At 41.1% G+C, this 140,835-nt stretch overlaps 10 protein-coding genes across 24 annotated transcripts; 7 read left to right on the top strand and 3 right to left on the bottom strand.

The window, feature by feature from the left end:
- Positions 1 to 5,131: 5,131 nt before the first annotated feature.
- syn1 (synapsin I) lies at positions 5,132 to 18,275 on the bottom strand. 2 transcript variants are annotated; one of them, XM_086031303.1, is made up of 14 exons: positions 18,014 to 18,275; positions 17,409 to 17,741; positions 15,707 to 15,767; positions 14,621 to 14,712; positions 13,927 to 14,083; positions 13,739 to 13,828; positions 13,399 to 13,461; positions 13,176 to 13,318; positions 13,026 to 13,100; positions 12,828 to 12,930; positions 12,597 to 12,737; positions 12,089 to 12,158; positions 9,083 to 9,518; positions 5,132 to 7,922 (listed from the first exon to the last, which is right to left on the bottom strand). In XM_086031303.1, exons 2-14 carry the CDS (start codon positions 17,729 to 17,731, stop codon positions 7,787 to 7,789), a joined length of 1,890 nt encoding a protein of 629 aa, XP_085887429.1. In that variant the 5' UTR covers positions 17,732 to 17,741; positions 18,014 to 18,275; the 3' UTR covers positions 5,132 to 7,786. The 2 variants fall into 2 exon arrangements, with proteins under 2 accessions (XP_085887429.1, XP_085887430.1); XM_086031304.1 differs by having other exon boundaries at positions 5,132 to 7,884; positions 18,014 to 18,273.
- A 5,745-nt stretch (positions 18,276 to 24,020) lies between these two features.
- Positions 24,021 to 27,577, top strand: vgll4l (vestigial like 4 like). Of its 2 annotated transcripts, none has more exons than XM_086030906.1 (5): positions 24,021 to 24,212; positions 25,526 to 25,646; positions 25,730 to 26,003; positions 26,662 to 26,743; positions 26,860 to 27,577. In XM_086030906.1, exons 1-5 carry the CDS (start codon positions 24,146 to 24,148, stop codon positions 27,159 to 27,161), a joined length of 846 nt encoding a protein of 281 aa, XP_085887032.1. In that variant the 5' UTR covers positions 24,021 to 24,145; the 3' UTR covers positions 27,162 to 27,577. The 2 variants fall into 2 exon arrangements, with proteins under 2 accessions (XP_085887032.1, XP_085887033.1); XM_086030907.1 differs by lacking the exon at positions 24,021 to 24,212 and adding an exon at positions 24,630 to 24,776.
- A 2,599-nt stretch (positions 27,578 to 30,176) lies between these two features.
- slc20a1a (solute carrier family 20 member 1a) lies at positions 30,177 to 39,695 on the top strand. 4 transcript variants are annotated; one of them, XM_086031694.1, is made up of 12 exons: positions 30,177 to 30,250; positions 31,008 to 31,115; positions 31,204 to 31,561; positions 31,693 to 31,833; positions 31,935 to 32,020; positions 33,060 to 33,156; positions 34,049 to 34,168; positions 34,250 to 34,453; positions 34,565 to 35,027; positions 36,044 to 36,229; positions 36,306 to 36,390; positions 36,482 to 39,695. In XM_086031694.1, exons 3-12 carry the CDS (start codon positions 31,210 to 31,212, stop codon positions 36,635 to 36,637), a joined length of 1,890 nt encoding a protein of 629 aa, XP_085887820.1. In that variant the 5' UTR covers positions 30,177 to 30,250; positions 31,008 to 31,115; positions 31,204 to 31,209; the 3' UTR covers positions 36,638 to 39,695. The 4 variants fall into 4 exon arrangements, with proteins under 4 accessions (XP_085887820.1, XP_085887822.1, XP_085887821.1 ...); XM_086031696.1 differs by having other exon boundaries at positions 31,008 to 31,561; positions 34,262 to 34,453; XM_086031695.1 differs by having other exon boundaries at positions 31,008 to 31,561; positions 34,253 to 34,453.
- Positions 39,696 to 43,020: 3,325 nt separating this feature from the next.
- On the top strand, positions 43,021 to 79,523 carry dtx1 (deltex 1, E3 ubiquitin ligase). 3 transcript variants are annotated; one of them, XM_086031048.1, is made up of 11 exons: positions 43,021 to 43,424; positions 43,801 to 44,337; positions 64,599 to 65,131; positions 65,216 to 65,313; positions 70,237 to 70,298; positions 70,422 to 70,583; positions 72,077 to 72,138; positions 72,246 to 72,404; positions 73,206 to 73,367; positions 74,781 to 74,870; positions 75,092 to 79,523. In XM_086031048.1, the coding sequence occupies exons 2-11, from the start codon at positions 44,079 to 44,081 to the stop codon at positions 75,314 to 75,316; spliced, it is 1,812 nt and encodes a 603-aa protein (XP_085887174.1). In that variant the 5' UTR covers positions 43,021 to 43,424; positions 43,801 to 44,078; the 3' UTR covers positions 75,317 to 79,523. The 3 variants fall into 3 exon arrangements, with proteins under 3 accessions (XP_085887174.1, XP_085887173.1, XP_085887172.1); XM_086031047.1 differs by having other exon boundaries at positions 64,599 to 65,313; positions 70,452 to 70,583; XM_086031046.1 differs by having other exon boundaries at positions 64,599 to 65,313.
- A 1,419-nt stretch (positions 79,524 to 80,942) lies between these two features.
- Positions 80,943 to 102,084, bottom strand: rasal1a (RAS protein activator like 1a (GAP1 like)). 2 transcript variants are annotated; one of them, XM_086030307.1, is made up of 21 exons: positions 101,886 to 102,084; positions 100,439 to 100,495; positions 96,441 to 96,554; positions 96,045 to 96,106; positions 94,866 to 94,995; positions 94,302 to 94,383; positions 94,093 to 94,233; positions 93,898 to 93,989; positions 93,438 to 93,555; positions 93,146 to 93,299; positions 91,430 to 91,494; positions 91,160 to 91,272; positions 90,410 to 90,602; positions 90,150 to 90,287; positions 88,881 to 89,025; positions 86,102 to 86,274; positions 84,774 to 84,911; positions 84,051 to 84,186; positions 82,976 to 83,096; positions 82,594 to 82,670; positions 80,943 to 81,615 (listed from the first exon to the last, which is right to left on the bottom strand). In XM_086030307.1, the coding sequence occupies exons 3-21, from the start codon at positions 96,488 to 96,490 to the stop codon at positions 81,467 to 81,469; spliced, it is 2,277 nt and encodes a 758-aa protein (XP_085886433.1). In that variant the 5' UTR covers positions 96,491 to 96,554; positions 100,439 to 100,495; positions 101,886 to 102,084; the 3' UTR covers positions 80,943 to 81,466. The 2 variants fall into 2 exon arrangements, with proteins under 2 accessions (XP_085886433.1, XP_085886431.1); XM_086030305.1 differs by lacking the exon at positions 101,886 to 102,084 and adding an exon at positions 100,739 to 101,389.
- On the top strand, positions 101,384 to 105,685 carry dgcr6 (DiGeorge syndrome critical region gene 6). 3 transcript variants are annotated; one of them, XM_086030310.1, is made up of 6 exons: positions 101,384 to 101,702; positions 102,733 to 102,893; positions 104,214 to 104,314; positions 104,748 to 104,888; positions 105,028 to 105,117; positions 105,276 to 105,685. In XM_086030310.1, the coding sequence occupies exons 1-5, from the start codon at positions 101,599 to 101,601 to the stop codon at positions 105,103 to 105,105; spliced, it is 585 nt and encodes a 194-aa protein (XP_085886436.1). In that variant the 5' UTR covers positions 101,384 to 101,598; the 3' UTR covers positions 105,106 to 105,117; positions 105,276 to 105,685. The 3 variants fall into 3 exon arrangements, with proteins under 3 accessions (XP_085886436.1, XP_085886437.1, XP_085886435.1); XM_086030311.1 differs by lacking the exon at positions 105,028 to 105,117; XM_086030309.1 differs by having other exon boundaries at positions 101,385 to 101,702; positions 105,028 to 105,685.
- A 223-nt stretch (positions 105,686 to 105,908) lies between these two features.
- On the top strand, positions 105,909 to 116,006 carry slc7a4 (solute carrier family 7 member 4). The gene is made up of 6 exons (XM_086030308.1): positions 105,909 to 105,953; positions 106,203 to 106,412; positions 109,189 to 110,253; positions 111,200 to 111,906; positions 112,897 to 113,005; positions 114,370 to 116,006. The coding sequence occupies exons 3-6, from the start codon at positions 109,272 to 109,274 to the stop codon at positions 114,561 to 114,563; spliced, it is 1,992 nt and encodes a 663-aa protein (XP_085886434.1). The 5' UTR covers positions 105,909 to 105,953; positions 106,203 to 106,412; positions 109,189 to 109,271; the 3' UTR covers positions 114,564 to 116,006.
- A 1,784-nt stretch (positions 116,007 to 117,790) lies between these two features.
- Positions 117,791 to 121,865, bottom strand: ccdc157 (coiled-coil domain containing 157). Of its 3 annotated transcripts, none has more exons than XM_086031660.1 (10): positions 121,552 to 121,865; positions 121,311 to 121,461; positions 120,580 to 121,225; positions 120,441 to 120,518; positions 119,972 to 120,141; positions 119,713 to 119,889; positions 119,467 to 119,635; positions 119,210 to 119,349; positions 118,410 to 118,519; positions 117,791 to 118,310 (listed from the first exon to the last, which is right to left on the bottom strand). In XM_086031660.1, exons 1-10 carry the CDS (start codon positions 121,791 to 121,793, stop codon positions 118,049 to 118,051), a joined length of 2,145 nt encoding a protein of 714 aa, XP_085887786.1. In that variant the 5' UTR covers positions 121,794 to 121,865; the 3' UTR covers positions 117,791 to 118,048. The 3 variants fall into 3 exon arrangements, with proteins under 3 accessions (XP_085887786.1, XP_085887787.1, XP_085887788.1); XM_086031661.1 differs by having other exon boundaries at positions 117,791 to 118,307; XM_086031662.1 differs by lacking the exon at positions 117,791 to 118,310 and having other exon boundaries at positions 119,429 to 119,635.
- sf3a1 (splicing factor 3a, subunit 1) lies at positions 121,866 to 127,510 on the top strand. Its single transcript, XM_086031658.1, has 16 exons — positions 121,866 to 121,972; positions 122,085 to 122,160; positions 122,704 to 122,810; positions 122,915 to 123,119; positions 123,208 to 123,453; positions 123,544 to 123,618; positions 123,709 to 123,859; positions 124,305 to 124,501; positions 124,667 to 124,784; positions 124,886 to 125,193; positions 125,284 to 125,532; positions 125,609 to 125,816; positions 125,895 to 126,049; positions 126,725 to 126,826; positions 126,929 to 127,000; positions 127,171 to 127,510. The coding sequence occupies exons 2-16, from the start codon at positions 122,116 to 122,118 to the stop codon at positions 127,270 to 127,272; spliced, it is 2,340 nt and encodes a 779-aa protein (XP_085887784.1). The 5' UTR covers positions 121,866 to 121,972; positions 122,085 to 122,115; the 3' UTR covers positions 127,273 to 127,510.
- A 156-nt stretch (positions 127,511 to 127,666) lies between these two features.
- On the top strand, positions 127,667 to 139,011 carry LOC147147669 (TBC1 domain family member 10A-like). Of its 3 annotated transcripts, none has more exons than XM_086031399.1 (10): positions 127,667 to 127,880; positions 128,171 to 128,402; positions 129,286 to 129,385; positions 130,999 to 131,106; positions 131,340 to 131,446; positions 131,542 to 131,656; positions 132,343 to 132,408; positions 132,781 to 132,970; positions 135,795 to 135,949; positions 136,900 to 139,011. In XM_086031399.1, exons 2-10 carry the CDS (start codon positions 128,221 to 128,223, stop codon positions 137,398 to 137,400), a joined length of 1,524 nt encoding a protein of 507 aa, XP_085887525.1. In that variant the 5' UTR covers positions 127,667 to 127,880; positions 128,171 to 128,220; the 3' UTR covers positions 137,401 to 139,011. The 3 variants fall into 3 exon arrangements, with proteins under 3 accessions (XP_085887525.1, XP_085887524.1, XP_085887526.1); XM_086031398.1 differs by having other exon boundaries at positions 127,667 to 127,902; XM_086031400.1 differs by lacking the exons at positions 135,795 to 135,949; positions 136,900 to 139,011 and adding an exon at positions 133,440 to 134,443 and having other exon boundaries at positions 127,667 to 127,902.
- Positions 139,012 to 140,835: the final 1,824 nt, after the last annotated feature.

Below are 140,835 nucleotides of genomic sequence, written 5' to 3'. Positions count from 1 at the left end.
TGTTTTCAGAAAAAAAGAACATTCCCATCCACTCCAAGTAACACTCACAACACAACAAATCTGTATATAAGCCAAATCATTTGGGAGTGGTATCCATGGTAACGCACACTGAGTAGGAGCAAAAGAGAGTGAATAGATTTCAAAGGGAATGAAGTAATGTGCTGATGGGACTCATCCAAACTATAAAAATCCATGTCATTGTTTGAAATCACAACAAGATGCAAATACACTATAGTGCAAGTGCATCTGAAGTAGGACTCTGTCTCAAATCATGCTTTTTGTGGCATGTGTATATCTACCCTCTTCTATATGTCCATCTAACATTTCTGTTAACATAAGGTTTACCATAAGGAGACACCTTCCGGGAGGATTGGAAGACGGGAAGATGCCTTGACAACTACCCACACTCATGCGGGTCAACGTTTAGAATAGAGTGGATATTATTCCCAGCTGCACTGAGCAAACACAAACTCCTCTGTCCTGCTCTCTGGAGTCACTCCGCGACATCCCATGGTGAGGCTTAATTAAATCTTTACCACACACTCCTCTCTCATCCCTCCTCATCTGCCATTTTGGCTAACGAATGACTCTGTCATGTGTGCAAGTTTATAATAGAGAAACTAAGGAAGTGGTTGTAAAGGACTTCTGATTATTTGGATTATTTGTGGTAGCACTGTGTCTCTGTGAAATTCTTATGTAATACTGTCATATCACACCTACAGAAAAATGTTCTTAGTCACAGATTCATTCGTTTATTAAACAGTGACTGATTTCACTATTTGCCTTTTTAGCATACAGCCATCATTCATGTCCCATTTGATCAAATTGAAGACAACAATGCTTTTGTGCCTCAGTGAGGAGGAAACAGTGATACCCTTCTTGGCCCTAACCTCTGTTCAACAACAGTACAATGCCTACTCCTCATGGGCCAAGGCTTTAGGCTGTGTGTTGTGACTGGTACAAGTCAATTTTACCATTCAAACACAGCAAACTGAGGGCTGAGAGAAACAAGTGAATAATGCACTAATGATAAATCCGTTGTTAGCTCAACTACACAGATCACATTGTGTAATCACATTGATAAACATATTGTAAATAAATGAATATCTTTCTGAGGAGCTCGTCCGTTGTTATAAAATACATATATGTGAAGCAGTCATAATGTTGTGGCTGGTAAGTGGTTAGTTTATAACTGCTGTCAGTCTTCAGCATCCACCCACCCATCCACCCATCCACCCATCCATCCATCCATCCATTCATTTTGCATTTTGGATCATGTCATGAGGGTGGTCTCTCCTTGTATTTCATCCCATTGATGTTTTATGAAACTGAGTTATTCCACACCAAGTAACCAACCATGCCTATATGGACTTGTGTCGCAGTCGAGCTGGAATAGAAAAAGTCCCTTACAAATTTTAAAGCGTACTACAATTGTTTACAATGTCTAACTGATTCACCATTATTATTTTTGTATGCGAGTTGGTAAGGAGAAAAAACATTTTGAGCACCCACCTAATTTACCAAATACTGTATGGTTCCATTTTCAATGAAAGCTTAATTGTAATAATCAGTGCATCCCATGCCCTTGTCCAGATCGCTATAATGTTGTTTTAAAAATAATAAAGAAAAAACATTTCATCATACAATCGAATCTAGCTGTTTATTTTGCTCACCCACCCATCAAATTGAATTGGCAAATCAGCTTTGACACTTTCTTCATTTTGCTAATTTAATTGCACCTTAAATGGCCAGCATGTAATTATTTATTGTGGTTGGCAGCTGCAGTCATCCAGATGCACGTGCGTTCTCAGCTTCATAGGGCGGTTTAAATGGGTCAACTCTCGAAATAACCCATCTCTTGAAGAAGTCGTGAGGCTCCCTGCATTACTCCAAGCACCCTGTCTTTCATCGTTTTTCTGTTCATAACTAAGCACCAACATTCCTAGCACTACCCTTCAGCGTTTTATTTGACACCTGTGATATTATAAACTCTGAAAATGAGTGGCTAAATCATTCGTATGTGGGAGAACATTTCATTTATTTCTGTTATACAGTATTTTATTGGTGGTCCACTGATAGTGTAGTGGTACACACGCCTGAGTTGTGTGCGGGCAGCGTGGGATCGATTCCCGCTCAGTGACAGTGTCTATGTGTGCCCTGCGACTGGCTGGCGACCAGTTCGGGGTGTAGTCTGCCTTCGCCCATTGACGGCTGGGATAGGCTCCAGCAATTACCCGCGACCCTGTATAGGATAAGCGGTTTGGAAGATGACATGACATGACAGTATTTTATTGGACAGCTCTAGCTCTTTTCATCAGTGAATGGAGCAGTGTCTTCTCTGCCTGTATGGGCATCACCCCTTCTAAGCAACTTTAATTAACAATAAAATAATTAATTTGACCGCCAGCCATCTTATAAGAAATGCAAGCAAGCATATAGTGCTGTAGAAATACACTGAACTTTTGGAGTGGAGTCATATAACTTCCCTATAATTTGGATTTTGCTCTCCTGACACTTAAGTCTGCAATGAAAACTTCAGCAAGCAAGAAATGCATTGATTTGGTGACGAAGACCTATTTCACACTACATAAAACAACCATCAGGCTACCAAGCAGAAACCCTCATCCAGCGTTCGCCAATGTCAATAAGATGTGCTTACAGTAACTTGTAGGACAATTCTGTTATGAAGTTTGCGTTTCTATGTCAATAGGAAATTACGTAAGGGATGAGACCTTGGATTCAATCACAGAAATAGAAATCGCAAGCCAGGAGTTCACTGTGGCAGAAAATGACTTATGCATTCTAAAAGCAGTTGGGCTAAATATAACACAATTTGGGGTCAAAAATGGACCGATACATAAATAGTTCAATTCGACCGACTTTCTTGCATTGTTTTGTCCAAAACATCCCATTTTGGGGGGGGTTGTTTCCTACTTAAACTACCCATTTTTGGGGTTGTTTTCTGCAAAAACAACCAAGAAAGTTGGGTCAAATTGACCCAAGTTGCGGATTGGTCCATTTTTGACCCAAAATTGTGTTATTTTTAAGCCAACTGTTTTTAGAGTGCACAAGTCAGACACTTCTCCAACTTGCGGATGATGCCGAGTTGGTCTGAGTGCAAGACTATAATTCAGTCCGGCTTCTGGCTGTGTTTGGTTTGTCTTTTAATGTGCACAAATAAAAAGTCGCAATGTATTTTTTTATTCCAAAACTTACTTCACGTTGCCGTAATTAAAAACTCCATAAGAGCTTTCAATGAAGCCATGTATTTATTTCATTTATTTAACTTTTACTTATCCAGGTAAGGTATTTGCAATGCTGACCAGGCTGCAAACAGCAGATTAAAACATGGCAAAATAAAAGCAAAGACATACACTCATATAAAAACAATGGGATATACTCACAAGCTATATATTTCGTACATATTCATTTCATTGACAGGCTACAAATAGGTTCAGCTATGATGTGTATTAGGGAAAAACCTTTTCATAAAAAAATATATAAATCACTGCCTCAAAGATTCTTTGCAGCCTGGATGATATTGCAAATGAGAATAGTTTTCAACTGCCTTATTGAGATAAAGGGTAACTAATAGGATGTGTTTACATAAGCATTAACCAACAATACTTTCACTCTGATTTTCATGTTGACACATTTGAATATTGATTGTATATTTTAAAGTTATCCCGTGTGTATTAAAATTGGATTATGATACACAATAATATGCTATCTTTAATTTAAAGGTCACTTAATTATTCTCTACCTGCAATGATGTCAGTAATGAGTAAGAAAGTAACACAACACCTCCCACTGATGCATCATCAGTCTCATTTGCATGATTTACCAAGAACTATGAGTTGTGGTGGAAATGCAAACCACCTGGGACACAGGAACCTACATTACCAGGAACTAAATGTTCCTTGGCTTGTTGGTGGAAAAGGGGCTATATTTAGGGAGATGTGTGCAATAGTGGTTATGGGACAAGATAGACCCAGTATTTGTTTTCGGACACAAGGTCAGTAACTCACATTCACTGAAAATACTGTATATGGAGTCCTTTTGCATATACCACAGCTTTCACTCCTCTAGGAAGACATGATGTTAAACAAGAAGACCTGTCTTATAATCTCTCTTCTACTTAGTCAGTCAAAGGGGTTGGATGAGGCTCTCAATCTGTTTAGTTTAACTAAACCAAAATGAGTGAACCCACACAAGTGTTTACTTTCTATACCAGTTAACCTCACTGTTCTCCTGCTGACACCAGGCAAGAGGGACAATACACTCTGCACTTGCTGCCAGCAAATTGGAGGGCAAAAAGAGATAGACAACCAATCACACCTAAGGACACTAGGACAGTTTATATAGTCTTCTATTAACCTAAGAAGCATGTTGTTATTATGTGGGAGGAGGCCGGAGTACCCAGGGAAAAACCCACACATGCAGGAGAAGCTCATCCAATACAAATGCCACACAGGCCGTAGACCAGATTCAAACCCTCAGCCTCAGAACTGAGGCAGATGTGCAAACCATTTGTACACCGTGCCACCCATACCATATCGAAGGCTATTACTAAATATTTAAAGACTTTCTGAGACTTTCACCTATGTACTTGTCAGTATAATGAATAAGGTTTCTGTCATACAACACACAGACAGTATTGAAATGAATAATAAGTGTGCTGTATTTTTAATACAGCAAGCAGTGCTATCTCACAAGACCCTCATTTATCCACAGTGCGCACACATACATTGAATGGATTCACAAATTCATATGGAAAGCTGTTACATTCCTGCTTCTTTCAAGAGTGTTAACAATAAGCTTTTAACAATGCTGTACTGTATTTGTCACTGTTTTCAAAGCACGTGGGTAACGTGCAACAGCTCATGCAAATGTAAAGCACTAAATAATTTAAAAAAAACATGTTCAGATGCACTTAGTCCTCTGAATTATGTATATAGTAACTTGTTCTTCGCAGTTGCAGGCAAGGGAGCTAAAAATGCAGGCTTACGCCACCTTATGGTCAGATGCCTACAAGTACAATTATTTCATTTAGTGGTGCTGCACACTGCTACTTTTGTAATAAAGATTCGATGAAAGATCATCCATGCACAAAATAAAGCAAAAAAATATATAATAGCAATAATAATTGTTTATTTACCCTCAATCTCTGCTGTGTGATATAGAGAAACATTTCAAATAATAAATCTGGTTACCAGTGACAGTAATGATCCGCAACGTTATTCTGCATATTAGAGTGAATTTTATTAGTTTTGTTGGTTACTGACTTTATTGGGCATGTGCATATTTTGATAACATTCATTTGCACATCATATAATACAAACATTGCATATAACATCAATTTACATACAGTATACTTTTATAATCCACCATGATTTACATTATATATTTTCTTTTTGTATTAGACAGCACTTCAGCGTTTGATTTTTTCCCATTAAATGGAAATGATTGTCCATCGATGCCTGCCACATAAAAAAAATCTACATCTATTTTTTGTTTGTTTGTTTTTTATGTGGCAGGCATCGATGTACAGTCATTTCCATTCCTCACTCACATCTACGTGGATTTTATCTTTCCACAATGAATAAACAATGCATAAGCAAAAAGTTACATTCACAGTCAAATAGAGCCATCATAAATGAAATCTGCTCAAAACAAAAAATAACGACTGCTGTGTCACACGTCAGTGGCAGGTTTTACGATGGCAAATAGTAAAACAATATATAACAATATTTAACAATACAAGTAATATACGACAACAGTTAGTTACCTGTCACGCTACGTGACTAGACAAATTGTCCAAATAAATAAATAAATGAATAAGCATTTGACATGCACAGGCATTCCAAAATTCTGAAGCCTTGAATCACAAGCCAATGCATTAACTCACAAGCACCATATTGCTTCATGAAAGAAAATAAACACTTTTTCAAATCATTCAGACACAATTGCACGATGAAATCATACAATAATTAAAAAAAGAGGTTCAGAAACACATAAAGTACCAACTAGCACAGTTAGCAGCAGAAGAATAAAGGCGACAATCTGCATCAGTCAGGATTCTGGGCAACACAACAATCGATTTGTTTTGACCACTTACAGAACATTCACACGTTTATGCACCACAGAGCACAAGGGGTCACTGTTGCTACAACACACAAGGACAGCATGAGGAATGTACTGGGTAACCAGGACTCATTTACACTTTGGGTCTTCTCTAAAAAGCAAGATATTGCCATAATAGATACACATTCAAGTGGGAAAAATTCCCCTTGGAAGACATTTTGGTGCCTAGAAAATGATGAGCGAAGAGTTTATTTTTCCCTTACAGTCAGGATGTACAGTACATACGCACTTCTGACCAAAGACGTGGTTGTCAGTGCAGAGGAGAAACAACTATATCACCACACATGCTTTATTGACTACCAATCTGCACATAAAAGTATTAGGAAAGTATGTCTTTATTTTACAGATGAACCATACAGTATATATGTGACAGTCCTTGGCTTAGTATTTTTTGGGGAGGAAGCCCTCTGCTCACACACAGGCAACCATTCACCAGGTGCATATTTTTCTTTTAAATTTCTTCACCATATATTTCTACTTACATTTGTTTTAAATTGAGTAGATGTGTTAAAATGTTATATTTTGCTAAATGCATCTGATAACTGCATTTTTCTGTGCTGCAGCCCAGTGCATTGTTGTGTTTTTCCAAGACAAAGCCAAGTTGTTGCATTGTCAAATGGTACCGTAGTTAAGTAAAACCTGAAAATACGGACTATGTATCAGTTGATTTCACTGATTTCAAGTATAATTTTGCTTTAAACTGTGTGCAAATGCATTGTAAATAAGAAAAACACTCCTACCTCATTTGAACGCATGCTTTCCCCTCATCATTGGTAAACAACTATGCATTAAACAGAATGGAAGACTCACAAAAACACGTCACAATCAAGTGGACATCCTTGAGACAGCTCCAATTGATTCAACATTTTTTTTCGCTTTTGTTTTTGTGCATGTATTTTAAAAAAAATGGAAGAAAGCGGGGGCAACACACTCACAAGATCTACAAGGCTAACTTGACCAGGCTTATTTAAACAAGCTGACTTACGTGACAATACATTTACAAGCACCAGTGTGCAGGATTGGAAAACGCAACCATTGCCCCCCGTTGACATGCAGCTAAAACATCACCTGTACTGCCCAACATCTCAAACACTGGACATTCCACACGGTACAGATGTGTGAATCTATGAGAGTAATTGGTTTTGTTGGTTGGTACATCAAAATAAGTTTGGAAGTAGTATTTTGATGCCATTCTAGTTTGTGTGTGCTCATGCATAAACATTCTTTTGTGAAGAGTGTGTGTAGTAATTTAAGATTGTGGCTAGGCAGGAATGTTTCAGACTTGAGTGCCAAAATTTAAAGTCTTTTGTATTCTTTGTTCAATTTTGGAATAGGCGCTGACTATGTACATTTCAATATCATGTTTTATATATATTTATATATACTATATATATAAATACTATATCTATATATATATATTTTAATATATATATATATATATATATATATATACACACACACACACACACACACACACACACATATATATATATATATATATATATATATATATATATATATATATATATATACCTCATCATGCCGAAAGGGAGAAGAAGGAATCAGTCTTTGTGTGTGCCAGGCCCATTTTCTTTCGGTGGGAGTGGGGAATGATGATGGTGAGAATGATGACGATGGCGTCTCAGTCTGAGAAGAGACTGGCAAAAGATTTGCGTAGATTGCGTATGGTTTCAGCCTTCACCTCATCCTGGCTAAGGCTGGCTCGTGGCATTGGGGTTTCTGGAATGTTGAAGGTATTGGTAAGAGACTGGGATTTGCTATAAAGAGAGGAGATGGCAATAGAGGAGAGGAAGAGGCTATTAACGTCATGCAGCAAACCCATGGAATGAAAAGACCGGACCATGGTCGGAAAAGAGGAGAAAGAGAGGACGAGCTGAACTCTGACTTTCAAGAAGTGCATTGACTGTCACTTTATCATTTAAGATTATGCTTGAAAGGAATATGAATAATAAATGAATTATGTTACTGGATGCTATGTGATGATTGGTGGACTCAATTGTCATCATTCATATTATTTGTTAATCAAGTTTACATCAATCAAAGACCTCCATTTTTTTTACCACTATCTTTTCATACCTTAATTACAGTGACTTTCATACATATTTTGGTCACTATCATGGTAATCACTCAGTATTTATGAAAGTTGCCGTGCTCCATCTGAATTCCTTCCAGTAAGTTCATTTAACTTTGCAGTAAAACTTTGGTGTAAGCCCTCCTGAGTGAAGTATGGAACAACTGGAGATCCCTGACCTCAATCGCATCGAAAACCTTTGAGCTCCACTAGCACAGAAATTGTGATAATTGCCGGGCTAGGCAAACAAGCAGGGTGGACTATTTACGAATATGCATGTTTTTGGAATGTGGGAGGAAGTACCTGGAGGGGGGAAACACGAAAGCATGATGGAGTACATGCAAACTACACACAGGAAGGACAGAGTACGCATTCAAACCCACAACCTCAGCACTGTGAGGCAGGTGTTCTAACTAGTCAGCCACTTTGCCACCCTCCACAGTATTAAAGGACAAAAACACACTGTTTTAAACTGTGGAAAACATTACATTTAGAAATCTTTTTTTTTGTTGGTGGTTTTGTGATTTAATGTAGCACCAAAACTATTTTTATGTACAACTGGGTGTTACCTTCAGCAAGTATTTGTTTGATGGGCCATGATCACTGCAATGTAACATTTTGAAATTGTTGAAGAACAAGAATCATGCACATTCCAGTGAATCATATCAAACAGAAAATATATGTATGTCATGCACACATCAATGCAAAAAGTAAGATCTGAGGTGTAAGGTTCTCATCGTAAGAAATGAAAGAGAAACTTACGAAAGTGATTGGTCATATACAGTGCACTTGTTTTAGCCTACCATAAATAATCATGAATGTGATGTCCAGACTACACTTACTTACTTCAGTTGTGGGGAACTGCCCACTGCTGTGTTGTCCTGGCTGGGTTTTTGTGGGGGCTGTGGCTTTTGTTGCAGTGGTGGGCGCCCCCCAGGACCTCCCTGGCCCTGGCCGGCTGGTCGTGGCTGCTGGGTGGTGGTCCCACCAGTGCGCCCCTGCTGGCCAGCGGTTCTCTGCTGCCCCCCTTGTGATTGCTGTCTGGGGGGCTGGGTGGGTCTCTGTTGCTGAGGTTTCTGGCCGGCACCCCCTGGAGGAGGTCTTTGTTGCTGCTGTGTGGCAGACTGTTGCCTCTGTGTTTGAGGGGAGCCTCCTTGGCTTCGCTGAGGAGCTCCCTGACCAGGAGGCCCTTCTTTGACCTTGGCCTGGGAACTAGGATCAGCTGAACCCGGGCTCGCTGCAGGTTGCTGTGCCTGTGAAGCAGCACCTTGTTGAGGACCACCTGATGGGAAAAGACAGCCATAATGCATTACAGGAACAGCCACAGACTTATATGGTAAAGGCACACAAACAATAATATCAGAACACAAATGCTGATTCCAATGGATTTGGGATGTTGTGTAAAACCTAAGTAGAAGTAATGATTTGCAAATCCCTTTCAACCTATATTCAAATGAATACACTAGAATGTATCTATTTATTTTTGGTGTATTTATTTATTTATTTAATTTGATGCCTGCGACACATTCCAAAAAAGCTGGGACAAGAGCAAATTTACCACTGTGTTACATCACATTTCTTTTTACCAAAAGTCAATAAAGTCGTTTGGGAACTGAGGACATTTAGGTGTAATTTGTTCCCATTCCTGCCTGTTGTACAACTTCAGTTGCTCAACAGTCCGTTAATGTATTCTGTGCTGCGTAAAGACTGACACATTTTCAATGGGAGGTAGCTCTGGACTGGCCATTCAAGTACTTGCACTCTTTCACCACAAAGCCATGCAGTTGTGCAGAAAGTGACTTGGCATTAGATGTCTCTGAAAAATATGTTGCTGAGAGGCAGCATACAATCATGGCAAAAAACATTGCCTTCTATGCTTCTGTCAAAGATTGCACCACTTCCCCCAGAAAAATTGCAGCAGCGACAAATTCTTCGGTATTGACGTTTATTTATTTTGGTTACATTGGCACAACACGAAAAAAAGCAGAGCAAAAAAAAGAAAAACAATAGTCATCCATTTTGCCTAAACCATTTTAGGTGCTTTGTGAACTGTGATTTGGGTCATTGACCTGATTGTCTGAAGACCTACATTGAAATATACTTGAAAATACAAAATACTTGGATAGTCTTCAGATTTCATGACGCCATGCACACAGTCAAGGCATCCGGTACCAGAATTTGCAAAACAACCTGACCCTCCTCTATGTTTGACCGTACAGACCGTGTTCTTTTCGTTGAAGACCTCATTTGGTTTTCAGTAAACAGATGTGCTTTGCCAAAATGTACCTTTCAACATTCACAGTATGTTGCCTTTACCGATCTGCAAGTTTCGCAAGCCATGGGCACTAACACACCCTCATACCATCATGGACGCTGTCTTTTTAACTTTGTGCAAATAACAATCCGGGTGGACCTTTTCCTCTTTGGCCCATGGGATATGGTGTCTATGATTTTCCCCCCAAATTGTGAAACGTGCAGACATCAGACCACAGCACGTTTTCCCACTTTGTGTCAGTCCATCAAACCATCTTGGCCCAGAGAAGTTGGCGGCGTTTCTGGATGTTGTTGATGTATCCGTTTTTTTGCGTTGCGTGGTAGAGTTTTGACTTGCATTTGTTGATGTAGCGATGAACTGTCAATGGTTTTGTAAAGTGTTTATGAGCCCATGTTGCCATATCCTTAACACAACGATGCCCATTTGAATGTACTGCCATCTGTTCGGAGGGATCGAAGGTTACAGGCATTGACTGTTGGTTTTTGGCTTGGCCACTTACGTGCAGAGATTTCTCCAGATTCTCACATTTTTTGGTGATATTCTGGACTGTAGATGATGAAATACCTAAATTCCTTGCAATTGTATGTTGAGAAATGTGGTTCTTAAACTGATGGACTATTTGCTCATCAAATTGCCCACAAAGTAGTGAACTTGGCCCCATTCCTGCTAATGATTCTGACAGTATGACCGTGAGCAATATTTCGCAATATCACAGTATTCTAATTATGGAAATGTTTTTTTTTTAAATACTGTATTTGGGTAAATAAAAGCAGCATTTTTCCATTGAACATAATCCATTCTATTTTTAGACAAAATATAGAATATTTGGTACATTAAAAAACATGCACCATGTTAAGTTAAAAGAATAAATAAATAAATATTGACATTCTTCTGTTTGCATTCTTGTTCGTCAGTCACAGTATTCCATCGCATTGAGCTATTTTTAGAACAGATCCAAGAGTACAGTACTCATGTTGGCCTTAGAGGGCTAACTATAGTCCTCACTGGCCCCTTGTTTGTTTGTTTAAGACAAACATTGGATTAGCAACAAGGCATCTGTGTAGGTATAATGGAGTTAGTGCAGTTGCTCTCTCTCATTTACCTCCCTCACTCCCTTTATATGTAAATGCTCAGCCCTACACTCTCTGCTCAGCCGAGTAGGAGGGAAAAAAGCAGCCGGCCATCAACCCGTTATCAACTTCAGAGCGGCGTTGAGTGAGCTCTGCAAGCAGCCAATCATATTGCAGCGGGAGACTGCCTGCTTCAAAGGTCCCCTCAAAAAAGAATAGGAAAGCTCATTACCAGTGATGGACAGATTTAGCGATTATTGAAACCTTGAATTTTTGAAACTATGATAAACCGTCAAACCTGCCTATTTCAAACTAACATATTCACCAGTGGAATGTTCCAAATGTGTTTTTTAAGCATTCTTCAATTTTCCCATTCTTGTTCTGCCCCTGTCCCAGTTTGCAACTGTGTTGCAGGTATCACATTCAAAATGAGAGAAATTTGCAAAAAAAAACAATACTGTATTGTTCATCAGTTTGAACATTGTATTGTATTCAATTAGTTCTTACCCTGAGGTGAGGGTCGCTGTTGAGACTGTGGAACTCTAGTTTGGGAGACAGGCTGAGGAGAAACCGCTTTCTAAAATGCAAACAGCAAAGAAATGTATGGACATTTGGACAACAAACATTATTTAGTCCTACAATAAGTAGACTAAATGGGACTTTTCCCTTTGCCCTCAAGTGGCATGTTTCCTGTTTGTCTTTACTATTTTTGCATGGCAGCAGCAAATCATGCGGTGCTCAAATTTTCCACTGACACTAAAACAGCCTATCCCATAAGGAAATGCTTCAGTGGAGCGAGACCTGGCTCATGGCCCCGCTGGGCCAGAGGTGATGAGCACAAACTGCACACCATGTAAAAGTGCGTATGACATGAGATTGCAGCCTGTGTGGATGTGTGACATTAATTAAACACTTATTTTTTTAATGATCTACTTAACAATCTTTGTTTAGTTTGTATTTCCTCTTCAATAAATATTTGCGTTAAACATGTGTTACGCTTAGAAGCTCTAAGCACCTGTGTTGCTGTGATGTGGCCTGTAGAGGAGCTTGAAGCAGGTAGAATCATCTGGTTCATTTTCAAAACCACCAGCTCTGCAATCTGTACACGATCCTCATCCTGCTGGTCACCGATCAATGGCATTGAGCAGTCATCCACCTAGAAACCGAGATGACAATGCGTTCGTAGGTTATTTTTTGGCCCGCACACCTTGCACTTCTTGGATCTGATTACCCCGCCCTTGAGTACCTCTATAATGTAGTCCATTCCATCTTTACCATGAAGTGCCTCCACAGCACAGATATCCAAACCTCCAAAGATGTTGGCACAAGTGTCCACCCACATCCTGTACCTGTTGTACCAAGAGAAGTGTAACGGTTGGCCTGAATAACACATTGTCCAATACAAGCACCAGTCAAGTACAACTAGTATAATGTGAAATCTTACTTGTCTGACATGGCAACTTGCTCAAGCATTGATGAGCCTGTGTTGGTTTTCCAATTGCCAGAAATGGATGTTCTCCTGTTAATGATATTAAAAACCATGTGTGCATTTGCTTTTTGTACAGATGGTTTCCTAACCGATGGAGCCACTCACATGTAGGCCTTGTAATTTTCACCAATCTTCTGGATGCGGACATCATACTTGGCATCAATAAATGGCTCAGATGTGGCATAAGTCTTGGTCAGGGCAACAACACTGGCAATATCTTGAAAGTCATATTGGTTGTCCACTTTCACCTAGGGTAGCAAGCATCCAAATATAAAAAAGTAAGCGCGTTCTTATGTGTTCTAATTGAAGAATCGAAATGTAGTTCTACCTTTCCCATTCCTGAGTGAGCATGGCCCATTTTTATCACAACAGGGAACTGAGAGGACGTTATCTAATAAAAGAGTAAACACAAATTAATTTAAACACTCATGAAGCGCAGCATTTTTGACTGCATCAAATGAAATTAAATTCATTATATGACAACTGCAGAAACTCAAATTAACCCCAAATTCAACTTCCTGAGGCAAGACACAGATCATATATGATTGTTCTCAGGAGCTGCACACGATGGAATATTGACATGTTGATCTTTTGCGGGGATGAGCATGCCCGCCTATGCTCGTGAAGGGGGTGGAAGGACGAAGAAGTAAGCGGATGTCATAACTTACCATTTCCTTGTGATTTGGATAATAAACCTGGTCAATCAGTGGGAACTCCTCCGGACCCAGCTGTTTGTGTAGCCTCGACATCTGTGCAAACTAGAAAAAACAAAAACACAATTCAAATATCCCCACCCCCAATATCGATGTAGTTCATCAATAGAAAGAATAAGGTTTGGCGATATCCAACAACCTACCACCCATGGTTTGTCACAGAAATTGTAGACGGAGTGTAAAGAGTTAACACTTGGCAGTCCAGCATACTGTAGACCAATAACTAAGTTGCGGTGGTCTCCATTCTTGTCCATACTGAAGGCATGCTGTCTGATCAGTACAAAGTCTGGTTTAAAGGATCTGCAATATAACATTAACAAAAATGTTACAGACAAGGCAAATACAAGTAATTGACAGATAAATGACATAAGAGATCAATATTAACAAAAGTGTTGAGACCATTCTCTTCAAGGGTCCAACACTAGAGCCACACGTCATCCCTCCTCTTGAGGACTGCGGGTGAGATGGAGTCTATCCCAGCTGACTTTGGGAGAGAGCTGGAGTACATTGTGCACTTTGATAATCCGGACCAACACGTATGTTCTCCATTGAATACATTAAAGTCTATAAAGACATTCTTGGAGTCACTTGGTGTGGAAGATCTCGACTGGCTCATAGTTGCCTGTCCTCACCCCCATCAAACCCCTCTGGGGTGAGCTACAACAGACGGCCAAGTCTAATTTGACCGCAAAAAACACCTAAAATGTTCCCATTGTTTCATTTTCAGTTCTTGTGTGTGTAGTCTATGTAGCGTCTATCAACATAAGACAAAACTGTATCGGCATTCAAAATTCTGCAGCCATAATAAACACCAATCTTGAGTGAACTTGCACTTACTTCGTAACCTTATGGCCGTTCCTAATTGCATCAATGCTGACTGTGTAGGTGCCTGACGAGTCAGCCACCATGTTGATTTCAGAAAATTCTGCCTAAAAACGACAGTGACGAGATTTAGTCACAACAAACAATCTCATATACTGTACAAATACACTGACTAAAGGTGATTGACTGTGACAAGCAATCAAGACAGAGCAAGGTGCCTCCTAATGCTCTTCATACAGTACATGGGAAATGAGAAGACAAACAAAGTGACAAGACAGATGTGGGATAAACACTAATTTTTGCCCATTTATAAAAGACCGTCCAAGCCCACTTTAAAAGTTCAATATTTTTATTTTTGTAATTATTAGATATTGCCCAATTTGTGTTGGACAGATACAATAAGTTCTGTAAAGTAAAGCGTTTTAGTCAGGAGATACCGGTACTTATGAACCCACGCAGGCAGGTGAAGGCAACTCGAGATCCTCACGGGTCCTAATCAGAATTTGCCTTCTGAAACTGGCGTGGTCATGACGTGTCTGGTCTGTTGCAGGTGAGGGATAATTCAATACTAAAGGGCTTCGTGTAAATGTATTTTTGTATTTTGTTGTCTTCCTTTGTTGTTAAAACTAATCAGAAAATGCCTTCAGTGAAACTGGCGTGGTCATGTCATGTCTCGTCTGTTACAGTGCATGTGGCCCAATTAAAGACGAAGACGAAAGAACGAAATTTCACTATCTCAAGTGTCTTCATCCAACCCCGAGAGCTGCACAGACACAAGGTGTATAACAATCTTTTGAATGTCTCTATATAGTCAGTCAAGAATAATATTCACATTTGAAATTTACCAATTTCTTAATTTCACATTCACTGTGTATTTCTTAAAGTGTAATTACTTACTGATATAATCCAAGGTTACTTATAAAGTTACTGGACACGTCTAATTTACTCAGTGAATCAGTAACTGTGCATCGTCATTATAATACCTCACCGTTGGCTAAATTTACATGGTGTTTGGCAAAGCCTTTACATTGGACTTTGTTAAAGAGAACATAGGTGAACACAAAAATAACACTATGTAAACTTTTATTGTGTAAAACCTACCTGTTCGACCTTGATGTCATATTCACCACCGTGGACCTTTCTTCCTCTGAAAACTCTCACCCTGTATGTGAAGCAAGGAAAGAAATACAATGTTTATTCCTTAACCTCACAGAAACAATACTGTGATGTCATATATGTTTTGCTCATAGTGACTAGAGCAATTTCTTTGAGTGCTAAGAAATGGACAAAATTGTACAATTTTGATGCTGTTTTTGTGCAAGATCTCTGTGGAAACTTCAACCTTGCAAAAATAATAAAAAATTCAATGCACTTATTCAGTTTCAATCCAAACTGAGCAAAGAAACTGCTCTTGTTCCGGCCTGAGTTAGACTGTGCAGGTGTACCTAATAAGGTGGCCATCCATTATAAAAGGAAATCAGATTTTGACACTTGATATTAGACATTCTTCATTAAACCTCTGGTCAATCGGTTTTATTATCTCATTGCGTACATAATGTAGTGACGAAGTACACATTCATTGATCCATCTATCAATTTTCTAGACTGCTTATCCTAATTACAATCACCCACGGGGGGTTATCCAAGCTGATTTTGTGCAAGAGGCGTGGTGCACCTTGGCCTTGTCACCAGCCAATAACAGCATACATACAGACAAACAACTATTGACACTCACAACTGTGAACAATTAAGTGTCTTCAATGAATTTCAAAGTGGAAGTCAACCCAAACATATTTTTTTCAAGATTATGTTCTATGCAGGCCCACTAGTTGAAACAATGCATTCTGATTAATATTGTGTTTGTGGAATATGAGTTAAGCAGCAAAATCTAGCCATCTCACGGGGCGGCCATTTTGTCACTTCTGTCGACTGAAAATGACATCACACTTGCTCAGAGCTCAGATAACGACCAATCATGGCTCAGCTTCAGAAAACAGATGAGCTGTGATTGCTGGTTTTTGGGCTCATGCCTTCTTGTGTGGAGTTGGTATGCTCTTTCTGTGTTTGTATGGGTTTTCTCTGGTACTCCAGCTTCCTCCCACAGCCCCGTAGGTTAATTGAAGACTAAATTGTCCGCCCTTTGTGATTGTGAGTGTGAATGTTTTTGCCTGCATGTGCCCAGCGTGCTGGGTGTACCCTGCCTTGAGCTCAGTTCAGGGGACCCTAGTGAGGAGAAGCAATATAGAAAATGGATGGATATGTGAACCACATTTTGGAATGTGGGAGGAAGTCAAGAGTACCCTGAAAAACAAGCAAGAACACAGGTAGGCTTTGAACCCTGAATGTCAGAGCTGTGAAGCAAATGTGCTGTCCACAATACACAACAACTTATGTTGATTTGCAAGATTAGTTTTTGTTGTTACTGTTATTATTAGTTTTCAAAAACTTCCATCATTGTGCTTATGTCAGTCACACTGACGTATTCCGTTTGGTTTATTTTTAACTTTTCGATATCAAATGTAAAAGTAGAATACAGCAAGTGACACTTGTTTATTACACCTCCTGGCAGGGGGACAATAGGTCAATTATCTTCAGATCAAGGTATGTGTGCAAACAGTGCTATGCACGCTTTTAAAACATGCAGAACATTATGGTCATGGGGGGTGGGGTCGCTCTGTGCTACTGTAATGGGTAATGGGACACCTGTTCATGAGAGGCTTGATAACTCAGTGAATCATGACCTTTTATCTGCCCACTTCGTGGCCCACATTGCAGTCTAGAAGCGCCCGCTCTTCTGCTCTTACCAGTCGGTTTGCTGGTCATCAACCACCAGGAGGATCTTAGCACTGCTAGAGACCCCTGCCCGGTCGGCCGCCTCGGATAAGGTGGCTGCGGCGGCGGCCGTGGTCTGCTTGACAGCATTGGAAATGGACGAGAAGAAGCCGGAGCCTCCGCCCGCAGGCTGTTGCTGGCTCACGGGCTGGCGCCTCTCCGACGGCCCCGGGGACACTGCGGGGCTCGGCTGCTGCTGAGGCGGGGGATCGGCGCGCTGTTGGTCGCCCATGTAGCCGTTGGGCAGGTTGGACATGAAATTGCTGTCCGAGAGTCGGCGACGAAGGTAGTTCATGATGGAGACTCTGAGGTGTAAAAGACAAGAAAAAATCGTGTCCGCCCACTGGATGCGTCGCACAAGTTGTCAGGTCTATTTTCCCCACATACGGAAACGGCCCGGGGAACTAAATTTATGGCCAATTATTCGCAAATATATATCTAAAAGATGCAAAATTGTGACAACGCTTCGTTGTGGATTCAATGAGGGTGTGCAGTTAGATTTGATTCGACTAAGCAAAATTATGGTCCGTGAGTGTCTGCATTTACTGAATGAAGCTATTTGTACGACGAAGCCTACCTGGGAGTGTATCCAAGTGATCCGCCCTAAAACGATTTTGATGTCTTACAGTGTTCCACAGGGAGGAGCACCCTCGATTACGTTTATTATAAATGACACGCGTGTCCTCGAAGGTCGTGCATCAATCAGAAGTCGTTCCTGCTTATCACTGTCGTGCCCTGCGTCCTTCCCCTCCAGTCACAGTTTTTCCCCATTGCCCTGCGTCACCGCGGAGCATTGGAGTGAGGCTGCCGGGAGGGGTTGGGGTAGCCTGCAAGAAGGGAACTGCGTCAAGGTGCGCAGGTTGGGACGACACACTTCCGTTATTGTGCTGTTATTTTTAGCTTTAACTGCCAAACTGGCGCAGTCGACACAATCTTGATTCCGTTCTCTACTAACGCCATCCTATACTGTACTCTATCTATGTTTGATGGGTTATGTTAAGAATATAGCAGCACATACAAATCAGTTATTATTGCCGGCGCTGCCGAAAACACTTCCGGTTATGTTGGGTGTGTGCGTGGGTTTGTGTAACTTGAAGGAACTTTATGAGCAAAAACGCGAAGTGGTGCTGAGGAGAGGAGAGACGCCGCAAAAAGGGGCGTCGCTCTGTCAGACATGATGCTTCCTGTTGCCTCAACAGGCATATGGATGTTGCTTTTCTGTTGCATATGTCCACAAAAGCAACAGTGGCATTAAATCCGGAATCAGAGAAGAGTCAAAAGCAGGAACTCAGATGGACTTTGACAAAAATGTTTTTTGTACAAAAAACAAAAACTCGCAAAACCAACAAATTACAAACAAGAGTACTGGTGTGGAAGAACCAGAAAACAAGAATAAGGAAAGATGCTTGCAAAAGGCATGGAGCGAAATAACAAAAATTGTTTTTGCCTTGAAAAGACACGATTAAATCCAAATCCGTGTGAAAAAGAAACCAATAATGAAAATTGCTTGTCGTGCAAAGACAAGATAAAGACTTCACAAGACTGTTACATCCTTCATTCGAAATATTTTTATAGGTCATTAGCAACATTTCAGTTCTTGTTTGTTTCTAGCCATTTGTTCTTTCAGTCTATACTCTATACTCTTCAGGAGGTAAAATGCAGTTTCTTCTGGGTTAAGGTCCGTTGATTGTCTTAGCGAGTCTTTAGGCCTAGATAGACCAAAAAGACGCTGGCCAACAGTGACAGACACTCACCCCCTGTGGCGTACGGCCGGCTGTCAGCACGTCACGTTGGAGGAATACACCGCAACGACAGACAGCGACGCTGACCATTAAAGTACCTTCTGCGCATGCATAAGATGTAATACCCTTCCATACCATCGGCGGCGGTAGTCACCATTTCTCATGCTTAGAAAAATCCGACCGGAAAGCTGTTGGCTGGGGGCGGATTATAAAAAGGTAAACAACGCATTCAGCTCTATTCTTCGCTCACGATGAACTCCCACGCGAAGTAAACCCTCACGTTCTTGACAAGTTTTGTGAAATACTTACATTATCAACCCTCGCTCTTGTACTTGTAAGAAGATTAAGGCAGCGAAGGCGTGCTCACTGTTTATGCGCATTTGTCACTTCCCGTTGATGCTGCGAGCGCTGATTTACTAGCTAACAGCCAATCACAGTGACTAAATGTCACGACTGGCGACGCCGATTCAACATGGGTAAATGCTCCCAAGACGCTTACACACGGGTTACGACACTACCACGGTGGCCACTACAATAAACAGACGGCGCCTTCAGACGCCACGACGCTTCACGACCTCCAACGTCAATTTGTTCTATCAGGGCCTTAACACCTTCCACTTTCCCCCCCTAATGAAGTCCTTTGTCGTGTTGGCAGTGTATATTGGGTCATTGTCTTGTATGATAAAGCCACTCCTGACTACTTTGGATGTGTTTTTCTGTAAATTTCCATACAAAAGGGTTTTGTACACTTCAGAATTCATTTTGCCACTACCATCATAAGTTACATCATCAATGATATGATAATAATGATATATAATGTCATTCAAGCTACACATATGATATATATATGGCATGTTCGGTTCGGTCCACTTGCGTTCGGTTCGGTTCACTTATTAGCGCGATCTTACGCACGGGCACTGTTGACTGTTGCATGCGGGAGAGGAGAGTGGTGGCACAACAGTGAGAGCCAGAAAAGAGCCAGAGCTCGCAGGTCCCCCGTACACTGCGGTCTCCTGTTTGGGAACATTCTGGCTGTCCTGTTAAAATCACAGATGGGGAAAGGTACGTGGTTGAGTCCGAAAGTTGTGTGCCGACATTACTGCACGAGATGCGCGGCAGGTAGTAAGTCACAGTAACATGCACGGCATGATCCGACTGTGAATGTATCTTAGACGAGGGAGCAAAAACGTCAATCTTAAATAGCGAGATTTGATCATATTATAGCGTCTTCCAGGAACACGCCGTCAGACGTAGTTAATTATCACATTTTTATTCATCCAAGTACAGCTGCTCGCGCTCTTCTTTCTCCGCTGCTCCACTCGCTTGCCGTACGATGCATTCATGAACCTCGGAAACATCACAACTCAGCAACACACAAATCCGACCACAACACAGATAACCCAATTCGTTACAATATGCTGTTGAACATTCAGAGATTTCAATGCCTAAAAAGTGTATACAATTTCATAAAGACTTTTTAAAGTTACTGTATTTTTTTCATTATAAAAATAGTTTTAATATAGTTAGCAATAATTGTAACTGTTATTGTATGTTTTTTTCATCACAAAAAGTGTATATATGTACTGTAGCGACAACTTGGCTTTAACTCGAATACTTAGATGTGTCATAGTCATAGGCTATTGCTGCTGAGTATTTAAAGATTTCAGTGCCTTAATAATTGACAAAATTAAGAGCTCTTTATTGTTAGTATATTTTTTATTCTGGTGTAATTTCTTGGAATATCACCTGAATGGTTTCCTTTTATTTATTTTTACTTGACATCTTTTCAAAGTCAAAATATTTTTTTAAAAAAAGCTTTTTTTATGTACCGAAAAAATACCGAACCGAAGTTTCCAGAGATTTTGCGTACTGTTACACCGCATATATATATATATATATATATACACGTTGTAATGTGTTTATTTTATTTTTATTTACCGGTAGTTTATTTTATATGGACCATGCCGAAAATGTGCTTTGCACTGTCATAGTTTTGTCAGCTAAGGTCTATCTGCACTACCTCATATACCACATACCAAACGAAAACAGTACATTACAGGAAGCAATGTATACAGCATATGCATTATAATAAGCAAGGAGTTTAAAGTCAAAGCTGTCAACCCCAGCAACCATTCCTTTTACAAATTGTCCCAAAATCCACCCTCAGAGTCCACTGATGTCATGTTTGGTTTCTTAATGTTGTTTCTTTCCATGAATAAGGTTTTCAAATGTGTGTAGTTTTTCAGTCTAGTTGAGCATTTCTTCCACTTTGTTATTGCTTTGAATAAAAATTATGATTATATAGGTGACTGTAAAATGAATGAATGAATGAATGAATGAATGAATGAATGACTGAATGAATGGATGGATGGATGGATGGATGGATGGATGAATGAATGAATGAATATGTATTCAGACAATCTCCAAATATGTTTCGCATCTATTTATGCCAGGGACATAAAACGACAGGCAGAACAATCAAATGCTCTTCCACTAGATGGCAGAAAATACAATTAATTAAGATGCGTATCTTGCCATTCATATAATAGAAGAATAGCCTGTGTTCAACGACAGGTCCAAATTTAAGTCTGAGCAAGCCAATGTGAGTCTAAATTGAGATGAGATAATTATCATTATTTCGGTATACAGTATATATGTGGCGTTTTGGAGCGGGGTGAATGTGAGATTTTTCTAATGTCAAAAATGTCCCTTGGCTCAATTAAGGTTGGGAAGCACTGTTATAGACCAGTGATTCTACAGACATCGTCAGAGCTGCGCATTCTGACTATGTGAGGGACTGGTCTGTCTATCTGCATATGATGAATGCCCATTTTGTAGGCCATAAACGATAGATGGGAAACCTAAGAAAATAGACCGACTAAGCATTGTCGAAAGCCCATTTAACTGTCTATATGATTGTCTATCGTCTATTTTTGCGGTGAAGTTCAATGCCTCGGTTTCAAATATCGCTCAGTGGGGCATTGGGGAGGGGGGTGCTAGTGGAAGTTGGTCGAAGTTGGTTGACAGAAACACTAACGCAGGGGTGTCAAACTTATTTTTGTCGCGGGTCACATTATAGTTATGGTGTCTCTCGGAGGGCCATTACGACTGTGAAATGCACAATCGCTTTAGTTTTGAAATCAGAAGCCAATAAATAGTTTGTTTAGTTTGTTCATCTCTTTTCATTTTGTTTTCAAGGAAGGACTGGTAACAAATGTTTGCAATATTTCATGTCAAGGCAACACACATCATTTGCCTTTGCGGGCCACACAAAATTATCTCACGGGCCGGATCCGGCCCCCGGGCCTTGAATTTGATATCCGTGCGCTAACGGAAGCCCATTTAAAATGATAGGTGGACCGGCATATAGGCAATTACTATTTGGTCAGGACGACAAAAAGGCGGATAGACAGATGGCAGAAGGGTACCAAGGCTGCAGACGGAAGGTGATAAACGGACTTGTAATTTTTGTCAAATGCCCAGCTGTGGTCATCGTCTTGAGGGTTGATTCATTACAAGCTCAATTTTAGGCAGAATAGTCAGCCATTAAAGTTAGAGAAACATTTTTAAAAGAAAAAAATGAATACAAAATGATACTAAACCTTTATTGCGAAAGTACACTCCCAACTTCATAAAGTACAGCTTTTTGAATGGGAGAAATGAGACACAGCGGAATATAAGGGGCCTTATAGTGTGGGCTAATGCTGGCCAACAAAGAAATTAAGCTTTAAACTGTTGGCAGAATTTAGTAACTCGGTGTCCAACACTTGTGGGAAAGCCACTGGAAGTTTTAAAGGGTAAAGAAAATAGCCTAACCAGACTGGGTTATTGCTCAATATTAAGCTATGTTATTCACGTGACATATACAGAACTTGCCAGGGAATGCAGAAAATGAATCCTGAATTAGAATGTGTGTGTTTGTGTGTGCGTACATGCCCGTGTGTGTGTTTGGTTGAAACCTATCCCCTCCCAACTTAACCTCCTGCCACCACAGGTAAAACTGAGTGGTGCCGTCAGTGCTAAAGAGCCCATATCAACAACAAAATAGAAAACTTTTATATAGATCCGGTGGTGGTATTGCAAAGCCCTCTTCGGCACTAAGGAGGGCGCTATTGAGCTAAATGTAATCCATCATGTTGCATGTGTTGACACTTCAGGGCATCAATGAGCAGCTTTTTGTGACGTTTGACCCAATCTTGCTGAGCAACTGTTCAATGAAATACAAAACACATACAGAACTGTATTGCTTTTACATTCTAGGTGTCACAAAGATTTTATGTGGCATTGTTCAGTTTGTCCTCATAAGGAGTAACATTCCCTAGACTTGGGTGCCATTGTGTCTCCAAGAACAAAAGCCTGTGGATTAGCAGTGTGGCACACTGCAGATGTGTGCGTGTATGGGCAGGTTGTAGGAGGGCTTGGAACTGTGGTGGGCTCACCACATGAAAAAATGCTGTTTGGTGAGATTGCACCCCAGAGAGGAGGGGGGAAGGTGGTGTTGGTGGGGCGGGGGGCGCAGGTGCTGTGGGACAAAAAGCTTCAGTTCAATTTCTTCATGCCCCAAGTAGAAATTAAAATAGATTCACGAGTGTAATTTGTGCAGAAGAGGGTGCACACTAATTCTCATATATTCACCAGCATTATGACATTTATCAACCTCTGAGCTCCAGTCCCAATCTTCAACCTGTGCCTGCATTCCTCCTGAAGGACAACAACAACGCAGTGTCATGAAGAGCCTTTGATTGGCTCTCCCAGTAGCCAATAGGAATGCAGGGAATGTGTCCCTGGGAAGCCTCATCCTCTGTTTGCACTCACCTGATACGTTACCTGGCTAAGAGCGCAGACCCACAATCTCATTACCTTTTCCAACACAGTCCACCACTGAGGCTCATTGTGTGCCGCATTCTCAAACAGTCAGGTGTTCATTCTATGTTTTGGACTGCACTTGAAAAAAAAAGCAAGCAGACATGGCTGTGGCAAATTTCCACTACATTACTCGCATGAGCAGCGGCTTCAAGGTCTACATTTTAGAGGGTAAGTTTTGCTGTGTGCTTTTAAATCCTTAACATACATGCAGTAATACTGTGCTTGAGGGGTGTCATTTTAGCACGATGATCACAGAAACATCATTTCATCTTGTGAAATGCGCTATATAAATAAAATTGTATTGTATTGTATTGTATTGTATTGTATTGTATTGTCATTGAATTGTCAGTGTTATAGTTCTGTCCCATCATATACTGTAAGTAGCGTGTTTTCTAAAGAAAGTGAAAATAATTCTGATCAAATGTCTGAATTTAGATGCTATCTAGAAAGATGTGTTGTCATGCTAAACCTGAGTTGTGTTTTTGTGATTAGTCGTCATTGAAAGAACACATGAAAGGATAATGCACCGTATTACTTTCGTAATGAGGGAAAATATCCATGCCCGAGGCTGTAGAAAATCAGCATAGGTGTGGTTAAACCTGCCCCCACCCCCTCCCTCCACAATGGCAGGGAGTAGCTCACAGGTGTAGGGAGCACCAAGCAGGCGTTAAGGCTCTGTGAACAGCCTTTTATGCAATGCAAAAGAGATCATCCTCCATTGTATTTGACTCAGTAAGCTTATTCATGTTAGTTTTTTGGGGGGGGGCGCGCTAACCTCGTGATTTGTATATAGTTGGACTGTCATCAGTGTGAATTTGAACGTGTTAACTAAGCAACTGGTATAAACAGTGGCCAAAGAAAACTCTCAAATGTCTGAATACGCATTCTATGACTTACTGTGCAGGTAATTTCGCAACATGAGGGGCAGACTGAATACGCTGTAGTAGTAAATAACACATGCATTCATGCCACAAATGCTCAAGTTAGAAATGTGACCAAAGCGTAACAAAATCTATTTAGCTGTTGTCGCTATGTTTCACTTCATGTGTCAGATGAAATTCAGTATATGTCCAAACTGTGTTCCTCCATCATTACAAAATGTGTTGATTGCCTTTTTGAAGGCGTGACTGGGACAAATGCCAGTATTATGCAGAAAAACAACATTTACCGTTAGCATTGAATCAGCTGTGTAGTGTTGTAACGCTCACAGATCAGGTTGATCGAGTTTTGCAACTTAACGGAGTTTGCAATTAACGGTGAGCCCGGGAAAAAAAAAACGTTTTCACACGAGAAGGCAGTCAGTCATGCGTCTCAATGTCATGTATCAAAACAAGTAGCCTTTTAATATTGTGAAATTAAAGTACTAATTAGTCCTATAATTCAAACATCACAATTCAGAATTTGTCCAAGCAAATGATCAACATATTAGCATAGTGTGTACTAGCTTCCCATTCTTAAACTGTTTTTTTTCTTTTTTTCAGGTCAGCCTCATCTGAGAAGTGAAGACAGATTCAGACATATGACAAATGAACGAACTCGCACCCCAACGGTGTATCCCAAACGCAAGCGCAGCCATGATAGATGTCTCACTCTGGAGGAAAGGTTGGTGTAGTGGTTGTATCAAGCTCACACTTTTATTTCACCATTCCGCATGGTAATATCAGCTGTTTGGTGAACTATTTCAGGCGCGAGCGGGTGCTGAGCAGAAGCAATGGTAAAGCTACGCAGAGAGCTGCAAATGTGCCAGCACCAGCACCACCAACAGTCATGTTTAATAGCCCTCAAAGTCCCACTTCCACCTGGAGCCCAACACCCAGTTCAACCAGCCCTCTGCCCTCTCATGTGTACTACACCCCAGTCATGGATGAACCTCTTGCCCTCATCAAGAAACCGAGAAAGGAACAGGACCCAGAGAGCAAAGAAGAGAAAACTCAAAACACCAGCACAAGTCAGATGCAGGTAAAGGTTTGGGGAAAAAAAGAAACAAAATCTCATTTCAAGGTCACTCGGGGTGTCATTACCTACGGCAAGTACAGTACACAAAATACAGTGTGTGGCTTTATAGTCCACCAGTGCGATACATCATGTGCAGTCAGCGAATCCAGCTGTACACAAACAGGCCCTAGCTTGTCCAAGCTATGCAACCCAGCCAGATTCGGGAAGAAAATGTGAGCAATGGAAGGAAGGAATGCCATCAACAAGACCAAACAAACGGCTCTCACTTTGACCTGTTTATGTACTGCGGGTGGGATCTGGCCTCTGTTGGCAAACCAGTTCAAGCAGTTTTCAAATCATTTTGTTTTCCTATTAAATTCATACACATACATTTTTGAAAGACTTAATTTACCACGCACTTTAAATGGCAATTTCAAGGCAAATATGTGTGTGAACGCCATAAGATTTTTATCACAAAAATAGGTAAGTACTGTTAAATGGGTGGATACATCCTCAAATATGATAACAATCCCTAGATTTGGTGGAAATACACATGCACATTTAATATAATTTCAAAAGAAATGCTATGGGGTTTTCGACACAGAGTTGCATTGTTATGAATTTGGAAAGGTCATGCTGACATTCTATTTTAAGATAACCATCGCCATGCATTTATTTCCAGATACGTCCCTCTGTGATCACTCGCGTCTCTTCATTTAAAAAGCCCACCGTGAGTGACGATGTCCACCAGAGTCAGTCAGCAGGTCCGTCTCACTCTAATGAAGATTGTGTATCTCAATAAAAAAAAAAAAAAATCCTTTCACAAACCCAATGGAAGCTCTGTGTTCAATTTCTTATCTTTATGTGTTTTCTATTTCAGTAATCTCCAAATGCAACTACGACCATGTGGTTGAGGAGCATTTCCAGAGGAGCCTTGGAGTGAATTATCAGAAAACTCACTCCCAGCAGCTCTCTATCAGCGTGTCGGTCGATGACCACTTCGCCAAGGCCTTGGGAGATAAGTGGCTGCAGATTAAGTCCAAGTCTTCCTCGTGCTCATCTACACCCCCCAGCAGTCCGAGCATTACTCACTCACCAGCCTACATGCAAAGCCCACATACATCCATGAAAGAATCTGCGAGCAAATCGCCACCAGCCTCCAGCCATTGGTCTGTCAATTAATTCAAAATTGACCTTCGACCTTGGCAGGGAATTGACTTTTATCATAGCATGTTTTCCACGCCGCTTGTTGACCAATGGACCGTTTTTAGGGGTGATATCAGATTGGACCACTGTGTGCCTTCACTGATTCAGGCGATTGTAGCATCATTACAGTACATTTCTTTCTTCAGCCTACCACTGGTGTGATTGAAGAATGATCAAATAATTCCTTCACATTTCCAATGTTTGTTTCTTGTAATGTCACATTGCATTTCATTGCATTATATTTATATTAAATTCATCTTTATGGTTTACCTGGCAGGCCTATATTAGATGTGTATTTTTTGTGTTTACATTTGTGATGCCAAAGAGAGACCTTTAAAAGGTTTTGAAAAGTTTGGAATTAATAAAAATGTAAAATAAAGATTTTTTCAAGAGTGTTTTTGATTTGTAAGGACACAGACCCTCATGTTCACAACATAGCCTACCCAATGACATGGCTAATTATTATTTTTTTCTTTTTCATGGAGCAAAATATCAAGCAAAAAAACTGTGAGTATTGTGATCTTGTTAAAACTGGGAAGGGCAGTTCCCCAGACAAGTGCCATGAGTCAGAATATGGCTGGGACACGTCCGGTGCACACACAGTGTTTTACATGGAAAGGTGTTGCCACACAAAAAGTGGAAATTAAATAGATGTGTGAACAACTCACTCTGGACTTTTTACTGTAAATTTGAGGGAATGTGGCCGGCGTGTAGAAACATGCACAAGACCTTGTGTTCTGACATTCCTGTCTCCTGAGAAAATGACTGTGAGATCCTACAGATCCTGTTTGGCAAGGGATCGGAGGGGGGGGGAAGACGGGAATAGAAGGGTTGGGCATGAGAACTTGCCGCGCGCTTCAGTTACTTATTTGCATGCCCTATCTTGTCTGGCCTTAAATATGATCATGTTCAAAATGTACTATGACTTAATTTGTATTTCATTCATTCTTTTTTTATATATTTCAAGAAGTCGGGTTTCATGAATGATGTATCACAGTTTTAAATAGTGAAATGTTTCAACGGAAATGTGCTAAACTTCCGTCTATATCAAAATAACACACTACTTTTTCACGTCCAATATCATGTACAGTATGAGCATCAAGGGACTGAATGGAGGACTGCTGCTTGTCATCACAAAGTGCTAAAACTGGTTGTCTACTAGGAAGTATGAGTTGCCCTGGGGATTGTGAGTAGGGGCTGTAGCACCATCTAAAGGCAATTAGATTAATAGCAACAAGGTGAGTTTGATGAGGAAAAAAGTTGTGTTTGGGATTAAACCGTAACCACGTGAATAAAAAGCGTATGTAATTAAAAGGATGCCCCTCTGACAGGTTCAATAAAAAAGACTACAGTATTGGATTTTATTAGACCAGACAGATCATGTAGGAATATCTAACATTATGTCTGGTGAGTGATTGTTGGTTATTTCGGCATTTGTTAAATGATCAAATACCAACTGTAAGGCCCATATACTTAATCTTTATGCATTAATACCGAACTTTAGAAAACTGAATAAGGCATTTAAACTGTTTTTTGTCACCCAAAACTAAGCAGTCATGCGAATGACAGAAGAGCATATTCTCACACTGCTGCAAAACAAATGCTCATTGTATTTTGACTGAACAGCAACAAAAGATCACCATTTTCATACCTTAAATACTGCCACAAAACAACATTTATTAGAGTATAGTTCAGACAGTGGCAATTACAGTGTAAGTGTATAAAAATAGACCAAATTTAAGGAATGTATAATTCGGAAATTGTCACCAATTACATAACTTTTCCAGCTATCATAACATTAAATCTTCCAGGAAACACAATGAGGAAACGATAGAAGATTGAGTGACCTAGATATGGGAGCAAACTCAAAAATAAAAAATAAATAGTTAAGTACAATAAATAAAAAGAGTTGTAACATTTGCATGTGTTTATCTAGAGCAAACAGAAGTAATTTACACAGGCAAAATCTCATGCTACGTAATGTTCCACAATTTATGAAAATTAGTACCCATCTTTGGGCTAAAATATTGTTCAAAATGACTTAAAAATAATTATCCGAATACACATACACAGTTATAATTGTCAAAAGTGTCAATCTCAGTTGGGAATCATCGTCACCAGAGGAGGTTATATCCTCTACAGAAATGTCAAATGATAATGGCTCATTGTTACACAGCTAAACTGCCTCATATAACAGGCACTAAAATAAATGAGTAATAAGGAGGAAGCTATCAGCAAATTTGGAGGCACTGTCGCATTCTGGAAACAAGTATATTTTGCTGACACAATGAAGCTTGAGTACTTTTTTTTCAGTAAGAGCCATTTGTGGATGCATAACAGGTTGAACAGTAACACACTTTGAGATGGCTTCACTCTTTCCATGGTTACACATACATCACGATCATAAATCATCTATATGGCATTAGTTGACTGTTTAGTCTATTATACAGTACTTCACCCTGCATAAGATAGAGATATTTATATTTCTCAAAACAGTACGTAGTTCCTGGAAAGAATTGTAAAATTATTTGATAAATTAGTATATTTATTGTTATCAACATCATTGTGCTCTTGTTCTGTTAAAATATAGTGATAACATCTGACCCCACTACACTCTAATGAAAAGAAACACTTAATAAACACACTAAAGTACCTTCAAATAGGTGGGCCGCTATGAAACACAAAAGTACCCTTTAAGATTCAAGTCCAAACATTCATTTAGCTGAAATGTAGTTTTTATTATTTTTGCTTATTATGTTATATTTTAGCAAATTTGACTCCCTACAATGGGAAAGAAAATTGTACCTTTAGGGTTCCATGATCTTTTCTACAGATATTCCATGAAGAGCACTGTAATTATTTTTATCATGAGAACAAAGAGGCAAAACATTAGCTTTGGGTAGCCTAAGTCTCATGACCACAGTGAAAAGGCGTGCACTCAACCTGCTCACTATATAAACTGTAGACTGGCAGGCACCTTCTAACAGTGCAGGCATAGCCACCGCTGGTTTGCTCCTAACCGTGGGACACACAACAAAGAGTAAACTTTCACTCCTGGTGCAAATGTGAGTAGAAACTTTTTATCCTCTCCTTTCCTGTCCTGTGCCTGCTTTCTTGTGTTTTTGCCATCATGTTACTCAATTTGTGTTATGCAAGAACAGTTAAGGAGATTAAAATGCCACTATTTTCTATCGTGATGGTGAGTTTGTTCTTAAATACTGACTTCTGGCAACTCTGAAAGGACCAATTATTCACAGCTCCTAAATACTATATTTTGATGTTTTGTAGCAGAACTAGTGTTGTTGTGATTCCACTCCAGCTACATTAAATACAGTAACTGCCACAGACAAACTGATGAAAAAAGATAACCGTATCCATTCAGTAATTTACAACATCACATTTCTATATGATGCTCGAAAACATCAATTAACAGTGTCACCTGATGTCTATGTTGCGACCATTCGGTTTGTTGCTGCTGTTCTTGGTATTAATGAAAGTACGTTATGCTTACTGAAGTCAGAAGCGTGACCTGATGAACCTCCTCCCTGCTCCCCCACCCACCACTAAAGCTACTCTGACAAATAAAACTACAGTACACTTATGCTCTTACATTTCTCTCGCCAATAATGACATTTATTTTCACTTTATCAAATACCACTTCTCTCTTCCTACAATTCCTAAATCATAGCTGGAAAATCAAAATGTCATCTTGATCAAACTCAAACAATGTTATGGTCATGATAAAATACTGTAAATGTAAGAAACAACAATTTATGGCTCCTGCGTTGTTGATGAGAAACCCATGCACTTCTGTTTTTGCAGCACACCTCACCACAGGCTTGCTGTCACAATGGATGCTGTTCCCTTCCTCCAGATAGCCTCCCATGGTGTTTGGATTCCTGTAGACAAGCCAGACATACCGAGATAGCAGTAAATGATTGCTTGACATTAATATTTATAACAGTCATTGCATACTACTCCACTCAATTGACTCTTGGATTCAAACTTCCTTTGCAAGGCTGTCATGGATTCAACAACACTAGTGGCCGTCACTGTTGCCACCACCACGGCTGCTCTGGCCTCCCAATCGGACATGTCCGGTTACTTGTGGCTCTTGATATTGGGCTTTGTAATTGCCTTTGTCCTGGCTTTTTCCGTTGGGGCCAATGATGTGGCCAACTCGTTCGGTACGGCAGTCGGCTCCAGGGTGGTCACGTTGCGACAGGCCTGCATCCTGGCCACCATCTTTGAGACAGTGGGCTCGGTCCTGCTCGGGGCTAAAGTCAGTGAGACCATCCGAAAGGGCATCATCGACGTCCGGATGTACAACGGCTCTGAACATGTCCTCATGGCGGGTTCAATAAGTTCAATGTGTGGTAAGTATTCAAATCAGTGCAGTCTATTAGGGCTTGTTGTTGGAGCTTACCTGAAATTCGAATCAAGAAATTGAGACATCTTAGCAGTCATTTCCCAACCTTGGAGCCCAGGCCCTGTTCTGCTTTTCCAGGCTCTGCTGTGTGGCAGTTGGCTGCATCATTCCTGAGGCTCCCCATTTCTGGAACTCACTGCATTGTTGGAGCCACAATAGGTTTTTCCATGGTAGCCAGAGGTCACCATGGGGTCAAATGGATGGAGCTTCTCCGCATAGGTGATTGTATTAATTTTTTTCTACCTACATGCGGTGTGTGAATTGGACATGTTACTAAAATCTTGGGATTATGTTGGGTTTTTTTGGCTGTGGGGCGGCAGTGGCCTCCTGGTTCCTGTCACCAGTGTTGTCAGGCATCTTGTCAGCGGTTCTTTTTTACTTTGTCCGCAAATTCATTCTTAATAAGGTAAGGCATTTCATTTATCATTGTCATTTATGTTGTCAGGCATGTACAGTTTATCTCTCCAGCGAAGTAAAATACTATTGCAGTTAATGACAGCATTAAAATAAAGTGACTGTTTACAAAAGTTTAATTTTTAAGAGGAAGGTCAAGACCTACCTTTTTAGTTTGGCTTTTAAATAATTTTAAATAATTTAAGTAACTTATTAATTAATCTGATTAATTTATCTTTTTCTTTTTATTGGGGACTATTTTTTTTATCATATTTTATCAGACTGATATTAGTTCTTAGATTATATTATTGTTTTGTCTTTTAGTTTTGTTGCTTTCTGTTGTTGTTAGCTTTTAGCTCCAGTGTTTCCTCATGGGTGGCCTCCGCGTTGGGGGGGGTGGCTGCCCTTCCCGCGGGGGGCATCATCGCAGGGGCTTCTTAGGTCCAGGTGGCCGGGGGCCTCTACACTAGATGTGGGGTCTCCCCAGCTAATCTGGGCCGGGGGTCTCTGTGATGGCGGCACTCCCTGTGGCCCGTGGGCTGTCGTTCCCCTCAGCGTAAACGAGCCCAACTTGGTTACCCTTTCCTCATATGGTTCCTCCGTGCCTTGTCATGTCTTTTTTAACAAAGTTTATCAGCTCGTGTGCTTTGTGTGTATGTGTGTGGGGGGGGGTGTAGGTGCGAGTGCTGATGTACTGGCGGATATATATCTTTGGGTTTGTTGGGAGGGAGGGCCTTAGCAGGTCTTCCTTTTTATGTTGTGTTTTGGACATTTTTACTGGACAGCACTTTGAGTTGCATTCTTTTTTTTATGAAAAGTGCTATATAAATAAATTTGATTTGATTTGATTTGATTTGAAAAGTTTAAGAAATGTATAAAATATTCCCAATCAGGCAATAATTTGCCAATATTTTGTTGATTTGGTTGGTGAAGGTGGAAATGTAACTATTTTGAAAGGAATGCAGAAAATTAATACCAATCATGCTGTACACCAAAGAATCTTAACACATACATCCAGTCGTTATCAAGTGTTCACCTATTTAATGCCACAGACTGACCCGCTCCCGAATGGCCTCCGAGCTCTTCCGATGTTCTATGCCATAACGGTGGGCATCAACGTCTTCTCAATCATGTTTACAGGAGCACCAGGTGAGTGACTCCACTAGACCCTAGTGGAATGTAACAAACCATAACTATTGCTTGATGTAAAAACACAAAGGAGTGGCCCTCTTTCCACTGATCTTATCTCCTGTACATATGTCCACCGCAGAATTTATCATCTGTCAGAGTGTTGCAGAAACCCTTACTTTTGGGCTTTAAATGAAACTTCTGCAAACACTTTTCCCTTATGTATGTGTTTGATATTTTTGGGGAGGCGACGTGCATTTTAAAGATGGGCTACACCCATGAAGTGTTTTCTAGTGAACCTGCAGTTGCCTACAAAATATAATAGTTCAGTAAGGGAATTTGTCATTGCCTTAATTTACCTAAAGACGAGGAAGAAGAAAAATGGATTTCATGAATGCATGTTAACAACAAACAATTACGTGACTGGTGTCCTGAACAAACTGTATCGGAGGACTGCGAATGCACTTTCACTGAAATTGTTGTCAGCAGACTGTAACAACAACAAACGAATAAAAGAAGGGCATTATTAAATTCGATCACAAAAACTAATCATTAATTCTGAAAAGTGTGAATGCAGCAGATAGTGTACTATAGCTGCTTTATCAAGGCATTTACATTGAATTGAAAATAACTAATTTCTGACAGTAGTTAGTGGGGGAAATGCAGCAACCTTACTGGTGTCTTCACTGCTCTTAGAATGTACTTTTTTTCCCTTTCTAATACATATTATTTTAATTTAATCACAAGTTTTCTTGTTTTCTGTAAAAAATTTTAAAAAAGACACATTTTTCTCACCTCTTCAAAAGATGTACAGTACTTTCTACCTGTGTCGGCGTTAGGAGCAGAGGGCATTGCTTGTGAATTAATAAAAGATGAAGAGATAGACATGTGCCTTTTGTTTATTTGTGCATAGTGCTTGGATTTGACAAGGTGCCATGGTGGGGTACGCTGTGCGTCTCGATAGGATGTGGTGTCATCACAGCATTGGTCGTTTGGTTTCATGGCTGTCCACGCCTGAAAAGGAAAATAAAACGTGAGTATTTTTTTATGAATAAAACACAAAGGACTGCATTCTTTTTGTCCATGCATCTGAAGACTTGATGTGGCTCATGAGAAGAAAAAATAGGTGCTGTTCCCTGTGAGACTCCTCTGGTGGAGAAGAACACTAATGACCATACTCAAACAGCGGACATATCCATACCCCATCACCCTCAACCTCAGAGCCCTTCTAAAGACCGTCTGAATGTTGCTTTTGAACTTGGAGGTTCCCAAGAGGCTGACCTAGACATGGAGGCCAAAGACTTGGACGTTAGTAATGGTGAGAAGGATTGGATTGACAGAATTACCTCCAAGTTTTCAAACATATTTGAATTTGATAGTTGACCCACAGGTAAGCTCACAAATGAAATGATATGATTTATGTTTCCAGATAGTAATCTTGGTCCCATGATGATCACAGACCCTCACAGTGGACGATTGCACACAATCCAGAAAGATTCGGGTCTTTACAAAGAGCTGCTACACAAGCTTCACATGGCTAAGGTCGGTGACTGCATCGGTGACAGTGACACAGAGGAGGGGCCTATTCGGAGAAACAACAGCTACACCTCCTACACCATGGCCATCTACGGCCTCCAGGGAGAAGCTAAGAACATGGACAATGATGACTGGAGCAGGAGGTCCAGAGTGAACAGCTACAGCAGCTACAGTTCAGCAATGGCCAGAGGAAGCTCAGTGAAGGATGCCAGTGTGACACAGGAGTCCACTTGGGAGCATCCTCCTGAGGAAGATGCGCTGGAGCTCGACCAACCAGCTGTTTCTTCCCTTTTTCAGTTCCTTCAGATACTAACGGCATGCTTTGGCTCCTTTGCACATGGTGGGAATGATGTCAGGTGAGACCGGAATATGGGGCAGTGGTAGTATAATCTATTTTAGAGATGCACAGATGTTACTAAAGATGCTTCGTAAATAAATCACACTAATGAAGTCTACACATTCTCTCATAATTATTCCTAACATCACATTTGCACAGGCAGTTACTTCTTGTTAGACTGAATGATTGTGTTCCATGAATGTATCTGACAAGAATTTGTGAGGCATAATTATTAGCGCACCGAAACCCAACAAAAATATTGCATACACATATATGGCCACTATGCAGTTTCTTTGGCAACAAGGGCCACATGGCTCTCTCAACCTCCCACACAGCAAAAGGGCATGTAGATAGACTATACGGATTGTGGAACACTTTCATTTATTGCATATTACAGGTGCAGCTCAATAAATTTGAATATTGTGGAAAATTTCATTTGTTTCTGTAATTATATTCAAAAGTCAAACTTATTTATTACAGTACCGGTATGTATCGAAGTGGTTGCACGAGATAAAATAATCTGGATGTAGATATATTTTTTAAGTAGGTATATAGTGTACTTAAAAATCTGTATCCCGATGATTTTATTTCACGCAACCACTTAACTGAGCAAAAATAACAACATGTTTTTTCATTGTAGTAATCAGGCTTGTGAAACGTATTTCCCAATGCATGTATATACAGTAATATATCTCTCTATAAAGTTTCTCTTTTTTAATTCAACTACTGAACTAAATGAGGATCTACAGCAGGGGTCTCCAAGCTCGGCCCTCGTAAGCCCCTATCAACCTGCTTTATACGTAACCCTGTTTCAACACACCTGATTCAAATCATCAGGGTCGCTATCAGGCAGGATCTGGTCTACAGGATATTGCAATCTATTGAGATCATGATGCATCCGTATTAAACAAATAAGCATTAATAACCACATTGTCATCTGCTGCATCTATAGAGCACAAATCACTTTCCTCAATGCATGGTGGTGTTTTTTTTTTGTTTGTTATTAATTAACTCTCAACATATTTTGTTCTCCAGCAATGCCATTGGTCCACTTGTGGCCCTCTGGCTTTTGTACGAGAGTGGCTCGGTCGAATCCAATGCACCAACACCTATCTGGCTACTTCTATATGGTGGAGTAGGTATCTGTATGGGACTCTGGGTATGGGGCCGCAGAGTGATTCAGACCATGGGCAAAGATCTGACCCCCATTACACCCTCTAGGTATGACATAGTACTCTGTTGCCTCATCATCACATGACACAGTGGAAGCATTTTTGCACATTATCTTCCATTTTAGTGGCTTCAGCATCGAGCTGGCCTCCGCTCTAACAGTTGTTGTGGCATCCAATGTTGGGCTTCCTGTCAGCACAACCCACTGCAAGGTAATGAAAATGTAAACACATAATGATGTTGTTGAATGGATACACCAATCACATTGGCTCAGTTATCAGTTTCCAAATCATGTGAACACAGGTGGGATCTGTGGTTGCTGTGGGATGGCTGCGCTCAAGGAAATCAGTGGACTGGCATTTGTTCAGGAACATATTCATTGCCTGGTTTGTCACTGTTCCTATCTCAGGTCTCATCAGTGCTGCCATCATGGCTCTCTTCGTACACATCATTCTGTGATCCAAATCTTCACTCACTGCATTATAACCTCAATCGATAGCCAGCAGTTTTTGTTGATGAGAAAATTCTTAAATTTTACTTTATGTAGTATATGTTATTATTGTCATGAACTGTAATTTTGAAGTAAGACCTAGACGAAATGTCATGTGCTGCATCTATCTGCATGAAGCATGTATTTTAAAAAAATGAAATTACTACATTTACAAACAATGGTCGACTGGTTAACACGTCCGCCTCACAGTTCAGAGGTTGTGGGTTCGATCCCGGCCCCGGCCTCCCTGTGTGGAGTTTGCATGTTCTCCCCGTGCCTGCGTGGGTTTTCTGCGGGTACTCCGGTTTCCTCCCACATTCCAAAAACATGCATGGTAAGTTGATTGGACTCTCTAAATTGCTCCTAGGTGTGATTGGGAGTGTGGATGTTTGTCTCTGTGTGCCCTGCGATTGGCTGGCAACCAATTCAGGGTGTCCCCTGCCTACTGCCCGAAGACCGCTGGGATAAGCTCCAGCACGCCCCGCGACCCTTGTGAGGATAAGCAGTATCGATAATGGATGGATGGATGATTAAGACAAAACATTGTGAGATGCACGTACACCCTTTATTAGATACTTTTGTACATATCAAGGTCAAATTGAGCAGAAGTTTTAATGTCAGAGAGGTATTAAAGGGACGGAGGGCCATGTTTTCACTAACAAGTTCATTTTCCATATTTTTTGATCAGGAAAATGAAAAGAGTTGCCATTTTCTATTTTACCGATTAATTTTGGAGAAATTTGGAAATAAGTGACCCCATGAATAACGCCTCTCGTTAATTAAGCCAATGGCCGCGCCCCCTACCGTTATATCCTTGTTCGGCCGGAGTCACAGGAGGAACCGATTCCAAACTCTCCATTGGAAATCATTGTACTTTCATTGCTTATAACGTCCACGGACATCTCTACTAATGTCCACTTCAACATATGAATAGGATTAACGTCTCCGTGTCGGATTTATGTGAGGATGACGAAATCTGGAAGAGCTACATAGATTGAGGCTGGGACGAGCGCACACTGCTTCTTTGCTTAAAAAAAACAAAACAAACAAACAAAATTAAACACTGCTTCTCTGCTGATCACGATTAGGACGGGTGAGGCATTAAACACCAGTCAGGATATTTACAGAGACTGAAGTGGAAATGAGTAGACAGGCACATTTATTTGGATGACGAATGGCCCCAATTTTTCGACCTAGAACACGCCATCCAATTTGGAACGTAAACAGCCGAAAAGGTACGTTCCAATGTGGCCACACTTGGTTGTGGAGTCAGCCTCGCTAGAAATTTTTGTTCGCTGAACATTGACGCTTTTTCGATGAGGGCTTACCTCACTCTCTGGCGGCTGCAAGCGGTGTCGGACAACGCACGCGACTGCTTGGGAGGCAACCCCACGACATGAAGATCGACACAGGCTGGACGCAGAGTAAGGAGCTAATGTTGTTGTGCTAACACCTTTTGTTTTAACGACCTGAAGCTAGTTGTTGCTATTAGCCATCCTATTATCCTACCTTTAGCCGGGGAGAGAAAAGGGGGGCGTAAAGCTCCCATCTGCCTGCTGCTTGCTGCAAGCCGTCGTCTCCCTCCTGAGAGTTGACACAAGTTTAGCGTAGCTAAATGTCAGAAATACAATTGTGTGCGCATTCATGCTCTTGTCCACTTCAGCTTATGTAAGTGGAGAAGCAATCACCACGGTATTTTTGATTTTGTGGAGGTGATCATGATGAGATCACGTCTTATGTCAATAAATCCGAACTATTGTGCAGAACACTTTTATACTTTCACAGGTTGAAGTGGACAAGAGTAGTAATGTGCATTTGCATTTTGGTGGCGATCGGTTGCCGTTTTAGACAACAGAACTGACAAAGCGATCAATATTACCACGCTTGCGTCCCTCCCGTGACGTATACCGCTGAGACCGAAAACATAACATAAGCCACGCCCCAAAGAGGGGTCGGGGAAATTTTTCATAAATCTAATCACAAAAATCACACAGTCTTTTTGGGGGGGGGGACTTTAGTACTGATGTCATTTTTACATGCAAACCTATTATATAAGTGCCAATGTTGAGCCAATTTCATCCAAGTGTCCCTTTAAATTAATTATAGTTTGTGTTTGTATTATGATGATTGTAGATTACAGTGGTGTAGAACTGTATGACAACCAACTTGTTTATGTAATATTAGATTACAATATAATTTTCATTCTTGTGTATTTATCATTCCATACACTTTATAACTGAGATTGAAAAGACTGCGATTAAATTATTAGGTTGTGAATACAGTGTCCTCAATGTTGACATGATTCCTACATTTCCTGTACAGAAAAATGGAATATACATCCATTTAAAATGCAAGGATAGTTTTCTCGTGACATCCGCACCTTGGGACATGCCTGCAGCCGCCATGCTGGAGGTCAAGGCATTGTTATGTTCGACAGTTTAGTGCTTTGTGATATGAGAGATGACAGAAATTTCATAGTCAATGCCAAACAATGAATTATGCTCTGTTTGGCTGTCACAGTACAGGTAGCAGGGACAAATTTTCATTTAACCATTTGAAGGTGCCAATTTGGTAGCAAAAATATAGATCATTTGTCAAGGAAAAGATTATGATTGTTGCTTTAGTTAAGTATGCTGCTGGTACTCCCCAATAAGGTTTTGAAACCTTTACTTTTTTTAGCAAACCGTAGCATGGAGAGAACCATGTTGACTGGTCAATAAATCTTGGACAATGTGTTCAATTTGTCTTTGGTATCTGCTACTTGTTATACATTACTGTGCTGCTTGCATGAGTATTTGCCTGCCAACTTCCTCTCGTAGTACACCAAATGTGATTTGGTAAAAATTTAAATTATCACACGATATGTAGAACTACTGTCAGCAAAAAAGAGCCAATTTGAGTGTTTCTGTGAATTAGGGTGCTCACTGCTCAGTCGCTTAACTTTAGCAACAATGTTGCAGCATACTCTGACGTCACGAACATACCCAAAACTGTTGTTTCCATTTAATAAACTTGAACATACCTGTATTTCCAAGTTGATCGTGAATTTTTCTATGTACTTATTCAATCAATATTACACCCAAATAATATCGCTAAACGCACTGGTGTCCACAAAACTATCACATTCAACACATTTAAACATAAACCAGTTACATGCATTTGAAGGTATACTCTAATTTGCCCATTTCTCAGTGTCAGTGGACCATTTAACACGGCATTCTGATTAATATTGTGTTTGTGGAATATCGAGGTAAGCAGCAAATGCACCCATTTTTAGCCATCTTGGGGGGCCCTCCCAAGAGTCTGTGATGTCATTTTTAGGCGACAGAAGTGACAAAATGACCGCCCCGAGTGGAAAAAAAAGGAGTGGATTTTTCTGCTTAACTCATATTAATCACAATACCTTGTTTCAACTAGTGGGCCTGCATAAAACAGTCTTGAAAAAAAGATTTTTAGCTTGACTTCCCATTAAGGATGTCTATTTTGGAGGGATCATTGTGGTTTATGAAAGCTACTTTTAAAATGGCAAATGTTGAAGTAAACTCTCGCCGATTTCAACAACGATTAACCATGTGACTGCTGTTTTGTGTTAATTATAGGACCACTAGATGGCGCTACTGCAGCAATAACAGCATTAGCGTACCCGTATAATATTGAAGGTCTGACATCTGCTGAAAACTGAGTACAGTACACATTTCTTTCAAATCAAACTTGCGTGGTGGTTATGTTAATGCTACCACGTAATTTTCACGTAATTTAGATCAAAATCTTGGTTGACTTAACATAGCAATACTTCTCATGCAAGGATATTCACTGATTTTTCAGTAAGCATAACCTCATTAACTGTTTTCGGACAAGATTATTTTTATTCATCCATTTTCATTTTCCTCATTAGGGTCACGAGTGTGCTGTTATCCCAGCTGACTGGTCCTGGACTGGTTCAAGTCATCCGGAGTTACATACTGTATAAACAAAAAACAAAACAAAAAACAAACAAACAAAAAATAAGACTGTACACACACTTTCACACATAAATTAATGCAACACGGGAAAATGTCCCCATCTGCCCTTTCCTATACGAAAAATATCAATTTGTAATCTTACCTGAAACCTTTTTCTAAGTGAACATCAAAACTGACTATAGGTTATTATGTATATAGGCTGAACTAGTATACTAGTTTTGCTCAGACTTCTCACCACCACAAAATGTTTTTACCCTCGTCACTTCTCCCATTCACATTTTGAGTACATCCCCTTTGACAACTAATCTCACAGTGCATTCAAGAGCTTTTATTTATTTATCTATTTCTATTTATTCATTTATTTGTTATTTTAGAATGTTGATGTTGATTAGACTCACTTGTGGTTTAATTCTGGTCATTTTATTTTTTTTTAATTAAAGAAATGTTTTTCTAGAGATTCACTCAATGGTGTGTATTTACATCACGTGTAATCAACGGTCCTCGCTGTGGATGTATTTTAATGTCCATCCATCCAATATCGATACCGCTTATCCTCACAAGGGTCGCGGGCCATGCTGGAGCCTATCCCAGCTGTCTTCGGGCAGTAGGCGGGGGACACCCTGAATCGGTTGCCAGCCAATCGCAGGGCACACAGAGACAAACATCCGCACTCACAATCACACCTACGGGCAATTTAGAGAGTCCAATCAACTTACCATGCATGTTTTTGGAATGTGGGAGGAAACCGGAGTACCCGGAGAAAACCCACACAGGCACGGTTAGAACATGCAAACGCCACACAGGGAGGCCGGGATCGAACCCACGACCTCTGAACTGTGAGGTCACTGTAAAAGTGTTTTTATAAAATAAATGAAGACGAGGTTCTGTTTTATTTTCTATACCTTGAAGTGCAATTTAAGGCATATTCCTTTACACATGGACAGCGCATTACAAAAGAATCACCACAATATTGAAAAAGAAGTTACAGAAGAACAGCTGTTGAAGTACCAGCCAGGCACTTGTTGCTAATGAGAACAGCTGCTTGCTACTAACGCCGGAGACTTGTGCCATATCATACGACAGCGTAATTAACTAGCGGTTTGTTAGCGACCTAAATTCGCGACTGAATATGACTTCGGGATGGCGTTGCGTTGATGTAGGTGGCAAGTTGAGACGTCGTAAACGGAAGCCAAGTTAGCACTTACGCCACTACGGGGGTTAACTTCAAAGTAAAAGTTTTCTAAGGCTATTGCATTGGTATCAATGACGAAATGTATTATTGCTATGAGTCCACTGATAGTGTAGTGGTACACACGCCTGAGTTGTGTGCGGGCAGCGTGGGATCGATTCCCGCTCAGTGACAGTGTCTATGAGTGCCCTGCGACTGGCTGGCAACCAGTTCGGGGTGTAGTCTGCCTTCGCCCATTGACGGCTGGGATAGGCTCCAGCAACTCCCCGCGACCCTGTATAGGATAAGCGGTTTGGAAGATGACATGACATTATTGCTATGCTTTATTTTGAAGTTAGCCTTTGCGGAGGTAGTGTGTTAACAACTATTGATCCATTAATGCAATCGACATTTTACACATTATTTTGTACTTTGACGATATTACGGGACAAAGTGCGTCCCTTTACAACTCAATACGGGATGCGTACTTACGTTCCTAAATACGGAACGATTCCGTTTTTTCAAGGGACGGTTGGCAACCCTAGTCAGCACGTAGTACGATCCTCGCAAAAGTAGCGGTAATGTTCGTTATTTCATTTTATATTCAGCAAACACAACAACCAGGGGGCAGAAAACATAGATGGAAAAAAATATATTACAGAAATAGTGTAACGAATTGGGTTATCTGTGTTGTGGTCGAATTTGTGTTTTGCCGGGTTGTGTTTCCGAGGTTAGTGAATGCATCGCGCAGCTCGCTGGATGGGAGGGAATGGAAGCGAGAGGAGAGCAGGATGAGAGCCGTTGCACTTTTTTGACTGAACGGTTGTCGTACTGTATTGGCGTCAGCTGCGGCCCACAGTAGCCGGTTGGACTAATAAAAACGTGATAATTAAACTACGTCTGTGTTCTTGGACAACGCTACAATATATTTTAAAGCGTAACGTCATCGGCAGGCGTGAAGGACCCAATCACATCTGCTACACACAACGGCTTGCCGCGATCTGCGGGGCAGATCTAATAATAAAACAATATCATCCCAGGGGTTGTAGAAAACCTTCTCGCGGGCCGGATGTGGCCCGCGGGCCTTGACTTTGACATGTTATAAATGCAGTTCTACATTTAAAAGATACGTGAGGGTCAAATTCAAATGATCTTTTATTCTGAAAGTAAACACCGGAAATAGATTTCTCATTAGAAATGGTACTTGACACCTTGACTGAATTTTCAACCACTCGCCATACAGGTGCGCTCGGGCATCGGCATTGTAATTGTTTGACGCTTGGAAAATGTGACGTTAGTTGGACTTGTGCGCTTGGACGGTGACTTCTCGCGTCCCCGCGGCGGACTTAACTGGCAATTCGAGGCACTCGAGCACGGCCGGGCAACAAACTGGCAAAACAGACAAGCGACACTAAAGAAGCGACGACTCCTGTTTTCTGCGTTAATGTTGCACGGTTGTAGAAGACCATTTTGACGTTTTCCACATCAACAAACGTGAAGCATCGCGTTGCTTGGAATATTTGTCGTTTTCTCCCCCCCGTTTTATCCTTGTGTGTTTTTTGAGCGCGGCCAGTGAAATGTAGCTTCTGCTTGACAGCTGTAAGGCACCACATCTGCAGCCTACAGGTCTGTATGACATTAACAATGCAACGTAATGATAGTGGATGTTAAATGAGCACAATATGTGGCATTGTGTCTGAATCGTATGAGCCAGAGTCATTTTCTATACAAATCTAATTAGATTGTCTCGGCAAGATGATATTCTCTTTGCTAGGCTCTTGATAGCATCAGTCACCCCACTCCAACCTGAAGATCATCAACATGTTTCCCCTTCTTACAGCTCGCAAACATTGATTCACAAGACAGAGTCGCTACATGGAATACTGTACAACGATGTCCTTGAAGTAGACACAGTGCATACAAGCTGTGGGTCCAACTGGGTCTTAAAAAAAAGTCATAACTCAGCATTTGTTCACCAGTGCACCTTCCTGTCATTTTACAGCAAGTCACCCCTCCCCCTGTTTACCTGCTCGTGAGGAGGAACTGCTGCAGCTCCTCATCAACATCTGCCATCTCGGACCCCGGAGGTTTCTGTTCTGTTGATCAAGGAGCAGGCAGCAAGCCATAGGCAGCGGAGGACCATGACTCCTCCAACGCTGCTTGCTTGAAAACAGACCACAGAAGTCGCTGACCTAAGCTGATTCCAGTGTGGCGCTGATGACAATGTTCAGGAGTGATATTTGACTGACAGGTGGTTCTCTGTCTAACCTGCAAGGGACAATGGCTCGCCCTGGTCCAGGCTTGCTGCTTCCCGTAAATGGTCTGGGCTACCCTCCCCAAAATCTGGCCAGAGTGGTGGTCTGGGAGTGGATGAACGAACATGGGCGCTGGAGGCCTTACAGTGCAGCCGTGTGCCACCATATTGAAAACATCCTGAAGGGGGATGCCAGAGGAACCGTAGTTTTGGGACAGGTTGATGGCCAACTATCTCCTTACATCATTGACCTGCAGTCGATGCATCAGTTTCGACAGGACACGGGTAAGAGATGCGTCAAATGTGAATATCCAGTTGCATCCTAAAAACACATACAGCGTTGTTAAAAAAAAAAAAAAAAAAAAAAAGGAGAGACCAAAGAACACTGGACCTTTTTTCGGTGTTTAGATCATTTTTTATTTTTCGGCATACTCAAAAGACTATATTCATTTTAGCCAAACATTCGTAGCAAAACAGGAAAATAAGAGAAACCGATCATTTTGCAGAGGTGTCATTTTTTTAGCCGGCTGTTTGTTTGGGTCAAGACCTTAGGTTTGAATGTGAATGTTCATGGTTGTCTGTCTCAACATGTTTGCCTTGGGATTGAGGGTGTACTCTCCTCCTCGCCCAAAGTCAGCTACAACAGGCTCCAGCTTCCCCAAAACAAAATAACGATGCAGCGATACTTTTCTTGAAAGGCACTGCTGTCAAATATTGCTACTTTTTTTTGGAGTATCTTGGTGCTCAAAAGGAAAAACAATTGCTCTGATTTCTTTGTGGCTCCGTAATTCAGGGGGGTCAGTATGGTGGTACGTCTCAAAACAAAAGCGGATAAAAATGAAGCCCAATCAAGTTGAAAAGAGTATGCTGTAAGAATTGTATCACGAAAGTAAAAGAACGGAGGTTAAGAATAATGTATCTGCATGTATAGCAGATACAATTTACAGTTACCCATTTGACATATTTTATGACTTTTCCATTATCCCACCTGAGGATAGTGTGGCCCATACACAGTTGTTGAAATATGATGTGGAGCTATAATTAGGCAAATCGTGCTTCTTTTGCATATGATGTCACATCGTCTCTCTTTGGGACTGATTAAAATGAAGCCTTGATGTGTGAGCCACAAAGTCTTATGTAACGTTCAAGGGAATGAAAGAGAGTTGCCGGTGTCCCGGTCTGCTTTGGGACTTCGGCATTAGGAGCGCCCAAATGCCATGAGGTGCCCAGATGAAAAGGTGCTGCAATCATTTATTCATTCCTAAGTGTCGCTGGCACGCGGCGACCTTGCTGAAGGGCACCATGTCGGTGGGGAGACACATTCATCAAGTAAATGGGTCCTGTAGCTCGGAGCAAAGGTTTCTTCTCCAGATGTCTGATCCATGTGATGAGTTTGAAGTAGATGTAAGAATTGCGTTTCAAATAGACAATTACTGTTGGAACCGTGCTCCTTTTTGTAATGTTCCTTTAATGTGTGGAATGTGGCTACATTTGGAAGCAAGTAAAGCATGCCATTTAGTGAGCCGTTGCTCTGATGAGACGAACAAAGTTTCCGAGTTGACATATATCACACGATCAAAGTACACCACATGCCACTTCAAAGCAAAATCCAGTCGGGCCAATCTTTGTTTGCTTCTATGTAGTTTGACAAATGAGAGTTGTCCTTTTAAAATGGGGCCAGATGTTTTGTTTTTTGCTCCACTCCACTGACTCTTCGTACGTTCTCACCAGCCAGTCTCTGTTTGTGCGAGTTCATTTACTGTTGAGCCAAGATACTGTACATTTGGAAGATATTCCCACCATGTGCATATCATGACCGCTTTGTGGGGCAGACTGAGAGTGTCACTGCAGGAAACAGTCCTATCAAATTGGAGGAAAAAAACAGGAACACTCGCTCAGAGATAATTTAATGATGTTACATAATATCCAAGTAGCGATACACAGTGACTAATGTGTGTGTCCAAGGTGACCTCATGTGCATTGATCTGTATTATGTAAATGTACACTAATTCGCTTGTGCTCACCAGCCACATTAGGTACACCTGCAAACAACAATATCAATTCGTCTTTACGAAGATAGATCTCAATTCTACACTACAAATAATAAACATTATTTTAACACCTCTCTGAGATGTTGTCAATCAAAACTGATCACATCTATTTGTAAAGAAAATTGTTGATACTTACTACTCCTTCCTATATTAGGTAGTGAAGGCGCACCTAAGTGTCCTGTGAGGGTATCTGCAATATTCTGGCACATAAAACAAGACTCCAAATCACTGTAACACCTTCAGCTATATTGATAGTTTCAACATCCTGTGTGTATTTGTTTGCGTGTGTGTGTGTGTGTGTGTGTGTGTGTTCTGATGGATTTTTGCTCAGGCTATAAATTCCACTCCATGACATTGAATAGTGTAGCTCCCTTGCTAATACAAAAAAAAAAAACCTATAAAATGTAGAGTGTTTATAACAACACTCTACGATTCTCTTCTGACACCTTTGAAACATTTGTCCTTGAGTTGCAGGTCTTATATTGAACACATCCTTGCTTTTGTTTTAAGTTGGAAAAGTGGAGAATCTCCTTGTCAGCATGTCTGTCTGTCAGTGTGTCGTGTAGGCAGAAAAGCACCATGTGTGTCTGTGCTGGCTGCAAGATGAGCCAAGCCGCCATTTGTCAGGGATGAGCACGGCACCGGGGCCCGACGTTTGCCGCTCCTTGTTGTGATGTTGTGTGTGTTACCTTTGCCCACGGCTGGTATAAACCTGTCACGCGGAGGCCTGGCAGAGAGCAGCCTGGTCACCTGTTCCCCATCTCCTCTTTGTTGTGTACATGCTGCCCATGACTTACAAATGGTTGTACCGCAGACCGCAGCCATTGATTCAAGCTCCCATGATGCTTTCAGAGTTTAAAGCATGTTGGTTGGAAAGTGTATTGAATGTTCACTACTCTTGTGGCTCAGAAGGTCAGCTGCCGGCACTTGCTGTCGGAAGCTTGGGGAGTGTCCCAGTGGAGAAATGGTTTTATAGTAGAGTAGAGGACCTTCACAGTTGTTTTTAGGTTGTTTCTTCTGCAAGTGCTTGAAGTTTTTTTTTCCTCCCCCTACTCACTTGTGGTTTTAAATGGTTGAAAAACAGTTCCCCAAAGTAACGTGATGGTGGCTATGGTAGTCTGACATGATCCGTCAGCAAAATGTGCGTCACAGATGTCATGGCAGGGTCTCGCTCTTCCCTCTGGGAATTATCTGTAATAAGATCAAGGCTGCAACTCATGATTATTATAATTATCGATTAACCTGTCGGTTTTAGTTTATCAATGAATTGGCTACAAAAAGTTTAATTTCTATCATATGTTAAAAAACATGACATGTCAAACTGAAAGTGCAAAAAATGCACAAACAAAAACATCATAACATGTCAGAAAATAGGCAAAATGATTGTTTATATTTTTCCAATGTAAAAGCAAATATTGTTTTTAATTTTTTAATCGAACACAAAGCTAATCAGTCTGTTTTCATGAATAACAACTGAAATTGGATATTTACTGTTGAGAAGCTGAAGTTTTACGTATTTGGACAGTTTGTAATTAAAAGTGAACTAAATGATTAATCAATTGCACTTTTAAAGGGGAAGTCAACCCCCCCAAAATTATTTACAATTAGGGATGCTCCGATTAATCGGCCTATTTTCGTGAAAAATGACATGATCGGAATATTCGATCAAAGCCTTTTATTGCCGATCGAAACATCCGATCACCCTCAGCTCATGCTTGGCTGCCGCGAGACGAAATGGCAGAAAAGTTGATTTGTTTAATACGCGACGACGTCCCTCCGTCCAAAAGCATCACTCGCGCCGCCCTGCACGCAACAGCGCCCTTCCGAGCGAGCTACATTGACTCCAATTAAAACGCGCCGCCAGAAAGGCTCCCTAACGCAGCCGCGCTTCCGCTGCGAGCAGAGGGGAGGGACGCAACACAAGGCTGCTAAGCATGAGCTGCGGGTGGTCGGATGTTTTGATCGGCAATAAAAGGCTTTGATCGAATATTCCGACCACCGCAGTTGGTGTGAACATAGCGTTGTCTGCTGTGTGTGTGGAGTTTGCATATTGTAATACTATATATGCCATGAAAAGGTACCTCGCGCGGGGAGCGTGGCCAAAAGTTTCAACACAACCAACTTAATCCGACATTTGAAGAACAAGCAATTGGGAGACTATGGTGAGTTTACGAGGCTCACTGCATTGAATAAAGTCAAGGCGGACACAGCGCAGTGTAAGTGCTATTATTGCTACAGGGAGATTAAATGATTAACAGTGACTTTTTTCTCGTTGACAAATGCACAAGATAGTTTATCTATGCACAAGACAATAAAGTTCCTGAGTCGTTTCAATTTAGGAATTCAATTGAATAGTTTATTCAAGTGAAGCCTGCATGTGACTATTTTTTCTACTTTGATTATATTCTGAACCATGCAATGTTTAGGTGGCATGTTATTTATTTGACTTTTTGCATAATTAAGTCTTTTGAGACTGCTGATTATTTTGATCTGTTAAAAACTGTGTTACTAAAAGCTGGTAAATTGAAGTTTTTCAGTTATCTTTGTGACTGAGTAATTGTTGTATTGTGCCAGCAACGGTTTTGTATTTCTTCATGCTTTTGAAAATATATATAGATTTTTGTCAAAATTGCGGCAATAATACGGCTGGTTTTTTTTTCCAGGTAATATTGCATAATAGCAGTCACCATAAATTAATGGAAAAATATACAGATATTCCATGTGATCGGAATCGGTACCGGTAGCGGCCAATCTCACTCATGCATGATCGGTATCGGTGTCATAAAACCTGATCGGAACATCCCTATTTACAATCATATGTTGTATACTCCCCCACTAGTCTAAGCATGGCATTCTGATTGGTAATGTCCAGCCGTTTTTGTCCATCTCTGGAGGCAGCCATTTTGCCACTTGCTGTCGACTGAAAATGAAAGATGAAATGAAAATAAAACTAAGCTGTAGTGTATAAGAAGCACTGAGGGGGATTCCTCCAAAGGCAAGTCTTGGTCATAAGAAGTTGTACAGAGAGAACTAGGAAAAGTGTATACTATGCCGTGTTTAGACTAGTGGGGCTGCTATAGTATACACTTTTCCTAGTTCTCGCTGTGCAACTTCTTATAACCAAGACTTGCCTTTGGAGTAATCCCCCTCAGTGCTTCTTATACACTACAGCTGAAGCTTAGTTTTATGCATTGTGTGGATGAATATCTGGCAGAAGGCAGTTTTTGGCACACAGCCAAGCAAAATTGATCCATTCTGTGCCCTAGAGGGCTGCTTGAACCTCTAAACACTTGAGTAGACTGATCCCCTTTCTCTACACCCACTCGCACCTGCAAAACTCACCAGCTTATCTGCCACATCTATCATGTACCCACTCTTGTGGCCTCCGTTTCACATTGCAGTTACCGCGTTTGTTTCCTGACTTAGTTTTTGCCGTGATGCAGAAGTGACACATAGACGAGCAAGTGTGCACTCAGGAATGACTGAAGTTGTCAAGGTGGCACTGAAAAAGGCTGCTGGTGTTTTAAGGCTCTCTCAGATGCAATTATGTGTTGGCAGAAGTGTTAGGGTGATGAACAATTTCCAGAGAAGGACATTCTGACACTGCACACGCAGCTGGAGCTATCATAAAAATAGCCTGCACAAAATATATGAGCTCACAAATAGATAGCTGCTTGGAAGATGAAAAGCCATCTCACAGGAGATAATCGGGATTATTTAAAAGGTCAAGTCTGATTCCTTTTTTGTGCTGTAAAACATGAAAATTGACGGGGCTCGCTTTCTTAAAACTATAACTTAATAAGCTTGTGAAGTGACAATGTTGCTTGGTGTCTTTAGATGTCATTAAAATCAAGGCTAAATTAAAGATATTTCTGTACCCCGAGTGTCTACTTGATTCCCCCCCCCCCCCCCCCCTTAAAGGGAGTCAATCCCCAAAATATTCTTTACAAAAATATGTTCTATGAGCCTCCACTAGTCAAAACATGGCATTCTGATTAATATAGTATTTGTGGAATATGAGTTAAGCAGCAAAATCCACCCGTTTTTAGCCATGTCAGGTGGCGGCCATTTTGCCACTTGCTGTCAACTGAAAATGACATCACAGTTGCACAGGGCTCAGGTAACGATCAATCATGGCTCAGCCTCAGATAACAGGTGAGCCATGATTGGTCGTTACATGACAGCGAGTGGCAAAATGGCCGCCCCCTGACAAGGACAAAAACGGGTGGATTTTACTACTTCACTCATATTCCACTAACACAATATCCATCAGAATGCCATGTCTAGACTAGTGGGACTGCATATAACATAGTATTGTAAAGACAATTTGGGGGTTGACTTCCGCTTTAAACATGACTGTATAATGACTTGTTGATAATGTAGATGTCCCTTTCAGTATGGAGGATTTTCTCAAGAGGCTGGACTAGGATTGAATATGTTTTGTCAGCAAAAATTGTTCCTTGTTTGGCCCTTTTTTTCGGGGTCAAAAGAGAATTTGGTTTCTGGTCCTCCGTTGTAGATTTATAGAAGAGGTAATGATCCAAGAGTAAATACAGATACAACCTTGAGGAGGGGATGTACTTGTTGTAGACCGCCCTGCTATTCTGCTTGGACGCACAAGAGCATCTGCACTCCTCACCCACCCTCACTCATGTTTATAAATCTTATCTTGCTTGAAAAAAAAAAAAAAGTGCAGCTTGTGCTCCCACGTCAGGTATCTCGTTGCAGCTGGCAGTTTCTGTAAACAGTACTGAGGGAAAGGAATTCCCAATTGCGCGGAAAGGGAGTTATAGAACCTATAAGATAAGGAAAAGGCAAGAGGCATCTGCATACATACAGTACTGTGGTTTTGAACACGTGTCTATGATTATGAGAAGTGCACTTCAGCAATGGGAGTACATGATTGAAAAAAACAAGCATTTGTTGACTGTCAAATAAAGCTTTTCATGAAGCATGAGTGATGTGTACGTGGTTTAAGCAAAATACCGTGTCTACAATACATTTTGTCCAATCTTCTAAAAATTCAAATGAGGCGTCAATGCTTTTTGTCCTCTCATTCTGCGCATACAGTAGATTGCGCCTTCTGCAAAGGCTGTAAGTGAGAAAGCAAGAAATGTAATGTATTTAATAATAGTAAAAAAAAAACTTTGTCTGTAGCCTGAGAACAGCAGTGATGATGACGTGGCCAAGACATACTCATGTTCCCAATGTCTGCTCTGCTTCTCTAAGAAATGGTGGTTTTAAACGTGCTGAGTACATGCACTACAACGCTGTTGATGATTGAATAAGGTGCTGCCTTATCATTTTTTGGTTAGAAAAATGGCCCCCCGTTTGGATATTTTATTGACTGCACAAATCACTGTGAATATGTTGGTTAACCCTTGTGGAGGTGTTCTAGTTGTTGTGCACTGCATTGAAAATGAGGCCTTTTGCAGAATTTTAATGATGCTTAGCCAAGGCAATGCCAGAGTCACTGTAGCCCAAACCTGCTAGCTGGATTCTATTTGGATGTCAACAGGATATGAACGAGGTGAGCAGAGGAACATAGTGAAATGTGGAGCGTTTTCCTGATAGAAAGCGACAGTCCATGAGGCGGTAGGCATCAAGATGCTGTCAATCTGTGCACGTTTGCCTGCTCTTAAGCTAGCACTCACTAGCAGCTTTTTAAAATGGCCTCATTTTAACAGCTTAGTGTTCCAAAAGTTGGAATATAGCTGTATAAATACTTTTCTGGGAAACAATTCAGTCATAGTTTTATCAAACAGATCTCTGATTATCTCACTAAGATGGCTGAAGTAGAAAATGTCAAAGTTCCTTTTCTGTATTAGACCCAATTTGTATCCAATGGCGGAAGGTACCCTCAGGTCAAAAGTCAGGTCAGATCAGATCCGTACACAATAATGGTTTAAAATCCATCATATTATCTTAAACTGGTCATGCATGACCTTAAACTTTGGATTGTTGTCCTTTTTGTTCTTTCTGTCCACATCTGTATGGCACTTAGTGACACAGTTCAACACAAATTCTGCATTTCTTCACATCTGCTTTGAACGTCAGCGTCATGCTCTCATGAATATAATGCTTTTCAGCATATTGGCCTTATTCTATAGAAAGCAGATGTCCATGTTGATCAAGAGAAGTGTGTTAGTCTGACTTTTACAGAAAATGTCATTGAACTGAAACCAAAGCCACAGTCTGCCATCAGTTATAGAGAACCAAAAGCACGTCACATTCGGTTTTGCTCTCATTCTGCACTCTATGGCCATGACCGTGCAGCGGCAGCATGATAAATTGTTGAATCCAAAATTAAAGCCCAAAGTGCTTTTGAGAAAGTGTCATTGTCCAAGTGTGAGCTGTCACAGTGGGCATTTCACACTTGCTAGAAAGCATATGGCAGTCAGTGGGAACTGTCTCACGTTGTTGGCTCACAAAGCAAAAAGCAATGGAATGGAATTCTTAGTGCTGAAAATCTAATTGGCCAATGATGTTTCAGCAAACTGCCTCATAAATATTTTGAGTGCGCACGGCGGTGAGCAAGGCATTAGATGAATACGTGCTATACTGTACATCACATCCCATCTTCATACAATAATTCCTGTCACACATTATACTGCCCCCATACGCAAAATCACTTCTGTTTTATTTTCTGGGAGGGCACTCGGCTTTCATGTTTGACTTTTGACAAGTACATTTTATAACAGTGGCCACTCAAGGTGAGCTTCAAGTCTGAAACATCGTTTCCTTTTGTAAACACTAAGCATTCACAATGTGACTAAATGAGACAAAAACTGATGAGGCAAGGGGGTTGATGAGGAATGTTCCAGCATAAAAAATGTAACACACCACATCTTCCAGTCTCCATCTGTTGATGGTGGATATCTCTGATACCTCAGCAACAATAGTTGAACTTTCTTTTACAATAAATTAAGTAATTACCTTAGTTTCTTGTGTATGAGATGCATTTTTTTTGCTTAAAAAAAAAAAAAAAATCATCCACACGCACTGATTTTTTTTTTTTTTCTTTTTTTTTCCTTTCTCCCCCTTTGGGCTCCTAATGACCAGCTATGGCCCTTTTCTGAGTGAGTGACGTCACAAGTTGGCTTGTGATTAGGGACTGTCTTTTCCGATCGGTTATCAGCGGCTACGGTATTTCTTGTTTGTCCTCCGAGTTTTGAGAAGTATCTTCAATAAAGTGTTCTATGTGATATACCTCCTACGACTTCCTTTTTCAGCTCTACAATAACAATGATCATTATGCACCATTTCCACTTATGTGGACTGGCGGCGTGCTAACTTTTGGTTGCAAGGGTGGGCACTCTGTCAATCTGGGTGGGCCAGGCCCTCTGCCCCTGCTCCTCACAGTAGTTCAGCAGTTTTTTCAGCAACAGAGCTAATGGGATATGCATATTACATCTGGTGCAGTATTACATCTTCAAGTTTCAAAAAACGCTTATTGCATCTATGTTGTGAATTTAAGCCTCATACTTTTTCAAAAATCCATTGACAAGGACATGACCTTGAGTTAATTTCAGGCGTTTAACCTCAAACACACAGTTGTTACTGTTACTCTTAGCTGGTTATCCTCGATTAACAATAATCAGTGTGTGTTGTCAACTGAGCCACACAATCAATGAACTGGACATGTAATAATTGTTCACTTTAGTTGTGTAAGGTGTAATTACACTTATGATACACCGGGAGATAGGACTATTGATACGTCATCGCAAAGCAGAGCATATATTTTAAAGGTAAGGATAGTAAAGGAGATTTGCTTCGCCAATCAAATAAGATGTTCATTGCCCTGTGGTGAGGTCTCGTTCTCGATCTCTTGCTCAAAGGGTCCATTTATTTCCTGATCTGACTGACTGTTTCCTGTGATAGGACCTGACAGCAATGTTGTGGTTATAAAGTCTCGCCTCTGCAAACCACTTTATTGCATTCTGCCCATCTCAGTCAGTATGAATCTAGTTTATGTGTCACATTTATTTAGAGCAGGGGTCCCCAACTACTGGGTCCTGGAACAGTACCAGGCCACAGGCCATCTGCACCGGGCTGCACAGAGAGAATAAGCAAGACATATTTATTGATCATCAGAGTCTGAAAGAAGTTGTATCAAAATCAAGTGCATCCGCTAGTGCCTAATCTCGGTCAAGTGATACTAGAAAAGCATTTTTTTTTCATAGTTTGGCTGGTCATGTGACTTATACCCAGGTTCAACTTGTATATTAAATTTAGAGCTTGGACTGGCACCCAAAATCCCTGTTCCCTAATCGTGTTGACTTTCTTTTGGTTTTTTTTTTTGGTGAATTGCCACTGGTGGCCGGAAGGTGGTAGTACGACAGCAAAAGCTTTTGCAAACTGCCAAAGGAAAGTAGAAGAAATGGAAGAACAGGAAATCCTCACGAATTACCACTGGCGGCCACCAAACAAGTTATTCCGAATGACTCCCAAATCGGAATTCGACCTTAACCCGAATATTTACTGCATGTAAATGTAGTCACTGTGCTCCGGCACTCCTTTGTTGGGGCACTCTGAATAACCGAATTCCACATTGGAACAACACTGAGTTACTCAACATTCAGAGTGAAGCAATACATGCTTGAGCATTTTTCCAAACGCACCCGCGATTAGGGAACCGGGGTTTTGGGTGCGAGCCCGACCTCTGCTGTTCTTGGTGTCGGTTTTGAATCGAGCCTCCCCTCCAAGCCTGGCTGTAGAGGAGGCCAGTTCTGAGCAGTGCCTTGTCTGGTTCTCAGCCAAGACCTGTTTTCCATGGGTGACCCTAAAATGGCATAAAGCCCCGGACAATTGAGCTCCTAGGATGCTTTGGACACACATACCCCTATGCTCAGGAAGGGGTGGGGTATTGGATAGGGGTTTCTTTGTTTGTACCTTGCAGCCCCCAACTTGTCTTACAAGCCAAAATGTGCAGCGTTCAAACAAGATGTCTGGGTAATTAACTCTTTTGAGTACATCCACCTCACTGACCATGATTATCTCTTGTTCCAATCATATAACAAGGTTGTAAAGAACTTATTTCATGACCATAACTGCATGAGCTGTTCCTCGACATCTCCTCTGGCACAGTACGTCTATGTCAACTTTGTGCTGAGTAGGCAGGATACGACGCTGATATACAATATGTCATCCCTGTGTCTGAGGCCTGACATGAAATATAGTGTTGACACATGCAGGCGACAATTGCAGCGAAACTGGCTGAGGTAAGTGTGTGTGTGGTATTGAATAGTTGTTGCAGTGGATCAGGATTATGTTCATAATGGAGAATAACAGTGTTGTTCATATTGGGGAATCATGTTGTTGCAGTCCCTGTGCTTGTGATGATCTGAGCAATACATATATAGAGGTATTACTGTTGTAATGTGAATGTAAGTTATCAAATTCGTTTAACTTTCCCAAAATGGTCCTTGGCCCCCCCATGCCCCTCCACCTCCATTGATAAATATTCACATTTATTCTCTAATTCTGTTCTCCATTGGACAGCACTCTTTTCAAACTGGACTGATTCCAGAATTACAAAAATCCGTAGTCATCTGAGAATAATGAAGCCTTGTTGGTGGTGGTGAGGCAAACCGATTAAATCCCATACATTTTCAAATGTCTCTTTTACATAAAGATTGAACGTGCGTCTCCTATGCGTAGCAAGGTTTCGATAGACTAAGCTGTATATTATGTCAAAGTGACGTCGCTCTACAAACAAGAAACCTGTTTTGCTCTGACGGTGCCGAGCTGTGGATTAGCAATAGCCGCATAGTGACATGAAAAGGATGCTTGGTGCTGTCAAACTCAAAACATGCAAGAGACGTTGCGACATTCAGCCGCGCCTATCTCCTTAACGCGCCTCTTTTTTTAGCATTCATGCATACACAGATTGACCAACACATGCATAAGCCTTGTTGTCATACCCACACAGGGTGAGTCAGCGAGTGGCGAGGACAGTCACGAAATCCACAGATTCTGAAGGTTATTGCAGGGTCTGACGCTTGGCTGCACTACTGGAGTGTGTGCGTGAACCAACTGCAACTTTTTGTAGTTGTTGCTTGACACCAATACATGCAGATTCCTTGCATGTAACTAGTCTGCTCCTTTGGCACGTGTGAGGCGAGGCATTTTTTTTGTACAGCACATTCCAATTGCATACAAGGCATCAAGACAAAGTAAAAGCAAAACTGCAATGCAAACAAAGCATTAAAATGAAAAATGTCAAAGTAAAAAGTCAACATACCAAACCAGCCCAAAAAGAGGATTGAATTAGGTTTTTTTTTTTTTAAATAACCAAAAAATAAAAAAAGTTAAGATATATAACTAAGGCTAACATTCAGATTGAGCTTGAATTTGATTTAATAAAAGGCAACAGGTCTTCACATCTTGATTTAAAAGAATGGAGAGTTTCTGCCAATCTGTAATTTTCTGGGACTTTTTTCCAGATATGTGATGCAAAAAGAACTAAACGCTGCTTCTCTCTCTAACTCAGGGGACAGAAAGCAGACCTGAACTGAGGGTCTCTTCAGTTTGCAAGTAGTTAAGCCTCCTTTTCTCTCAATTTTCTGGCAGCAGAACCTATTAGTGAGACCCTTTTCTATTGCAGTGTTCACTTTCCAGGCTTAGGCCAAAGAAAAACATCCCCCTTTTTTATTGTGCCTTGGCACAAATCCTCAACCAATCATAGACGCCCTCCAGTATTCTTCCAATCCATCCCTCTCGTCCTTTCCCCCCCCCCACAGCTATGTTGGTTTCCTGTTCTCTCCGACCATCTTCCACTTCCGTACCGCTTTTCTTCCCCAGTTTCTTACCGTGGCTGTCAACCATAACCAAGTCTTTGGCGTTGTGCATCCATCGTGTTTGCCGACAATGACCAATTGAAGCTTGTGGGAATCCAAGTGGCAGCTTACTACAGTAGTACCTTGTAAAGAGCTGCAAATGACTGTGACATATCGGCAGAGAAAATGAGCTTTAATGTGTGATTCTGTGAGCGAAGAGGAGCAGAGCTGTGATATTGAAACCTACAATGCTGTTAAACCATCTTAATGCCGACTGCCATCCTCATTATTCTGGTCTCTGTTCTCAGCTTGGTTGTTAATGAGCAGCCAAATGCTCTCGCAGATCCCTTTGAGTGCATATGTATGACAATGGCGGCTTATGAAAAAAGAGTTTACCCGTCAGTGGTATCTGCATTAAATAGAAACGTTCCCTCACCATTTACAATGTTAGATTTGTTTGGGCCAGGTGTTTTCTCCCAGTACGTGTGGGATGTATTTTTAACCGCTCGGCAGCGTTCTGTATCTTCATCTTCTCTTCCAACTTGGATTTATTTGTTTGAAGTGTTTTTTTGGAAAGTGCTTTTTTTCCCCCCTCTCACCGTGCTGCACTGTTTTCTTTATGCAAACCTCTCATGGGCGTCAGTTATTTTATTTACAACCAACTCAATAAATTATCATCACATTAATCATCTAGGGTTGACTGCAATTTTTGCTGTTTAATTTTTGTGAGTATGATGTTCTGTGGCTTTCACATTAACCCATGGTTTGATTGAAGTATTAACTATAAAATAAAATCTTGACATACCCCCATCTCAAAACCTGTTGATGCGTAGGACTTATTGATTGTAACCTAAATTCAATAGAGTGTCATGAGTTTTAGTATGATATGACAAGTTTATTATAATAGATTAATAGCTTTATATGCTCATACAGAAAATGACAAATGCTCTCTGCTGTGACACAAAGGTGAACATTCTGCTCTCAATATTTTGCCACAGAAAAATATATAGTTTGCCTTTTTTGGCAGCTAGTTTGGGTTTAGAAAACAACGGCCATGCTTGCATGCATTAAATGTGGAGGCGCATATAGGGTTGGGCATCGATAACAGAGAATCAAGTGGAACTGGGACTTGCCTCCCCGCAGTGACGTAGACAGCTGAGACAGAAAACATAAGCTGAGCTCCAAAAGAGGGCATGCAAATTGGCACGCCCCCTTTTGGAGGGTGAATTTTAGTGCTGATGGCATTTTTACATGCCTACCTATTACAGTGTTTCCCACACCATGTTAATACATGGGCGGGCGAGCCAAGTAAACAGACGCCCACCCAAGAATTTTTTAAATATATATAAATATATATATATTTATATATATATATAAATATATTTATATATTTATTTATATATTTATATATATATTTATATATTTATATATATATTTATATATTTATATATATATTTATATATTTATATATATTTATATTTATATATATATATATATTTATATATATATATTTATATTTATATATATATTTATATATATATATTTATATTTATATATATATATATTTATATATATATATATTTATATATATATATTTATATATATATTTATATTTATATATTTATATATATATTTATATATTTATATATATATTTATATACTTATATATATATATTTATATATTTATATATTTATATATATATATATATATATATATTTATATATATATTTATATATTTATATATATTTATATATATTTATTTATATATTTATATATATTTATATATATTTATTTATATATATATATTTATTTATATATATATATATATATATATATATATATTTATATATATATATATATATATATATATTTATATATATATACACATAACTCCCCCCCAAAAATAACAACCCAAAACGGGGCGCGACTTTAGATACCGCATGTAACGTTAACATTGTGGTAACAATTTTTACTCTGAAAATTCAGTACAATGCATGATATGAAGGGTAAAATAATAAAGAAAAAATTTGCCCCACCCCTGCCGGCGTCCACCCACCCAAGAAGATTTCAAATCTGGGGGAAAAACTGTATTATATTATGATATAAGTGACAATGTTCAGCCCGTCCAAGTGTCCTTTTAAATCATCCCCCCGCTTTCTATAGTGTGATAATAAAGTCACCCTTTAAAATGTAAAATCAGGCGCCTAGTGTGGTACATGAGCTTTGCCGTAGTTAAAACAACAAAAGGCCACTGTGTCTCAGTGAACAAGTATCTGTGTTTGTGTCTTTGTGACTTCAAGCAGAAAAAGACCATGCATTCTTCCTTTTATGCTTTACAAACGTGTTGTAAATAGAGAGCCTTTGTACTTGTAGTTTAGATTTGAAGATTCTTTTGACACACACTTTGTATGAGATTGAGTTCAAAGGTACCGTAGTTGTACTTCATCTTTTTTTGGTCACCCATTACTGAAGTATTTGCTGTTGTGATGGAGGTAAGCAAAACTGATTAAGTGAAAAGTTAATTTGCCAATTGCAGATAACAGTTTTAAAATCATTTTCTATAATTGTTCTATTGCTACTTTTGAGAGCCGGACGTTATGTGACGTGTTTGTTTACGTCGCCATGATAAAATTACCGTTTATCAGCGGTATGCGGTATTGAGGGATTAAACCAGTCGATCTGACCATTAGAAGGCTTTTGTTTACAGCATCACTCGCGTCTTAATCCTTCCAGTGCTTGCTGGAAAAAGAGCGACTCACTGGAATGCGCCAAGGCAACAACACAATCATCTGCCTCAGAGTGGACACCCAAGGGTCACTTAGACTAGTAGTAGCGCGTAAAAATACATTCAAATACCACAAGTTAAAATGACATTCATTTTCTTCAATAATGGTTGGAAAAAAGCTGAGGAAAGCGGATATTTTTGGTAAGGTGCCCACCATAGCAAAGCATCCTCGGCCTGGCTAGCTTGTCAGTGTCCTCCGTGTAAAAAAAAAATACCCCCAAAGTCTTCATTTTGAAGCTCAATCAGACACTTAAAAAACACAACACACCGGCGAGGAGCGGGCGAAACAAGCGCCCCTCCACCTGCTTACTAGAAGCCGGCCTGGTGGATTCACTGAGGCGGACGACTCCCACCACTCACAGGGTCACCGGTGGGGGCATCGAATAGCAATGCGGTGAAATTAGCGCCACGTTTTTTATTGTGCCAAAATGGCGTTGTTTACATTTGACGCAGTGCATTGTGGGATGCGTGATGTCACTGTCCGGCACTCTTCACCTCACACTGCATTTAACTGCACGATGCTCGACCTTTGTGCTCAGTTTGACAATGTCCCAACACATACACTTTAATAGGCTTAATGCAGCCTCAGAGAAATTGGAAAGCTTAAGGCTGTATTGTAAAGCTTGTGATTTGGGGTACTTCTTGGATGCCTTCCCTCCAACAGTGGCATTGAACGAAAAAGCCTTAACTAGGTGGGTGATATGGGCCTTAACTCGCTCACACTGACATTTGCTCCTTGTCCATGAGTTGAGCATTGTGTGTGTGACCAGGATGGAGTCCTGTGAGTGGAAAATGTGAGGAATGGCTCAGAAAGACAGTGCTGGTGCACAGCCAAAACAGACTGTGGAGTGGAACACTGAGAAAGTTGGCTGCTGGCACCCTGCTCAGGGAAAGGACAAGTGTTAACGTTCACATGCCGTATACTATCTATGACACTCACTACTGTGTAGCCTGAGGTACAGCTTCCATTACAACACACATAAATATCATGCTCTTTATTGAAAGACTTGTGACACTTCACCTAAAAATTTCAAATTTGAAAAAAATTATCTTACTTCTGGGTGGCACGGTGACCGACTGGTTAGCACATCTGCCTCACAATTCAGAGGTCGTGGGTTCGATCCTGGCCTCCCTGTGTGGAGTTTGCATGTTCTCCCCGTGCCGGCGTGGGTTTTCTCCGGGTACTCCGGTTTCCTCCCACATTCCAAAAACATGCATGGCAGGTTGATTGGACACTCTAAATTGCCCTTTGAGTAATTCAAAGTAAAGTTCACAAACAGTAAAAAAGTTCATGAAATTAAGGAACAGAGAAGTTCATGTGATTTGTCCAAAAATAACTAACTTTTTTTTTTTTTTTTTAGAAACAGAATCGAATCAAAGAACTGGAATCAAAAGGAATTTGGAATTCAAAAGATGCCCAACCCTAATTGCTAATGACTGTTTCTCTGAGTAAAGATCTCCTTAGATGTCCCGTTTTAGCATTTTGAAAATTTTTATCAAATAGACAGAATTACACGACGGGCTCAGTATGTGTGAGGATGTTGAAAATGTTGTTGTGTAAAAGTAGTTAGGCCCTTGAGTTGCCCCTGAATTTGAATCCCTCTTTTTACTGAGACATGTTTGACAACCTTCAATTCTAGCTAGGGAATAGTTTGGGGAAGAAAGAGCAATTTTTGTTCTAGTTTGACTGCCTTACGACGTGAAGCAAGCTCTATGGAAGAATACTTGGTTGGGCTTGACGTTTATCGAAAGAAGTTGATTGCAACCATGTCAACTAGCTTTGTGATTGATTACAACAAAAATTGCAGGCCTTGGTGACCTCTGACCTCACAAATGCTCTTCTGGATTATTGGGTAAAAAGTCCCACAGACACATTCCAAAAAGTTAAGTGCTACTAAGGAGTGGAAGCAGTTGTAGCAACAAAATGTTTCAAATTCTATTTTGTGTTCCATTTACACATTCTATATTAGCAATGTGTCCCGATACTTTTGTATTTAAACTACAAATTACATGACATCTGTTTTCATTTGCTGCAACTGGCTTCTAAGGATAGTCAAGGACGTTACAGTTGCATTCGACTTATTCAGCCCTTCAGGAGTCACTTAGGCAGGCCTTTGGTCACTGCCCGAGAAAAACAAAGCTATTAGAAATGGAAGCACATTTGGCCTCCAGCAACAAACATGCTGCAGGAAGTTTTCCTCCAGTTGAGACCTGGAAGGGCATCTGAGCTCTCCCTGAACTGCCTTGGCCCTGAGTGACAGTGGGGTTAGAGTCCCTTTGTGGAGTCTGACGAGGCAATACATCACGCAGCTAGTACTCGCTTGATAGGAAGCTAAAGACAACTGGAGGACATTGAGGGTAGGGCAGGAAAGATGGCTACTAAAATCACAACAAGACCAGCCAGGAAGTGGACACTTTCGCTCCGTTTCCTGTTAGGAAGGACACTGAGAGTTGTGGTGAGAACGTCAACAACTCATATTTGAGTTTTTGTGTGGACACAAATGTAAATTACTGCAGCAGATTGAGGGGTTTTGACTTGGTATAGTATTAAACACAAAATGTATATTGAAAATACGCAACAGCTGCCAAATCATGAAATGTCAGTTCATTGCATCCCACTGTTAGAAATTGAGAATATTCCAGGATTAAAGGGCACAACGTAGAAGCTATTTTTCAAACCAAAGTATTATTGTTATTCATGAAAAAAGACAAACAACCTTTAGGGATGGGGGTTTGGTGTATGCGTGCATGTTTCTGGGCAGCTCACAATAAAATTAGTCATCCGGGTGAATCTTTGAAGCAGAGACTCAAGTTCACATTGCTGTGTTCATCCTGATGCATTTAATGTCTGCAGCCCATGCATAGTTGCTAAAATATTGCTTTTTTTATTTTTTGTTTGTTTTGTTTGTTTATTCATTCTCATGCTCACTAGGCCCCTGCACATATTTGCATGACACTATTGTCACTCGAGTTCTCTACAGTACATTTTACCCAAATGGGAGAGCAGGGCTGTTTGGCAACCCTTGCTGACGTGTTAAGAATAACATTTCCCAAGTGAGCATTGTGCTGCGTTGTATTCGGCGATGTGCTAAGCGACCATGCCCCAGTACAGGGGCATGAGTGCTTTGAGTAGAAGAGGATTGTGGGTATGATGTCTGTTTCTCGGAATATTTGATGGTCCTGCTGAGTCTCCAGAGCTTTTTTGAGCTTTCACAACCTTGATTTATGATCTAGCCCAAATAACTTGATCCACTGATCTAATGCGACAATTAGTAATGTATGCCTTGGGCCTGGCGTACATTCATCACAAAGTAATCTTGATTAGCAGCTCAAGTTCCTGCCTCAGCACATTAATTTCCTAATTGGATTAACTATACTGAGAAAAAAAAAAGAAAAAGATAGTTGAATTTGCTCAATTTTATTTCGTCAAGTGGTTGCACGAAATAAAATCAAATGAATCCAGATTTTTTTTAAGAAGACTATACATATACTTGAGCTTATGCCGGCCCCCACTGTATCCACATATGTTTGTAAAGTAGATGTATAGTCTGCTTAAAAAATCTGGATTCATTTGATTTTATTTCGTGCAACCACTTGACAAAATAAAAGTGAGTAAATAATGCACAGGATCTTTTTCAGTGCAGAGCTTCAATTTAGGTTAAAATAGCTATTCCACTTCTTACTAATGACCCCGATAACTATAATCATTGGTCAAATGTCACATCTTCACAGCCTCACATCCTTGACAGTTCCACAAAATCCTTATCCTTACCCTTCTAAATGATTAGAGATTCCAGAGTATTTTTCTTCTTCATTTGAAAAAGGTAACAGTATTGTTTAGGGGTGTAACGGTACGCTAAATCACATTTCGATTCAGTTCGAAACTTCAGTTCGGTACATTTTCGGTACAAAAAAAAACAGGGTTTTTTTTTGTTTTTGTTTTTTTTAATATGTTTATTTTGAAAAGATGACAAGTAAATTTTTTTTTTTTTTTTTTGGGGGGGGGATAAAAGCGAACCATTCAGGTGGCATTCTAAGAAATTACACCAGAATAAAAAATACACTAACAATAAAGAACTCTTAATTTTGTAAATTATTAAGACACTGAAATCTTTAAACACTCAGCAGCAACAGCATATGACACATCTAAGTATTCAAGTTAAAGACAAGTTGTCATACATATACACTTTTTGTGATGAAAAAAAATACATACAATAACAGTTACAATTATTGCTAACTGTATTAAAACTCTTTTTGTAATGAAATACGGTAACTTTAAAGTCTTTATGAAATTATTTACACTTTTTATGTTAGACGTGTTACCTGCAACATAGCCGCCAATCTCATGTAGCAATGTCGGCACACAACTTTAGGAATTATACACGTACCTTTCCCCATCGTCGATTTTAACAAGAAAGCAAGGATGTTCCCAAACAGGAGACCGCAGTGTACGGGGGGACCTTCGAGCTCTGGCCTGTTTGCGTATGCCATTATAATGCCATTTATCCATGCATTTATGATTTATCACGGCTTCTGGCGTCCTGGCTCCTCTTTAGTGCCGCCGCCCTCCTCTCCCGCGTGCAACAGTCAATAGCGCCCGTGCGTAAGCTCGGGCTAATAAGTGGACCGAACTGAACATGCCATACCGAAACGTATGAATACACCCACGTGTACCGTTACACCCCTAGTATTGTTCATGCACATTTTTTTGCTGTTGTTGTTGGAAGTATACTGTGTATTCAGCAATAATTCAGTAAATAATGCATGATAAAATTTAGGCAGATGCAGGAGGCGGGCATTCATGTAGGTTTATACTTATCCACACTCAAATTGTTTTGGCCTTGACAGAGATTTGCACTCCGTTAAGTGTCCTCGTAGTTCAAATTGGGACTATCATAATGTTCCTCTTCGATCCCGTCTTGTCTTTTCAGGCACCATGAGACCAGTGCAGAGGAACTTCTACGAACCGTCCTCTGCCCCGGGCAAAGGCGTGGTGTGGGAGTGGGAGAACGACAACGGCTCATGGACGCCGTATGACATGGAGATCTGCGTGACCATCCAGAATGCCTACGAGAAGCAGCACCCGTGGCTGGATCTGACCTCCCTCGGCTTCTGTTACCTCATCAACTTCAACAGCATGTCACAAACCAACAAGCAGAGCCAGCGCAAACGGCGCCTTCGGAGACGTATGGATCTTGCTTACCCACTCATCATGGGTTCCATCCCCAAGTCGCAGTCTTGGCCTGTGGGAGCCAGCTCCGGCCAGCCCTGCTCCTGCCAGCAGTGTATCCTGGTCAACAGTACGAGAGCCGCATCGAATGCAATCCTTGCCTCTCAGCGACGGAAGCTCCATGGAGGGGCCTCAGGCAATACGGGTGCCACTGGAACCCTGACGGCGGTGCGGCAGAGCAATACCTTTGCTGGAACCTCTCTTTGGTCTCCAACCTCATCCGCCACCAATAATGTCAGTATAGGAGGCGGGCAAGCCAAAGGTGAACAGGTGCAGGTGCCATTGTCCCCAGCCAACTTTCCCGTGATGTCATCCCAGGGTCACAACACACTTGCAATCAATGGACAGAACAACTTGAACCGACCAGGCACTCAGCGCATCTCTATGGCCAGTCCAAGAGGAACCATTCCACCAGGGTAATGAGCCGAGTCTTTTATTTTCTAACTGTAACTTGTCATTGGGTTTCTCAATATTGTTAAGGTTAATATGCTGATGAGTGTTTCTGCAGAAATGCTCTCAAGTCCAACTGGAAAAGCCTCCCATGTGTGTATCTGACATGGTTGCTGCTCAATAATTAGCTTATGTTGGCCCCCCAGGAATGAACTACTGCATCTTTTTCTCTTGCTTCTTCTTATGACTCGCGCGTTATCACACGGTGCCGTTGTAACTTGTGGAAGAATGTGATTTCATCATCTTCCTGGTTTCATTAGCTGTGTGTGTGTGGGTGTGTCTGTGTGTGGGTGTGGGGGTGTGTGTGGGTGTGGGGGTGTGTGTGTGGCGGGGGGGGGGGGGTATGGGTGTGGGGGTGTGTGATGAGTGGTTTGAGCAAGAGAGTCAGGTTGTGGCCTAGCTGTGGGGACCTTTTAGCCATGGAAGTCAGGCTCCACAGGGGAAAAAAATGAATAATAGATCATGGAGAATTAGGGCTTGCGCAAAGTGGTTTGACTTCAATGGAAAATAACTTTTGAGGAATTTTTGTTTTTCTAGTATTATCACTGATTCTGCAGTCCCAACCCATTTTTTACTTTTCTTTTTTTTTTAACTAAAATGAAAACCCGCTCTTGGTCTAATTTCATTCTACTTTGTCCTATCCCCTCATTGGGAGAGAGAGACATTTGTCACAGAGAAGCACATAACTTTTAGCTGACTTTTTGTGTGTCACTGAAAGGCCACAGTATTTACTCAATAGCAAATACATTTTCTTTTCTCATCTGTACATGAATGTGTACAAAGGTGAAAGATTTTAAAAATTCAATGAAATCACTGGTGTGTGGGGGCTTTCTCACCAGGCACTTTTTTGGAGACTGAGAAGGAAATCTGCCGAAGAGGCTGGGGTGAGACAAAGTACAAAAATTCTCAGGCGAGTGGCTCAACATACAGGATGCACGTGGTTTACATACCCTCAGCAGCTCGCTCACTCACTCACGTGTGCACAAACAAAAGCCTCTCGCACATGCTCACTTGTGGGAGGCAAACGGACACCAGGAATCTCAACAGAATGTGAGACATCAGATTTTTGCACACAGCAGAATATAGAAACCGATACTTGGCACCATGTGGTTTGTTTTTGTTGCTGCTCTTTCACAGTTGCATCAGATTATGTTGTTTTCAGCACATCCTTCCTTTTTTAATGAAAACTTGCTTATAAGGGCTCCTGCATAAAAAATAAACAAAACAAATTCAAAGACAAATATTAGCCGTTTCACCATCTGCTCGCTCGTGTCAACAAATGAATTAGAGTAATGGACGTACAAAGACAAGTAGCTCACCATCTGTCTTTACTTGCTGCTCCAAACAACCTATGCGGATTGTAAAACATGAATTCGACGAGAAGTAGAAAGATTTCCTGGTTGCTTGTAAGGAGTAGGAGTATGGGTTTAAAAAAAAAAAAATCTCATTTTTTTCAGATGACTAATGGTAATTTGACGATATTCTACAAAAAAAATACTGTAAATGTGCACATAAGAATTATGAATAGAAAGCGTTTGCGAACAGCAACTCGTTTTTTATTTTAAATTGCTTCATACATTTGCAAAACATTGTCTAACAATATACTACAGCAATATTTAAAAATGAAGAACTTCAAATTATGTCTAGGCTGTATATCGTCGCCGTCATGTGAAAAGCACTTATCTCCATTTTTTTTCTTTTTCTTATTTTTACATGAATGGTGTTTCCGCGTTACAGACATTGCATTCATATGAAAAATAAAAAAGTTTCTAAAATTGGAGATAAGTGTTTTTCACATCACAGCGACGATATGGTCTTTTCATTGATTTTGGTGAGTATTTGTCACTGAAATGTCTCCAAGCATTCCATAATGACAGATTTTAGTAAGTAGTGGCCTTCCACTGACAACTACAAAAGCCAGCAAAATAACAAAATATTTTATTTGGTATATTTGTACCATGTGTCACTTTGGAATACAGATATGTCATTTGTGGACGGTCCTTAACACAGACTGTAAGGAGAGATACAGCGTCTAAGCGCTGTTACTGCATGTACATATGTAGGGACAACAAATTCAGCCGCCATCTTTTGACAAGAAGACCCAAACTGTCCTACAGGTGATATAGCCGCAAACGTAGTTATGATGCTGACTACAAGTGTAGAGCCTCAATGTTAAATGACATCCTGTCAAGTTTTACTTGTTCGCATAATATTACGGTGATGGTGGCGTTTGTGATGTGTTGCCAACATTTATTTGCTTTGTCAATGGTTCCGTTTGTGTTTGCGCAACTCAGCAAGGGGTTTCTCAATGTGTTGCCTAGCTGTACTTAGCTTTTCTTTAACGTGTTTGTGGAGTCGCAAAGTTTTTCTGGTAATCCGTATAGTTTGTGGTGGAACGGAGTCGATGACGATATATATTGCCCACCCCTAGTTGCTTCACATTACTCTTGATGTAGTGGTCTGTTTGAATTATTTGGGAGACCTCACTCCACCATCTTCAAGGATGGATGGAGTTTCCCTCTAGTGGATAAATTTTCCTAGTCTTTACAGACAGAAGTGTAGCTGCCCTCTGGCCCTGAGCTGACAAGGAAGTAATTAATGAACCTTTATGGACATTATGGAAGTGCAGGCCTCAGTTTATCAGCTAATTGGACAGGGTCAGAAATTAGAGCATATACTGCGTTGCCAGAGAGACTTTCCTTTCATCTACTGCACTGTATACTTTTATGAGCGGTGTCAGAAGTTCCAGGATTGGTCCCCAAAAAATATTTCTAAACCAAACTCCAAAAGTTTTTTTTCCCCCCCCCTCCACCTTCAATGTGGGCTAGATAATCAACCAGCATGTCTACAAAGATATCCTGCGCCACTTGCTTCGCTTCACCTTGACAACATGCCTACTCACAATGCCACAAGAGTAACATCGCTATGCTTGAGCAACCTGTCTTCTCACCCGACCTGGCTGCATGTGATATATTTCTTTCCAAGGGGGTAATCAAGGGCACCCGTTTTGAAGACGCGCACACCATCATAACGGCCACGACGTTGGACCCCCGAGGATCCTAGAAAAAAATCATTTCAAGACTGTATGACACGATGGTAGAGAAATGGAAACTGTGTTAGACTCACAAGGATTAGTTTGAAGGGAAATCAAGATCAATATCATTTTATTTTAGTTTTTATGTTTCTTGCACTTAAGATACTAATATAAGGCTACAAAATGCATCCAGTTGGGAATGAGGGGTTGAACACTGGTCAAGAGAGTGATTTGATTTGGCAGAGTGCAAGAGATGTCAAGGTGGTTGGGTTCATCCTCTTTGACTGAATGGGCTCAAAGAGGTGCGCTCAACCAGATAGAGGAAAGGGCTGTTCTTATTTACTAGAACGACCTGTCCACCACCTTGGCGTTATGGAATGCCTTTTGTGCAGATTATATTATGTAATGGTGAATTAAAAGTTGAAAATGATTCCTGCCCCATTTGATTGAAGCAAATTCAATCAATTGGGTTCCTTCAGCATCTGTAGACTTATTCGGGGACATGTGTTAAACCTCGGCGTGCTCAAGGCTCCGCCAGGATCGACAAACTGACTTCCTGCAGAGGTGCGCATCTAAACTAAAAAGACTGCCAGTGCGCAGTTTTAGAAAATGATGAGCTGCGGTACACTGCTTGCAAGAGGCACTGTGTCCTGACTTTGTATGAATAAACAGCATAGATAAGTGTTTGCTTGCTTGTTGCAGTCACACTCGCAGTTTTTTTTTTTAAAGTCACTAAGCATGCGGCTGTTTTATCACATTGCATATTTATGATGTAATACCCTCTGGAGCTCATTGTGTGATCTTTGCTTCAAGTGGATTGCAATGAAGATGAAAAGCATCCCTAATTAAAGTTGCAAGCTCTCTGCACTGTATGGCAGTACAAAGGTTGGATGTGTCTTGCACTGGGAACAGTAAGACCCTTTTACCCTATTGATAAATTGTGTTTGAATGCTTTTCTCTACAACCTAAATTGTATACCAACTCCTAGTGGAGTTTTGATCCGAGTTTGGCCAAGACTTTGCGTCAGATTCTTTCAGCAAGAATATTTGACTTGTTTTCTAAATGTAAGAAGATGTGATTTTCATTCTATTATTTTAAAGTCCTGGTAATCTAGCACTGTAGATGGGTTAAATGTCTTTTAGTCGTGATCAAACTTTGTGAGGAGAAAAAAGTACTTTCACAGCAGGAGTAAGCTGGACTTTGCTATGCTAAAGTGTGTGAACGGGCAGCCCGTTTTTTTTTTCTGCTGGCACCGAAAGAGACGCACTTGCATCAAAGAAGTCAGTTGATACCGATTTGTGAAACGCTTCCGAGCTGCAAGGCCAAAGACCTCAGGCAACGCCTGGTCAAAGAGCCGAATGATTTAAAGCTTTATTAGCTGACGTTGAGTGGGTGAAGTGAGCAGCACCGCGTTTACACATGAATGCTGCATGTGACTTATGGGATGTCATTTATGGAGCTCTTGTCCATTAATAAAGATACAATAGGATCGCCTGCAGTCACATAATTGAGTTATGGTTGTTTGCTGTGTTAGGGTTAACATGCTGATGAGTGTTTCTGCAAGAGTATCTACTCTTTATTGAGACCTCATATGAATATGATTGTACACATCAAACTTGATCGTTGTTTCTTTCAGTGGTTTTACTAACCTTGAGTTGAGCATTTCTAACAATCTTTATGGTTAGCATTATCATGTGTTGGAGTATTTTTGTTTCAATGCTGTGCAGAATAGGCTTAAATATGTCAAATCAAAACTGTGTCAGCATGGATTAGACCCGTCCATGTGTCAGACATTGTATCACAACATAATGAATACAGGACCTTCTCATTTATTTTGATTTTCTTTCTCTTATAGGGTTCCTGCCCTCCCAGTCAAAAACTTGACTGGGTCTGGTCCAGTGCATCCAGCGCTAGCAGGTTGGATCAGATCAAATGTTTCCTTTGTGGTGAACGTATCATGATACCACTCACGATCCCGATTTTTTTTTTTTTTTTTTCTGTGTGTATTTGTGTTTGTGTGTTGTGTTACATACGCATCAGGTATGACCGGTATCCTGATGTGCGCTGTAGGTCTCCCTGTTTGCCTGACCCGAGCGCCCAAGCCCATTCTGCACCCACCGCACATCACTAAGAGCGATATGAAGCCTGTGCCGGGAGTCAACGGGATGCGACGCAAAACCAAGAAAAAGCACCTGAGGAAAGGTAAGATGGATGCAAGCATGGTAGAAGGACGAAATAGGTGTCAAATCAAATGTCCCGTTTATTACGAAAACTACCTGTGCACTTCCTGCAGTTTGTGCACAACGGAGCATTAACACCTGTGAGGCCCTAATTTTTTATAAACCAGACTTTGACTCCCCTCCCATTAATGTTCCTAAGAATGTTGCAGTGACCCTTTAGTCTCCCTCAAGGCTATTGAAATCGATTTTTGACATGACATGCAGGTTGGCAGCGGTGTAGGCCAGTGGTTTGCATGTGTGCTTCACAGTCCTAAGGTTTTGGGTTTGAATCTTGGCTCTTCTCCGGATACTCTGTCTTACTCACGCTTTCCAAAAACAGGCTTGGTTGGGTACTGTAAGAATTTAAATTGCGCATAGGGGGGGAGTGTGAGAGATAATTTGCCTATATGTGCTCTGAGATTGTGAGCAACTAGTCCAGGAAAATGGATGGATGGACTTGCTAGGAAAAGCAAGGCAGCAGCCAGCTAACTTTTGGACTCATCAGCTGGGCTGTGAGCAGTTTACAGGCCACAGCCGGAATGAAAACGGGTCGATGGAAGCCATGGAAACCTTAGACCTCCCAAGGGAGTCTTTGTCCTAATTGATCAGTGAGGCTTCCAACCCTAGCCTACTCTGCAGTTGTCCTCTTAGTCAGCCCTTTACAGCTCTTAATTGTGCTGCACCACTTGTACTCTTTCACCTTTAATACATCTACCTGGTGAGGTTTTGTTTTTAACCCGTGCCTCTAAGAGAATTGAGCCAAAAGTCTCAGACTGTATATTATCAAGCATGTGCAGGGGGTTTATTCATGCACCAAGGAACAAAACATCACATCTGTATGTGTGTTTTATGTATTTATTTTACAAAGGCCGCGTACAGTGGTTGATCCAATTTAATCGGATACAAGTTGAGACGCCTTAATTGTCACCATAACTGTACCTGTGTTAAAACAAAACATCAGACAATGGGTGTTGTGCAATGCATTGAAAGGAGGCAACATAGTGGTACAGTGTTCATCGCTTTCCGCCTAGCTGAATCAAACAAAGGCATTCAGTGGGGGGGGGGGGAAATGTCCTGTAAAGGCATCAGTGTTCTGCTGCGTGGGTGTGCTCTTAGCCATGCTACACTGGTTGCACACATAAGAGAACTATATATGCAGTAGTTGAATTGTAACTTCTTCAACATGTACTGTGGAACCTCTAAATGTGACCCCGACCCCCGAGGTCATACAATAGGGAGTGAGTGTAACCTAATATTTTAAGGTACAAATATAGTTTACGTTACATCACATGAGACCTCCACATATCTTGCAAGACATCACCAAATTTCACGAGACTTCAGCTTAGAGAACATTTAGATGATCTGTTTTACTTGTTTGTTTTTTTTTTCTTCTGTATTTATTTTGTCACCACAGATGTTTACCAGTGATTGCAACTTACACAGAATATTTTACTGTATATTATTTCTGTTTTGCAGGGAAAACCCCAGAGGACGTTGTCAGGAGATACACCGACAAAATTAAAGTGGCACCAGATGAGGTAAAACACACGCATACACTCACAGACACACGACACAGGTGTGAAGATAGGAAACAAATTCCACAGTTCTGGAGACTGGCGGCTGAAGTGTTATTTGGCTTGCGCAGGACTGTACCATCTGCATGGAGAGGCTGAGCATGGCATCGGGCTATGAAGGCGTCCTGCAGCACAAAGGCATCAAGCCAGAGTTGGTGGGCAAGCTTGGCAAGTGCGGCCATATGTACCATCTGCTGTGCCTGGTGGCCATGTACAACAATGGCAATAAGGTGGGTAAAAGCTTTTGAGCCAGCCGTTGTTATGATGTCACTCTCTAGCCTCGAATTACAAACTCGCTCCGTCTTTCGGCTTGACTGGGCTGCGCGGTACTGGCAGACGATCCAACTCCGCAATTGTTCTACACAGATTGGGATCTCAGAGAGCCTTATCAGATCACTCGTATCCATCTCGAAAGCCCAGGAGTGGGACTTGCAGGAAATCATTATGAATTCAGCTCATTTTGGTGCAGTTGCATGAAATATTAACAGTACCGCTTTTTGCTCATGCAGAAACAGAAAATGCAAGCGCATTCGTTTGTGCAATGAGCGCCACTAAATAAAATTAAAACACACAAATGTTTGGACTTGACACATGGATGTGTCATTTTTCTCCTATATTTGTTGTTGTGCAAAGATTAGGCAATAAATACTCAAATACAAAGATTTGAACAAAGCTACTAATGTGCTTTGTGCAGAACACAAATGAGTCACACAATACAAAGGGATTACATTGGGGGCACTTTTAAAGCATAAAAGCTCTCAAGATGTGTTTTTTTTTTCCCTTGAGTTGAAGGCCTGATGCTGGAGTAGTAAAATGATGGGCTAAATTTCATTTGCTACATGCTGCATGTCAACATCCACAGGTCCCTCTTTATACACAACAATAGAGTCTGATCAAAGGCTTCCTCTTGCTCCGTCATGAATGCTGTATAATCTGCAATGCCTGGCTAATACTTATAATACAGTATATTGAATGGTGGCTATAAAGAGCTCCTATTTTCACGCATAATTTCACTCATTTCTCCCAAGCAGGATGGCAGTCTTCAGTGCCCAACATGCAAGACCATCTATGGGGAGAAAACAGGCACTCAGCCTCCTGGGAAGATGGAATACCACGTCATCCCCCACTGCCTGCCCGGCTACCCAGACTCTAAGACCATTCGCATCGTCTACGACATTCCTGCCGGTGTCCAGGTCGGAATCATCTGACTTTACTGATACCTCTTGCTTTTTATGCTCTGGTCCACCTCCTTTCTTCCCTAAATCGCCAACCTTACTGCGGCTGTTTCATCCGCTTAAGTTTGATGATTCTTGTACCAAGGTGAGCCGTGTAAGTCACTTAGAACAAAAAATCGAAAGGATCGTCAAAGTTTGTCATAAATAGAATCGCCAATCTTTTGACAAATCTATTTACTCATTTTGTAGTTTTGTAGTTTTTGCAGCCTGTTTTCGGAACAATTAGGAGAATCGGAGGCTGCCTATTTGGTCCTAACTCTCCAGTGGTGCTATAAAATGTTGAAATGACCTTTTGAGAGCAGGCTCGGTCTGCCAAAGGCGACAGCACTGCTCAGCTGTCATGTTAGCACAGCAGCCACATGCAAGATGGACACCTCCAGTTCTCATAGTGAAGCCAGTGCACCTTCATCTTTTTCCTCTCCAACCTTCAGTCCACTTCCCCAGTTTTTGCATTGTGCTTACAAATTATTTGCTATTTACAGATGCATGTTGGGATCTTTGAGTTCAGTTTTGTTTTGTTTTGGGTTTTTTTAAACTGTTTGAGTGCCGATGACGTGAAATGCAGTCAATGGGAATGCTAAAGGGGAGCGCCGCCGACGTCAATTGGCATCAACCATGTTTCTTTATAGGAACAGTCGGAGAAAAGTCTGGGCCGACTGCATTTAACATTTAATCACATTAACTATGGACATCAGATTGCAGCATTGGGTCTGTTTTGAATGAGATCAATGTCTAAAACATTGCAGACCCTTGCAAATGTGACCGTTACAAGCAGCTTGTGATTGAACAAAGTGTTTGTTACGTTAAATCTACTACAAAGAGTGTCACAAAAGAGAGCAAAGATGGCAGAAATTGTTGAAATTTGGAAGTAGAAGCGATGATGTAATGTACACGCACACGCTACTAAATACTACTCCGCATCAGTAGATTTTGCCAGTCCGTCATTCGCCAGCGGCCGGGCCACTCGTCCGTCATCGTCAGTCGTTCATTTTTTCTTCCCGATCAAATGGCTCCCGATTCCAGCCGCGGGGCAATGTCAGTCCAGTCAATTTTTTGTTTCCTGTCTGCAGATTCGTCACAAACAATTGTTCCCTTCACTGTTTGATTCTTCAATAAACATACAAAACAAAACGTCAAGTTTACAACTCCTGACTTGCTGCAAGAAATTGCTGTTCCTCAATTGCAATTTCAATGTGCTGTATGTAGCTTGTGACAAATTTGCAGAAAGGAAACTGCTGAGATGAACTGTGCTTATGCATATGAGCACATTGTTGCAGAGAGCGGCAATGTTAAACATTGCTCTATTGCATCTATCGTTGTGAGCAAACAATTCCATTGCAAATGGGAAAAAAAACTACATGTATCTTTCAGACCAATGAGCACCCCAACCCTGGGAAGAAGTTCACCGCAAGGGGTTTCCCTCGACAGTGTTACCTGCCTGACAACGAGAAGGGCAGGAAGGTGAGCCAAGCCACAAAACGTATCCGTGTGTGGATTTCAAACATGCTGGAGAATTGTGTTTTGGTCAGAACAAGTCCTCCGTCCACCATAACAACACAGACTTGAAATCTGACATCGCGGATAGCCGATGTTTTACAGCCCAAATGTATCATTCCACATTTGTGTGGTAATTAAAAACAAAGATTATGAACCGCTGACACCACGCCCTCTGTACCCCGCAGGTTCTCAAGCTGCTGATCACAGCCTGGGACCGGCGCCTCATCTTCACCATCGGCACTTCCAGTACCACGGGCGAGTCTGACACGGTGGTGTGGAACGAGATCCACCACAAGACCGAATTTGGCTCCAACCTGACGGGCCACGGCTACCCTGACCCAAACTACTTGGACAACGTCCTGACGGAGCTGTCGGCCCAGGGAGTGGGCGAGGACAACCTGAAGGACTGAGAGGCCTCCCTCCCGAGCTGGCAGGCGCCAACACCCCCCATAATGTGTTGTCGTCTCCTAGGAAACGGTAATGCCGGACGAGCGCTCATCGTGCAGCGCGCTACTCTTTACTCCCCCCGATTGAGACCCCGAAGACGTGTGGTGGCAAGGCAAGAGCGACAGAAACAAAACGATTGTTGTGATCTTTTTGTTTTTATTTTGCTTATCTTTTGCAGTACGCCCGGAGCATGTATGCGTCCTCAGAGACTTGAGGCACATGCTCCGTGTCTGTGCTGCTGCCAGCAAATGTGTCACTGACCTCTTTTTCTTCGAGTCAAAGTGAAGCATCTGCACTTGTAGCGCGACAAGAAGGCGAGACGAGGCCGCATTGCGTGGCCCCATCAAGGCTGCGTAATGAATGTTGAGGCAATTGCTGCAAGAATAAGATGTGGTGCCAATGAAGCTTATCTCACTTGATAAGACGCAGTATAAAGAAATATATCCATACATATGATTTTTATGAAGGATTTGCTTCTCCTTTGTTTACTTAAGAAAATCAAATATTGTAAGACATGGTGAGACTTTTGTGTGATTTTAGAAGTGTGCCCCATCACTGAAGCAAGGGCTAAAGAAAGTGCGTTTTGTCGTATTTGAATAGATTCCAGTGATCGGAGAGCTATTAAGTATTTTCTACTAGGCATATGTTACGTTGTCAACTTTGTGAGTTGCCGATGAAAGGGGCAGTGAAATACCCTCGCAGACATTTGGATCCTTGCTACGAGATGTTGGAGCGCGCCAATGCTACATTCCAAGGTTGACCTCATTTGTTTTGTTGACACTCTGGTAACGCTGACCTCTGTGAACACGAAGCCCCATGCTAGTATGCTCTCAATTGGAGGAAAATGTGGCCTTGGGTCTATCCATCATGCTGCCACGCAAGAGGGGGGAGCGTGTGACTGCATGCACTGAGGTCCTAAAAGGTGTCGGCGTTTTCCCGAGGAGATCCGTCTTGTGATTCTCAACTCTCCCGTGAGGTTTTTTGCTCGAACACGTTGCGCCGGGCACTGCTTTCCTTCTGTGGGGAGCATTTAGACCGGTTCTTTTCTTGATTCATGTTCTTTTCATGAGCAGCAGACATCCTTCCAGGAAATGTGCAAATGATGCTTTTTTTCGCAGCAGCAGAGGCATCACAATTATTTCGGTTTTCTTCTCTGCAAGTTTTCCGCTTTCCCTCGAAGATGTTATGCCTAAGAGCTAAAGACTTTTTGAAGATCCTTGCTGGGGATCTTCTTGTTTTTTTTTTTTTCTCGAAGATGAAAGCGAGGTCAGTGCTGACTTTTCACAAAAGCATCTGATTAAATTTAATGAGGTGGGATGTTGATGTAAAGTTGTTGTGGGGCTCATTTCGGAGCAAATCACAGTCTTCCACAGCAATTTCAGGCAGCGGCTCCGCTTCTGTGTTTGTTTTTTACAGTCTTAAATGACATAAGCATTTTTTTTCAGAGCCATCTTACAGTGCTTTGGGAAAAAATGATTTGCAAAGTTGATAAACCCTACAATTCAAACTCAGTTTGATTGTATGGTTGGTTTATTTTTATACCTTAAAACATTCAGTTACCCATGAACATAGCTATACAAAAGCAGATGTCAACATAATACATAAAATCTGACAATTATGTCAGTTTGTCAGGGACTGTTTAATTATGTATGACATGTTAATGGACGTCTAATATAATAGGTAGTGTTAGTGTATGCTACTGTCCGTACCTTCATGTGGAACGTGTGTAGTTGACTTGAATAAATATAGTCAATATATCTATCATTAGTGGGGGGGGGCCTAAACAGCATGAGCGTTGTCATTCTCCCCTTAGGGTCATTTCTACTGATGAAGTCGACTTTTTAGTTCACCTTCAGTCAAATGCAAGCAAACAAATGGGTCCAAATTGGCTGCTGATATTTTCACTCTTCAATTAATGAACAGAAGACAGATAAGTGGAATTAGAATTTTTTTTTTAAAAGGCCCCTGAAAACCTATTTTTTTGTGATGTAATGTTGCTTTGTATTGTGTGATATATGCAAATGACCAATGTGTTAACTGCTGCTGGAGCGGCAGACCTGCAGCTGCTTCTGGTCCCTCCAAAATCAATATAGGCTGTTGGCAGCTTTTCAACCACAGCCAGCCAGGCGAAATGTGCATGATATGTGAGCGAGCAGAGTGTCAGTGACTATTGCGTTTACTAACGTGGCATTAGCGTGGCTGGAGGTCGCCTTGAAGGGCAGCAAGCCGACAGTGCGTTCTGATGGTTTTGAAGTTTTTTTCCTCTCTTACGCAAAAACAGCATTTTCTCTCGGGGGTGATGCACCATTGGGAAAACTTATCCGCCCCTTTGCTGCAGTTCAAACGTATAGTTTTACTAATAGTTATGTGACCATGGTAAGGATGTCCATCACTTTCATAGAGGTTTATTGCTTTTGCGCTCTTTACGTAGCAGATCTCAACTAATCATCAAACGTTCAGGGATTATTATTTCACGTCTAAGGGAGAACCCTACTCATTTTAAATTATACCCCTCCATTTCTACACCCGATAGCTTTTGAGTTGAACACATCTTTCAAAGGCATGAAGAAAAATTTTTTTTTTTTTTTTTTTTTTTTCCTTCTAGTTTCCTTGGATAGCCTTCTGTCACTCTCGGTGTTCTCCTCGGGCCTCATTCACACTGGATGACAGCTCTTGTCTTTATATGCAAAAATGTATCTGTCTAAATGTCTGTCTAAACAAACCTTTTCTAGCTAAAATGATCAGCTTCATATCAGATTTTTAGCCTACAAAGAAGTTGCATGTAAGCAATTGCTGCATGAAATATTTTTTCATTAGTTCACCTAAAGATGTTTTATGAAAGATACTTTTTCAGGGGCTTTAAAAATATTTGTTGGGTTTTTCCCCATCCAATTGGGTACCTGACTACAGTCAAGTTAAAGTGTTCAGTTAACCGAACATGCATGTTTTTGGAATATACGCTGTGAGGCAGATACAATGGTTCATTTTATTGCAGTTTCAACTTGTGCTGTTATTTCGGCTGTCTATTTTTCTGTCGCCCTCCACAAGGCAAAATAAATTGAGTGTTCATTGTTTGGACCTCCTTTCACTTTTGGAGGCCTTAGCAAGTCAGAACTATCAGGGAAATGTCCACATTGAGTGAAGTTTAATGAAGTAGAGAAGTCTAAATGTTAACTTCTTGAACATTTCGTCGGCCCTTTAGACTTTCAGGTGTGTACAGACTTCTGTGGAAAGGAAACATGCGACGTGATTTGGTATGCCAGATCGACAGCGAGATCTTGTTTATGCAATTTCCTATTTTTGAGATGTAGAACCTGATTTGTAGCAAGGACAGTGGTTTTGGGGTTAGTAGTTGTTTTGTTTGTGGGGTGCCTCACTCTTGTCTATAACAAAAGCTGGCATATACATATTGGAAAACATATATTTTTGATGTATTTTCTGATTAACGATTGTCTTTGCGATAACTATAACATGACCTTTTCCATTTGATTCCAAGTGGGGGAGTTACGACGTATCATTCTGCAAGATGTAGTATTTACTACTGTAATCAAGTCATAAATGTTCAATGCTTATTGTACATCTCTTTCAAATATCCCTTAAACATTTAGCGTGACTATACTGTCTGTTGGTATCTCTTTGTCTCTTTGAGTGTGCGTCTTGTAACACCAAATCATAGGCCCGCGTCGTCCTTTAAAGAGGCGGTCATGTTCGGCCTGAGATGCATGTGAGCTCCTTTAATGGCAATGCATATGAAGTCATCACAAGCTCCTCTTTAGGAAGGTCAACCAGATTGTTTAGCCATTTTAGCACTTCTCTGCATCTTGCCCCAGAACATTTTCATTTTACACAAGTGAAGGAGAGATGGTGGCGTTGGGCCGATTCTCCACTTTTCAGATATTTGCAACATGGTTCATGTTTAAATTGACATTTTCAATTCCTGATTTTGTGGTTCGACATGTCATCAATTGGGTAGTGTCAACATGTTTCTTGTTCGCAAAGATCACACCGAAATGAGCTTAAAGAGACAGAGACTATGATTTAACTATAAAGGGCTTTTTAATCAATAATTGGTCTTTATTGAATCGTGTTGATCTTGTTGCATGTATGTGTCTTTCTTGTGGACAAATATGGAAAAATAAATGTGCCCTCAGTGGGGGTGGTTTTGTTTCACCTTTGTTATCTTGGCCTTCATTTTAGCATTTATTTTATTGTGCGTCCTATTTATGTTTAGAATTATTTTCTGCAGCTCATGATGTCGATTTGAATGCGCTTTACTGGCCATTTGGAGCCTCCGGCAACTGAACTGTGTGGATGCTGAGGCCGGTGTGTGCTAAAGGGCGTGTTGGGACGGCAGTGTCAACCGTGACGACCCTGGCCCCTTCCCTCCAGCACTGACCCAGTAGCTCCCTGTCATTGGTCACATGTCCTGCCTAATCGGAGGAAGAGCCGGGAGACTGCTGCGTAGTGCAGGTAGGTCAGCTCTCATTAGCATTTAAATAAGGCACGGAGCAGCAGTGGATGCAAACATTAAAGGTAATTTAAAAAGACTATTGTTGTATCGTCATTCTTTTGTATTTAGGCCTTTTGTATGTTGAAGTTAACACTTAAGTTTTCTGCAAAGATCGATGCTGCTTCAACTCTCCCATCAAACTGTGTGCAAATGTCATTTAAACTGAAAAGGGGTATTCTGACTTGATGGACGTTTTGAGCCAAGTCATCAGTAATTGTGATGTATTCGGTTTCGGGAGATGAATCTTAAAGAATCAAGAAAGCGCCACAAAACAGGCCAAATGGTTGTCCCCATCACTTGATTGTGCACAGTCTGTTAACTTTAATGGAAATATTGTGATATACATACATAATCCCACTTAAGAAATAAGAAATATTGTTTTCTAATGAATGAGTGTTGTGATTTCACAGTCCACTTGAAGCACAATGAGGTTTCCAAATAAAAGGGTTTTTTGGTTTATGTTCACTGTGGTTTTCTAATTGGATTATTGTGATGTGATAACTGTGAAAGCAATAATAACTTGGACTGCAGAAATACCACAACATGGAAACTAAACATTGATTGTCCTTTTTGCAACAGTCACTATTCTAAAGAACCCCTAAACCCCGCCCCCCCCCCCCCCCCCCCCCCCGAAAAACACACACACAAGCTCTTCTTCCAATAACATACTTAACCTGTGCCCAAATCTAAAGAGCAGTATCAAAAATGATCAGATCTATTATGGAAAATGTGTGATATTACATTTACAAATGTAAAATTGATCCAAACACCAACCCCCCAATTGTTTTGGTCTTAATATGTTAGCATTTTGCACACATGACACTTTAAATTGCCAATATCAGTGGCACCTCAAAAATATAAATTGTAAACTACTTGTAAACTAAAAAAGAATGTGGCCCCATTTATACTGCATATGATCGGCTAGGTGGCTGGATGTAATATGTAATAGCCAGGTAAATATTACCCATATAAATGAAAGGTTGCCGTAATGGATCGTCAGCTGCAAGTACAAAACATTTGATTTGAATGTTGACAGCACCAAACAAAAGCACACTGCTTTGTCATAAAGGGCCCTAAGCAACAATTACAATGCATTTTACTTTGTTGACCTGTAAAGGCACAACTTATCGTGTGGCACATCCATACAATGTTTGTCATAATCATGATGTCACTGCAGCCATGGTCACATTGAATTGAGACGCCAACATTTATGCACAAAAGCAATAATGAATCACACCACTTACGCAAAGTTAACTTAAGCACATTATAGAAGCAGCTTTTGCATAAAAATGTGTGACCTAGTGTCCTGTTCAGTATGTCAAAATATAAAGGACCCACACACATTCAGCCACGAGAGGATGCAAGGCATGCGACAAAAAATATCAAGTCCGATCATGCTCCCCTTATTGTCAAGTGTCATAAATTCTCTGCGGCATTGCAGAAGTCGCTGGCACTCACGGAATACAAAGCATGGCCTACATATTGGAAATGCTCTAACAGAGATGGGCCCATTCACCTACTTTTCCTCCATCACGATCTCGAGGGTGACACTCCATCTCACTTGTATTTGAGATGGATTTATTGGGATCCCTGTTAGTCTGGTCTAAGGATTCAGAATGACATTGGTGGAGTCCTCTTCGTCTCTGCCGTGGAAGGTTGCGTGAGCCTGTTCTAGATCCTTGATCACCGTAAGGAGCCGAGTGGCGAGGCTCTGACCCGCCTTTAAGTGGTCCGCTTGACATTCTGCACCTTCTACGGGGGGCAACAGAGATACTTATTAGTTACTTGCTGTTAGTTACTGTAAAACCCGATGATTCCCTCCCACTGTGCTATAGTGCACGATAAGAGATCAGGTGTGCCACAGGAAATGATCCCGATTCACTTGAAATGGTCTAAAAATGATTGACTACGATGCATCTTTTGTCACCAATCTATGCCAGTGACATATAGTGACAGGCTGAACAATTAAAAGCTCTAACATTCGATGGCAGAAGGTACAATTAACGTGTATGCACCTGTTGCCACTCATACAACAGCATGGTTGTTATGTTTATATAGTGGACTAACTAGTTCACTCACGATTATGAAAGATCAGCTGTCTAACACTCCGTGCGGGTGCTGTTTGACATTGTTGTTGCACACTTCGTGATTAAAACATACAGGATCGACATCAGCTGATTGAATTTATAATACTGAACAAATGTTGTTTTAAGCTGAGTGTATTTTACAAATGTGATGCAAACAAAACATTTCCATTCACTGTGATGCATTGCTCTACGATATTTTCCTGCCACAACTCATGAATCTGTCTTGTGCTGAAAATCAAACAATTACCCAGGAAACTGTAAATAATCCTCCGCTATGCATCATGGGATATATTTGATTATACAGCAAGGATCATTGTTTACAGTTTAAAGATGCATCGTGCTATACAATGAGGATACTATACAAGGGATAGCCTATACTCAAATCGAACAGAACTAAAATGGTATGGGCACTATATAGTGGATTAGGAGTATTTCCAAATATCTGCCTATGAGTATGTCTTCAACTAAACAAGATGTCAATCGAAATAAGTACATCTGTGAGTATCTGCACTGTGAGATTTCTCAAATGAAAAATATGAGCCTTGGCTCAATAAGGGTTAGGAAACACTGGAATAACCCATTGAAACGTTTAAAATAACTTGTGGAGACGAGCTCGTCGTCTACAGTAAAGGTGGAGCCTAACCTGGGTGAATGTCAGAGTTGAGCTCTTCTTTATTGCTGGCCACCTGATCTGCATCCGCCTCTGGAAGATATTTTTTCCTACGGGCACATCAATCAGTACATCATAAGCGTTCCCTTGGAAGATTAATTACTGCTCAAACAGAAGAGGTAGTTGGAGTGTGCAACACAGGCCTCCAGTGTCCATGTTGTGAATTGCAACCAGGCTGAGGCTGTCATTTTTATTTTTTAAAACCTATACTTTGTCTCATCCCTCATGGTAATATTCAACTTTCACTTTTCCGTGTATTTTGTTTGTTTTTTTTTTGGTCCGCTAAGGTCTCAAAACATGACTTCCAGGTGGCAAAGCACCAGATCTTCGAGAAGAGATACTGTCCACCACTGACCTGAGTTTGTCTCTTCCCTGGAGAAACTGCTTGTAAATAGTCTGGGTTTCTACATCGGGATCAAGAGGGTCACTCCAGTCCCCCAGAGTCACAGCGGAGTGGGTTCGACTGCAGCCTGGAACTGTGAACCAAGCACTTAGTTAAACACTCAATGCGTTTCTACTCGGAACTGCTCCGGCTGAATCATATCGTTTTGATATACTGAGACACGATGGCAAATTGGTTAGCCTGTTTGAGATTTGGGGTTCGAACTTCAGCTCTTGCCTACGTGAGTGGAGATGTTCTCCCTGTGCTGATGTCCCGCATTCCAAAAATATGCATGTCATGTTCATTGAACACTAAATTATTTGTAGCTGTAAATGAGTGACTGAGTGTGATAGGTTGTTTGTCAATATGTGCCCTGTAGTTGTCTGGCGAGCAATCCAGGTTGTATGCCGCCTCCTAGCCAAAGTCATCTGGGATAGGCTCCACCCTTGAGCCTTGAGGACAAGCACTATAGAAAAGGATGGATTCATGTTAGACAACTTTGTGCAAGCAGTTTGGGGTAGGCCCTTTTCTCTCTTTGTAAACAATTGGTTTGAAAGAACCCGAGACCCTGACCTCAACCACTATTCACAGGGAATGTGAGCCAGGCCCACATGTCCAACATCCATCCGACGAGCCAGCTGACCTTAGACGAGGGGCGGAGTACACCTTGGACTGCTTACCAGTGAACCAACAACCATTTAGATGCACACATTCAATGTAGAGTCTTCCAATTGTAGGTTTTGGAATATGTGAGGAAGCCAGAGGATCCACGATTCAAAACCTTTTGACTGACACAAACCTACTAACCAAAAGCTCCACCATGTCGCTTCTTGTCCAACATGACACGGGCAAAAACCCCCACAAACACAATTGATCAATATTAATTTCTTGTAAGTGAAAAACAGAGGTCCCCCAGTATATCAGAAGGAACGGGTGGCTTATACACAGCGCAAAATTTCTTCCTGTAAGCTCACTGTCAGGTATGTAAATAAGATTGTTCAACTGCATTGAGTGCGCACAGCATTGGAAGGAAATACGGAAGGGTTACCTGTGCGCTCCACCTGCAGGCAACACGTCCACTTGCCCCCGCGATGTGTCCCTGGGTGGAAGGAAGGAAGCACTCGCTCATTGTATATGCTGACTTTCCTGATAGCCGACAGCCACTGGTTCAGTTCATTTACATTCTGTGTAGGCAAACATATCAAGTCATAATTGATTAATCATGGTAAATTATGTACAATTATGTGATAGTTTCCCAGACTTTCACCACTTCATTTTTTTCATTGCTGTTTGTTTTGGGGGGTGCTTCCCTTTCTTTTGAGCAGTTCTTAGTTTTGGCTCATTGTTTTGCTGCATGATGAAGGCTCTCCCAGTTTAATTGCATATTTCTTTAAATTACACAGGTCAACAGCAAATTTGAATCAATGATATGCCGCTAAACATATTTTGGACGCCGATTTAAAAACGTCTCTTTTTTTCCAGCACATCAGCTTTTTCAGATATTTTCATATTTTGTTTTAAGTTTGATCTGTAAAAGCCTCCACAATACGGATTTTACCATGTCTCACTCGTGGTTGAACCTAAATCACTGAAAAAAAAAGTCAAAATGAAATAAAAACTAACTATACTGTAATGAAATATCCAAAACTATTACAACCCAGATTCACACATGTGGATAAGTCTTGCGCTTGTATCAAGTACAAACACAGTATTGTATGAGAGGTCAAGCTGTTGTCTTACTAACTACTAGATGGCGTGAGTAATTATTCACCTTGCACTGGATGTACATGGTTTGCAGCTGCCCGTCATTGTCCTGGGTAATAACCTGCATTACATTCTGCTGCTGAAAGGCATTTTCGTCCACCCTCTCCACCGCACACACACAATGGATCGGCATTGAGGAGCGCACCTGCAACGATTGAGCCACAAATCGCAGCACCAATTAAAATGAGCACAGGTGAGCCGATAATGGTGGATTCTGCTTAGTATGTTCAGGTTTGAGTGAAATAAAATACATCACAGTGAATCAACGGGGCAGTTGTAGATGAATGACATTTACTAAAGCGTTTTTCTCAGAGGAATTGTGTGAGGAAAAACACATCCTGACGACGAGGCTAGCATGGCAGCAACGGACACTTTTAAGTGTAAATCAGCCTGTTCTAATTGGAGCTTGGCTCACAGAGACTGGAGAGCTCCAAGATGGAGGAAATGGGCCAGGACATTGTTTCCAATCTGATTTGCAACATTACCATGAATATCCACAACCTTCAATTACGTAACCCTTCGCCTTTATCCCACTCCCACAAAGCAGTGGCTGGCTCAAAGAGAGCTTTCTGCGGCTCTCGTCTCTCTCAGGCCCTGGCTGGTGAATGAGAGGAGGTCATTATCACAAGGTTGGCACCACATGGTAATAACGCTAATGACGGCTTAGATCAACACAAATATATGAGAGCAAGCTGAGGATGTTTTAAGGTGGTTCATCTTGTTCGCAGCCAAGTTGATCACCATCCTATAGCGGCAGCCACTAAAGCTCATTCATCACCAGAAGCCACATATCCTCTTTTAATAGTCAGATGGTTTCATGTGAATTCACTGGTTTTCACACCGGAGAAGGCTGATACGAAACATAATCGAAAATAGTATGAACGGGTTAGACTTGACGGATTTGAAGCTAACAGCAGAGCTAAAAGCAAAACATTTTGTAAGATTTCTAAGGCAGTCGTGGTAATACCTTGGCATTAATAACCCAAGATAATAATTGGAGTATATTACAAGACTTTCATTTGCTGTTGTGACTCAAAACCTCCAAAACGATTTATTATTCATCATTTCATTTGTTTCTTAAGATCTATCCATCGATCCTTATATTTGCTACCGCTTATCAGAGGGCAAAAGCCACCCATGAATGGTGGCCAGGCACATATAGAGAAACAAACGTTTACGCTCTGATTCAAAATTATGGACAATTCAGTCTTCAATTACCCTGTTGTGTATGTTTCGGGGATGTGGGAGGAACCCAAAACACGTGAGACAACCCACACACCACGCAAAGTGTAAACTGTATTTGGATATGCTACATGCAAAGCTCTTGCGACCTGCCTGCCAATCAGGTGTCTTGGCGTAAGAGAGGGTCTCGCTGGTCAACCAGAAGTAGCGCTTCTTGGAGGCAAAGCGGGACAGCAGCTGGGCTCCTTCCGCTTTATGTTTGTGGAGGTATCCTTCTTTGACGATGACCGAGGGGAGGAAAACAGCCCGCTGTGGCATCTCAGATACTGCAGAGGAAAAGAAACACAAAGCCAAGCTTTTGTAAATAATCGTAGGGCATCTGAGCGTTATACCTCCAGGAAGTTTAAATATGCAGTTGGCCACCTTTTGTTGCGACTGTATAACAGCAACACTTTCTGCTAGATGTTGGAGTTTTTGGGGAAATTTTGTTCATTGATCCATAAGAGTATTTGTCACACAGGCTCCGTCCACATCAACAAGGGTACTGTATACTTTGAAAACGTGCTTTTTACTCATTTTTACTTGTTAATTTTGTTTTGTTTTGTACTATTTGGAGGATTTTAAACAGCCAAATAGTGTTCTTTTCACGAGAGTGAGCATTTTATTGATTTTAAAATACACTGAGCATTTTAATGACTTTAACGACTTCCGGACGGCTTCGAGGAAATTCTGGTCCACCATCCGGCGTCTCAGGCGAGGGAAGCATATGGGGTGTTGCTGACCTCAACTTGGGACGTTGTGCGTCGGTGGGGAGAATACTTCGAAGACCTCCTCAATTCCACCGACACGCCTTCCATTTTGGGAACACAGCCTGGAGACTCCGAGGTGGGCTCGCCTATCCCTGGGGTTGAAGTAATCCCGGTGGTCAAAAAAGTCCTCGGTGGCAAAGAGATGAGATCCGCCCGGAGTTCCTATAGGCTCTGGATGTTGTGGGGGTGTCCTGGTTGACACGCCTCTACAACGTCGCGTGGTGATCAGGGACAGTGCCTCTGGATTGGGGGACACGGGGTGGTGGTCCCCCTTTTTAAGAAGGGTACCGGAGGGTGTGTTCCAATTACAGAGGACACTCCTCAGCCTCCCTGGTAACGTCTCTTCAGGAGTGCCGGAGAGGCGGGTCCGTTGGGAGGTCGAATCTCGGATTCAGGAAGAGCAATGCGGTTATTGTCCTGGCCGTAGAACAGTGGAGCAGCTTTACACCGTCGGCAGGGTCCTCGAGGGTCAGAGGGAGTTTGCCCAACCAGTCTACATGTGTTTTGTGGACTTGGAGAAAGCGTTCGACCGTGTCCCTCGGGGAGTTCTCTAGGGGGTGCTTCGTGAGTACGGGGTATCAAGCCCCTAAATACGGTCTGTTCGGTCCCTGTACCAACGATGTTAGAGTTTGGTCCACATATCCGGCAGTAAGTTAGATTCGTTTCCAGTGAGGGTTGGACTCCGTCAAAGCTGCACTTTGAAAGGTCACCGATTCTGTTCATAACTTTTATGGACAGAATTTCTAGGCGCAGCCGAGGCATTGAGGGCATCCGGTTTGGTAGCCTCAGTATTGCATCTCTGCTTTTTGCAGATGATGTGGTGATGTTGGCTTCTTCAAGCCATGATCTCCAACTCTCAGCGGAGCGGTTTGCCGCCGAGTCAGTCGGAAAAGGGTGGACTGCCCTCCTCAGGTCAGGGATGGGATTCTGCCCCAAGTGGAGGAGTTCAAGTATCTTGGGGTCTTGTTCACGAGCGAGGGCAGGATGGAATGAGAGATCGACAGGCGAATCGGTGCAGCGTCTGCTGTGATGCGGACTTAGTATCGGTCTGTCGTGGTGAAGAAGTAGCTGAGCCGATAGGCGCAGCTTCTGATTTACCGATCGATCTACATTCCTACCCTCACCTATGGTCATAAACTGTGGGTCGTGACAGAACGAATAAGATCCCGGACACAAGCGGCTGAGGTGGCTCGAGCATCTGATTAGGATGCCTCCTGGACGACTCCCTGGTGAGGTGTTCCGGGCATGTCCCACCGGCAAGCGGCCCCGAGGACGATCCAGGACACGCTGGAGAGACTATGTCTCCCGGCCTGCCTGGGAACGCATTGGGATTCCTCCGGAAGAACTTCAAGACGTGGCTGGGGAGAGGGAAGTCTGGGCTTCCCTGCTGAAGCTGCTGCCTCAGTGAACCTCGGATAAGCGGTAGATGATGGATGGATGGATGGATGAATGGATGGATGGATGAACATTTTAAAACTACAATTTCTGTTGTAGTTCATCCCAAAAGTGATGTTGAGGCAAGGCTCTGTGTGGGCCAGTCAAGTTCTAAAATAAAAGCACTTGCTCAAGCATGCCTTTATTGACCTTGCATAATTGTGTACTGGGGCACAGTCATGCTGAACAGAAAAGGTCCTACCCCAAACGTCCCAATAAGTTGGAAGCATAGAATTGTCCAAAACGTCTTCATGAATGAAATGAATACCAAGTGTGTCTCAAGGCTTTTGATCAGAAACAAACAACATATTCCTCCAAGTGTTTTCTAATGCCAAAGTGACATAACATTCACCACTGAGTTGATCAATCGGGCAGAAGAGCATCAAATGTCAAACTGACCTTTATGAAAAAAGTGTGGGTGTCATTGTGCAGACGGAAGATGAGACATTATAAAACGAGGGAACTCTTTTCACAGCACTATCCTTGCTGACACATGATGGTCAGAAAGCGGGCCAGTCATGTGTCACTCTGACTCTCTGCCAACTCATTTGTCACGTCAACTCTTTTCTGCGCTCATGAATATTTCACCGCTCGCCTACCGAGCTGTTTAACTAAGTCTGCCATCAGAGGCTACAAAGTCACCCGTGCCTCTTCTGAAACTTTCTTTTGCCCCCTACAATGTACCTTACCTATGTCATGATCTATGTCAATCAATTTGTCCAAGAAGTCCTTGACAGAGGCCACACTGCGCAGGATGATGGGGTGAAGAGGTGACATCCACTGCTCCTTTCCGTGACCCAGTTGGAGGCCCAGGTTCCCCACACTTTGTAATGCCTGACAACAACAAAGACAGTATGTATTCACACTTTCATCACATTTATTTAACAAGCACACACTTGAACAAGCCACTAACAGAACAAGGGCGGTTAGTTACGGACAAGCATGTTTTGGAACGGGGGAGGATGCCGGAGAACCACGACGATGTAACTTCCGTACAAGATCGTCGGAGCCAAGATTCCTACCGGGAACCTCTGAACTGCAGACGTACGAACCACTTTGTCCACTGTGACGCTAACTCAAAGTCACGGATCAAAAATGTCCCTATGGCCACGCATGCTGTGAGGCCTTTTGTCCAGCCTCCACCTGTCCGTGGGAGAGATGGAAGTCCCTGTATACCTCCTCTCTGATGCTGTCTTTGAACATACTCTGCTGGCTGCACAGAGATGTAAAAATAGCCTGTCCCTTTCACAGATGAGGACCCATGGCAACAGCACTCCAGCGCCGTGGACATGAAGACACATTGGAGCAAGGCCCGCCACCCACACCATAAGGGTAGTTAAGGAAGCACACGTGCGGGTATCTTTAAATTAGGGTCATTTAAAAATATAGTGGACTCACACAAAGAATAGGTGTCCTTGTGTTTTGCCATTTGTCCTTTTTCATTTGGAACATGACAGCGAGGCCAACATAAGAGGGGATCATGAAGGTGGTCGTTGTTTTATGCAGTGCCCAGCGTACAGTACATTTCAATATTACCAATGGCATGCAATGAACGAGTGTGTGCGCAGCATAAAGATACATTATCACGTGGCTCCAGACAGCATGTACAGTTACCACCATATGATTTTGTAGTATTTGCATGTTACAAATATTTACTATTTACTGGATTTTATTACTGTGTTAGTGATCAAAAAGGGTGTGTTCCTACTTGTATAAAAGTTTGGGTTACATTGTCACACTTGTAACGGAACTCCATGTAAACTGAGGACCTATGTACTTCACTGTATGTGTACAATGTGTGGTATCGTTCAATTTTGTTTTGTTTTAGCAACTGTTGAATAAAGGACATCAATTATACTGTGATTACATATGATTAACTGCTCTGTGCTGTGCTTTGAGGCCCTCTAGATTTTTTTTCTGGCTGCATGCGTGTGTGTCCAGTGTGTTGTAAATGATACCTTGGCCAGCAGTAACAGAGTCCTGCTTGTACGTGTATCAGCATGCTGGTCCCTCAGCTGGAACAGTTTAGGTGTGAGGATAGCAGGAGCAAAAAAACGCAAGAAAAAAAATCCACTGATGGCGAGATATTTCACATCCTGTTCAACATAAGGCGAAGATGACAAGCGTTATTAAAACTGCAAAATGATCTATGCTAAACGTGTAAGCTGCGACATACGGTCGATAATATTTCACACCTTTTCTTTATGTGCACACTGACCTCGTTCTCAGGTTCGGCAAACTGCTCTTCCACCCGCTTGTGCAGCTGTTTGAAGGCCACTCTCAAGACAGGAGGACATTGCTCAACCGAGCCAACGATTGATTCAACGATTTTGGTTAAGTAGCTTTGCAGCATCTCCACACTGCTGTCCCGCACCTCTGCCTCCGACACTGCGCCCTTGAACGAAATTCGCCTTCGCAGAGGAAAGGCCACATAACAATGGACTCCACCCAGGTCACATACCGATCAACCAAATTCTTAACGCTCCATTAATCGATGAATCCATTATATCAACGTCTAAATAAATCAGACATGCCTACAATCGCAGTTATAACATGAGAGCATCTTGCTCACAACATTTTATGGAGAAAGGATCGCTGCAATTCGGAATTGGGTTTAGGGTTCCTGCAGAGATTAATAGACATTTTAAAAAATGACAGCATGCTTGGCTAATGCAAGAAGTAGAGGATGTTAGATCCTGGATCTCACTCCCTGTCATAGATTGACATCTCAGGGGGCACATAGCAGTTGCCAGGCAACAGCCATCCCCCTACTGACGTTCTTTTTATTATTTCATTCTCAGATTCATGTATTCCTTCCTAGGACAAAGGGTAAAGGAAGTGTGCAGCCCCGGAGGCCAGACATGTATTGTGAACTACACACATACAGTACATCTGCACAATTCTGCACATGCTTAATATACGAGATGTGTTTTTCATCTTATCAATAGATGTAATCGGTCAGATTTACCTCGTGTGATTCAGGTCAATTTTACATGGGTCCAGTTCAATGTACTTCTTCTCATCAAAGATGCGGCTGATGATGGGCTTCAACACTTCATGTAAATACAGCATGCCAACAGCCTGACAGCAAACAAGAGCATTGGTTAGAAAAAATAATACATCTATACTTACAGTATAGGAGGAAAGTTTGACCAAATAATTATCTTTGAAAAGCAAGTTACTGAACAACTCAGATGTACATTTTGGAGCAAGAGAGAAAAAACACCAAATGACTCACCTTCATAAACTGCTCCATGGCTTTGGACGCAAGAGAGTTGGAACGAAATAAAGTATTTGGATCAGCTATGGTGGCAAGACAAAAAACAAATGCTATTAGTGGAAACAGAAACACCAGCGCAGATAATGAAGAGACAAGACATTTGGTGGACAATGTGATAGAATTTTGTTCAAAAAGGATTTTGGGGGATTTTATTATGATTTTTGTTAAATGACCTAACTCAATAATAATGAAATACGTAGTCCTGGTAAACCAGCTACTGGTTGTGCAGTGTTACCATGGAAACATTGGCAAGAGGCACATTATCTCAAACAAAGCTAAGAGTACACAAATACCAGAGCCCAACTCTGTGTGAACTATGCCCGGCCCCGGCATTATGAGCACAATATAATGGCGTCCAGTACAAGAGCTGTATCAAATATTCTGGCTTTATGAAGATAAGAGTATGCACATTTGATTGGCACTAGCCATGAAGATTGCAGTGCTGTGCAACTGTGCAACATCACGAGTAAGGTGAAAGGATTTGCAAATCATCGTATTCTCTTTTTATTTAGGTTTCACACAATGTCCCAACTTCAGTGAAATTGGGCTTTGTACATGAGTGAGTCAAAACAGCGTAAATATGACGATGGAGTGTAGTTCTAGACCACATTACATGTATAGCTTATCATTGTAAAGGTCGATGATTTGATGCAGCTCTTGCATTGGATATCATTCTCTTGTGGAAGTGGTCATAATGTGGCTGCACAGGGAACATGGGCATGCGATGCGCAGGCAGACGCATGACTAATACAGACCAGAAAAGATTTCACTGACATTGATGGAGCTTGACCTTCCCTCACAAAGACCATGACTGCATTAGTCAACTGAAAATCAATTCCTGGTGAGTGCGAGCAAGGTATGCCCCAAACTCTGGCTAAAACAAATAATGACTCAAAGAGAGCAAGGCACATCTCACACAAGGTGCATTGTTTCATTTTTTTTCCAAGCGGTACATTTCAGTACTATACACACAATAGGGTTCTGAAAGAGGAAATCAATCCAAACACATTTTTTTTCAAGAATATATTCCCAGCACGCCCACTAGTTGAAAAACAGCATTCTGATTAATATTGTGTTTGTGGAATATGATTTATGCAGCAAAATCCACCCTTTTTTAGCCATCTCCAGGGGGCAGCCATTTTGTTACTTCTGCGGACTGAAAATGACATCACAACTGCTCAGGGCTCAGGTAACGACCAATCACGGCTCAACTTCAGAAAACAGGTCAGCCGTGATTGATTGTTAGAGTCCTGAGCATTTGTGATGTGATTGTGAAAAAATGGCCGCCCTGAGAGATGGCTACAAACGGGTGGATTAACTCTTATTCCACAAATGCAATATTTATCAGAATGCCTTGTTTCAACTAGCGGGCTTGCATAGAACATATTCTTGAAAATAATTATGTTTGGGTTGACTTCCCCCTTTAAGCACCTGATGTGCACTATATCACTTTTGGAATTTCTTTTCCATTTACATCAGTGATATAGCTATCCCCATCAGACCTACACACCCAGTGTTGGAAACAACGCAGATCAGGGTTTACCATTCGAAACTGTACTGTGGTAAAACATGGAAACATGCTATACGGTATTGCCATTACAGAACTAGTCATGTCTGACAATGACACACCGAAAACGCGTCAAAGGTGTTAAACGGTTGTGACTTCCATCTTACTGGTATGGTTGACCTCCTGGGTGTTCAGATAATCTAAGAAGGGAACCACGAGGCCTTGACCCAGGTAGATCTTCACCAAGGTCATGGCCACATCTTGTCGGCTCTCGACTGTGGTCACCTCCTCGAGCATGGTCAATGCACTGCTGTCCTCAACCTGATAAGAAGACACCCTGGATTATTTGTTTACTCTTAACATGGTCAACATTTTTAGCAGTAACAAGGGAAATTCATAACAACAGAAAGGAGGATTTATTGCTAAGGTGAACACTTTGAAGAAAAAAAACCTGCTAACCTCAGCGGGGGAGATGACCGACTCAACCAGAAGGTCAATGAGCGGCTGATAGTATAAAGATGGCAATATCTGATCCTCGACCAAACGCACTTTCAGACGCAATGCTCCCAACTTGCCTCTGGACACAGGGAAGGAATTTAGAAAAACATTAGATTTGTAATGTTAAATGTATCTCCATAAGGGTGTTTAACAAATAATATTTATGGGTTTTTTTGGGTGGAAAGCATAAAGACAATATAAATTAATTGTGTTACAACAACAGTAAAGTTACTTTACCCTCTGATATTGGCCTTTTACATACATTTTATCTGCAGTAATGCAGTGTATTGTGGCCAATGGCCAATATGCCAATATGTGTTTCCTCCTGAATAAATTATGGGTAAGGATACTGACCCCCAAAAATCCAATAGTCACCAGAATGTAACAACGCTGACCAAACACGTGCACTCATAATCCTCACCCTGCATCCACCTCATTGTTTCCCAAAGGTAGCAAACGAAACCAGCTCTCCAATAGCTGCGTTTTGTGCAAACAAGCGGAAGGGATTTCCACCTGCAGAAATTCAGCACTTATCAGTCTTAATTAATGAATGTATGAAATGAAGACAGTGACATGGTCACGTGTCTTGGGTCATTTAGAAACACCCTATCCTCACCTTTCCCAGAAAGTCATTTTTTCCCACCATGTCCCAGTCCCAAACCTCCACAATGACAGTTCCTTCCTCACTGAGTTCCTGTGGATCCAAGTCCAGCTCCAGGGTCTCTCCCCAATGAGGAAAACGGGTCTTCTTGATAATCTGAAACCCAGTAGGTATGACTTAACCTCCTCCGCTTATATTTCTATAAACATGAATACAGAGCTCACCGAGGTCTCTGCACTGTGGTTGTTGTAAATAACTCTTGCAAATGGATCGGAGGTTCCAGAGATGTCTCTTGGGGCCAGGTCTCTTTGATTTCAACAAAACAACAGACATATCTTTTGAAGCATCAAGCCACAAACAAAACAATCCACTGTATTGTTATAGTTGTAGTTACTTGCAAAAATGATAACGTTTCAATTTAACCACATCCTTTCAAACTAATTCATGTTTGCAAGGAGGTGGCTGAATAACCCGAAGTGATGTGCTTATTAGCGCCCTGCCTGAGAGGGTGAGTGTGCATGGAACACGCAGATGGGGTACTGAGAGGTGTGAGGGTGGCATGTTGACTCAAGCAGGGAGAATAGAGGCCTGCAGCATGATGAAGATGATGATGACGATGATGGCAAGACTTCAGCACAAAGATGACGGAGTAGGCATAAGGTACTAGTAGAAAGAAATACGATAGTAGAAAGAAAAGAAACCTATGGACTGCAATCGGCAGGCATGTATCTACACCACACGTTCTGGACCCACGGCAGCCATCTTTCAGAACACAAATGATTCTATACCTGGCTTCGATCACATCACATCGTAGGATAATCTTCTCTGTGTGTTTCAGCAGTTGAAGACTCAGGTGGATCTCTCCTTGGACTTCTTCATCGGGATCAACCCTCGTCAGGTTCATCCAACTGTCGAGCACTGACAAGTCCGTACAGACAAGACATCAGTTAAATTAACGACGTTTAAAGTACAACTTTTATTGTTTTCTACACGGTATCACTGAAATGATAATATATCAATAATGACATCATGACAGACATGTAACAGACAAGGAGAAGTTAGCAAATTATATTGTATTCAAAATGACTTTAAAAGAAACGTGTTATTGAATTCATATACTGTAGTTAATTGTTTCCTAAACGTTATCGAGAGAACACATATTTTACATAACAAAAACCTCACGGCACAGTAGCAAGCAAAAAAGTTTAAAAGAAGAGAGAAAAAAACAAAACATTTCTGTACTCTAAAATAAAGATGATCTATTCATTGTCCAACAAATGTATTTAATGTGAAATCTTGGCCTGCTCAGCTGAACACAAAGCTATCATTTTGTTGTATAAAAATGGCAGCAGGTGCAGCATGCACAGGTTAATTGAACCTTCTGCCATCTAGTGGAAGAGCATTTGATTGTTGTCCCTGTTACTATTTGTTGTCGGTCAATAGATGAACAATATGTACATACTGTAGCTAGTGGAAAATGAAAGTTTCGAAAGTTGTGATTTTGAAATGAAAAAGTTCAATTGGCTCATTTCCTACGGCACACCTAATGATCTCTCACGGCACACTAATGTGCAATGGTAAAGTGGTTGGAGTCACTGCTGTTGTTTGTTTCCCAGTCACGTCAGGTTGATTCATTCAGTTGATATTTCTTCTTCTTTGTTTCAAAGTCTTTCATCAGTTGCTCTATTTTCACAATGTCAAAATGTATTCAAATGAATGTAAAACGTCATTGTTAAAGTTACGTGTGTCCTGTACAATATGGCTGCTTCTTGAGTTTTCTGTGTTCCCAGGCTTTAAGTGATGCTGCTCTTGTAAACATGATTCAAGATTAGATCATATGAGCGATCATACACAAATAATAATATTCCCAAAGGTTCGGTTTAAAAAAAAACAAATTACAGGCTCATGTCATGTGAATCCATGACCATTTAACCTTTGTGACTTGCTCCTCCCACCAAAAGTCATACCTTTAGTTTGAGACCCAATGGCTTCTTTGGTCAGAGAAATCTTGCCGATAACATCATCATGCCTGTTGAAGAAGAAAGCTTGAGCAGATGAAATACAAGCTCAAATATAAAGAGGTGATGGGCTGATTAGAAGACTAATGGTGATGAGAATAAGGGGTTAGAAAAACTCGACACTGGTACCATGCATGATGGTTGTTTATTCTAAGCATTTGGGTCTTTTCCAAAACATGCAAACTCAACATGGGACTCCAACCCAACTAAATCAAGAGTGAAGTGAAGCAAACACTGAGGCCTTAGAGCACCATATATCAAATGGGGTACCATTAGTCAACTCCACAAATAAAATGGCTGACTTTGGAATCACGCTGAGATCATTTTTTGGCTTGATGACTTTACCCAATAGTATCTTCATCCATGACATGGAAGGAGAGCAAATGGAAACCCATTGGGAGGTGCAGGGTGTACTCTTCACCCCAGAAAGGGTTGAGGTTTTTCCACACAGTAGCAGTCCTGAAAAGAGAGGGCACACAGGCTTGCCAGTGAGTACATGTGCACAAACGTCCCCATGCAGCATGGTTACACCATAAGAACCAAACCAGACATGAACGGAATCACCTCAAATGAGGCAGCATAATGAATCTATACATCTAGAGTGTATAGATACCTAAAATGCTCAAATATAATTTACATATAAGAAATTAAAAGAAACATCAATCCACATTCTAGAAAGTTAATATTTTATGGGTGTTTTCATTCAGATCCACAATGGTTTAACGTGTTAATTCTGAGATTCCAGTCGCCCCCAAATGCACAATCTGGATCATATCCGGGTACAACTTCGTTGACAGACAAGCAGATTGGCAGGCAGAAATACATTGTGAATCTCAATTGACTATCTTTGAAGAGCCACAACTTTTTGAGCTCACATTGTCTTCTTGGGGCTGATCAGTCTACTATGCAAGTGAAGATATTGCAGGCCCATGATCTGTAACACAATTGCTGCCTGACAGAATTGATGACTCAAAATGAACAGCGTGGGACAGGCAACGTAATTGCTCGCAAAGAAACACACATTGCTTCATTTCCAGCTTTTCATTGAAACAAAGGCTCCAAAAGATTATTTTGCAGTGGCAAATGTGAAAGAGAGGTTAATAAAAACTGCATGTTAGAGAAAGGGCTCTGAGGCTTGGAGGCAAGTCAGCGAATAAACAGCTTTTTCCTTAGTATTATTTTACGCTTCGTTTCACGTGACACTCGCCGCAACAAATATTGGCGCAAGATGGAAAAAACAAACTTTTTTAAGTAAAGAGAAGTGATGCGCAAACTTGTATAGAACGAGGAACATCATGAGTAATGCGTCAGGGTTCGCAGTGAAGCATTATGCCACTTTCTCAAATTCTACCACATGGAACAATTACTACTGAGTTGAGCTCATGTTCTTGTTGAATCCCACTACATTATGGTGAAGTATCCCGATACCACATTAAAACGCTGGTATCGGCATTGGCAAGTACTAACAAATGAAGCGCCGATGCCGGTTATCGATACTGGTATCATTCTTTGAAGGCAGCCCGCATATTTGCGAGCCGCATGAGGATGGTAAATAGAACAGAAGACTTATCCAAATGCACATTCATGTGAATATCTAGTCTCACTCTCACCAGCACAAAAAGCTACGAAAATAGATAGAAATATGTTTATTCAACACATGTATACTGTGTGGTCGGATACTTCACAGGTGATGATTTAAATGTGAATAATTTGACATCCAAGTGAGTATGTAATTCTTTAGGATTACAAGAAAATTGTGCTTAATATTTTGAGTTTTCAAACGGTGAGGTATCGGTATAGTATCAGCATCGGCCGATACTGCACAGCCAGGTGGCGGAATCGGTATCGGGGCCAAAAAGTGGTATCGGAACAACACTAGTAAAAACTACCAAAGTTTGCTAACTAAAAATACCACCAGCACCATATTTGCCACATCAAAATTATTATTTCTTCCAAAGCACTTAACCGCAGTAGCTCTTTGAAACCTTCTAAGGAAAGGTTGACTTTTTACCAGGTCGAGAAACATTTCACTGTCCAGCAGCGGCCCTATTCTATGTTTTGCTTTGAATGTTTTAAAGCACTTTGAGTTGCATTTTTATGTATGAAAAGTGCTATATAAATAAAATGTGATTGATTGATTGATTGATATGTTATTCCATTCGTGGAAATAAATGTGTTATGGCAACTGCATTAATTGAAGACTGTTGTCATTAACTTGTTTTAAATGTGTTTGCAGGTGTAGATAAGGTTTTGAAGTCTTGCATGTTCCTTATAGATTTTTACTCCATGGCAATCAAATAAGATCAACTAAACATTAGGTGTTAAGGCAAAAAACATACTTAACACTAAAAGGAATACTGTTCAAGTACTGCACACTCAGACTACAAACTAGTGAGTTTGGTACTGAAAGTCAGAATTGCAGACTTAAAACAATTAAGTTAGCACTATAATTCCATACTCCATCCATCCATCCATCCATTATCGATACCGCTTATCCTCACAAGGGTCGCGGGGTGTGCTGGAGCCTATCCCAGCTGTCTTCGGGCAGTAGGCGGGGGACACCCTGAATTGGTTGCCAGCCAATCGCAGGGCACACAGAGACAAACATCCTCACTCATAATCACACCTAGAGGCAATTTAGAGTGATCAATTAACCTGCCATGCATGTTTTTGGAATGTGGGAGGAAACCGGTCTGTGAGGCGGGCCCGGTGAGCGGCTTTCATAGTGCAATAAAACCACTAACAGAGCCTGTTGACTTGTGGGTAGTAAGCTGTAGTATGGTGAATCTTCACCCCTGGGCCTTCAGCGACCGCTGTCCAGAGCCCTTGACTTGAACAGTGGGCCTTTGTCGGAGGTCAAATCAACTGGTGAGCCGAACCGGGCAAGCCAGGTGCGATGAGTAAGGTAGTATTGGTAGTATATGAGAGAGGAACAACATCTGGCCACCTGGTGGTCCTGTCTACCATAGTGTGGAGGTGAGTGAAACCGGGTCCCAAGGACGGTAATTAATGAGAGGCTAAACTAGCACTTTGGCTGGGTTGACGATGAGGCCATGCTGGCTGAGTCGTTCGAACAGCAGCCAGAAGTGTGTCCGGTGGTCCCCCGCATCTGCACTGGTCAACAGGATGTCATCCAAGTAGACAAACCAGAACGGCATCTGACGCAGATCAGTGCATAAGGCACGCATCCTCCGGGATGCATCGTCAAGAATTCGAGAGGGACGAAGGGTGCGATGACTGCTGTCATGTGCACATCTTGCGGGTGTACAGGTGCCTGAGGGTAACCATGCACTAGGTCCGCCTTGGAAAAGATGGTGACCCCTTCCAAGTGGGCGGAAAAATCCTGGACGCTGGCATTGACATCTGACATGTTGCTCACAGGGGTCACCAATTGTGGAGATGCGGTAAATCACGATGCAAGGAGACAAAGGAGAGCCACGACTCTTTACTCTCCACAACAAAACTGACTGTTTGGACCACAAGATACTTCTATTCAACCCTTTAATGTCTACAATCACTTTGAACCCAGAAACATGTAAAATCCTCTCCCCTTCTGTGTAGTGAAAGTCAAGTCAAAAATATTTTTTACAATAATGTGTTCTATGCAGTACTGCTAGTTTAAACACGGAATTCTGATTAATATTATATTTATGGAATATGAATTAAGATGCAAAATCCACCCATTTTTAATCATCCCAGCCATTTTGCCACTTGCTGTTGGCAGATAATAAGATCACAGTCAGCTTGTAAACGTCACAACAAAACTAAGAAAACGTGAGCTGTGATTGGTCGTTGCCTGAGTCCTGAGCAACTGTGATGTATTTTTCAGTCGACAGCAAGGGGCAGTAGAAGGCAAAATGGCAGACCCTCTGAGATAGATAAAAAACGTTGGATTTTCCTGCTTAATTCATATCCCACAAACGCAATATTAATCAGAATGTGGGGTTTCAACTAGTAGGGAATCATCGAATATATTACTGTAAAAAAAAGAAAAGAAAATGACTTTACTTCCTTGTTAGAGATACAGGTCCCTGGTGAATGTCCCCCCTAGTGGTTCACCACATGAACCTCTTTCAGCTAATGTATCAAAAGCTTCCAACAACTACTAACAGCATGCAACTACTGATGCATTCTCTCCATGGTTACCTGTGGGTCTTTTAAAGGCCAGTACAGTATCAGGTTCTCTGCAATGGAAGGGGCTGCAGTGTACCCATGCACCACCACCCTGATTGCCTCCCCAGTTCACAAGTGTGTGGAATAGCAGTTGCCGTATAGAACATTTGGCACAATGAAAAAATCTTCACTCTGACAGCAGATTTAAAAAAAGACAGGTTGAGACTCACCTGGCTACAACTTCATTGTCAACTTTTACTATGCAGTATGGATCACTGGTACCGGACCTTGAGATGGCAAGAAAATATATGACAGCATTAAATATGACATATGATGGTGGTGACTTATTAACGTTAAACCTATTGGACACTCTTGACTTTCTAGTTAACCTGTATTTATTTCAAAAGTAATAAAAATGTAGGAGACTTGTGTGACTGTTCTAAAGTAAACAAACCTAACAAATAGCCTTAAGAGTCTTGAATTTCATTAACACAGCACACAAAAACCTGCCCCGTAGAGACAATACTTACACATCTTTGGCTGGGAGGTTCCTCCCCTCGACAATGCGAAAATATAATGATGTGTTTTTGCCCATTTCGGCGACGACTACAAGCTATCACTCCAATGCTCCCATGTGCGTGGTCCTTATCCAAACGTGTTTCTCCTCTCTTCTCTTCATCTCACTGCACCTTGAGCACGCAAGACGCGCGCGCATCATCACGATCCGCGCACGCTCGTCTGGCAGCGCGCGTGCATCCTCTGTCGTGTCAAGCAACGTCGACCACAACGAGCGTGCGCCCAGTACGCTATTTGCCTTTCTCGCTTTGTTTTAATGTGAATTAAGTATATCATGGCAAACCACTGCAGTTGAATAAACACTTAAAATAATATTTTTGCTTCTATATTTGGCAGCGTTTATAACCTGCTCCTGCTGCTATTTTGGTACTCTTTTATTCTCATTAGTTAATGTACTGTATTGTGCACTGTGGTCTTAATAGAAGCAAATTATAGGACATCCGATTTCGACCAAGGATGTTCTTAAATAAGAATGAATAAATAAATGAATAAATAAATAAATAGATAAATATATAAATAAATAAATAAATAAAGTACCAACTGGCGACCTCACAAAGCTACTACAGTACTGTACCTTTTTTTACTTTCAGACAGGCATCTTAAAGGCCAACCCGAGAGGGTCCTTCTTAACTAGTACGGGAGCTAACATGGCTACCAAGCGTGACAAACCTAATGTCATCTTGAAGAGTTTCATTATATGAAGTCCAGTTGCTTATTTTTTTTTCATGTCAAATCTCCTCCCTTAATTAACCAACGATACTTTTTTTAATAGTTCATTGATTTAAATTGTCGCTGTGTTCATGTCGATTCGGAGATGGATGACTATCCTCCAGTAACTGACGCAGATTCTACAAAACAGCAAGAAAGGCATTACTACCTGTTGTCTGAACTCCAGACCTTAGCAAAAGATTTACCAAGGTAACGCCACTTCAAATAAACGTGACCTGTATGAGGGCGTAGAAAGACATTTGAGCATTTATCCGCTATTAGATATCCAGTCTATGCAACTGGAGGCTACGCTTTTTGTCTTCACCAGTAAGATGAACTAGTAGAACGGCTAGGGTGCGCTTATCGAAAAAAAACAAAAAACAACTTTCTTACCAGTGACGTTTTTCCACTATTATCCTCCACAACTTTAGGCTGAGACGTTTCTGCACGCTAATAGGACGACTTTGGCATACTACCGGTAGTTGGACAACTATAATTATGTTCTTAGTGAGGCAAGACTACTAGTGGGCATTTTGTTGCTACAATAGGGTCCAGGAGGCTACTAGTGTGTGTCACATGCTTTCTAGTTGGGCCTACGAATGTTACTAGTGCAGCACAGTAGTTTACTAGTAGGGCTGGGTAAAAAATATCGAATCGTGATCATTTTTATGACAATATCAAGTATCGATACTTTGAAGTATCAATATTACCTTCTGTTGTGTTGTTTTGCGCGTTCTAAATCATGCTTTTGGAACATTTGAGGTCTTTGTGAATGGAGTTTTATTTATCGCGCTCCTTAGTATCAGCAACAGTTACTGGGACAGTTTATGCACTTTTCAATATGACACTTTAATAAATGACACTAAAGTTAAAACTTTGGAAACACATGCCTCAGTTTTTTTAAATATATATTTTTATAATATTTAATTATCGCAGTACGTATCTGATTGCAATCCAAGTATCAGGATCCGTATCGGATTGGGACAAAAGTGTATCGTCCCAGCCCTATTTACTAGTAAGGTTTAATTATTACAAGTCGGCTGAATTGTCTTACTAGTGAGAACAAAAGGTGAACTGGTGCATTCTGCCGAAAGATGGTTATCAAGATTCAAGAATGTCAAGTAAGTGCTCAAATGGATTTTCATACAGACTGATTTCATGACTAACCTTTACATTGGCATCTTAAACCTAATTATATTTATTGTTAGAACTACTACTGAATACTCGTGTTTTTGGGCAGCTCCTTCCAGCAACGCCTGTCCTACAATACTCTTGGCGACCTGGCTCTGGCCCTCATAGATGGAACAGTTTATGAGATTGTGCAGGGGCTTTTGGATATTCAGCACCTGACAGAGAAAAATCTTTACAGCCAGAGGCAAAAGTTGCACTGTGAACACCAAGGTTGGTCCTCTTTCCCTGTTTCGCAACCTTAATTTAGCCAAGGCACTTATTTTACTCATTTGAAAAATCTCATGGCACATCACCAAAAAAAGAGAGAGAAGTACTGTATTCTGTCTGAAAAGACATTAAATTCATTAATCTAAAACAAGGCCTTATTTGGAGTGAACATGTCTTAGATCAATATTTCAAAAGTCTTCAAAAATAACACAATAAGTAGGATTTTATAGTTGTAGATGGTTTCAGATGTCAAATAAATAAACAAATAATGACTTTCACGGTTACTCACATACTGGATGGATTCATGTAATATGCTGTATGACACATGTAGCACAGCAGAGCGAAGCGGTCAACAAAAATTACGGCTACCCAGCTCCACTCTTTCCACCTTAATACAGTGTTCCCTCGTTTATCGCAGGGTTACGTTCCAAAAATAACTCACGATAGGCGAAATCCGCAAAGGAGGAAACTTTTTTTTTGCAAGTATTATACTGTATTTTAAGGCTGTAAACCTCACCATTAACATTTGTCTCCTGTTTAAACATGCTCGAAGTTCAAACCTTGGTTAGAAAAGTATACTTTATTATTATTATTATTATTATTGTACTAATTATTAATATTGTTAATATTATTTTAGAACAAAACAAATGTAAAAACATTTTTGACCCTTCTGTTATGTTGTGGGTCAAATTGACCCATTTAGCATATCTAGGGCCCTCTAAAAAAACACCATGCTGAATTGCACTGTAAAAATTACAGGCAGTCAATTAGGACACAATACGGGTTCGTATGCTGTGAAAAAAAAACAGCATACAAAATAGCACTGTAAAAAAAAAAATCCACAATGTAGTGAGTCTGTGAAAGGTGAATCGTGATATAGCGGGAGACCACTGTAATGGTAAGCACGTCTATTTAAATTACCCGGCATTCACCACTTACGTCATGTGGGACATGGGGAATGTGAGGTTGTTCTTAATTTTTTATTTTTTTTTTTCAAAATGTTTTTGTTTTTTTAAGTCTTGAATTTAATTTGCCTAAAGGCGTAGCAACCTTGAATGATATATTTTAGTGTTTTTCACGACACTTAAGTGAAATTGGATACACCTGATGATCTTTTACCACACAAATTTGCAGGGCACAGTTGTTAGTAACTGCTGTCAACTAACAAGAGCCCCTTTAATATTAACTTGCCTGTTACCTGCATGATTAATTAACCTTGGTAATAACTGGTAAGACTTTAAATCAGAAACATGTTTGGTGATTGTTTAATTTATTTATTGGTGGTTTTTGCAAAATGGGAATTTTGTTTGTTTTAATGTGCAGCCCTGAAGCAAGATATAGCCAGGAAGCACAAAGAAGCCCTGCTGTCATGCAAGTCTCACAACCTGGCAATCCTCAAATCAAATCAGCAAGCTGAACAAGAGGTAAAGGGGGCTGCCAATCCCATTTGTACCTTTGTGTACCTCACCTTGTATAGACCCCAGGAGGATTACCTCTTGTATATCGCGAAAGCTAATGGGGATCCAATAACAACAACTTGTGTACAAGGATACTCCGAAGTACGACCACAATCCATCCTCTGGCGCTGGTTGTACTTCATTTGGTCGTCTTTCAAAAATTTCCCGCCAGCAGTAGATGCAAATCTATAATATATAGAGAGACTATATAAAAAGTAGTTTTTAAACCTCCCTCCCTCACGCTTTAAATTTATGAAAACACTTTAAAACGCATTATTAATATGACCAAGTCCAAACTGTATGTCATTTGAAGCATTTGTACATCACAGTTTTTGCCATGTTAAAATGGCAATGTGTATTGTCAAAATCCTTTCCTTTCTATGGATGTTTTTCTTTTAAGGCACTGGAAATTCGTGTGCGAGAGGAACAAAGAATGATGGATAAGAAGATTGTGTCAGAAATTGATCAAAAAGTTACAGACCAACAGAATACTCTGGAAAAGGCTGGAGTTCCTGGGTTTTATATCACCGCCAATCCCCAGGTTTGCAGCTAATCATGATTGTTCTTATTATTACTATGATTATGATGAATCCTACCCATGGATGTTAAATTGCCACAGAACCAGAAATGATTGATTGTGTTTGTGTTTTTGTTGTTGTTGTTGTTGTCGCTATTTCCAGGAGCTGACAATGCAGATGAATTTACTAGAGTTGATCCTGAAGCTTCAACAGAAGGAGTCCCAGTCTGGATTTCTATGACAATGACGTCAGGTGTCATATTCATGAATTAGTTCATCTAAAATGCTAATTTAAGCATTAAAACCACAACAACAACAAAAAACGAACAAAAATCACCTCTACAACATACAAATAAAAAAAAAAGTGTAATTCCTTAAAAATACTGCGTTTGAAGTTTGTTAATGTTGCAGGTGACAGACATCAAGACATGAGTTGTGGCTGTTCCTGAAATCCGTCATGCAGTTCATGGGTTCTACGTGTGAACTTTCTGTGCCTTTGGGGAAAACCTACATTAAGATCCACAAATCATTCTGAACTTAACTAAAGCAACAAGACTTGCACTACCCGCTTCTGGTTTTGAGGTTTTTAGATTTTGAATGGGAGGGTGTGACAGAGCCTGGTTATATTTTGATCTTGTTTCATCGCATATTTATTTCATTAATTAAGATACACTGCACTTTTTTTTTGTGACTGACGTATCTTTTGTATTTTTGTTGCTTTAGGTTTTGGTACAATTGCAATCAACTTGAGGAATAGATATTCTTGACAAACTGTTTTCTCTTCTGGATGCATATTGCTTATAAATGTGATTGAAATAAGATTGTCAGTGAACTTTTTTTTCCCATGTTGAATCAATTGAAATGACTTATGTTGGCGTAATTTAGCAAAATGGCCAGCCTGCTAGCGAATTATAACTCAATAGTTTCTATCCATAAACATCTTGAGATAAAATGTAGACATTTAGTGTTTTGTACTGTATTTGTTCGAGTAATCAATGTAAGTGGACACACCTGAACAGAAATGCACACCTGTCAGCCGTCAGTTCCATATTGCGCACATGAAACATGGGTGCAGGAATCAAATGAAAGGTGCGACCTTAAGTTGCGTATCAGATCAAGGTGAAAATACCACAAACTGCATTATCTTGCTGTCAAGCCAATGCGTTCAGCAAAAATAAAGGAATCGCCTCAGCGTTGCAATAGTTTTGGATGCATGTGAAAACCATCAACAAACAAAGTTATTTAGAGTTACAGACTATAATCCAGCGCTTCTCAACTTTAAATCATGTGTTATTTGTTCAGAAAGCCTGAATAAACATCCTGCACCTATTTTTCAAGATGATTCGTTTGGGCGGTGACTGAGTACGTGTCCGCGGCGCCGTGTGGTGATTACTTTGGCGACTGGGCGGTGACTGGCCCTTTAAGGCGCGCCTCACTCAGGATAGTAGTCCTCCACGCTCAGTCTTCTTCCCCATCACTGGGCGCCACACTCCCGGCAACCTCCCACAGAATTCGACACCTGCGAGCGCTGATGGAAAATCGAAAGCGGTGAGTAGGTTTCATTAAATTTCTGAACTCATTCCCACTTAGAAAAAAAACCCCGAACAAATTCTATTGCAGTTTGGCCTTATCTGACTTAATAATTGTAGGATAGGTCATTTTCATCTCGGACTAAGCTTACCCTATACGCAACCCTCTTTGCGTCCGTCTCCATCTTGTTGTGAATTATTAATTTCCCATTAAAACGATATTCGTTCTTCTACACGGTCAGTCATGGATACGTGCGCCGTTGTATTATTGGTCGTGGTGATGACAGATGTCTTGTTGGCGTTTGAAAATTAAGCGTTACGTAATTATACTGAATGCTGTCGCCCGATGCATTAAGAAGCGCAGGAGTTGAACATTGTCCGCCCCGCACTAGCCGGAATAGTACAGAATCCAGTTTAACGGTTGCACTCGGTGCATGTGATGAGAAAATGATGATATAGCACCCATTGTTGTTTTTTTTATGTAAATATGATGACGTGGCCTACTTAAGCATTAAACCATACTGTCCAAAGTCCGGCCGGGGGGCCAAATGCGGCCCGTGTTAGAATTTCTACCGGCCCGCAGCCTCTAGAAATTAATAAGGAGTGGCCAGTCAACAGGGTTGATCGTGGTACAAAATACATTTCTAAAAAAGCTATTTTATATTTGACCACCAGATGGCAGCAGACCTGTGGTTGCCCTCTCGGGTGCTTTCGGGAATAAGTCAGGTGAAAGGCGCGTGATGGCTGATGCCGCTTCCAGGGTAGTTGCCATATTAGGAGCGCACTGAGGCTACGTGACTCCTTGTTACACGCAAGACGAACTCACTGTGTTTCTGGCGTGATTTAGGATTATAGAAACATGGTGAACCGTTGCTATGTCAGGGGATGCAGGAATGCCACCCACGATCGCAAAGGAAGAAAATGTAACCACGGATCGAGTTTTTATAAGTTTCCTGCTTGGCGGAAGGCCGAGGGAACTCTCATTTCGGACATGTCAAAACGAAGTCGGATGGCTTGGTTATCGACTGTAAGATGAAAACATTTCGCCACAAACAACCTTCTGTCTTGGGCGAGAGTATGCTCCGAAATTTTGTTTTTTTTTTCTCACAGAAATACAAAACAACTGTATGTCTAGTTTGCGAAGTGACCGTGGCTTTTTCAAGGAATTCAATATCAAGCGTCACTACCAGACGAAACATGCAAACTATGACAAGGTGACTGGTAACAAATGCCATGAAAAATTCAAGTTAAAATTTAAAAAATTAAAAACTTGAAGCTGAATGGTCGGCCCCCACACATTATCACCTCACCATATCTGGCCCTCTTTGCAAAAGGTTTGGACACCCCTGCATCAGAGGCGGAGCCAGAATGTGGCTAATGTGGGGGCCTGGAAAAATGTCGGTGGGCCTGAATATTTCTCTCACTGAGCGCAATCCTTCTGTCATCGTATATTCAAATAAAATGACAAACTGAATAATATGAAGTTCAGATCTTCCTTAGACAAATACAATCATGCCATTCTTAATTTTCAATCAAATAAAAAAACAACAGACGCAAAGAAACACAAATTCAAAAATAATTTAATAATAATTTACTAAAAATGTAAAAGTATATATTTCATGAATCTCACTGGGTTGGCAGTGTGTCAATCTGGGTGGGCCTGTGCACACCCAGGCCCACCCATGGCTCCGCCCCTGCCCTGCATTAAACCTAGCTATTGAAATTGTTTGCACAACGTCTCGGCCCTATTGGTAATTTAACTTTCAATGTACAGGCGTGGCAACTGGTTTCCCACACAAGTCCATTAACAGCTCTCACGGGACAGGGAAAAAAGCCAAATATTTGTTCAGTTGGTTTTGAACATTAAGGTTATTTGGTGCATAATGTTGCACATACAATGAAAATTTGTTGCTGTATCGTTTTTTTGTCTTCATGTTTATGGTTAAGGCTGTTAAGACATACCTCATGGACACCCCCCCCCCCCCCCCGCAAAAGCATATAGTTTTACCCAAACCCTTCCCTCGCAGAAGCTCAAAACAAAAATAAAATAGATCACTTGTATTTTTTTAAAGATAACTACCTCATCTAGATAGCGCATGATTATATGTGAAGCGAGACTGTCAAGCAACCGGCAAATGGGAGGGGGGTGAGAAGGGCAACCACAAAATAAGACAACGGGTAGGACATATTTTGTTTTATTTATGCCCGCTTCCTTGTTCGTCAGTCATGATTGGCTACATTCCGTTCATGTCACAGTCCATAGAGTCAAATTGCTAAAAATAATTGGCTTTCCCCACATACATAGATTTTTGGTCGTAAATATTGAACACGCTTAAGATTGACGGGCCTGACCCGTTTCAGACCCTATTATCAGAACATATCCCCCCTTAACACACCTCAGACCAAAGGATTTTCTTTTACCTGTAACAGATAAGTAAGTCACGCTTCGTTGTATAGCCCTGAATCGCAAAAGACCTCAAAGGGATTCAAAAGCCCACAGCTGACAAATATTAGCAACATCCCCTGCTTAAACCCCCCGAACCGGACAAGGGAAAAACTCAAAACTCCCATGGGGGGTGGGGGGGGACATAGTCGAGCTTTGGGCGTCTTTGGTCAGGAAGGGTCAAAATTGGGACAAAAACAGCTTGCTTGTATTTGTCTTCACCCATCCTTGGGCAGCACCAATTGTGGGCCCAACCAGTACGGAAAATTGGGTCGATGTACAATGAAACTCTCAACAGACGAGACCTGCAGTCAACAACATGCTTTTGATTGGGCTGTACTCTGTCTTCCAGGTGAGCTTCTTGTGACAGTAATGGGTCGAGTGTGACTCCTTCATCTGTTTTCCTGCCCCGTTGGCCCTTCTAACTCGGTGACTATGGCTACTTGTCTGCAAGGCTGCACACCAGCTGTGCGCCTTTGTCAGAAGCTGAACCGACTCAAGACGCTCGATGACGACATGATGACCACGTCACTGAAACGCTGCCTTTCCACCCTGGACCTGACTCTCTTGGGTGTGGGTGGCATGGTGGGCTCTGGCCTGTATGTCCTGACAGGCACAGTGGCCAAAGACATGGTTGGGCCTGCTGTTATTCTATCCTTCGTTTTTGCAGGTTTTGCCTCTTTGTTAGCTGCTTTTTGCTACGCAGAGTTTGGAGCACGCATTCCCAAAACAGGATCGGCATACATGTTTACCTATGTCTCTGTGGGAGAGGTCTGGGCCTTTCTGATTGGTTGGAATGTGATTCTGGAAAATATGATTGGTGGTGCTGCTGTGGCACGGGCATGGAGTGGCTATTTGGACTCCATTTTTAACCATGCCATCCAGAACTTTACTGAATCCCACATAATGCGGTGGGATGTGCCCTTCCTTGCCCATTACCCTGATATACTTGCAGCAGGGATTCTAGTGGTTGCCTCACTTTTTATTTCCTTCGGAGTTCAGGTGTCCTCCTACCTTAATCATATCTTTTCCACTATCAGTATGTGTATCGTACTTTTCATCCTAGTCTTTGGATTTGTGTTGGCGGAACCGGCAAATTGGAGCCAGAAGGAAGGAGGGTTTGCACCTTTTGGATTGTCCGGAATCTTGGCTGGCTCAGCCACATGCTTCTTCGCATTTGTAGGTTTTGATGTGATTGCCTCCTCAAGTGAGGAGGCTAAGAATCCACAAAAGGCTATTCCCATCGCCACAGCAATTTCCCTTGGACTGGCAGCAACAGCCTACATCCTGGTGTCCGCAGTGCTTACGTTAATGGTTCCCTGGCATACGCTGGACCCCAACTCAGCTCTGGCAGATGCTTTTTTCCGTCGAGGTTACAGTTGGGCTGGAATTATTGTGGCAGTGGGTTCCATCTGTGGTGAGTATAAAACGTACGCTTCAGTTAACAGAGATAATGACTGTACACAATATTACAATACAGTGGAAGCTCCAATGTGTTTGAATTTAGAACATGTTTTTACCAGAGGAATCTATAAAAAAAGGTAGTGATCATAATCAAATAAACCGCTATTTATACTGGAAATGTTTCAACAGCAGCATTTCAACATAAACGTGTAAAACACATTTAAAGAGGAAGTCAACCCAAACATATATTTTTCAAGAATATGTTCTATGCGAGACCACTAGTTGAAACAGGGCAATCTGAAAAATATTGCATTTGTGGAATAAGAGTTAATCCACCTGTTTTAGCCATCTCTGGGGGGCAGCCATTCTGTCGACTGAAAATGACATCACAGTTGCTCAGTGCTCAGATAATGACCAATCAGAGCTCACCTGTTTTCTGAAGCTGAGCTGTGATTGGTCATTACCTGAGCCCTGAGCAATTTCAATGTCATTTTCAGTCAACGGAAGTGACAAAATGGCCCACCCTCGAGATGGCTAAAAACAGGTGAATTAACTCTTATTCCACAAACGCAATATTGATCAGAATGCCTTGTTTCAACTAGTGGGCCTGCATAGAACATATTTTGGAAAAAAATATGTTTGTATTGACTTCCACTTTCAGCACTACTTACCACTGACAAACTTGCAGAGATTGGCGCTTGTATGCTGCCTATTGTTGAGATTAGCCACATAGAACTGAGCATCCATGACAGAGGAACGTGCACCACTTTTTACATCACGGTTCACTTTTTTAATCCACTCAGTCTGACAGCAAACAAAAAAGCCATAGAAAAATCAACACACTTGTTTTATTTAACTATTATTTGCTCACTGAAATGACATATAACAAGGCCAGAGATCCTGAAAAAGGGGGCGAAATTTCTAATTGTTTGCTAATGGTTCTCTTGTCCTCCCTCTAGGCATGAACACTGTGCTGCTCTGCAACCTTTTCTCCCTCCCTCGGATTGTGTACGCCATGGCAGAAGATGGGCTGTTTTTTAAAATTTTTGCACGTGTCAATCCTGTCACCAAAGTCCCCGTCAATGCTATTCTGGTTTTTGGATTCCTCATGGCCATCATGGCTCTCATTTTTGATTTGGAGGCTTTGGTTCAGTTCTTGTCTATTGGAACCCTGCTAGCCTACACCTTTGTAGCAGCCAGCATTATCGTCCTTCGCTTCCAGCCCGAGAAAAAATCCTCCAAAGAGACTTCATCCACGTCTTCCAATCCAAATGCGGAGTCTTCCCCTGCCCCCTCAGAATGCCAGAACATGTCAGAGGACAGTGAGGAGCTGAAACAGTATGAGTCCTTCTCGGACAAGCTCCAGTTGGTGGAGAGGCAGAAGGCAAGGGAGTGCAGGGGGGTGGGGCAGCTAAAGGCCTGTTGGGAACCATACCTGGGCTGGCTACTGGGGAACTGTGAGCCAGGGGAGGTGGTGCCCCTCTGTGTACTGGGTCTCCTAGTGACCTCAGTGTTCTTTTGTGGTGTGCTCGTATTTGGCGTCACGCAGCTGCAGCTCCCAAGCTGGAGCTATATCACCCTGCTGTTAATTTTTAGTCTCGCCTATGTTTTCTGCATGGTGATCATATGGGTTCATGAGCCACAGACTAACACCAAAACATTCCAGGTAAGCGCTTTGAGTAATCAAAAACAATCATTTTACACCTCCATACATATGTATTTTGCCAATATAGGGTGTCTGAAAAGTCACGATACACTTACCGGACACGACAAAGAAAAGGTATCATTTAGACAGACGTGATGTCTCACTAATTGACATTGAAGCAGTGTTGCAAAAGTGGCCCCAGCAAGATGTTTTTTTTTTCTGTTGAGAGTGTTAAGCATCAGTGTGAGAAGCTTTACATCACACTTCCCCAACCTGTAGTGCAATTAGGTGGTCCGGGATTTGTTTTTGACAAACCACAAAGCAGAAAGCCTGCCACTTCCACCACTGATGAAAACAGCAAACTCGTGGGGCAGGCGCTGCTCCTTTGGGCAAGGGGATGATATGCTCACAAAATTGCAACAAAAACATAAAAGATGTCGAATGGTGATGGCTTTTGGGAAACACTATTATATGTGCATCTCAAAAGCACTCTATGGATAAATTGAGATACCTCATCTAAACACCCACAGGAAGTGAAAATATGGAATTGCGCTCGTGTTTGCAACTTCCATTCATGTTGGAAGACTTTGTATAATAGTTTTGGTAGTATTTTTGAGAACATTTGTCCATTCATGTGGAAGGAAATTTTGGAGCTCTGAGGGATCTGATGTTGGACAAAACTGCCTTGCTCACCATCTCCGTTCTAGTTCATCTCAAAGGATGAAAAGGATGCAGCTGAGGTCAGAGGGCTTAAGACCTTCAATGTCAAACCCATCCAACCAGTGGGCTGTGTCCTATGTACTGAGGTGCAGTCATTTAGACTTCATTCAGACCAATCCTTGATTGTTTTATGATTTTAAGAGGTCTGTCTTGATTCATTTATACATACAGTGGATAGCATCATGGTAACACAATAGTAATTAATGTTTACCGTCAGTTATTTCACAAACTCAATGTATGTCTTGGATGGTGGCGAACTTAAATTTTTTTTTTTTTATGTTGTTTTTTTAGGTACCTGTGGTTCCAATTACTCCAGGTGTCAGTATTCTCTTTAATGTATTCCTTATGATGAAGCTCAGTGCTCTAACCTGGGTTAGATTCGCTATCTGGATTGCTGCAGGTAAGAGAGTCCTATATTTCTCTTTCACTCATCTTCAGATCAGAGTTCAATATAGCACACATTCTGAATAATGTTAAAAAGTGTATTCATAAAATATTCCGTTGTCTAGTCAGTGAACTAAATGTTGTAATTGTTCTCACATTCTCTTTGTGTGCCCTTATTTCAAATAATCAGAACTACCATCTTAACTAAAGGTGTTCTTATTAAGCACTATACTATTCACGTTCTTTAAAGCGAAAGTCAACCCAAAGCTTTTTTTTTTAATATGTTCTATGCAGGGGCACTAGTAAAACACAGCATTTGGATTAATATTGTGTTTCTGGAATACGAGTTAAGCAACAAAATCCACCCGTTTTTAGCCTTTTCCGTGGTCAGCCATTTTGTCACTTCTGTCGACTGAAAATGACATCACACACCGCTCGGGGCTCAGATAACTACCAATCATAGCTCAGATTTAGAAAACAGGTGAGCCATGATTGGTCGTTATCTGAGCTCTGAGGGTCTGTGATATCATTTTCAGTAGACAGAAGTGACAAAATGGCCGCCCCCTGAGATGGCTAAAAACGGGTGAATTTTGCTGCTTAACTCATATTTCATATTAATCATATTGCGTCGTTTCAACTTGTGGGCCTGCATAGAACATTTTCTTGAAAAAAGTATGTTTGGGTCGACTTCCCCTTTAACAGATCTACAAACATTCAGAACTATGCAGTACAAACTTGAGTACCCAAAATGTCCGAGCTTGTCAGTACTCTGGTGAGCACAGTTCTCAGTTTCAGTGTTCAAAATACGAACTTATACCATTTGTCAGAATATAGTTAGTACTTTTTACAACTCTCACAGTTGCGCTAGTTCCATCCACTGCTTGTCCCTAATATGGTCACGAGTGAGTTGGAGACTAATCCAGATGATTTTGGATAAGAGGCGAAGAGCACTGGTCACCAGCCAATTGCAGAACACTTACAGTAAAGATTCACATTTACACGTATTGCAACTAATGTATCATGCATGTTTTTGGAGATGCAAATTCCATATAGGAAGCGAGAACTATGAGGCCAATGTGCTAACCAATATTCCACTGTGCTTACGCAAGCCTGCCTACAAAGCTCAACTAAACTAAAACATGAATACAAATAAGGGATGCCAAGATTTCTTATCTACATTTCCAAAAATGTTTTTCCATTGTTAATGATAAAATCCAGATTCAATTTTCCTGTAAACAAATGTTTAACTATTCTTCCAATTCGGCCTGCACTCCAACTTATCGCCATGTTTGTGTAATCCTGCTAACACAGCACCAGTCACTACATTTTTCACCTCATCCTCTGATTTTAAATTAAGATTTTCATCATGTGCCTTTGCAGGTCTCTTAGTGTATTTTGGCTATGGAATTTGGCACAGTAAAGAGGGAATGAGGGAGTTGCAGCCCAAAGACATGGCTGCCCGGTATGTGGTGCTTCCCAGTGGCAGCCTGGTAGAAACCGTGGAGTCTGTCCAGCCCGAGCAGGCGGATGCCTCAGCACCACAACTGACAACTGAGGAGTTTGCTGGAAGATGATGATGAGTGTCCCAATCTAATGGTTACAACTGCCTGTTATCTGCTGTCTCCTACCCTCTACACTATTTTTACACTGTTGACTGGCCTGTCGCTTTCTGTACGCACTGCTTTGCAAATATAAGCACACCAAAGGATAGGCTGTGCAGCCTCTGTTTTTTTGTGAAGCATATTTGTACATCTTGTCATACTCAAAAGTACCTCATCAAATCTGTGACAGTCTTTTGGTAGATCAAGGGTTCTTATTGTGATTTTTTATGGCCCTTTAATATTTACAGCAAACCAAAAATCCCAATATGCCATAATCAGCAGTTATAGTATGTGTTTTGTTTTTTTTTGTCAGTCAGAGAAATACACTGATTGTTCTCAATTCTCATCTTCCATATCCGCTTCACAAGCCTGACTATCACAGACTCACAGAATTTGGATCTCTTAGCGCAATTCTCCTTATGGTACATCTCAACTGCCATGAATGTAATGGAACACTATGTGCTTATTTTGTTATTTATTTAAAATAATTGAGTTTTTCCAAGTTTTGTGGGTTTTTTTTTTTAAGTCCCTGTATGGAAACTGTGAACACACACTTTAAACTGGTAGAAAAACACTTGAATACTTCACCTTAATCCCCTGAATCTCATGACATTGCTCTCTTTTGTGTCACAATTAGTTTATTTCCCCCTCATGCACTGTTAAGCAGCAATCCTTTCCCTTGTCACTAGCAGAAATGTAGATATCAAAGCACAGTCTTGCATTCAAGAAACTTTAGCACAGATTCACAAGTTGGAAATCGTTTCAGAGAATAATTTTTTCCAGACACAAGTTTATCTTTAGATATGTTTCATCTCTGTAAGGCCTCCTTAATAACAGATTTGGAGGTGTCACCAGACTGCGGTTTGACCTCTGCAACAAATTTAAACATGTCTCCTGATATAGGCTACTCTACATTCCCACAGTCTGCACTTGTGCTTACTGAGAACTATCTGTTAGTTTACAGCGAGGGGCGTGGGGGGATTGGTGTTTCACGTCATGTCTGCTTATGAAACCGATGGCCTTAAACCTGTGAATCAAAGAAGACAGATTAATGAAGTGACTGGTTAAGATGTATGTAATTGTTGTACTCTACAGTTTAAGTTTACATATAGCCGCTTGCAGATTGTAATTCATTACAATGTGTAAAACCAAATACAGACCTGGAACAGAATGTAAATGGTACAGCATTGCTAGGTGTAAAGGTGTAAGACCCCAGATAATTTGAATGCGTTTGCTTACTGTAAAATATATTTTATTTTATGTTTTGCGGTTGTACCAGGATGCACAGATACTGTATTATTTTTTCTAAATACCTATTATGATTTTCCTGCACATCACAGTCTCAATTTCTCCGTTCTGTCTGTATTAAACTTCTGTGTCATATATTGTATGGGAAATAAATGTTTTGAAGCAGTATTTAGAAAAATCAACATTCTTGTACAATTTCAGGTATACAGGTATTTGCTTCTGGGCTTATGACCAACGAAACAATATATTTTATATGTCTAAGATATGCATGCACACACAGACACATACACAAAGAATGGGAATAGAATACTTAGGCATGGAGCAACTTTTGCAACAATTTCCACTGCATTAATGATCCTTGACTTATATTCGGATTCCACTTATCAGATGTCTAACTCGTGACATTTGAAGACTCACTTTTCATTAACATGTCTGAATGACTTGATTACTAGGATTTAATCACAGACGTGTGGCATCAAGTGCAAAATCTTAAGACCTTGAATTACACGCCTGATGACACAACTATATAGCTGTGCCAATGTCAGGGATTAACTCAAAGGTCATGAGCTGTCCTTTAAGTCGGTGTTCCCCAACCTTTTTTCTGCCACGGACCGGTTCATACAAGTCTATACCGTTCATGGCCCGGCCCTGTAACTATTCTCTGTCAGCAGGGGGGTGCGAGTGGTGCCCAATTCGTCAATTTGTTTTACTAATTTCATTGCTAGCTTGTGCATTTAATATTAGCGTTATGTGACGGAGATGCTAGTTTGTGCATTTAATATTAGCATTTCGCGACGGAGACCACTTGGCTTGGGGACCTCTGCTTTAAGTAATTTAGAATAATACATGAGCTGTCCACGCATGTTGTAACAACAGAGAGTCGCTGTCATGTTAATCTGGTGTTTACATTTAGTTAAAAATAGTAATAAACATTTCAAGTGTTCAGATACAGTTAGTCTGATGGGATGTTACACAACACAGCTCAAAATGTCTGAAAGTACTGATGTGACCTCGAGATAGAAAACCTCCTTGATGCAATAAATTACAGATTGTATCCATGGTTATTGGTTATTCAGATAAATTACCAACATATCTTAATAATAAAAGAGCGTATATGAAGTGATTCTGTACAGCATGAGACCTATGAGTACTTTTGTTGCCATGGAAACCCATTCACCATCTTTGTAAGGTGCCATAATTAAACTACAAAGCACATCTTTCTCTAAGTCTCTCAGTTTCACACAAGCCACTCATTCCTGAAATGTAGGGATATTATTGGATAGTCTTTATACTTTGTTTCTGTTGTCTGCTTATTTCTAGGTTGAGCGCTGTGAAAACAGATGAATAATTATTCATATACTCTCTTTTGACTTGTGGCATTTGGAAACTTAAAAAGACAATTTACAACCATCCATTTTTCAGCTGACTTTGGGCGAGAAGCAGGGCACACCTTGGGACTGGTCACCAGCCAATCGCAGGGTGTTTAACATAGACAAGTATTCACATCCATACTTATGGAAAACTCTTGGCAAGCGTGCTAACCACCAAGCCAACTAGGTGCAACAAGTGATATATAAAAAGTGTTTTTTAAAAGAATATTATATATGTGTGTGTATATATACTGTATGTATATTATGATTTGATTTGATATAATATGGCTCAGTTTGATAGTGTATGATGCAATTACTTTTTTGTTGTTATTTTACACACATTTTAATGAATTTGTCAGTACTGTAAATGTGCCAATTTCTTCTTAAAGATGATTTGGTTCGATTTGATGCACTTGCACCTTTTAATTAAAAAACAGCTTCACGGTTCAAACTGTTTTTTGTTTCAACCCTAATATATATATATATATATATATATATATATATATATATATATATATATATATATATATATATATATATATATATATATATATATATAATCTGTACACGTCATGAAATACATTTACATTCAATTTGACATTCTCAATCAAACCCCGCAAGTGATGACGATCAGAGGCTCCACGCATGGCAGTGTTCCCCCTTCTCCTCCAGGATTTGGAGGTTTGCAAACTTCCTCATGGGTCACTGAATTAGAGAGTAAATCGGCATCTCTGCAGCAACCAGTCCCAACATCCATACGGTCCCAAATCATACCCGTATGGGCATTTTTATACAAACTGTTCCAAAATTACTGGAGAGCTTGATACAAACCGAAGTCACTCACTTTTTCCTCTGTTTTATGCTCCTGGTTGGAGGTAAGTAAGTGGTTTTGTGTGTGTTACGTGTCTGGATTTTAGCAGCAGTGGAACTAATGTTGAAGTGAAGGGTTTGAAGGGAAATGTTCTGGGATGATGAGGGGCTCACACTAGCAGGTGACATGTGATCTGCTGCGCTAGTTGACATCCAACCACGTCCTACTCTAATGACTTTGTTGCCTCTGTCACTTTTTTCCAACCACGGTGCCCTGCAGTTCTGCCTGCTGCTGGAGTGAGGAAATAAAGCAATGTCAGAAACCCCCCCAAAAAAATGTATCATTTCTTGTTTAAACATTGCTGGAATTATGACTGTAAATCATACTTACAATGGACTCCTTTGCATCTGTGTCATGTAGGCCATTTGTTCCACTGGTGGGCTGGCCGGAGAAACGCTACATATTCGCAGATGTGAACTTTCCTGTTCATTAGTTGTGCTCTGTTGATTAGAACAAACTGGCATTAGAACACTGGATCCCCATTAGCCCTGAGTCATCATCAAGGCATGACATCAACACAGACATGAACCTTCACCTCAAAGACACTAGAATGTGTAATATTAAAGATTAAATCAATCCAAATGGATTTTCTTTCAAGAATATGTTCCCAGCAGGCCCAGTTGCCTCGTTTCAACTTGTGGGCCTGCATAGAACATTTTCTTGAAAAAAATATGTTTGGGTCGACTTTCGCTTTAACAGATCTACAAACATTCAGAACTATACAGTACAAACATGGTGGATAAACTCTTATTCCACAAATGCAATATTAATCAGAATGCCTTGTTTCAACTAGTGCTCTTGAATAGACCATATTCTTGGAAAAAATATGTTTGGGTTGACTTCCCCCTTTAATGCAGATATTGGTTGTAATCTATGTTAAACTCTGAGGGGGGGGGATTCATACTTTATATTATCTGTTCCATATTTACACATTTTATCTGACCTTTTTTCCCATGTTTTCTCAAAGGTGTATTTATTTGTTTGTTTGTTGGGTTGGGGCGGGAGCGTCCTTAAAATTTTGTGGGAATGGACCAGGGATGACCTATCTGCTAATCCAAAAAGGGTTGTTCGTCCTTGGTGGAGATCTGCGCTCTATCAGTGCCATTCTAGTTTTTGTTTATTCGTCTTACCTTGACAGCATTTTTCTGGGCTGCCTCCCTCAACTTTACAAGGCTTCCGTGAAGGGTAGCATTCTCCTTCTCCAACACACCAATGCGAATGTAGTTTGCCTGCAACTGTTGCTCCATATCCAAAAGCACGTTGCCGGTACCTTGTAACGATTCCAAGAATCAATCGATCAAAAAAAAGATTATTCAAAATGAACTGTATTCCCAGCAACCATTCATTACCCTGCATATGCAGATATAATAATGACAAAAGTGCGTACTCTTTGGCTGGGTATGAGCCAGTGGGCTGAGTTCTGGGAAAGCCACCAGCAACCTCTCCGTCTCTTTCAATGATTTCACACTTTCCTTGAGCTCGGCCACACTGCCCTGGAAATGCTCTATTTGTGTTTGTAGTGTCTGCTTCTCACTCTGTAGCCGTGAGCAATGGTCCTTTTAGGAAATGAATAGCACACTTTTAGTTGGGTGTTGTGAAACGGAGGGAATGGGTCGAGACCGATCTTAAATACCTGTTGTGAAGTGAGCTGCGTTTGCAGTTGTTCATTATCCTCTGACATCTGTTGTAGCTGATTGTGGAGGTGAAGCTCTCTTTCCTCCCTCTGTCCCAATTGTTTCTGCAACTCCTCGCACTCTTCATCCAGAGCCTCTACTCTTTGTAGCAAGGACTTTTGCTTAGTTTCCATTGACTATTCACACAATGGGAGCGACAAGCACAAACTGATTTGAAACGTCATTGGTCTCAAGTGGTATGACAGTCTGTCACCTTACCTCCTGGTGATGACATGCACTGAGGTATTTGGCCTTCTCTTTTTCGAGAAGTACATGAGCCTGGCAGAGCTGACTTTCAAACTGCTGAATCCTCTCTTGTAGTTTAGAGCAAGTCTCTTCCTTTATGTGCAGGGTTTTCACTTTCTCCTGCAGTGTATTCCTTTGACACTCTAAAAAGAAAAAAACACACTTGATGTAGTGCCACACAGTGAAATATCTTCTAAAATATATACATCTATTTTTGTTTGGATAATAGATGGATGGATGATGATGTAAATTCGCGGGTGAGCTGGAGCTCATTGGTCAAAACAAATTGACCAATGACATTTTTCAATTAACCTAACATACTTGCTTTAGTACATGGAGAAAACCTACGCAAGCAACTGCAGAATATGCAAGATCAACACAGATGGAGCCAGATTCGAATTTTGATAGACATGTCAGTATCATACAGATTACAGATTCTTACCAAGATCTTGCAGTCTATCTTGCTGTATTGCTGCTTCTTCTGTCAGATCGGAACAACTCTTCTTCAGGGATGCATATTCTGTTAGAAAGTAAATTACATTAACCGACTCACATGTTTTCCCATCCCTTGTACCGCTCACCTCTCTTGAGTTGCTGATACTCGTCTGACAGTCTTTGTTCAGTTTCTTTCATGGTCGTCTGTGCTTTCTGTGATGCTACTTTCAACTGAAGAATTATGGATTTTTGGTTTTCCACTTCTTCCTTTAGTTCTTTCTGTGCACGTTCCATGTCGCCCCCTAACTTGTCTCGATCTGCTTCTGCTGCTGCTAGTTTCTTTCTAAGAGGCTCGACTGTATCCCGCACATCTTGTACGTGTTTTGTCAGTCGACGCATATCCCTGAGCTGCTCACTGGCCCACTGTGCAACATCACCTGCTGTCATTTGCCCCACAGTGTCCTGCACAGCATCTAAGAGTGGGTGCAAAGAAGAGGGCAATCCCTCACTCTGAAGCAGTTCTACCAATACATTGCCTGTCTTTCGAATAGTACACTGTGCTTGATGACATACACTGCAGGGAAAAGAGGCAGTTTCATCTGTTTGACAGTTTACACTGTGCGTGACAACTTTGGGATTGCATGGGAGGCTGTGAGAGTCACTGAGGGGTGCATCCTCATCTGGCAAAAACCCGGAGTTTGTTGAAAGAGAAATGTCATGCGCGCACGTTGAAGGTACACACTCATCACAATTGGGCATCTCTGTCTGCAACTTGTTGACCTTGCACAACATCTGAAGGAGGAGACAGAGAAAGTGATACAATTAAGAAAATACAGAGATTGTGACCAATTCAAATTAAATGTGAAAGTGCATCAACCTTCATGTTGGCAAACTGGCGTAAATTGCGCCAGTATTTTTTAACAACAAGTCCAATTGACATGCAGCCTTTCTGATCGGTCTGTTGATTGCAGTTGTTGCTGCTCCTTTCTTCAACATAAGCATTAGATGCCTGTAGAAGAAGCAGTAGCCTTGTTGGATGAGAAAGAGAATCGTTATGCTGTTGTTTGTAGGTTGCATTCATAAAAACAGTTCTCAACGTGCAGTACACTTTTAATTACCTGTCTATCACTAACTCAAGTAAAACAATGTGAACATGCTGGTTAAATTCATCCTCTCCGTCCAGAAAGCTGTATCGCTCCATATCCAAATCCAGATTACAGGAGAGTTTGTCCGGGAATTTCCATGAGAAAACATGCACCGGGCCGGTTGTGGAAAAGGCGTCCACAATTGTACATTGAAGGTCGGCGAGATCTTTTTGGAGGCTTTCTATACAGTCCTGACGACCTAGAAACTGGGACATTTTTTTTTGAGAAAAAACGATTTCAGTTTTTACTGCAGTCGCCGTGAAAGGGAGTTGCTTGTTGATGTCTCGTCTCCGTGGCAACCTTGCAGCGCGACACTCCAAGTTCCAAGGTGCTTTGCGGCATCTGCCCGGAAGTAATACGCCGCCATTAAAACAGTTAGCAAGAAGACCACGCAGTAAGTTTTCACTCACAGAATTTATTGAGACGTTATATTTATGACTCACATGATTGCATTGTGAAATTGTACGTATACTTAAAATTATGCACTATCTGAATCTGTTTCTTAGGTGACTTTTGGGCCAATCAAAAGTCGCAGTCATGCCGCCTGGCCCTGTTCAAATTGTCCAGCCGGAGCTCAACAAGGTAACGATACCATTGATAGTTAGCCGATGCTAGCAAGCGACCGAAGATACAGTTTACGTTTTGTTAAAGTATGTGTTTGTCCTTTAATATAGGTACGCATTAGTATACATCGAAATTTGAAATAACTAGCTTAACATTAAGAATTTTGTGATTGTTTTGCATTCCCGTATTTTTTACATATTTTACGGCACCCGCCAATTGCCTTTCATTCGCTGGGTAGCAGTTGTAACGAGGCTATTCATTGTTCGTTCTTTGTAATTACAGTGGCATATTTCACACTAAAACATATACGATGGACTTGTTTTAATGGTGATGTGCAGTATAAATGTACACGGTCGCCTGCGTGATATGATATCAAATGTATAATCCCTCCGGCTGCAACATTGCCTACACTTGCATCTACTGTATTAAACATGTTTCTGTTTCTTGTATGATAATGACTTACATCATTTACATTACGCAATACATTGTCATTCCTGTAATATATTGCAAATCGTATTTTATTGATCATTAATTACAAGTGACTATGCATCTGCTATACAGGTTGATGCAGCTGAAGAAACTCCAGCAACCAAACCTATTGTTGGTATTATATACCCACCACCTGAGGTCCGAAACATTGTTGACAAAACAGCCAGCTTTGTTGCCAGGTCAGTTTCTAATTACAAGTGAAATATACTTGTGTTGTTCACATCTGGATTTTTATTGTCGTATTGTTCATTATAATGCATAATCAGGTCTTGTCAATTTTCAGGAACGGGCCTGAATTTGAAGCAAGAATCCGTCAGAATGAGATCAACAATCCCAAATTCAATTTCCTCAACCCCAATGACCCATACCATGCTTATTACCGACACAAGGTTACTGAGTTCAAGGAGGGTAAAGCCCTGGAACCATCAGCAGCTGTGCCAAAGATCATGCAGCAGACCTTGCAACAGACGCAACAACTTCCTCAGAAAGTATGACCATTTAACAATGATTTTGTATTAATTTTACTATTAGACATTTAATATTATTTCCTTTTGTTGTGGTCATCCAACGGTTCAGGTGATCCAGGAAGCTATCATTCCTAAAGAGCCACCTAGTGAGTTTGAGTTCATTGCTGATCCTCCATCAATTGCTGCATTTGATCTGGATGTCGTCAAGCTCACTGCACAGTTTGTTGCTCGCAATGGCCGCCAGTTCCTCACACAGCTCATGCAGAAGGAACAGAGAAACTACCAATTTGATTTCCTACGCCCGCAACACAGTCTTTTCAACTACTTCACTAAATTAGTTGAGCAGTATACCAAGGTGAAAAAAAAAGCCTAATTTTCTCAACATTTATTTAGATTATGTTATTTTTACGCTAAATTCATTCCTCTTTGTTTCCTATACATGTAGATTTTAATTCCTCCCAAAGGTCTGCTGGTAAAGCTGAAGAAAGAGTCTGAGAATCCGAAAGAGGTTATGGACCAGGTAAACAATTCCTTTTTTTTTTTTTTTCTTGAAGCATTTAACAGCCTATTGTCTGTTTAAACCAACATTTTCCCATTGTAAAACCATCAGGTGAGGTACCGTGTTGAGTGGGCAAAGTACCAGGAGCGTGAAAGAAAGAAGGAAGAAGAGGAAAGGGAGAAGGAACGAGTAGCATATGCTCAAATCGACTGGCATGATTTTGTTGTGGTGGAAACTGTGGATTTCCAGCCCAACGAGCAAGGTAAAGCAGTCAGTATGATCACGTCTGACTAGTGTTGTCACCAAAATTAAGACTCTGATACGATACCTGCATGACGTATCTCAGTACAATAAACTTTATGGCCATTTGCAGTATTTCTCTGTCTTCCAATCATGGTTTGGAGAGCGAGAAAGGTACCACCCACTTCAGACAGTGCTCTTTAAATTTGGACTGTGGGCTATCATGATCCTTATCTAGTACAGTATTAGTATATTTTAACCACACCCCTGAAACTAAATATAATATGAAAGTTATAGCGTAACACAAGTTGATTTGGTATTGACCACTGCTATGACTGAAGACTAGATTAGGTTTTGGGGATTTGGATGTGAAATCTGCATCCATCTGCTCTACATAATTTAAAGACATCTCAAGGATGAGCAGATTAACTTTGGATCACTTCTAAAAAATGATTTATGATTCCTAGGCCATTTCCCCCCACCCACAACCCCTGAGGAGCTTGGTGCCCGCATCCTGATCCAAGAGCGTTATGAGAAGTATGGTGAGAGTGAAGAAGTAGAAATGGATGTGGAAAGTGATGATGAGAATGATGAGCGAGAGGTGCGCAATGCTGGCCATGCTGCGCAACTGGATCAAGACACACAGGTCCAGGACATGGATGAGGTAAGGAGGTGTTGAAAAGAATTTGGTACACCCTAAAAAATTATTATCTTGTCACTGCAAATAAATACATTACTGGCAAAGAAGCTGTCTTATTTTTTATCTATCAAACTTAAAAAGAACAAACTCGTTTTAACAATGAAGTGTTTTGTCAATGATGTTTTCTAGGGATCTGATGACGAGGATGAGGGCATGAAAATTCCAGCGCCTCCCAGCAACCCAATGCCACCCCCACTTCCCCCAACTCCGGACCAAGTTATTATTCGTAAAGACTATGATCCAAAAGGTAAGGACTGCCTTTTTTTTAGTTTGTGCTAATCTCATTATTAGGCCAACAGCGTATCCACCTTTCCAGAGTATGATGATCTGATGCCATTATTTTATCAGCTTCCAAAGCTCCAGCACCAGTTGCTGCTTCAGATGAGTATCTTATCTCACCTATTACTGGTGAGAAGATCCCAGCCAGTAAAATACCAGAGCACATGCGCATTGGTCTGCTGGATCCACGCTGGCTGGAGCAAAGGGACCGCAGCATCAGAGACAGGCAGACCGAAGATGAAGTTTATGCGCCTGGTATGGACATCGATAGCAGCTTGAAGCAACTGGCTGAGAGGCGTACCGACATCTTTGGTGTGGAGGAGACAGCCATTGGTAAGAAGATTGGGGAAGAAGAAATCCAGAAGCCAGAGGAAAAGGTGGGGGCAGTTTTGCTTTCATATCTTGTAGGCATCATATATTTATTTTTGACGATTTCCCGAAACTGATTTGGGGTGCTCTCTCATCAGGTCACCTGGGATGGCCACTCTGGAAGCATGGCACGCACCCAGCAAGCAGCTCAAGCGAACATCACCCTCCAAGAGCAGATTGAAGCCATTCACAAGGCCAAAGGGCTGGTCGGAGAGGATGACAATAAAGAGAAGATTGGGCCAAGCAAACCCAGTGACTCTCACCACATGCCTCCAATGCCATCCCCTGCGCCCATTCTGCCGAAACCAAGCCCTCCGGTCTCAGCTGTGCCTCGCCCGCCCAGCGCCGTCAGTTGTACACACAAAAAGAAGGTTTGTCATAGAAGTTGTTGCTTTACCCAAAGTGTAATGTGCTTGTTCTTAGTTGGGCCCTGGAGTGCGCACCACTCTTCTGTCAGCTGTGCCTGTAATTCCAAGGCCACCCGTGGCTCCCGTTGTGCGCCTGGCTCCAGGACAAGTGTTGACATCAATGCCTCCTATGATTCCTGGTCCTCGCATCAATGTGGTTCCCATGCCCCCGTCGGCACCTCACATGATGGCTCCCAGACCGCCTCCCATGGTCGTTCCAGCTAGTAAGACTCATTTCTGTTGTTACTTCTTCTTATCTTGTGTTAAAATTGGTAACTCATTTTCCAATTGTTGCCATCCAGCATTTGTTCCTGCTCCTCCTGTACCACAACCCCCGAGTGTTGTTCCTGCACCGCCATCCCATCCTCCGCTCCCTCATGACGATGAGCCAATGAACAAGAAGATGAAGACAGAAGACAACCTTATTCCAGAGGATGAATTTATTCGCAGAAACAAGGTCAGTATTACAGTGTTTTTTTTGTTTGTTTGGGTTGGGGATGGAGGGGGACAATACTTAACATACAAAGAGAAGTACAGCAACTGTTGTTGTCCGTAAATGTCATTGTCATCGTATGGTCAAAGTAAAATCTACGTCTTCATAAAAACCTTTATTTTTCTTTCAGAATCATTATTTCTGATAGCATAATGTACTGCAAAATACTCCCACAAATGTGAGGCATTGATTGAAAATTACATTTGTCAAAAATATTCTCAAATTAATTTACTGCTGCAAAAATGACTACACACCAATGAAACTTATTATTACATTTAAATAAATTGTAATACAGAACCACAGTTGGGCAAATAGTCACCACCAAATTTGGCAGGGAAAGTGTTCATACTCATTAGAAATGGATAAAAACTTTACTTTTCCAAGTGTTTGTGCACTCTTGTATGTTCTGCAAATACAGATGAATGTCATTGTTTGAATTGGGTCTTGGATAATTTTCTACATGTATGAAATCGAGTTCTATAATTGTATTTTATACAACGCTAAAATAAAATTGAATACAGTACTTTACATCGGTGAGGCAATCTTGGTAATGTTATTCCTTTGTGCTACATTTAAATAAATCAGATTCTGAATTTCTGACGTACTGTTTTGCGATTACTGTTGTTGTTTTTCCACAAGGGTCCCGTGGCAGTTAAAGTCCAGGTCCCCAACATGCAGGACAAGACAGAATGGAAGCTCAATGGCCAAGTGCTGAATTTTACTGTCCCACTCACAGACCAGGTAATCAATGCAATCTTGTTTATTTTCATTACTCGGTATGTATAACATGTCATCTTCACACTTGCGTAATGGATGTGTAAATGAAAAATAATTTCTCCTCAGGTTTCTGTTATTAAAATGAAAATCCATGAAGCCACAGGCATGCCGGCAGGAAAGCAGAAGTTACAATATGAGGTAAATTCACTCTTGGCCATGGGTAAAACCAAATAATTGAGACAGAAATTCCAAACAAAGCTGACATTGACCTGTCATCTTTAAATAAGCACTGGTCATAAGTCAGCATCATCCACTCAAACATAAATATGCAAATGTGCAATGGGCTAATTTCTTCCTCCTTTGTTTAGGGCATTTTCATCAAAGACTCCAACTCCATGGCATACTACAACATGAGCACTGGTTCGATCATTCATTTGGCATTGAAGGAGAGAGGTGGAAGAAAGAAGTGAATCTCTGGAAAGAAGCATAAGATTTATCACATTTTCAAGTTAGATATGTTTGATCTTAGTGTCACAATTTAATTTTGTCAAACTATTCTTGTATTCAGAATTGTTCATACTGTTGATTGTTTACCTAAATGTTGTATTGTTATCTTGACTAGTGATAATTCGAAGTGTCTATTATAAATCGTTGACTCATTTGCTCCATGGTGCGTTTCCATTTAATAAAGATAAAAAACAGCCACAACTGTCTGTGAATAATTGTTTAGTTGAATATGAATGCAGATAGAAAGTAGACAGTGTACAGAAATTGAACACGATTGTGGTAGTTACGAGTTTAGGGAGGTATCTCTCCCCCTCCCCCCTCCCTTCCCAATTCACAAATGGTAGTAACAAGAGAAACCACTAGGGGTGAGACTAGCATTCCTATCCCAAGACAAATCATTAGCACCGCTGGACAGGACTGCTGGTCGAAGCACAATTTGACAGGACATCGAGCTCAGCCATCACTGCAAGCTGTTGACATTTCCATTATCGACTTTAATTAGTCTGTTCTCCTGGCAATGAAGTACACCATAGCGTCAGTGGACGGTGGGATCCGTGTAGGAATATTTAAGGTTCGAGTTCCGAGCTTTTAACGTAAGTTTGCTTTAGCATCCTAGTTAGGTAATGCTAATCCTCGGGTTGCAGTTGATTTTACCTTAACGCGCTTTTCTGCAACTCCTAACCGACATCTGTTATATGGCTTGGGTTGTTAACAGCGTGGCGCCTTTTAATGGTTAGCAAGGGAACGGTAGAAGTGAATTTTTCATTTTCATGCATAAGCTAATGGCAATGGCGTCAGTGATGTTTGACTCGAACGTGGTATATGCTTAAGGAGCAGTTTCTGGCTTGGGCTTGTCAACAGGCTCGCTGACGTTGGCTAACCTCGCTAGCGTGCTAGCTTTCGACGCTAACATGGCCAACACGGAGAACGGCCGTCGCCCAGTGGACACAAGGAGCATCCGGACCCTCAGCAGCAGTCACATCGACGACGAAAGTTCACTTGGGTCGGACTCCGAGATCAATGGTTTCACCAGCGACAAACAAACCGATAAATATGGATTTATTGGCGGAGCGCAACAGTACACGGAGGCGTCGTAAGTTGCATTTTAATTCTACTTGATCCCTGTGTTGTGCTTTAAATACACTGTGCTGTGATTTAAACACCCTGTGCTGTGCTTTGAGTCATTTAAACCTTAAATGAATGAGAACACGGTGCAGTAAATGTAATTTATCTCGAGATTTGTGCGTGTGCTGTCTGGATGCCTCGACCCACTGCGTGGCACAATGTGGTTATTATATCCTGTGTTTTCTTCGCTGGAACATAGAATGTCGGGCCTTATAACAGTGGCTTTCTCAAGATCGGGTTTTTTGTTGTTGTTTTTTTTACTTGTAGTAAATGAGTAAGTAAGTTTTTAAAGTGAACGATGTACAGTGTCCATATTTGTATTCCCAAATCGAATACTGATCATCTTTCAAAGTTGAAGATTACAGAAATATTCATTTTCCCCACGTTCCATTAACTGGAGTAAATCAAAGAGGAGTTCCTAAAAGTAGCTCCTTTGAAGCAATGTGAGCCTTCAATTTTGCTGATGAGGTAATTGTATAGTTTAAAAAACATCAGACCTCACTCATAATGTTATGTTGGAGCTGCCTATATTTTCTTCAATCAAAGATTTAAGATGGGACTATTTTAGTGTGGGCTTGTAGATAGTTGGCAAACACTGCCACTCTTAAAGTTTGCTATTAAACATACTATATCTAAATTGTGTTAATCCTCAAATTTACGTCACCATAAAGTCAACTTCCATTCAAAGCCTTTGCTTTTAACAGTCGACTCTGAATGTTTATACTGTACAACTGACGATCCCTTAATGCTTGCTTCGACCCTTTTATAGTTCAAATTGTTTAAAAGAGGAACATGTGCTTACGTAAAGTGAAATGATATACTGTATGTTGTCTTTTCATGTGTGTCTCCAGGGCTCAAGATGTGCCTACAGCAGTGCTCAGGCAAAGGGAGGTGAAATGGTTGGATATGCTCAATCACTGGGACAAGTGGATGATCAAGAGATTCAATAAGGTCAGACATAAAAAAAATGTCTAAACTGCCGAAATACAAAATGACCTGTGGTTCACATTACGCAAGCCATCAAAACTGCTTCTGCTTTTCTAAAGAGTTGTTGTACTGCCAATATCTTCGCCACTGTGCTCCCCACGCTCTCATATTTTCCACAACAATTTGTTCGCTCTTTGTAATAAGCCAGCAGGAGGCTTGCTATTTTTTACATATTGTTTAAACATGTCCAAAACATTTAAACGTATACAAACAGCACATAGACTCACAGTGACTTTTTCAATCCACACTGATGTTTTCTGTTGCTGTTGTTGTCGTTTTAGTTTGAATTTTATTCGTAACAAGTTTGAACACAGTATATGAGCAGTACCATGCAATAATCAATACATACAAAATGATATTTATGGATCCCAGGAGTCATTTTTTTAATTAACGTGACATAAATATTAAAAAACATTTATTTTGTATCCTGGGTAGCCTACTGTAGATTTTAGCAGCTTCTAACATAAAAATAATATAAAATGTTTACACTACCCTTATTAATTTCAGCAATACATTCAAAACGCCACGAGGTGACACTACAAAAAACTTTTTTACTGCTACATTATGGGTCCGCTGGAGTGGGAGTGTCTTTAACGAGAGAGTTTATTGTGCAATGGTTAACTTCACTTTATATTAACTGTCACTTATAAAGCCTGCAAAATTGCAAAAATTTTCTTGATTCCAACTCTTTAAACCTTGAACCAAATTCATTTTCAATTTAATTCATATAGAAAAACAGCAAACAGATTGAAGTTTCACTGCTACAGCAAAAGTCGCATGACATATCACAATAGCATTATATCACACATAATATATGAAGTAATAATAAAAAAAGTGACAAAGAATGCCAATGTAAAAGCGATCTAATAAATGGACATTTTTTATAATGTGCACATACTGTACTCATATTCTGTAGTCACAATGTCGTATTTAAAGTCTTTTAGAGTTGACTGTGTGCATGCGTGTGTGAGGGACAGAAGCCATCTAACACAGAGCTGCAACTTCACCTCATTTTCATGAGTCAGCAGCAGGGTAGGACTTGACCTATCCCTTCTTCACAATACATACCTCGTGACAAAAACAGTTTAGACGAGTCATATTCAAGGTGAGGCTCAAGTGACTTGATGTAAGACTGGTATGACAAGAAATTGTCCAAACAAAGCCCTGTGTATATAGACCGTGTTTGTCCTGACTAGAACAATAAAATTGAATTGCATAGACCAATGGCTTCATTTGCTCATTGTGAAGATAATGCCGATAGTTCACCTGCTGCAAATGTCAGGAAGTAAAGGTCGCTGTTTTCTTATCCCACAATACAACTTGTGTGTGTGCAAAGTGTCAATAAATGCAGTTGTAAAATTGTTTCTATCACTCGAGCCATTCTGTTATGTCCAAACTGACTTGTGCACGGTGACATGAAAATACTGCACAAGTAGCATGCAAGCTACGTTCTTATTGCTTTTACTAGTATGTTGTTGTTCGTTCTTTTAATATCTGTTGTGACAAACATGTAGCATTGGTTGCACGTTTCTCTTTTGTCTTGCTGTTTTGTGACTCCATATTTCACCGTGGTCTAGGTGAGGCTTCGATGCCAGAAAGGAATTCCCCCTTCTCTCCGAGGCCGTGCGTGGCTCTACCTTTCAGGAGGGAAGGGCAAGAAAGAGCAAAACCAAGGAAAGTTTCAGGTCAGGGACATCCTCATTTCACTTCCATCCTTGGTCTCATTTCATGTTTCAATTTCAATACAAATAGTTAGTAAAGTGTAGCATTAGTTAAAAAAAACAACAACTTCAATTTGTTGTTTGAGCCCTTCGTGTGTTTTCGGAAAAAGTATTTGTTGGAGTTGAATGACTTATTTCTTGGGACGCCTCATTGTACAAAACCAATTTTGCAGCCTCTTTGCTTTGTATTATCCTAGGAGTTGGATAGCCAGCCAGGAGATCCCAAATGGATCGACGTGATTGAGAAAGATCTCCATCGACAGTTTCCATTCCATGAAATGTTTGTGTCGCGGGGAGGACATGGGTAAGACCCCAGACTAGGAGGGACATGCACCAAAATTCCAATTTAGTGTATGGTTGTGACCACTGTTTTGTATGTTGTATTGTGTGTGTGCACAGGCAGAAGGATCTTTTCCGTGTTCTGAAGGCCTACACTCTGTACAGACCAGAGGAGGGATACTGTCAAGCGCAGGCTCCCATTGCTGCTGTGTTACTCATGCACATGCCTGCTGAGGTACATCACTCCCACACTTCAGCTCCTAACGCATACAAACACTAGCCATTCAACACATTTTTATTGCAAAACTCAGTTACATTTCATTGGCTAAGAGACCGCGAATTGGATTAAAAAAACGAAAATGACGTAGACGGTCTCCCGGCTTTAAAGGGAGAAACGTGCTTGTGCGTTCCCGGCTTTAATGTGTTAAACCAACGAAGAAGAAACATCTAAAGAAACGAAGAAAAACAGCTGAACCAACGACGCATGCGTTGGAAATACTGAGGCGGAGTGAGGGAGTGGCGTAACTTTGTTCACATAAATGACCGGTCGACTCAGTACAACTCTTAAAATAATATGATATTATGCACATTAACCTGATTGAACACCTCCGGATGTAGACTTGGTGTACAAGTAAAGGAGTTGCCTGTCTTTGACGTGCTAGCGCCTCAGCTGCTGAGACAGGACAACCGGTTGCAAATGAAGGAGAGATGAATGCGGCCAAGTACAGAGATATTTACAAGGAGTGACTTGAACAAAATGGAGGAAGCCTTGATAAAGTGCATTTACTGTAACACCGACAGATACATCTTGTCTCCTCTTGATTTTGATGATGAAAAATCTTAATTAACGTGGGATAAACCCCTTGAGATGCAACATGGGTCCCACACAAGAAATACAACTTAGGTGTGTGTTTCCAACAGGATGCCTTCTGGGGACTGGTGCAAATTTGTGAGAAATATCTTCCCGGCTACTACAGCCCAGGCCTGGTAAGAAAAACACTGCAAGCACAACAGATGTGATGATACTGAAACAAGAGTACAGTTTGTATCCCCCAGTCTGATACAATACTTGACACGTATGAATACGCCTGACACCAAGAAGCATGGTCACAATGTAATTGTGGAACAAGAATGTGCTTATGGGTGATTAATCCTACCTTGTGATTTCATCACAAGAACTGTCATTCTTGTCCTCAAGTGGAAACAGGGTTTACTGTTAATAAAGATGATGTAATGTAATCTTCAATGTCTTTCTAAAACGTGCCGCAACATGATGTGATTGGACTGTTTTTTTTAATAGTGGAACATCCACTTTCCCAATCCCCACGTTAATGGTTCTCTTGTCTGTTCGTCTTTTAGGAAGCTATACAGTTAGATGGAGAGATCCTTTTTGCTTTGCTGCGACGCGTCTCTCCACTCGCCTTCCGCCATTTGGAGAAACACAAGATTGACCCCATCCTCTACATGACTGAATGGTTTATGTGTGCCTTCTCTAGAACGTTGCCGTGGGCCTCTGTGTTGCGTGTCTGGGACATGTTCCTCTGTGACGGTAAGTCTCTGAACATTACATACGCTCATCATGGGCAAGAATGTTCATATAGATTCCTGATTGAAAGTTTTAAGACCGGTTGAAAAATTGATAAAATGTGCATTTTGCACATTTGGATCTTAATGACGTTTTAAGTAGAGCTACAATTTGCAGAAGAAAGAAGGACGAGTGAGACAAAAAAACCAAAACATTTTAAACTTGTAATTTAAAAAATAAATAAATAAATGACCTGTAATAGGTTGTTTAATCACCTGATCAAAAGTTTAAGACCACAGGCTATAAAAGCAAAAATTCTCATATTCTGTCACGCATACACATGGTCATATCCTCCCTATGGCTAAAGCTAAGAAGCTTTCCCCTTTTGGCCGTGGTCGGATTGTCGAGTCGCATAAACAAAGCCTCTCACAGCGTGCCATTGCTGCTGAGGTTGGTTGCAGTAAGACAGTCATTCCAATTTTTTTTTTCAAAGATCCTGAGCATTATGGAACAAAAAAGTCAAGCGGTATATCCCAAAAAATGACACCTGAGCTGAGCCGGAGGATCAGATTGGCTGTTCGCCAAGACACACGACGGCCCTCGACCCAAATTAACAAGACCCTTACTGGTGCCGACTGCAGCGCAATAACCATCAGACGGCATCTGCGAGAAAAGGGTTTTAAAAACAAGAAAGAAATTCAAAGACCTCGTCTCCTTCAACGCCACAAAACTGCCCGTATATACTTTGCCTGGGAGAAAGAAACATGGGACACTGAAAGGTGGAAAAAAAAAAAAGTTGCATTCCCTCATGAGAAAAAAAATGTAACTTTGATGGTCCAGATGGCTTACAACATTACCGTAATGGCAAGGAGATCCCACCTGAGACGTTTTCTAGTCGGCGCAGTGGAGGGGGGTCCATCATGATCTGAGGTGCTTTTTCATTGGAGTGGACCATTGGAGCTTCAGGTGGTGCAGCGTCGTCAAACGGCGGCTGGTTACGTGCAAATGTTGCAGCGGGCATCCCTCATGACTGAGGAGCCTTGTCTGTGTGGTCACAGCTGGGTTGCTCAACAGGACAACATTGCAGTTCACAATGCTCACTTGATCAAGGACTTCTTTAGGGACAATAGCATCACTCTTTTGGACCAGCCTGCATGTTCCCCCGATTCAAATCCCATAGAGAACATTTGGGGATGGGGGGCAAGGGAAGTTTATGAAAATGGCCATCAGTTCCAGACAGTTGATGGCCTTCATGAAGCCATCTTCACCTCTTGGAGCAATGTTCTCACTGGCTTCCTGGAAACCCCCGCATCGAGCATGCCCAAACGAATTTTTGAAGTAATTCACAAGAATCACAAGGTGGAGCTACTCCTTATTGAGTTCTACTGAGAAATGTTTTTTTGTTATTTTTTTGAGTGATGGTCATAAACCTTGGATCAGCGGATGAATATCCTATTTCAGTTTGATTGTTGTTTTTAATAAATTACTTTTTCAAAGTGTTTTTTGTCACACTCCTCATTGTTGCTTTTGCATATTGTAGCTCTACTTAAAAACTCATTAAGATCCAAATGTGCAAAAGGTCAATTCTATCAATTTTTCAACTGGTCTTAAGATTTTGATCAGGTCTGTATTTGGGGCATTTAATGTGTTTTTATGTGAACGATTAATTTTCCAGACTGGTTTGATAATACAATGTATAGCTTGACCCTTCCTATTTAGGATTTTCTCCTGTCCACCCCAGGATCAAAATCATACATAAAGGCTGAAATACAGTCAGGTCCATAAATCTTGGGACATTGACACAGGTCTCATCTTTTTGGCTCTAAACACCACCACAATGGCTTTGAAATGAAACAGAAAAAGATGTGCAGCCTTCATCTTTGGGGTTATCTATATACAAAACCAGGTGAATAGTGTAGGAATTACAACAGTCTGTATAAATGTCTCTCACTTTTTTAAGGGACCAAAAATGTTGGGACAAATGAAGTATCAATCAAATTTTGACTTCTTAAAACTTTGGTTGCAAATCCTTTACGCTCAATTACAGCCGAAAGTCTTGAATGCGTAGACTAGACATCACCAGATGTTGGATTTCATCCTGCGTGATGTGCCAAGCCACGATCTTGCTGCATTTCCCTTCAGTTTTGTCTTTGGCAAGTGAAATGCATGCTCAATAGGATTCAGGTCAGGTGATTGAATTGGCCATTGCATAACATTGTTTCTTTAGGTAAAAAAACAACACAAATTTAAACGTTGGTTGCTTTTACAGTACGGTTTGGGTCATTGTCCATCTGCACAGTGAAACTCCGTCCTATTAATTCTAAGGATGATCCGATCACATGATCGGGGCGAATCATTCAATTTTCAGTTGATCCGGTATTGGGTGAAAAAGATCTTTTTTTTTTTTTTTTTTTTTTTTTAATGATTATTTCCTGAACATTCAAAGGTCACAAAGCTCACACGCATGAGGGCCAATTAGTGGGCCGGACTAAAATCCACCTCCACCCTTGCTTATTAGTCCAACCCTTTTTTTTTTTTTAAACTTGTCGCCCCCCGTCCTCCATCCCAAAAATGGGCATGCGTCCGGGACGGACCGCTCCGCCCCTGGGACAGACTGCCCGGCTCTGGTAAATACCTTTAAATTAAAGTTGAAAGTCTGCAGTTCAAGCACATCTTGTTTCATTTCAAATCCTTTGTCGTGTGGTGCTTAGAGTCAGAAAGATGAAAATCGTGTCGATGTCGCATTATTTATGGACTTGACTGTGCACACCTAAACTGAATAATTTCATACACTAGAAAATAGGATTAATAACTGTACCACACCTCGTCTTTGTCTTGTGAAAATCAGGTGTGAAAATAATCTTCCGAGTCGGCTTGGTGCTGCTAAAGTGCATGCTGGGTAGTCGTGAGAAGCTGAAGGCCTGCCAGGGCCAGTATGAAACCATGGAGCTTCTCCGAGCTGTGGAGCCTCGATACATGCAGGAGGGTTTCCTCGTCCGAGAGGTAAAAGCAGCAACATTATTGAGTCTGTATGAGTAGCGCTTAGTCTTTTTAATAATACCACACCAGAGTGGGTTCTACTATCAAAACATACTAGCTCCATTGACATCAACTCAACTCAGGTCCATGGCAAACAATTCATTGGAGAAAGTCAGCAAAATGGCTGTTGGACTATTTGTGGACTAGAACTACTGGAAACTCTTTCACTCATCATTGTACAAACACACACAATCCCACACATTATGAAATCACTGAATGAAGTCAGAAGTAAGTCATGGAAAGAAAGAATTCAGTTAAGCCAGCCATTATATACTCCTCCCCAACAGAAGCTCCCAGACAACGCTTTGATCTTAGAATGGAACTCCACTGCAGCATGCATTTTGCATTATGAACTCAAAAGAAATGACAGTTATTATAGCTGACAAAATTGAAGCCCTTTTTTTTTTTTTTGCATGAATCAGGTGACTGAGTCTAATCGCTTCAGAACATATTTAGAATTCTCTCTAATATAAACATTTACTTAAGACAGTACTTCTTTTTCTACTTTAACTCAGTGTGGAAATTTACAGAAATGTAAGGTGGTTCCCTTTCAACTGCGGCTGTTGCTGCCAATTCAGAATTCTGATATTTAGCTGCATGTCAGGCAGCGCCACCGATAGGGCAGAGCGGCACAGCCCTTGCAGAATGGTTCTTAGTGACTTAATGGACTGTAGAGAATAAGGGGTGTTCACATCCAAAAGGACTCACCCAGTCTTTATAATAAGCTGTCTGTGTGACTTGACCACTGGTGACACTGCCAGTGGCCTTTGGCATTCACTTAAGTTACAACGTTGAACACAAAGACCAGACATGGCTGACACTTACTGTATTTCCCATGAAGGGCGGGCCTATTCCTTGGAAAATGATCTCAATGACTCATCTGTATCCGAATGACGCATGTCTTTCCGACACAGATCTTGGAAGTGCCGATTACGGCGCGAGACGTGGAAAGGGAACATCACACCCAGCTGAAGCGCTGGAGGAAGAACCGCGGCGAGCTCAATTTCAAATCTCCTCCGAGGATGCACGGCGCCCGGCTCATCATGCTGGCTGACCCCCCGAGGCGCCAAGACCTCCAGCAGTACCCTACCATTTTACTGGAAGAGGCGGAGCTCGGCCCGCTGCTGAAGAAGGGCAACGAGCAGAAGAGCAGAAAGAAAACCCCGAAGAAGTCGCAGCTCCCCGAGGAGATTCCAAACCCTTACCCTCTTCCCAACGCCACGCCACCCCCACCGTCTTATCCACCAGCCCCGCCTCCAGTGCTAAGCAAGGCCCCGGAGACTGTGCCACAGACTCAAGCAGAGCCAATTCACCAGGCCCAAGCACCTTCTGAAGACCCTCCCCCTGCCAAAGAGACTCCCCTACAGCAATCCACACACAGCCTCAGCAGCACAGACCAGGATACGTACCTGTAATTCTGAAGCTTTGCGTGTGCGTGGAAGAAGCACCAGCACCCTTTTGCCAGCAAACAGTCACGGATGAGTTTATTGGACTGTTAATTCATCTTCAGATACCAGTTTGGCCTCTGATAAGATTGATGTCCAGCTACAGCGTAAAACTGCCTTGATGCGCTCTACATCGTGACACCTGACTTCCTGGGACAACGTTGTCCTTTTTGGTGTGTGGAAGCAAATTGCCAAAGTTAAATGTGTTTTTTTTTTTTTTTGTCTACTCACATTCAACACTACAGTGATATTTTTGATGCAATCAATCAAAGTCCTGAATACCGATATTTAGGTTTCTTTTTGTATGGTTTTGTTGTTGTTTTAAATAAACACTTCATTTTGCAGTGGGCAGCCTTTCAATCAGATGGTTTGATCTGGCCAGCTGCCATTCCTCTTTACTTTACATTCCCTGTTTGGGAAGATTATCACCACTTGGTCTGTTGGGAGACAATCATATTTCAGTGAGTGCTTTTTGTTTTCAACATGCACATTGAACACTTGAGCATTTCATTTTTATAGTCTTACATTTACATAAAAAAAGCTGTCCTGACAATTTTTAGGATCTTTCTGTCAGTTAATTTATTTTGTACTCTGTCACAAACTCTTTGCTGGTGCACAAATCGTTGCCTTTTTTTTTTTTTCTTCTGTAATGTGGGTAACCTAACCCACAGTCACTGTGCCACTTTCTGTAGCTTTGGAGCAGCAGAAACGGATTTGTTCGGGCAGTAGCCACAAGAACACTGCAGCAACATTCCTGGCATCTTGAGAGCTAATTAGCCTTAACATGCTTGTTTGCTAAATGCTAATCAGTATAACTAATGACTTTGTGCATGTGCTTTCTGTCAAGACTTGCCAATTTTGTAATGGTGCTGACTTTCCTTTTGTAATTGCTTGACCATTCCCCACCTGTTCCTTGTTTGTGCCCTTTGTTCGATAATTGTGATTTCAAGCCTTTTTGTTAGGCTTCTTTGGTTGGGAGTTGTAAAACTTTGAACAATGTTGGGTGGCACTTTTACAAAGCAACAGGATGTTTTCAAACATCATTACATATTTCCATACTAGTAATTACTTCTATGAGATGCCACATTTTTTAACAACTTTTGACCATCTTCTCTATATCCCATACGGTATATTTTCAACTTTGTATCAACTTTGCAACACTAGAGAAAAACTTGACTGTCATTCAGTTGGGAAAAACATTTGTGCTATAATAAACTTTTATCTGGAAAATATTCTGAATATTTTTATTATACAATTCTTTGGTAGGTTATGAAAGATATGTAATGGCAACCAAGAGGCACTTTGCAACATGTTTTTTTTTTGTAAATGTCAATTTTGTTCAATTTTCAAACATCTCTGTCGAGTTATTTTCCCCGTTTCAACGAATGGCTGGAATAGCATTTACACTATGTGGCAAATGCTTCAAATCACCATTAGATGGCGCAGTAAAGTCGTTACTGAAACGAAACTGTAGTGAAGAACGTGGTACCCTGGATGGGCCTGATGTGTGCATTCCTTTAATAACCTCGCCTGCAGTCATGTATTAACTTAATAAAAAGAACATGGTTTACACACTTTCAACTGTTGATGGATATTTTTTTAATAAAATGCATAAATATGATGATCACACCTTTATTCTATGCGATTGACATTTTTACCTAGTTACGTCATGAATGAGCATTTCATCCGTAGAGAATGTAAAGGAATTTAAATGTATAAATATGTCTCTGACAAGTCAATAAAGCAATGTTGTTGTCATAGAGCTCTCTTTATAAAGAGTTTCTTCATGTATGTACTGCACTTAGATGTGCACCATCTGACAGATGACAGTAGCCTACTGCTTTTTTTCCAATTCCAATGAAGTTGGAAGGTTGCTTTAAAAACAAAATACAAAGGTTTGCAAATCCTTTTCAATCTATGTTGAATACAAAGGCAAGATATTTAATGTTAAAACTGTTGTTGGCTTTTTGTTTTTTGTAGGTGGTGGTGGTTGAAAAAATTGTGGCACATTATATGAAAGAATTTCACCTATAAAGCTTCAGCAATTAGTGTCCACAGTTTCACAAAACGTTTATTGAGTGTTGTTCAAAGGAAAGGTGATGCAACAGTCGTAAAAATGCCCCTGTCCCAACCATTTAGAATGTGTTGCAGGCATCAAGTTTAAAACCAGTAAATAATTGCGTCAAAATAGAAATCTAGTTTATCAGTTTGAACATTAAATATCTTGTCTTTGTAGTGTCTTCACTTGAAGGTGGAAAATGAATTTCAATTCTCATTGTATTCTGTTTTATTTAAGTGTTACTCAACATCCCAACTCCGTTGTAAGTGGAATTATTAATTAATTACAATATTATGTGCAGAGAAGCATCACTGGAACAATAACAGTTGCGCAATACTACTGTTGCGTTTGTCTGAATTATAGGCCCATATAACCTTAAATAGTGATAACATTTTCCATGCAACTGGACCATGTCAAATGTGTCATCTCAGATAGAACTGCATGGTACCAACTCTTATCTCTGACCAGCCGCTGGTCTAGTATCTAGTTCTGCTCTTCCTGCTAATGAGACAGCAAGATTTGGACAGTAGCGTGTGAGGGGTTTGTTCGTTCATTGTACAAGTATTTAACCTTTCGACACCAAGACTTCAGAGCTCCACCCTCGCTCCGGAGGTCACTCTTGGTGTCAGCCCCGTCTTTAAACTAATGACGGACTTGTATTGTTTTCTTAATTCCTGATTGAATTGTCCAAGCCATTTTCTCCTCTTGGAGGTGTGGGGCATTTAGTGTGTTGCCCCAGGCCAGAGAGAGTTCACGCAAGTTGCCACCTTCATGATCTAGGTAAGGTGGCTTAGTTCTTCCTAATCGTCCAGAAAGGCGTGAGCTGCAGCTGTTGGCTACTGACCTCTGGTCTTCCGCGGGTCAGATTACAAAAGAAGGCGACCTATCTCACATCGTTCGGGACTTGCTGTTTCTATTACATTTCATAGACACAATATGTGTTGTGGTCGACAGAAAACACCTGCCGTCGTAGCAATTCTACTGAGGTGGCAGAAGTAGTCACACTCTGTACTTGGATAGAAGTAGAAACACCTGAACAAAAACACTTCAAAGACACTGGTAATTGTATAAATGGAATCAGTAGGTCACTGATTCAACTCATTTACTTAAAGATGAAGTCAACCCAAACATATTTTTTCATGAATATGTTCTATGCAGGGCCACTAGTTAAAACAAGGCATTCTGGTAAGTATTGCGTTTGTGGAATAAGAGTTAATCCACCCGTTTTTTAGCCATCTGCGGGGGCGGCCATTTTGTCACTTCTGTTGACGGAAAACGACATCACAACTGTTCAGTGCTTAGGTAACGACCAATCATAGCTCACCTGTTTTCTGAAGATGGGCCAT

Source organism: Filicampus tigris, chromosome 5 (genome assembly GCF_054856515.1).
Source record: "Filicampus tigris isolate MCC_2025a chromosome 5, RoL_Ftig_1.0, whole genome shotgun sequence".
In the NCBI taxonomy this organism is placed as follows: domain Eukaryota; kingdom Metazoa; phylum Chordata; class Actinopteri; order Syngnathiformes; family Syngnathidae; genus Filicampus; species Filicampus tigris.
The sequence above is the reverse complement of the archived record's forward strand: the minus strand, read 5'-3'. Positions and strand labels throughout refer to the sequence as shown.

Excerpts from the sequence above, each read along its gene's own strand:
- syn1 (XM_086031303.1), bottom strand. The coding sequence starts at position 17,731 with ATGAACTACCTTCGTCGCCGACTCTCGGACAGCAATTTCATGTCCAAC. Across the intron at positions 14,084-14,620 it reads AACGGCCATAAGGTTACGAA|ATCCTTTAAACCAGACTTTG; the intron begins GTAAGTGCAAGT and ends GTTATATTGCAG. Across the intron at positions 7,923-9,082 it reads GGCAGTTCCCCACAACTGAA|CAAATCCCAGTCTCTTACCA; the intron begins GTAAGTAAGTGT and ends CTCTCTTTATAG.
- vgll4l (XM_086030906.1), top strand. The coding sequence starts at position 24,146 with ATGGCTGTGGCAAATTTCCACTACATTACTCGCATGAGCAGCGGCTTC. Across the intron at positions 24,213-25,525 it reads CAAGGTCTACATTTTAGAGG|GTCAGCCTCATCTGAGAAGT; the intron begins GTAAGTTTTGCT and ends TCTTTTTTTCAG. Across the intron at positions 25,647-25,729 it reads TGTCTCACTCTGGAGGAAAG|GCGCGAGCGGGTGCTGAGCA; the intron begins GTTGGTGTAGTG and ends GAACTATTTCAG.
- slc20a1a (XM_086031694.1), top strand. The coding sequence starts at position 31,210 with ATGGATTCAACAACACTAGTGGCCGTCACTGTTGCCACCACCACGGCT. Across the intron at positions 34,169-34,249 it reads CCTGAAAAGGAAAATAAAAC|AAGAAAAAATAGGTGCTGTT; the intron begins GTGAGTATTTTT and ends GTGGCTCATGAG. Across the intron at positions 34,454-34,564 it reads AGACTTGGACGTTAGTAATG|ATAGTAATCTTGGTCCCATG; the intron begins GTGAGAAGGATT and ends TTATGTTTCCAG.
- dtx1 (XM_086031046.1), top strand. The coding sequence starts at position 44,079 with ATGGCTCGCCCTGGTCCAGGCTTGCTGCTTCCCGTAAATGGTCTGGGC. Across the intron at positions 65,314-70,236 it reads AGAGGAACCATTCCACCAGG|GGTTCCTGCCCTCCCAGTCA; the intron begins GTAATGAGCCGA and ends TTTCTCTTATAG. Across the intron at positions 72,405-73,205 it reads TGTACAACAATGGCAATAAG|GATGGCAGTCTTCAGTGCCC; the intron begins GTGGGTAAAAGC and ends TCTCCCAAGCAG.
- rasal1a (XM_086030305.1), bottom strand. The coding sequence starts at position 100,803 with ATGGGCAAAAACACATCATTATATTTTCGCATTGTCGAGGGGAGGAAC. Across the intron at positions 89,026-90,149 it reads CTCTGTTACTGCTGGCCAAG|GCATTACAAAGTGTGGGGAA; the intron begins GTATCATTTACA and ends TGTTGTTGTCAG. Across the intron at positions 84,912-86,101 it reads CCAAGACACCTGATTGGCAG|GTGCGCTCCTCAATGCCGAT; the intron begins GCAGGTCGCAAG and ends CAATCGTTGCAG.
- dgcr6 (XM_086030310.1), top strand. The coding sequence starts at position 101,599 with ATGGATGACTATCCTCCAGTAACTGACGCAGATTCTACAAAACAGCAA. Across the intron at positions 102,894-104,213 it reads GTTGCACTGTGAACACCAAG|CCCTGAAGCAAGATATAGCC; the intron begins GTTGGTCCTCTT and ends TTTAATGTGCAG. Across the intron at positions 104,889-105,027 it reads ATATCACCGCCAATCCCCAG|GAGCTGACAATGCAGATGAA; the intron begins GTTTGCAGCTAA and ends CGCTATTTCCAG.
- slc7a4 (XM_086030308.1), top strand. The coding sequence starts at position 109,272 with ATGGCTACTTGTCTGCAAGGCTGCACACCAGCTGTGCGCCTTTGTCAG. Across the intron at positions 110,254-111,199 it reads GGCAGTGGGTTCCATCTGTG|GCATGAACACTGTGCTGCTC; the intron begins GTGAGTATAAAA and ends TCCTCCCTCTAG. Across the intron at positions 111,907-112,896 it reads CTAACACCAAAACATTCCAG|GTACCTGTGGTTCCAATTAC; the intron begins GTAAGCGCTTTG and ends TTGTTTTTTTAG.
- ccdc157 (XM_086031660.1), bottom strand. The coding sequence starts at position 121,793 with ATGTCCCAGTTTCTAGGTCGTCAGGACTGTATAGAAAGCCTCCAAAAA. Across the intron at positions 121,462-121,551 it reads CTTGAGTTAGTGATAGACAG|GCTACTGCTTCTTCTACAGG; the intron begins GTAATTAAAAGT and ends TCATCCAACAAG. Across the intron at positions 119,890-119,971 it reads GTGCATGTCATCACCAGGAG|TCAATGGAAACTAAGCAAAA; the intron begins GTAAGGTGACAG and ends TTGTGTGAATAG.
- sf3a1 (XM_086031658.1), top strand. The coding sequence starts at position 122,116 with ATGCCGCCTGGCCCTGTTCAAATTGTCCAGCCGGAGCTCAACAAG. Across the intron at positions 125,194-125,283 it reads TCCAGAAGCCAGAGGAAAAG|GTCACCTGGGATGGCCACTC; the intron begins GTGGGGGCAGTT and ends CTCTCTCATCAG. Across the intron at positions 126,050-126,724 it reads AATTTATTCGCAGAAACAAG|GGTCCCGTGGCAGTTAAAGT; the intron begins GTCAGTATTACA and ends TTTTTCCACAAG.
- LOC147147669 (XM_086031399.1), top strand. The coding sequence starts at position 128,221 with ATGGCCAACACGGAGAACGGCCGTCGCCCAGTGGACACAAGGAGCATC. Across the intron at positions 128,403-129,285 it reads CAACAGTACACGGAGGCGTC|GGCTCAAGATGTGCCTACAG; the intron begins GTAAGTTGCATT and ends GTGTGTCTCCAG. Across the intron at positions 131,107-131,339 it reads AAAACCAAGGAAAGTTTCAG|GAGTTGGATAGCCAGCCAGG; the intron begins GTCAGGGACATC and ends GTATTATCCTAG.